Genomic DNA, 144179 nt, shown 5'->3' with positions numbered 1-144179 from the left:
AAATCCAGGGACAAGCCAGTGTTGCAGTTCAGGTCCCAGGGCTCTCTGCTAGCACAATTCCTTCTTGCTTGGGAGGGGTCTATTGTTCTTTGCAGGCCTTTGACTGATTGGATGAGGCCCACCCACATTATGGAGGGCAATCTACTTAAAGTCCACTGATTTACAAGTTCCTCTCATGCAGAAACACCCTCACAGAAATGTCTAGAATAATGGTTGGCCAAATATCTGGGGCTCTATGGTCCAGCCAATTTGACACATAAAACTTAACATCACAATACTATAAACTGAAGTTTCTACAACCCTAAGAGTCATCTCAGATCTAAAGTAGCTGTGTGCATGTCAATTGCTGGGGGAACCAACAGCATCGGGGAGAAGGAAGGAAGCCTGCCCAAGATGGAAAGGCCATCGGGTGGACAGAAGTGTTATGACTGGAAAAGATCAGAGAGAGTTTTATTTTGGAAAACATAGAGACTCACTAGCCCTGATCCTTTTCCTTCTATTCTATTTCATAGATGAAAAGAGAAAAATCCAGAAACCAAAAACCAGTCAGGGGAGACACTGCCCTACTCTTCCCTTGGACATGCTTTGTGGACCAGAGTTCCACCAACAAGTCTTTGGGGCCGAGATATTTCCCCTCCTGACTCCACCATGTGGGGAACCAAGACACTTGGCTTCATGTTCAGGTGGCTATAGGAGAAGGTCTGTCACAACTCCGACTTTTAGCGGGGCTGCAGCAGTCTTAGAGCTCTGAACACGTCCCAGAAGGGCTTTGCGCAGGCAGATTCTTGCATACATTCAACAAGTATTTTAGTGCCAGGCACTGTTCTAGATGTTGGCACTACGGCAGTGGACAAAACCCACAGAAATCCCCACTTCCTGGAGTTTACATTCTACCAGGAAGACAGACAATATAAATAAGTGAAATAAAACATATAATATGCTAATGACAAATGCTAAAGAGAAAAACAAAGCAGGGACAGGAACTAGGAAACGCCAGGGAATGCGTGTTGCCATTCCAGATACAGGGGCTAAGGAAGGCCTCACTGAGAAAGTGACATTCCAGTAATTGACCAGAAGGACCCGAGAAGGTGAGCAATGTGGACACCTGGGGAAAGAGCATTTCAGGCACAAAGAACAACTGCAAAGGCTGTGACTGTGGGGCTGAACTGCATCCCCCAAAGGTCTATTGAAGTCCTAATTCTTGGTAGCTGAGAAATTAGATCTTAATTGGAAACAGGGACATTGCAATGTAATTAAGTCAACATGAGGTACTTAGGGTGGGCTTCAATCCAGTGTGCACGACTGCTGTCCTTATAAGCGGACACAAGGACACAGATAAGTAGGGAGAATGCCCTGTGATGATAGATCGTGGGGATGCAGCTGTGAGCCAAGGCATGCCCAGGGCTGACGGGCAGCCTCGGAGGCTAGGAAGAGGCAAGGGAAGATTCTCTGTGCAGCTTCCAGGGGGAGCATGGCCCTGCTGACACCTTGGGTTTTTTTTTTACTTCCAGCCTCCAGAATCGAGACAATAAATTTCTATTGTTCTAAGCCACCCAGTTGGTGGCACTTTGTCATGGCAGCCCTAGGAGACTAATGGGTCATGAAGCAGGAATACACCTGGCACAGTGAGGGAATGCAGAGGCCAGGGTAGCAAGGCTGGGAGGAAGAGGGGCTCGTAGCAGACGCTGAGATCAGCTAGCACAGGTCAGAGACATGACACCACCTGACTCACCCTTTAGCAGGTTCTCAAATAGTTGTAACTGTGTGCTGTACTCATGAATGAATGGAATTATATCTTATTAAATAGATGAAATAAATAAAAGAAGTGGTAAGAAAGTCACCAAACTGTGTAAATACTAATACCTATAATTAAATATTTCATTTGTTCTTTGGGTCTATTTTAATGTAGAGTGTTGATGCATATTTAATTTTAAAAAGATGAAATTTCTATTGAAAAAAAACTGACCATTTAGGTAGCCAAGCATGAATTCTCTTATCTAATCTCAACTTGATCACACTAGTGGCCAACTGGGTTATTCAGATCATAACCACATGACCCAAAACCGAAGTCCCAAAATGTCAGCCTCAGTCACCCTTATTCTCTGCCACCTAGGGGTTCAGTGCCTGCTGCCAACCGATCTGATCTCTCAGGATTCCCAGGAAAGACGGTCCAACTGGGCTTCCTCTTGGGTCAGATGTCCACTCCTGAGCCCATCAACCATGGCTGAGGCCTGGGCCATTTTGAATAGAAAACTGCTGTCCTTCCAAGGCTGTGGGTGGAGTTCCTTTTCTAAGGAGAGGATATGAGAGTGAGAATGACATGCGGGGCATCACCAGCACAAAAATCCTCAGCTGTGAACTCTGCAGTCCATGATCAGTTTTAAGTTCCTATATGACCTTGAATGGAGTTAAAGTTTTGAGCCACTTTCCTCAACTGAAAAATAGAAAATACCCCTTCCTCAAAGGTTTGTGCTCATTTGTCTTTCACAACAATTTTACATTTTTTGAGATGGACATGAAGCTAGGCACCAAAAGTATAGAAATAAAAGACACAGCTCCTGCTGCAGAAATGTTTACAATCTGGTGAAGGAGGCAGATAAGAAGGCAAATAATTACAGTTCTGGGTAATAGGCAGTGAGAGAGTGAAGCATGCCTGTTTTAGGTGTTCTCCTAGCATGCCCCCAGTGAGTAGGTGAATGTGTATTTGTGCATGTGTGTGCATGGGTGGGTGGGTGGGTGGTGTGGACAGAACAGAAGAGAGGAAGGAGAGAGAATGGGGAACACTTGCCAGAGAAGGGAAACCCGGGTGGAAGCTTGATAGATGGGTAGGCATCACTAGGAGATAGATATGGGAAGGGGGAAGTAGGCCTGGCAGGGAGGGCAGCGTGTGCTGAATCACCGAGAGATGGCTCATTCAGGGGATGTGCCCCTGGGAGAGCAGGGCTCAAGTAAAGAACCGTTTCTGGCATGGAGCAAGGCAGGAAGTCTGGTGGTTTGGCTAGAGATGAAGCTGGAGAGGAAGGCGAGGCTGTGATTGAGAAGGAAGACGTGAAAGAATGTGTGGGCAGGTTCTCTGGGAGACAAGAATGCTGCCCACAGAGCCGTGGCTACCGCTTACTGAGTGTGGGCTGATTATGCACCAGAAATCAGGCTGAACTCTTTCCTGAATTTGCCCCTATGAAGCAGGTAATATTATTCTCATTTTACAAGTTATTATTTGAGTAACTTTCCCAGGGTCATATGGTATCTTAGGTTGGGGTCCCCCAGAGGCAGACCCCAAGAAAAAGAGTCAAGAATAAGTAGCTCATTTGGGAGCTGATCCCCAGAAATGCCAGTCGGTGAGTGGAGAGAAGGAGCTAGGTAGGAAGCTGTGTGCTGTCAAACAGGTTGCCACTAAGGGCAACTGGAGCTCAGTCCCACTGGAGAATTTGGGAAGCCAGTGAGGAGTACTCCTCAGAGTGAGCCCCACCGAGTGAGGAAGCTGGGGTGTTTGTCACCAAATCTCCATTATTGTTTGAGGACTGTTGCTTGGGACTTTAACTCTGGCTTTCCTAGCTTCGCCTGCACAGGGGCCACGTGCATGCTCCATGCAGTGACTCACAGGTGTTCTCAGTAAGCAGACTTCAGGGTGTAGAGGTGACGGCCAAGGGGTGGTGGACAGGACACAGACGGAGTGTGCTACACACAAGTCGACAGTGAGGGAGCCAGGGTCCCAAGCAGTTTGACTCAGGAATCAGCAACAGTATTATACTGCTTTCCAAATGTAAAGTATTATCAACATACATATTCATATTTACAGTACTTATCAGAACATAATATTGAGCCTAGCACAGAAGAAGTCCATTGTCCTAATCAATGACTGACACAAAACAGATCCTCAGTGAGTATTTGTGAATGAATTTTGTAAGATTCAACACAGGTGACTCATTCAATGTTATCTGGGTGAAAGACCCTCTGGATGAAATTCAACAAGTTTGGATTGTAGTCTGGGTTCTGCCACTAGACTGGGGACTTCAGGGAAGCCATTTAGTCTCACTGAGCTTCACTTTTCTCATCTTAAAACCTTGTTTTACTACCTATCCCACCTACCTATAGGTAGAGCTGTTGTGAGGATGAAATCTGATAATGGATGGAGAAAGCTAAAAAGCACAGCCAACTGAGAGGTAATCCTGCCTTGGGTTTGGGTTCAGGAGAAGTTCCTTCAGGGCCTTTGGCTTCCCAGAATCCAGGACCACCTACTTCGTGTCCACCAGCTCTATCGGTCAGGACTCTTGGTTGTAATTAACAAGCCAATTCTCATGATTTTGACCAGAAAAGGAGTTTTAATATGAGACATATCAAGAAGGTTACAGAACTAGCAGGAAAGCTATAGTAATCAAGCTTGGAAAATAGACATGAAACGAAGGAGATCATCACAGAAGACAAAAAGACCACATCACAGAAACATGTCAGTTAAGATATTGCTGCCAGTTCCACTAAGCGGTAGAAGTCAGTGCTCCCACTAGCACAAATTCTAAATGGTTACTGTTTCCTGGGCCATTTGCTTCAAAGTCAAGGTCTGGGGCAGGTGCATCTGCTGGGCCAAGCTTGGGTCATCCACTTTGCATTTCAGTTACCACGGATCTAGGAGCACAACTGTCTGGCCTGTTTTCTAACTTCTATAAGGGGAAGACCTCTGCGTCCCATGAGACCCGTGTTCCATGGGGTGTTAGCTCCCCCAGACATGGAAAGGGAGCTCAAATGCTGAGCAGCCAGTCAAAAAGATAACCCCTGGCAAATATCCTATACCAGATGCTCAAAAATCCCATCCAAGTCAGGATGTGGGGAAAGTGAAGGTACTGGTTTAAAACTGAAAAACTAAGACTAGGAGGTCATACCTTACTGAGTAGCAATACTGACTTGAGACTCTTTATTTACCTGGAACTGCTCAAGGTACTGAGTATACAGAGATGCCTGAGCTGCGGATGCTGGCCTCAGGGTAGCCTTCCAGGTAGGGGGGAAAGATAAATGAAACACTAAGATAGAGAATGATAAGGAAAGGTTATCAACTGAGAAACAACAAAGTAGGAAGGGAACACAGATCAAAGGATTAATGCTGGGAATCCTGTGTGTGGTCAGGAAAACTTTCACAGAGAAGGTGGTTCTAGAAGGGCGGGAGGGTAGAGGAGGAAAGGGCAGTAGAGGCAGAGCCACCCGTGGTATGGGTTAATTTTCCCCATTAGCCAGAATCTGGTCCTGGTATTTCCTGCTCAGTCCTTTCCTACCCCCATCAAGCACAGCACATGTGGTCTCATGATTAAAGGGCTAAAATCACTATTAGTGAGGTCAAAGTGTTGTTAGGGTATTATGAGATATGAGAGCAAGGTTTTTCTTCCTTTGCCCTCCCCGAAATCCCTGGTGAGAGTGCTATTGGCATAAGCTTGCTTTTGCTTCTGCTTTTTCAGCTGTTTTAGATGCAACCAACCATACACGCAGTCACACCTGATGGGGTTTAAATAAGAGCTCCGCCACTGATTGATTGTAATGCATCTTTGAGCCTCGATTTCCTCGGAGGTAAAATGGGAGTCAAAACGTACTTGCCTTCCAGGCTGTGGCAAAGATTAACTGAGATAATGTTTGCAGAGTGGAGTAGCAACATCGGCTTGCACGTCTGTATTTATCGGGAACCTTTCGAGGTCCTGGGGAGGAAGACGACTAAGACACAAGCGCTGGCTCCCAGGTGCTCTACTAGCCAGGTAAGGAGGAAGATATATACAGTGCTAAAAGGAAGTGCGATAAGGGAAGGCTGTCGCTGAGAAACAAGATATCCATGGCTCAGTCAGTGGTCAGCCGGGACTGTGACTGCTGGTTTGAGCAGTTCTCTGCATGTCTGCTGTTGCTGAGGATCCCTCTCTGCTCCTCTCCTGGACTAAAGGAGTTTCAGAGAGTAGCTGAGGAGATTGCAAGAAGGAAATGTCTCCCCGGAGAGAAGGGGCCCACAGGTTGTGCCAAAAAATATGAGAAAACAGGGGTGAAGAGGGAGCGGATATGAAATTTATCTTGAGCTCTGAGCCCCTTTCAAAGCCTGTCTCCCTGATGAGACTGAGGGCCTGGGTCCTGGCATTGAGGAATGTTTTCCAATCCCACAAGAATGATTTCAGAAGCAGCCCTCCTGGCACTTGGGGATGTCTGCCTCTGCCCATTTTGAGGAGGAAATGATCTGCCCAGATGTAAGCCTGGTCAGTCTCCCTTCTCTATCAGAATCAGGCCACAGAGCTTGGAAGGGTGGAGGGCGACATCTCCATTAACCAGCCATTTTCACACGTTGCTCCTGCACCAGCACTTGAAAACGTGTGCAATCTAACAGGTTGAATAATGCTAGTGGAGTAACACTGCCCTTGCAGAATGGTAAACATGATATTTGAGGGGAATTTGCTGTGGGCCAAAGCAGTTGAGTAAGTGGGGCAGATCCAGATGTGAAAATGCTGTGTGGTTTGGAACCAAATTGACACCAAATTATGTGCAGTATGAATTTAGATCTCCTTTCTGAAATTCCTAGTGTACATTTCATTAATCTCTTCTTTGTAATGAACTATGGTGTGCTATTCAAACCTTGGTCTTCCAGGTAAATTCTGATCAGTCATACATTATACAGCTGAGTACTTACCAGACGCCAGACATATATACAAGAGGGGTATATAGGATCTTGATTCTCATTCTGAAGAAACTGAAAATTCAGAGGGCTTCTCCCATCAAACATTACCTGTGGGTAAGTGTGAAAGTCCCCTTATTTGCATATGGAGACAATCATTTCATGTACAAGACCTTAGTTCCCGTGTTCCCTGAGCTCATCATCCCATCTGGGGGTAGGAACAGGAATGGAGGCAGAGAGCCGTGGAGCTTGTTGCTATGGTAACTTGGCATTAACACACCTTAGCTCCTTTGTGTTGCCCCCAAATTACCTTTATAAGTAGCGTACATTTTCAGAACCTGGAAAGCTTCTCTTAATTTCTGCACAGCCTGTTATAAAGACATTTTCCAAGGTACATAGGCAGAGGGAGGGTCCTTTCCTTTTGAGGCTGAGGCTGTGCCGATGCTAAGGAAGCTAAGCCACAAATATAGAATCAGGATCCAGACTATCTTCTTCTTTAATGGAAGATTTCACTTTCAAATCCCTTTCACATATGTTATCTCACTTTTTATTGCCATGTTTTTTTTAACCTCATGCTTAAGCAATCCAAAGGGCAAGAAAATGAACCCATTAAGCACTTATGCCTCAAAATAGCCATCTGAGGTAGGAACTAATATCCCCATTGTATAAATGGAAAAACCAAGACTCAGAGAGTCTCCATGTGCCCAAGAGTGTATGGTTAGAAATGGCAGAATGAGGAATCAAATGAGGCCTTTAGATTCCAAATCTGGTATCTTTCTGTTCCCAGTCTCTTTCAGTCTTTGTTATTTTACAAAAATGCAGGTGTACACAAAATTGCAATCAATTTGTGATTTGCTTTGAGAAAAACAACTTATTGAAGTATTATATATTTCATAAGTTTCATTAAACATACAGGTTAATGATTTAAAAAAATTTTTGTAATTCCTTTGTTGAGATATAATTCATATACCATATGATCTACCCACTTAAAGTGTACAATTCAGTGGTTTTTAGCATATGCACATATTTGTGCAACCATCACCACGATCAATTTGAGAACATCTTTGCTACACCAAAGAAAACCCTGTACCCTTTAGCTATCACCCCCCAATCTTCCCTGTCTCCACCCCCTATCCCTAGGCAACCACTAACCTACTTACTGCCTCCATAGATTTACATGTTCTGGAACATCTCATGTAAATGGTGTCATCTAATATGTGGTCTTTGTGACTAGCTTCTTTTCAAGATTCATCACTCTGAAGCATATGACAGTATTTCATTCCTTTTTATGGCCAATAATTCACCGTGTGGATTTACCACCTTTTGTTTATCCATTCACCAAGTCAATGGACATTTGAGTTGTTTCCAACCCAATATAATGCTGCTATGAATATTCGTGTACAAGTTTTTGTGTAGACATGTTTCTATTTCTCTAGGAGTAAAATTACTGGGTCAAAGTTTACTCCTGTCAATCTAGGAATAATTTTGCATTCCCACCACCCCTCTGTGAGGGTCCGGTTGGTTTCTCCACACCCTAGCCAACACTTAGAGTGCTTTGCTTTCTTCATTTAGTATTATTTCTTAAAGACCTTTCCATAGCCACATGGTTGTCATTTTTTTGTAGTTACACAGTGTTCCAAAGCAGTCGGTTTGACTTTGTTTCAGCGTCACTTTCACGCTGAGGGTTTGTACTGTTTCCAGGAGCAGGCTGTTTTTAAGTAGTAGGACTAGGATCTGTACCACTTTACTCCACTTACTGCTTTTTTCCTTTAGCTTACTTCCAAATTGGAACAAAGGGCACACGCAGCTCCTGTTACTTCTTTCCACTTTACTCTGCAAAAGGTTGACTGTGTCAAATGCCATCTGCAAACCTCATGCCTGCCTACTTCCCTATAGCCTCTGCCAACAACAAGGCTTTATTGCTTTATTCATGTGTACTAATAATATAGGAATACAATAAAACCTTAAGGTCACTTTGATTTGCATTTCTTCTACTGTTGATATACTTAAAAATTTTAACGGCCATCACATAATCAGTCTGAGTCATTAATAGGAAGAAGCCAGGCGGTGCAGGAGAATCGAGGGTTCAAAGCAAAAGGGAGCACATGGAGCCTAAAGGAATTCCCTGGGTTTGGAAACCTGGGTTCAGTTTTACTTAATAGGGTGGTTGTAGCCTCAGCCAGAGAGAGAATGCTGCTAAAATGCTGGATTGAATTAGATGCCTTCTTTTTCAAACCCTCCCCAGATTTGGTGCCTCTCCTGGTTCTGCTCTCCCTCTCTGGCCATTCCTTCTCAATCTCCTTTGAGAGTTTCTTTTCCTGCATCTTAAGAGATTGGTGTTCCCTGGGATTTCATTCTTGGAGTTCTTATTTTTTCACTTAACACTCTGGGCGGTCTCATCCACTCCCATGGCAGTAATGACTATATAAGTGCTGAAAACTCCCAAGTTAATCTGCAGCCTGGACTTCTCTCCTGAATTCCAAGTACATATATCTAACTTCCTACTGAACCTCTCCATCTGAATGTCCCCTAGACATCTCAAGTCTAGTATTTCACTCCAATCACTTCTTCTTATCCCATTTTTCCTGTCACTGTGATAGTAGCAATAGCCAATCGACCACGCCAATCAAAAACCTGAAAGTCACTGCAAACTCCTTCCCCACCCTCCATATTCCTCAATGTCCCTCAGGTGCATCTTCTTCTCTCCAAACCTAATACACTAATTTGATTCATGGTTTCATTATTTCTCCCAGTAAGTGTGGCATTGTTACCTGTATTGGTTAGGGTTCTGTTGATTGTAATTCTGTCACTTTAAGAAAGGAAAGAAAAAAGATTTATTGAACAGATGCATGCATGGAGTGAAAGGAGAGACTGAGCAAACCCTGTGGAAAGGCAGACTCCAGGGTGGGTACTAGGGACCTCATCAGCAAGTAGGTTGCCCATGGACCTTCTCATGAGGGTTTGCTATGAATGTGACTCAGTTCCCACAGTGCTCAGCCTCTGTATCTCTCACTTCAAAATACTAAATTTCTGGGAGACTCTGGGAACCAGCAAAGATCAAGGAGGTAGAAAGGCTGAGTCAATCACGTGGTGGAAATACAACTGCTGGAAGATGACCTTCACGTGTTGGAGGCCATTATCAGAGAAGAAAAGAGGCGGCATGAGGTGGGCAGTCTTTACAACATTTGTCTACTGCATTGCTGTGATTTCTGAACTGGTCTCCCTGCCTCTAGCCTTACCCTCCATCAACATCCATCTGCGAGAATGACCTTTCAAAATGCAAGTTCAAGAGAAAAGAGAAAGAGTGGGCCAAGTATGGAAATCCTCATTCATCTCGAAGTCTGTTACTTAGAGCAATAATAACTATCATCTATTTGAGTTCCGACTATTTGCCACCACTGTGTAGGTACTACATATTTCTTATTTCTACTCCTATGACAGCTCTGCAAGGTGAACATTGTAATTACTGTACAAAAGAGAAAAATGAGACTTAGAAGGAATTGTCCTAGGCCCTATGAATGTTAAGTAGCAGAACCTACCATCTGATATAAGGCATTTATTGCTGGGCTCTGAAGTTAATGCTTTCTGAGATTCCCAGTTTCTTTATTTGTAAAATGGGTATAACCTTTATTTTACAGGCATTATATAAGGATTAGGCAGAAATGGCTACCTAATCTGTGGGGCCAGAGCAAAATGAAAATGCAGGATAGCTCCTTGTATTAATAAATAGTAAGAGTTTCAAGAGAGTGACAGCAGAGCATTAAACGAAGTGCAGGGCCCTTCTAAGCATGGGGACTTATGTGACTGCACAGGTTGAACACCCATAAAGTTGGCCCTGGGGTAAGGGTTAATGTGTATAAAATACCTTGTACAGAATAGATGCTCATTAAATTGTAGCTTAATAATTGTATTAGCTTCCTATTGCTGCCATAACAAATTACTGCAAACTAAGTGGCCTAAAACAACACAGATTCATTGTGGAGGTCAGAAGACCAAAAGGAATCTTGTGGAGCTCACATTAAAATGTGAGCAGGGCCGCACTCCTTCTGGAGGCTCTAAGGGAAAACCCATTTCCTTACCTCTTCCAGCTTCTAGAGGCTGCCTGCGTTCTTGGCTCACGGCATCTTCCTCCATCTTCGAGGTCAGCAGTGTAATATATTCCAGTCTCTCTCTCTTTCTGACCACTGCTTCCCTTGGCACATTTCCTTCCCTGACTCTGATTTGCTTGCCTTCCTCTTAGAAGGACCCTTCAGACTGCACTGGGCCTACCCAGATACTCCAGGACATCTTACCATCTCAAGGTCTCTACTTAATCACACCTGCAAAGTCCCTTTTACCATGCAAGGTAACATATTCACAGGTTCCAGGAATTAGGCTGTAAACATCTTTGGGAAAACATTAGTCAGCCTACTAAAATAACAATACTATGTTTTTGTCACAGAAATGACATGACCTTCAGCAGTTTAACCTTCAGTGATCTCAGGATACAATTCGCTTACAGGACGTGGCCAGCCCACTGGGATCTGACCCGTGACTCTCTTTCTAACTTCCACTCCTTCTCTTCCCCCTACATGCTTCAAACACTCCAGTGACATTGAACCATTAACAAAACCAACCCTGTTATACCAGATTTCCTTTGTCTTCCTTTGCTCTAGCCACTTCCTCCTTCTTTCTGCTTCCTGCTTGTAAAAGACATCTCTTTCTGTCTCATGATCCCATCTTTTCATTATTTTTTTAATAGTGACAATCTTTTTGCTAAAATTTGCATTATTGTAAGCTTTTCAGAAAACTATGTAGTATGACTCATAGTAACTCCAACTATGAGTCCCACCCTTCTTGTACCCCTTGTTCTGCAGCCCTTTAAGTCACCAAAACATCTGGAACTTTAGCATGGAGACAGTGTGCATTCCCTGTCTCTGCAGGTTACACTCACACTAAAGCTACACAGAGAGCTGAGTGTCCATCACACACACGGGAATCAGTGTAAAGCATGATATAACTCTGGCGTTGTGCTCCTGGAGGTTTGAGGGAGGTGTGGGGCTACCTGACAGACTCATGAAATCCTTCACTTGACAGACTCCCAGAGATCTGAATCCCGTCTTTTCACTTGCAGGAGGAAAGCTGCAGTTTAGTGGAAACAGTGCTAACTTTGGAGTCAGGATTGACTTTAAGCCCAGTTCTACCACTTACCTGGCTGGCTGCTCCTTTGGCAAACCACCAATACCTGTAAGCCTATGGATCTTCAACTTTAGGGTGATGTTAGATGTATTCCCCCTACCTTATAGGTAAATGCCAATTTTTTAAAAGAATATAAAAATATTACTACTAATTGAGCATTAATTATGCACCAAGCCTTGGTAGACACATTTCCTATATTTTATTCATGAGAAAACCAAGGTTCAGGGAGGTGTCACATTGTCACTCTGCTAACACATGGAGAGCCGGGTTTCAAACCCAGGTCTTTCTGACTATGCTGTTGGGGGTGGTTTCCTTTTAGTTACATCAGGTGAAAGAGAGAAATCCAACAAAGGCAGCAGGTATTTTGAACTGTCTTCACATGCTGCCCATTTCGTGGTTGCACTAGACAATCTCAGTGACACTGTCCAGATCACGTGAGTTTCCAGATTCCTTGGGGGACACATAGAAGACCCTTTGTGACTTGACCTCAGCAATAATCTCCAACCTCATCTCTCATCAGGCCTCTCCTGCTACCACCTACGCCAAACCTCCTCTTCAGTCATAATGAAATGCTTGCAGTTCCTGGCATGTACACTTCTTGTGCCTCTGTGCCCCTGTTCCCTTTACCTGTAAGGCACTTCACCCTCTGAGTACCCAGTGAGTACCTGCTCATTTTCTAAAATTGTTTAAATGTCACTTCCTGAATGAAATCTTACCTGGCCTCCCCCCATCCTTCCCACTTTAGATAGAATTGACCATTCTCTCTTTTGGCCTCTAATATCACCCCTACATATGTTTGCACTGGAACCTATAACATTTTTCTTGCACCTATTTATGCAATAAAACTGTTTGTTTACATGTCTTTATTCAACTGTTAGCACCTTAAGTGCAAACGGACTATCTGATTTGTAACTGCATCTTTAGTCTTTAGTATGGTGAGCACTTGGGGGAGAGCCTGGTGGCCAGCCCACCCAACATCCACTCCCAACCTGCTTATCTTTTGTCTCTGTAAAGGCTGTAAAAACTAGATTCTCTTTCTCCACCCCCTTGAAGCTATTAGAGACGGTGGAAAACATTTCTGGCCAACGAGATAAAAGCAAAGGTCTTGGAGAGGAGTAAAGAGCTTCTAGGAGAGCTTTTGCATTTTTCATAAAAGGACCAGGGAAACTGGTGCCAACTATCTCCCCTTCATCCTGCTTTGAATATAGACATGATGCTGGAGCTGTAGTGGCACCATCTTGCAACCATATGGGAAAGCCCCCCCAAGGAATCAATGTGCCACTCTCCAAATGTTTAATGAGAAAAATGAACCCCCACTAATTCAATCACTGTTGTTGAGTTGTCTGTTATTTGCAGCCAAAAACATTCCTGAGTAACCAATGAATTAATAATGTTTGTTGACCCAAAGAGGTAATTCCTTATTTCAATGAGTTTTAAATACTTAGCTTAGTAGCAGAAATATCTCCTCAACAGAACTTTTATACTAAACCCAGTAATTAATATTGATCAGAGCAGACGTGCTCTGATTAAACAAGGTAGTAGACTTCTGCACGGACTCCCAGTCATTTTCTTACTCTTTCTTTTCCCCAGATGACCCTAAGACAATTATTGGGAACCCTGAAGGCTTTTCTGGACATTAATCCACTCTCTAACATAGCTGATAGAAGTGTGAATTGAAACAGCCTTTTTTGGGTAGAATTTGCCAATTTGAGGGCAATGCTATCATGCTGTTAAATTATAGAATCCTTGAGTCAGAAGCTCTAAGAATCTACCTTACAAAAATACCAGCATTTTTGTACAAAGATACATGTATATATTTGTGTGTAAGGTGGTTCGCTACAGAATTGCCTGAAGGTTTAAAAAAATATACAAACACCTTAAATGCTCATTAAGAAACTGATTAATTACTTTATACACATGCATCCTCTGTATATTTTGCAACTATTACTGATATTGAAAGACCTCCAAGACGTATTAAAGTAATACATTTTGAACATATATTAAAAGGTAACTCACAAAATACTATTAAAATAAAAACTGTGTGGTTGTGTAAAAATATACATATGTAGGCATGTAAATGCCTAGAAAACATCTTGAAGGAAGACCAAGAAAATGTTAATAGTGATTGCGTCTAGGTAATGAGATGGGGGAAAGAGAATTTTGACTTTTTACTTTGTAAACATGTGTATTGTTTGAATAATTGACATGTAGACATTTATTTATTTGTATTATGTAAAAAATAGAGGATAACACCTCACCAAAGAAGATATATAGATGGCAAGTAAACATTTGAAAAGGTGTTCAACATCATGTCATTTAGAGAACTGTAAGTTTGAAAACAAGATACCACTACCTATTAGAATTAGAATGGCAAAAACCCAAAACACTGACCCACCACATTCTGGCAAGGGTATGGAGCAACAAGAACTCTCTCCCACTCATTGCTGGTGAGAATGTAAAGTGGTTCAGCCACTTTGGGAGATAATTTGGCAGTTTCTTGCAAAATAAATGTATTCTTACCATACAATCCAGCAACTGCACTTCTTGGTATTTACCCAAATGAGTTGAAAACTCACATCTACACAAAAACTTGTACATGGATACTCATAGCAACTTTATTCATAATAGCCAAAATTTGGAAGCAGCCAAGATATCCTGTAGTAGATGAATGGATAAATAAACTATGGTACATTCAGACAATGGAACCTTATTTAGCGCTAAAAAGAAAGGAGCATCAAGCCATTAAGAGAAATGGAAGAAACTTCAATGCCTATTACCAAGTGAAAGAAGCCACTCTGGAAGGGTACATGCCATATGATTCCAACTACATAATTCTGGAAAAGACAAAACTATAGAGGCAACAAAAAGATAAATGGTTGCCAGTGGTTATGGGGAAGAGAGGGATGAATACTGGATCACAGAAGACTTTTAAGGTAGTGAAACTTTGATGGTGGATACATGTCTTTCAACATTTGTCACAAGATGTATAACACAAAGAGTGAACTCTAACATAAACTATGAACTTTGAGTGATAATAATGTATCAATGTAGGTTCATCGATTATAACAAATGTAACATTGTGGTGGGAAAGGCCACCTGTTTGTGGCCTGAGGAGTGGGGGAGCAGGGAAGGATTGTGTGGGAATCCTCTGTACTTGGCCCAACATATTGATTCAATTTTTATTATGCTCAACACAATGGTCTAATGTGTGAGGGTATGGTGATAATTAAAACACAGTTCCTGTTCTTAAGGAGCTTAAATACAACATGGTGAAGCTATAGAACTGTACCATACTATAAAGAAGAATTTTTAAAGCGCTCTGATACAGATATGAGCTTATGGGAGTTCAAAGGAATGAGTGATTAGAGGGAATCTTAGACTAAGGTGAGGGCATATGAGTTGGGTCTTGAAACATAAATAAGATTTTGTCAGTTAGATGCAGCATGGCAAGGGACTAGGAAGAGCACTCTAGGTAGAGTGAATAATGCAAGCAAGACATGGAGGCATGATAGTATTTACCGTACATGAAGATTGGTGACTGCCAGCATAGCTTCTGTGTAAGAGAAGTAAAGGGATACAGTGGGAAATACAATTGATAAGAAAGGTGGGGTCGTATGCTCCATGCTAAGCTGTTTATGTTAATAATATACAGGGAGTCAGCACAGGTTGGCAAAGTCAATCACTGTTAGACTGGGTCCATTGTCCTGTAGCCAGGATGAGGTAAAGAGACACAGGCTTCAGTCACAGGGTCTGGGCCAGTGTTCAGGAAGGAAGAGATCTAGCAAGGCAGCACTCAGGAGCCTGCATCTAAAGCTCCCAGGAGAGAAGCATGGCTGGGATTGTGCCAACACCCAACTAAGGACATCTACTGCCTTTGGGCTCAGAACAGCTCTGCCCTTCCTGCTCAGCCCCTCTCTGGCTGGCCAGAACTTCTATAATAAAAATCAGTCTGGGGGGTGAGAGGTGGGTGAACTGGGTGAAGAGAATCAAAAGCAACAAACTTCCAGTTATAAATAAGACATGGAGGCATAATATACAGCCTGGTGACCATTGTTAACACTGTATTGTATTAAGGTTCTGACCTTAAATTACTATCTTTCTTTTTCTCCAATGTTCTGTTCCAAGTTCCTGGCTGATTCCCAGTTGTTCCAAAACGTAATGGTTTAATGGCTTGGCTCTGCATTTCAATATTGCTCTGAACCTCAGCCTCAGAAACCTAAAGATAAGGGCTTGTCACCTGATATGGACTAAGCTCATTGTTCCTAAGCTGTTTATAATCTTATCAGGAATACATGATTTGTTAACATTAAACAAAATGCTAGACTGGATAGAATTAAACTCTAAAATACATTTGTTGGTTAGGAAAAAAGGGACAAAGTAGAGTTAGAAGAAAATTAAAGTCAGGACACCTGGATTCTGGTTCTAGCTATCACTGACTAGTTGTAGGTACAACTCTGAATCTCACCTATAAAATTGGAGGATTGTTCTGTATGATTTCTAAAAGAACTTAGGATTCTGTGACTAAGTGCTATGTGAATGGAGAAAGAGAAAGATCTTTCGGTGCTATTAGTTGGTCCTCTGAGGGAGAAATATGGATTTAAGATGAGTTTTAAAGATGGATGGGATTTTTGACTGGGAAGATGCAAGTGAGAACAGTGGTTGAGTTGGAGGTAAAATCATTAATCAAGTAGTGAGGTAGGAATGAGCAGGGTGGTTTATAGCACAGCAAACACACTGGCCTGAGCACAGGATCTGGGAGGCAGTGGGAGAGGGCTGGCTGGGCACATTAGGGAAAGTTTGGACATGAGACTGAGGGCTTGTAAGGGATCCTTAAAGAATGGTCGTCTGGGAACAGTGGGCAGAAGGTATTGGTGGGAGAATACATTGGAGGGGAAATGAGGTTGTGACCACGGTCCAGGCGTGAGTTAAGTAACTTTGGACTAAGGTAGTTGACGTGTGAAGTGAAGAGGAAGTGGTAAATTTGTGACACATTTTTAAGGAGAAACAGAATAAAGAGGAAAAAGAAAAGGAAGCAATCTAAGTTCACCACCAAGGGTAGAAGAGTATTTCTTTGGGGCAGAGGTGGTCTGCTGGCAAGTTTCATAGTTACATTTTTACACATGAACATGTTCAAATAGTTGTACGACGTCCTCTAAGATGAATATGAATTTGTAGGCAATTAGAAATGAGAATATGATTGTCAGGACCAGATAGATATACAGTGGCCCTTGAACAATTTGGGGGTTGGGGTTCCAAACCCTCTGTGCAGTTGAAAATCTGTATACAACTTTTGACTCCCCCAAAACTTGACTACTAATAGCCTACTTTTGTTGACTAGGCATTTTCAAATAGTCAACACACATGTTATATGTTACATGTATTATATACTATATTCTTAAAGTCAGCTAGAAATAAAGAAAAAGTTTTCTTCAAATTGTCACAGATCTCAAAACAATTTTCCAATATATTTATTGAAAAAAATCTGCATGTAAGTGGATCCATACAGTTGAAACCATGTTGTTCAAGCGTCAATCATACAGAGTTTTTAATCACTCATACCAAGGTTTTAAGGTAAAACCTTAAAATTGAATGCTTGTGTATGAAGGAGAATATTACAAAGAGAAAATGTACAGATACATTACTCAAAGAAAAAAAAATGGAATCATAAGTCTTTCATTATATTATTTTTTTCTCTTATAGTACTCCTTCGAACTGTCCCAGAAATCTCTTTTGTTTGTAAATGTTAACAATCTTTTCATTTCTGGGCAATTGTATTAGTAAAGATAGGTTAGTTTATACTTATACCCCAAATCTCAGGGATCAAAAAGTACTACTTCTCATTCATTATACATGTTTGTTATTTTCTACTCACATTTTATGGGCCAAAGAAAGCCATGTAGCCACATCAATCTTTGAAAGAGGTGGGAAGTGCAATGTTCCTGTGTGCATTAATGGGGAGTGGGGATATTTGTGAATAATTCTAACAGTAACCATAGTAACAAACATTTTCCCTTTAGACTTCCTTCTACAACCATGCTTCCTCTACCTTTTTATCTGAATCATCACTAAACTGTTCCTGGTATCAACATTTTGTAACTGTTGTAAACTTAGTGGTGCCGCGGAGTAATTCCTATGTGAACAAGTTACCTTTTCTGCTTTTCTCTTTGTTTCCTCCTTGTTTTGATGCTAAGCCTTCCTTTGGTCCCAACGTTGCCTCTCCTTCCTTTCCTAATTCTTGGAACTAAAGAGACTCAAGAAAATGCTACACCCATAATCAAAACAATCTTTACCCCTCTCTCTCCTGACTGTGGTTCCACTTCTCTTCCTTCTTTTGCAAGGATAAATGCCTTTCCTCTAGGTATTGCCACACTTCCTTCTTCTACTTTCTCACTTCCTTATCACTTAGAGTTTAAGACCATTGCAGAGCAAAAAAAACAGCTGAGAATTAATAAATAATACTCAATCTACTCTTCTGTCTGATTAGCTGGTTGCCCTTATTTTCCCAGCCTGTGTGCATCCCATAAGTTGTTGACTTGGTTATTCTGATCAGAATTAATCTCTTTTTCCATCAGAATCCCATAGAATGTAGTTTGAATCCCTGATATGATTGTCACAGTCTGCACTGTCTCAGCATATATTTTATATATGCTCCCTCACTAAATTGTGACTTTCTATAGATGAAGCTGTGACTTGGACATATTCAATAATTGTTAACCTACTGATGAATCCCCTGTTTGAATTGTTTTGGTAACATTTGGATGCATCTGGATTCAGCAATTGGTACTTATTAAACTCTTGTTCATATCTAGGAAAAAAAACACTGAGATAGAAAATTACATGACTTGCTCCAGAAACTACACAAGAAATTCAATATGACTGAAACATAATATACAAGTTAAAGGCTGGCAGGAGACAAAGCTAGAAAGATGAGCAGGTGTCAGATCTAAAAGGGGCTGGTGTGCTAAGCTAAAGAATTTAACTTCAAAGCTGCTGGAAACATCTGAACTCCTCTTCCTGGCAAGTGGGATCTAGGGCACCATTCTGGGATTGTAGTTCCAGAAGCTGGGTCTAGTTATGGGTAGGGTGAGACTGTCCCTTAAGGTGCAGAGAATGGAAGTGAGAGGATCTCAGAATAGAAGCCCAGGAACAAACCCAGGATTTATTCAAAGTTGAGAAGAAACACCAGGAATAAGTAATATGAAACATGAACTGAAGGTACGGGGACAGTGCAAAGAAGTCAAAACAGAAGGCCAGAGGCCAGCCTGGTGTGGTTTCTTAAAACCTCCTCTCCCTTTTTGTGGGTACTTCCAGCCTGGTCTCTGGGTGGGAGAGGAATATTCTGAACCAATTTGGATCAATGGCCTTCCAAGGATTTTCAGTGAAAGAGTGATAGGAACTGTCGCTCTCTCTTCTTAACTCGAGGAACACAATATCTTGCTGTGTTCTGTTAGCCCTGCCTGCCGTGCATGTATTTGGCCCAGAGTAAGTCCTCAATAAATACTTAATGAATAAATAAATAAATAAATAAGGACTTGCTGCTAATTGCTAAGCAGAAGAATGTTTTTGTTTAGTCTATTCACATGCTACGTGATTATAATGCCATGAGAAAAATGATTTCACGCAAACCCACAAGAACTCACCCTTCTCTTTTATTTACTTTAATAAATGTCAACTAAAATCATATTATTTACCAGCTGGTCAAATGTAAAACTAACCTTTTTTTTCTAAAGTGTTTCAGGCATGCAAATTTAAATCATATGTATTAAGAAATAAAACAATAGAAAGGAAACCCCCAAAAGATGAACCAACTGAAATATAAGAACAATATAACACAGGTGGTTCAGCAGTTCTGTGGTATAAGTCTCCATAACAACAGAAATCCAGAAACAGCAACTGAGAAGACTGTAAAACGTAAATTTAGACAATAAAAAGCTGCTCCAAATCTCATATGTATGCGTGAGTTGCCAACCATAACTGAAATTGGGTGGCTAAAAGGAAGGGTGGCCATAGCAAGAGCTAGGATCTCGGGGGGAAGCTTCCCTATTTGTCTGCCATTCTAAAGTTGGGGGGCAACAGGTAAGCTTTGGGCCCAGAGCATCAGGAGAGAAGGCTTTAAACAAAGAACAGTTGAATAGGGTGTGACCAGCATGTACCCACGTCACAATGGTGCCATCATGAGACAAGTCCATGTAATATAAAAAGCGAAGGAGGAAATACAAACTCGAAGTGAAGATCAAACTGGTAAGAGCAGAAGGCCTCCTGGATTACCCTTTCCCACATCACAGTCATCACATACGCCTTGGGAATGACATCTGAAAGGAAGCGCATCCTAAGATAATCAACAAACACTTAAATATGCACTATAATTTTAGATATTTATGTGGACTTTCTGTCTCAGATTTCAGGATGATTCTCTCATACCTAACATCACCAGAGAACAAAACGCAGCATTCTTTCTCTGCAAAAATATGCCTTGGGGAATAATAAAAATAAGTATTTGGTCTCCCCTCCCCCCTCCGAGTTGCCAGATACACAGCTGTTAAAACCACTGTAGTGATAAAAAGTGTCTTTTGTATGCTAATGAGGTGAGTGGTGGCTGGAGGCCTGTAACTAGCTTCCAGATGCGGGGGTGGTTGGTGGGGAGGTGGGAGGCTGCAGAAAGACCAAGCCTGGATCAGAAGCTTGGAACTTTTAGTCCCAACCCCCAACCTGGAGGCAGGGGAGAGAAGTTGCAGATTGAGTTCAGTCACTAAGGGCTAATGATTCCATCAGTCATAATTATGTCATGAAACCTACATTAAAAACATCTAAACGATGAGGTTTGGATAGCTCCCAAGTTGGGGAACACCTTGGATGTGCTTGGGAAGGTGGTACACTCTAACTCAGGATGCTTCCAGACCCCACACTGTGCACTTCATCATCATGCTGCTCATTTGCATCCTTTATAATAAACCAGGAAATATACACGAAGTGACTTCCTGAGTTCTGTAAGCTATTCTAGCAACTTACAGAACCTGCAGAGACAGTAGTGGGAATCCCTGATTTGTAGCCAGTTGGCCAGACGTGCCAGTGGCCTGAGATTTGTAATTGCCATCTCAAAATGAGAGCAGCCTTATGGTTCTGAGCCCTGAAACCTGTGGCATATAACACCAACTCCAGGTAGCTAGTGTCAGAACAGAACTGCATTCCAGGACATTCAGCTGCTATCCAGAGAATCAGAGAATTGATGGGTGTGAGAAAAATATATATATAAATATTTGGTGCCAGAAGTGTGAGTACAAACAGCTCACCCTTGGTTATATTTATCTTTCTAATCTTACCATTCTATTTGTTGAAAAATTAGTATTTAGCAAAATCTCACAGGCTTTCTGTGTGGTCACAAGTCTGATTGCATGTGCAGGTGGGCCAGTTGTGATGGGAAAGCACTCGAGAGACCGAAGGAAAGACCTGGAGACACCATATGAGACATGAGGGTTTATTGGGACTTGCCTGCAGGGGTCCAGAAGTGGCCAGCTGGATGAGGTTGCACGCTGCTGTCGTGGTGAGAGGGGATGAGGACTAATTGAACGTCAGGGGTAAGGGGGCAAAGACTACTTTTCTAGAAGGGATCATTCTTGGGTGACCACCGTCCCAAGGAAGAAAACCTTGGTCAGGGCACCTGCTTTGGAATAAGATGTTTCCATGGATAAGATCAGCCTGCATTTGGCCAGCCCAAGGCCATCAACATTCACTGTACTTAGCATACCACCCGAAAGAGGGGTCACAGTTATCCTAGGTTAGTGCTTGTCCCCACCCTCTCAGTGTGTGTTCATTCATGTGTGTTTGTGAGAAATTTGGAATAGGTATAGAGATGAATCTTGTTTTATTTTTCCTCAAACATTTCAGATCTAGAATGAATGTTGCTCTGTTCTTTCTTTTCCCTATTCCCTACATCCTTTAAGTAAACTTCAAGTTAACTCACTGCTTTTGGAAACCAGTTTCAACCCCACTCCTTCCAGTCATTCTCCCCTAGGTTTTGCAAATATTCCATTTTCTAACGCATTCTGTAAGGCAGTGGAGAACCAAGGAATTATTTCAAGTCTTGAAGACATGGTAGCATTCACCATGTGATATTAGGTAATTACTTAGGCCAGAGGCTATGTAGAAGATGCATTTGAGGACAGAGGTTAGTGGAGCGGTGCACAAAGGTACAGGTTCTGGAAGATCTTGTTCTCAACACTTACTGATAGTATAACCTTGAACAAGTTACTTATCTTCTCCAAGCCTGCATTTCTTCATCAAGGGCAATGGTAATGGTTTTCTTTAGGTCATGTTTATAAAGTGATTAATATGAAGACTGGCACATATAAGCATTCACAAATGGCAACCATTAAGTTTTATTGTCCTAATGTTCTGTGAATGTTTTTCAGGTTGGTCTTAGCTACATTTTAAAACTCTTTCTTGTCAGTATCTCTCTTATTTCCGATTAAGGGTATCTGATGCTAAATCTGTCTTCCAGTCCTGAGTAGGTTATTCAAGTGTCATCCCATTCCAACTGTGGGGGAACCTGATGCCAAAAGAATGCAGTTGGTCTTTAATGCCCACTTCTTTTAGTGCCCCTGAGACCTATTCATGCTAAGCTTCCCTTCCGGACTCAAGCTTTTCCAGCAGGAGAAGTGTATTCCAGGAAAAGAAAAAGCATTAAGCCTAAACCTAAGACCTTTGCATTTATCAGTATGAGCTTTACTAATACACTAGTGGAAGAGGTTTAGAAGACTCATTTATGAACAACTTTTGTGCATGTGAACTATAAATATCTGGGTGGAAATGCCCTTACTTTTGTCCATCAATGTCCATATTGTCATAAGCATTTTTTCTTTCATGGTTAGTTTCTTCTATAAATTACAAACTCCATCAAGAGAGGGACATAGACTTAGTCTTCTGCAACCCCACAACAGGTACACTGTAGGTTTGTGGGTAAAATTACAGGATTTCCAGCATCTCTCGCCTGGCTTTAGTGCATCTCCATATCAACAGGCGTTCCTAAGGGGTGGAGAGGCGTAGTTCGTCTCCATATCAGTGGGTAATTACCTGGGTGACCGAGGGCTAATCTGAACCTGAGAGGCTGGGGGAAGGCTTCATTTGCTTCTGCCAGAGCAGGAGAGAGATGACCCCTGGACCACTGTTTGTAAGTAATAAACGGGTTTTAAACTTTATTTCTCCCTTTGACTTATTTCAGTTTTAGAGGTACTTTGCCCTGGGGTTTCCTTTCCCCGGAGTTACAAGGTTTCTCAGTCCATGTTTGTTGAATGAATAATGATCCCTACGGAATGATATTATTAATGGGAATTTCAAGCCAAGTGGGAGAGAAGCTATTTGGGGGCAAGCTAGCCTCTCAATTCCACTTGCAAAGCATGAAAGTGATCACCAATTCTTTGTTCATGTGTTGTGGCCCTGTTTTGAAATATTCAAAACTTACCCATTTATTTGACAAGAATTTATTGAGTTTCTATTATACACCAGACTCTCCATTTATATATTTGTTTTCAAAGTGATAGGAGTTAATTTCTCGGGTTTAAAAAAAATTATTTATAAGTTAATATTAGGGAAGGGAAATGTGCACTTAATATACTTGTTATGTTGATATCTACATATTCATAGAAAATAATATATACAATGTACAATATCATGTATACATATATCTGTACATATTATGTAATTCGTAGTCCTCAGGTAAATTTTGAAAATAATCTTCCCCTCCCACCACCATTTTTACTGATAAGGAAATTGATGCTTGAAGGTGCAGCATCAAAGGTCATGCAGCTTGTGCATACAAGCACCAGAATCTAGACCTGACTTTGTCTTCCTTCAAAGTCCAGGCCCTTTTCCCCACACCATACTACCTCTTGGTTAGACCAAAGACTAGGTAGGTTGTTAATAAATACTTAATAAATCCATGCGCAGGGCCAGGTCTGAATGATTAAAACAACTTAGCCCACATGGCACACACATCAAAATGTTCACATTAAACTAGTAGATAATTCTGAAGACAACTGCAGTAACTTAATCAACCTCTCACCAGTCATTCAGTGGCCTTGGAAATATGCTTTGTGATGGGGACTATGAGCACAAAGTAAAGTAGGGGATTATTAGTTTTTATTAATGCTGATAATCAAGCTGGACAAGTCAGGTTGACATTTTTTTCTTTTTGGACTGGTTTTGCTTGCTTGATTGTATTTTAGGCCATTCCTTCAATCTGTTATTTCTAAACAGCATGACCTAGAGTATTAGCAATTATCTGGTTAATTTAGCCAGTATGAAGAGCTGGTCTGGATAAGAGTAATACCAAACTGACAACTGGAAAGTAAATCAGGGTCAAATTCAAAATTAGGTTCTGAGATCTTTAGGCCATCCAAAAACTAGGCTGAGAGTCTTGAGAAATTTATGCAGGTAGTTTCCAAATCATGGGTAGATACAGGACTGGAATGGAAAACTAATTAGTATACGCATCTCAGGAATGAAAGGCTTGTATGATACACACCCTACTGTGTTCAGGAACACAGAGCTCCTGAGAGCAGCCCCACACCACAGCCCTGGCTGGGCCCACGTCTCTAACTGGTCCGTAGGACCCAAGGGGGCAATTCACAGATTCGTAACTCTGGAGTCCCTGTGGAATGACTTCTCGGGACTCTTCCTAAGACCATGCTCCCCCACCCCTTCTCTAAGATTCATGTCCTGTCCAGAAGCATCTTGGGGATGGGTGCGGGGCTTCTAAGTGCAAGAAACCCTGACTGTCCACCTTGGGGAGTCTGTGGCAGGACATGTTAGATGCAATGGAAGGTCTGTGGCAGAGACAGTCCCTTACCCCTAGGTAATGGTCCAGATAGAAGGATTCTCCTCAAGGTAGGAAAAACATCATGTATTCTAACCCAGTCCTGGGATCATACTTGACCAGAAATTCTCTTGAGTCAGACACTGAGAAATGTGATTCAAATGTTGCTCTAACTCAGACCTGAAGGAAAGTCTGCCAAGTTCCTTGACAAAGGTCTTTAAGAAACTGAGGAAATGGGCCTGATAAAAATGTAACTGTAGGGAAGCTACAAAAGCCCAAGAGCGGGATTACCATTTCTAGAGAATAGTAGTGACAGCTCTACCTGCCCAGTACTCCCCACTGCTTCGGAGCAAGCAGCCCCAGCCAGCAGGGTAATGTGGTTGAAGAAGCAGGGTGGTCAGGGGGACCCGAACTCGGCTGGTCAATGTGAAACTGGTCAGAGCCACAGCAGCAAGAATGAGCAGAACCTGTGAGGCAGCGAAACTGAGAGATGGGCAGTGGCCGCTCACAGGCATTTCATAGAGACCTGGGAGAGGTGAGGCTCTCCTAGGACTCTGCCTGGAAGGAGGCACTTGGGGCACCAGCATTCCTGATTTTGCCTGGGTGCCATTTTGCTTCCTACAGTGACTTTGCATTGATTCGTTGTCATCCATTATATTCTTGGTGGTGTTACTATTGCTACTCTTAATCAAACTGAGTTCTGCTGGTGTGTGTGTTCTACCCACATTTACTCTTACACAGTGAGGTTAAAATACTTTAACAAGCTTTATTTGGCAGGGCAGTATAGCCAGATGGTTAAAGTTTGGGCTCTGGTGCCAGAAGGGCTCGAATCCTGACTCTACCATTTATTATCTCCATGTCCTTGAGCAAGTTCTGTAGCTTTGATTTCCCTAAGCCTTGATTTTCTCATCAGTAAAATGGAAATAATAAAACCTATGTCATAAAGTTGTTATGAGGCTTAAATGGGATGAACGTATGTAAACTACTTAGATCAGTGTCTACATATAGAAATTCTCAAGTGCTATTTATTATTATTGTTGTTTTTAGTAGTACGTTTTTAAAGCTCACAAAGCACTATCATATGTATGTGCTCATTGGAATTATTTAGTGCTCACATATAATGCAAGTACATTAACAGGGGAAGGGGGAGATTGGTAAAGGGGAGACCCTTTCCTCCTCCTTTCTCGGGCATCTGATGTTAGATGAGGCGTGTAAGTCATCCCAAAGCTCTGGGTCTTGTCTGTGCTCTTCCTCTTCCCTCCCACCAGCTCTCAGCTCCCTTCCGCTTAACTTAAGGTTGGAATGTCCCGTCATGGGGTCGGTCACAGTTCCAGCACAACCTCATCTCCACTTGACAGTCATCAAATCTTTCTGCATCTTACTCAGAAAACAGCGGAGCCCCTTTGCGGGCAGCGAGAGCACAGCCCCCGTGCTCACTGGCTAAGCAGGGCCTCTGGAGGAAAAGCCCAGTGCAGGGGCAAGTCCTGGGCAAAAGCCTCAGTGTCCCCCGCAGTGGTTCCCCTTCCCTCTTACTTGAGGCTCCTCCTGTATGTGGCTGGGGAAATCCAGCCCAGTCATTTCTGAAGACCTCTGAGCAAAGACCTTGATCTTCCACTACGGTTGCTCTTGGTGGGAAAGGTGGGTGAAGCAACTGTCCCCACCCACATCCACCACTTCACAGTCATCTGCTCAAACTCTCCAAATGCTCTGTCACTGTCAGAGGAAAATAGACCATCCCCATCAGCCCCCAAATTAGTCAGGATGACAGACTCAGCCTTCAGAAGGGTGTATGCATGGGACAGTCATGTTTGGCATACTCTTCCTGTAAAGTCCCCTCATCACCAGTCACCTATGAAAGATGATCACCCCTATTGCTTCCCTCCCTCCCACACTCCTGAGAAAAACACATGAAGAAGCAGTCAGGTCTGGCCTTATGAGGCCTCTTAAAACAAGGTTATCAAAGAGCTTAATTGGAGGATTTAATGAATAACTAACATTCCCCGTGCTGAACGCTGAAAATTCCCCGTGCCGCCAAAGTCCCATCTGTTAAATGCCCTCCACGTTGCTCACAGCTGTGGATGAGATCAGGGGTCTTTCTGCGGAGGCTTCATTCTACAGCCCCCACCAATGTCCTTTGACCCATCTGTACCTCTGGTTCTGGCCTTGCACCTCAGCGGTGGGCTCCCTTTCTATGTCTGCCATCTCAGGCACAACTTCGTCAAGCATTCAGCAACTTAGAATTTTTGAAACCCACAGCCTTCATGCAGAGCACCCAAACTCTTCACTGACAGGAAGTTTAAAATCTGTACTTCAGTTCCCTTGATGCAGTTGTCTTTTTCTTCTCCCTGATCCAGTGTACTGGCTAGCAGGTGTTCTTTTTTTTCCCAGGAAATGGAACTGACATTAGGGTTGATGCTCTTGGATAGTGTCCCCCATCCTTTCCTCCTATTGGTTCATGAACCTTCCATCCCCGCCTAATGACGGCAGCTGTAACAGGCATGGCCACCCAAAGATATCCCTGGAGCCTGCAAATGTTGCCTTAATTAGAAAAAAAGTCTTTGCAGAAGTGATTAAATTAAGGATCTTGAGATGGGGAAATTGTCCTGGATTATCTGGGTGGGTCCTTTGCAATCATAAGTGTCCTCATAAGAGAGAAGCAGGAGATTTGACACATGAGAAAGCATTGTGGAGATGGAATAGAGAGAATTGAAGACGCTAGCCTTGAAGATAACAGTGATTATGCCACAAACCCGGGAATGTGGGAAGCCATCAGAAGCTAGAAAAGGCAAGCAACAGATTCTCCTGCAGAGCCCTGTCCCACAGGGAGAGTGGTCCTGCAAACACCTTGATTTCAGGCTTGCAATTTATCCCTTCTTTATACTTTCCTATATTTAATTTTACTTATAATTTTATTTACTTAATTTTAATTATACTGTTCTGTATTTAATTTAAAAATATGTATGAATGAAAAATAAAAATTTTCTCAAAGAAACAACAAAACAATTTTCATTTATTACATGCAAAGAAAAAACACTAAAATGCTTCTGTATTATTTGAAATTTTATGGTGACAATACATTTACTTATTACTTATGGAACTTTAAAAAACAGACTGCCAAGATATATGCAGAGAAGAAGGCTATTGGTTACAAGAGCAGCCAATGAAAGAGCCCATTACTAGTGTGCATGCTGAGGGGTAAGGGGTGTGCTTTAGGCCTGGCAACCTTACGACTCCCGCTGATTTTTGCGCCATGAGTTCTATCGGCACCGGGTATGACCTGTCAGCCTCTACATTCTCTCCTGATGGAAGAGTTTTTCAAGTTGAATATGCTATGAAGGCTGTGGAAAATAGTAGTACAGCTATTGGAATCAGATGTAAAGATGGTGTTGTCTTTGGGGTAGAAAAATTAGTCCTTTCTAAGCTTTATGAAGAAGGTTCCAACAAACGACTTTTTAATGTTGATCAGCATGTTGGAATGGCAGTAGCAGGTTTGTTGGCAGATGCTCGATCTTTAGCAGACATTGCAAGAGAAGAAGCTTCCAACTTTAGATCTAACGTTGGCTATAACATTCCACTAAAACATCTTGCAGACAGAGTGGCCATGTACGTTCATGCATATACACTCTACAGTGCTGTTAGACCTTTTGGCTGCAGTTTCATGTTAGGGTCTTACAGTGTGAATGACAGTGCACAACTCTACATGATTGACCCATCAGGAGTTTCGTATGGTTATTGGGGCTGTGCCATTGGCAAAGCCAGGCAAGCTGCAAAGACAGAAATAGAAAAGCTTCAGATGAAAGAAATGACCTGCCGTGATGTTGTTAAAGAAGTTGCAAAAATAATTTACATAGTACATGATGAAGTTAAGGATAAAGCTTTTGAACTAGAGCTCAGCTGGGTTGGTGAAATAACTAAAGGAAGACATGAAATTGTTCCAAAGGATATCAGGGAAGAAGCAGAGAAATATGCCAAGGAATCCTTGAAGGAAGAAGATGAATCAGATGACGGTAACATGTAACATACACTTCAGCATTAATTTTAAATTTCTAATACAGTCCCGTGTAACTGTTTAGCTCTGTGGATTATGACATACCACTGACCAATTTTCAATAAATTTTTGTCTTGCTACAAAAAAAAAAAAAAAAAAAGATATGGACTAAATTAACCCCTGGGTGATAGGATTCTAAATGACTTATTTCCTTCTGTACAATTTTTCTCCATTTTCTAAGCTCACAACACTGCACAGATAGTATTTGTATAATAAAAAATTACATACAAAGAAAAAATTTTGATGTAAATCATTTGTTGACATTTAAAGATTGCCACAGATAGATTAGTAAAAGGAAAATAAAGCTACAAAACAGACTGTTATGGTGATTTTTGTTTTAAAGTAAGTACATATATAGAAAGAAACAATGAGAGTTCCTACATCAAGATGTTGATAATGCTTATCTTTGGTAGAATTATGGATAAATTTTGTTTTACATTGTGTTTTGTGTTTCAAATATTTTGCATTTGTCGTTTATGAATTTTGTGATGAGACCAAAATATTGTTAAATAAGAAAAGTTAGAAGTATATAAATGATAGAATAAGAGATCATTTGGGTCAGAACCCTTAGGTCTCTTCATATAGAACATCAGATGGCATGCTAGGATAATATGACTCCTGTAGCTGCAACAGAGAAAAGAGCTGAAAATTAAAAAAAAAAACAAAAACACTCTCTGAATGTATGCAGAAAAAATAAGATTAAAATTGGGACATTCTGACATTTTGTGCGGGCTGCCTGCCCTCCCAGAGACTGGAACTTAAACACCACCGTGAACTAACAAAACTAAGCATTTACAATATTGGCCTCTCTGCTCTAAGTCATTCACAGGTGTCTTTCATTCCTGTAGACTAAACACTTTTCCAGGGTCTAGATTCATGCCATGGCTGTCAGCATCTCCAGCAACTTGGTCCTAAATTCAGCGAGGGCCAGCTCTGTCCAAGAAAACAGTCTTCATTTGAGAGCAGGTACATGCCGCACAGTTGACTTTGCATTTCTTCAAATTCCAGAATTCTGCTGATGAGACTGTTCTAGTCCCAGAAGTCTGTCTGGCCAAGTCTTTGCTTCCGCCGTGAGGGATGCAGCTGCACCCATGTGCAGCTAGGTGCCTTTGTAGTCACGACTTCTCAAGGATACCTTTTCTGGTGCCAGAAATAGCTCACCATCTCTGCCCATTAGTCATCACTAGCTGAAGCTTTGAGCAAGAACCCCTCTCAGTAAGAATCCTGCCCATGAAATCCTGCCTCCTAAATCCTAGTCCCCTATGTAATCACAACAGATGCCAATCACACATAGTTAAGGAGAAACAATCTGGCTGGAATCCTGAATCATGCATGTAGCTGCATGAGCTTCTCACTGGACACGTGCACAAAGTGCACAAAGAATGCAAACGCCCATTCTTTATCGCCAGCTCATGCTGGCTCCAATTCTATCTTGTCTCTTGCTCCAGCAGCTAGGCTGGACACTGTGGACTCCCCAGGGATATTTTTGCCCTTCTGACTTATGAATGTCCCAGACACTGAATAAGGCAGAGAAGAGGTGCAAAGTTAACTGCCTTAGGAGCTAAACAAACCAAAAGTCCCCAGAGATGACTGACTGGGAAAATATTGTCTCAGTCCACTTGCATTTAAAATGAATTCGTTTCTCCAACAAGATATTCTGCAGAATCACTGTACAAAATCTCCATTTTGTTCTAGATTCACTTCAGAGGTCCCTTTTCTTTGGAAAGGACAGAAACCTTGAGCTCCCCCTGGAGGTAGGAGTGTGTTAGTAAGAGTCTCCCTGGACTGTGACTTGATTTATCCTAGCCAGTTTCATTTTAGCAGCAATCTTTGTTAACTTGGTTGCTGACTTTTGCACACTTCCAGTCCCCCTCTAGGTGATCTGCCTACAGCCTCCATGACGTCAGACTGGGGCTTCCATTCTCTTTGTATTTGAACTGCTCTAGTCTTGATAATAGGAAGGGTGGCTTGCCTGGTTGTATAAACAGTACAGCCTCTTTCCCAGTCTTATCTTGCCTGCATTTTCTCCTCTACTACACTTTTAAGTCATATGATCTTACTTGGAGATCTTTTCAACATGTTCCCTTCCTCAGTATCCTTACTATTGCTCTTCACATTACCTAACATTCTTCTCCTACCTTCAGTCCTTATCTCCTTATTAAAATCTTTTCCATTCCTTAAAAGCCCAACTCCCAGGACAGCTTCCCCACACCCACCCACCTCAGAAATCCTATGGAACTGGTTTACAAAGCACTTCTGTATGCAGCTTCATGTTTTAGTTATCTCTGTGTAGCTTATCTTACTGTGTTCAACCCAATACCCAGCAAATCTTCAAGGTCTAGTGTGCAGTAGATAATCATGAGAGAAATGTCAAAGTAAGTTGTTGAAGAATGATTTCTAACAACCCATTTTCGAAGAACAGAGATAACTTCACTCTTAAAGAAAGCAGGGAGGAGAGAGAAAGAAAAGAGACTAAAAAATAAATGTCATAAAAATCTCAGTTCTGTTGTAGACAGAGCACTGGACTAAGGATCAGGAAACTGGGCTGTTTCTTGGCTGCTAATAAATGAAATGGATGCTAACCTACTCTCTAAAAAACCATGGCAGGGGGTTATAGAAACTCTCAAGTTTATTGCCATGCTGATATTGTATAGCCATCTTCCCATTTAGTGACACTGCTAGCTGACCATACAAGATAGCCTTCAGATCCGTTGCATCTGCCACTAGCATAGTATATGTGCTAATAAATATTAGTTCCTCTTTTCTTCACCCATAATGGAAACATTCTGCAACATTCTCAGTTTCAAGAAAAGGAAAAGTTTGCTTTGAGAGTGGACGCATGTAGGAATATTGGCTGATAATATGGTAATACATAACTGTATAACCTGCTTGATCAAAAATATTGCAGAAGCATTTTTGTACTTTATGGAAGACCTTTTTGGTGGTTGGGTCTCTCAATAGGCCGAAAACGTTTCCTTACCATTTTTCCCTCTGGCTCCTGCCATTTGCCATTTCAGGTAGAAGCTTCCATTCCAGCAACTAAAGGAAAACTGAAAAGGAACTATGCCAAAATAAATTCTTAGTCAGGCACATCACAGTCTGGGAAGATGTGTAAATCATTTGGCAAAAATTTTCTACATGGTAAGCAAGGAAGGAGACGGTAACACTTGGAAGCCAATAAAAAATGGGAAAGAGTTTAAATAAGGTATGCCAAGAAAATAAACAGATGCCAGCAAATTGCACTAAAGTTTCTGGAATCTAGGACAGCTGCAGATGTTCAGATTAATACATGGAGTAACAACTCATTTCTCAAGGATGTTACTGAAATGAGGAGTTCTGTTGATGGGACTTTTAGAGTTCACCAAAATTTAGTTCTCTGTATTTCTAAGAAGCTGACTTAAATTTCCCCATTTCATCATGCTGTTTTCCTGACTGGTTTAAGAAAATTAACTATCCATGTCCCTGCAAATATGTGCTGTTCTTCCATTCCTCTGTGCCTTTGCAGGTGCTGTTCCCTCCTCCCCCATCCTTCAAAACCTGTTTTAAATCCCTGCGAAGACATGTCTGACTCCAGTCAGCAAAGAGAGTTGCTCCCACTGCCATCCAGCCACCTTGGCTCCTAGCCCTGTTACTTTCATAATCACTGAGGCCCTAGCTGGGTGAATGTGGGGTGCACCCCTTTGGGGATCAGTGTGGAAAGTCAGGAGGAAACTAATTAGGATGGCTGTCCTCAGTTCTGAAAAGTCAGTGGCCTCTCTTTAGTGAACATCAAGTCCTATTATCTGTAAACACACATGCACACACCAAAACAAACCTTATGAAATGTTTTCTTGTGATACCATGCTGAGTATATTCTGAGAGGCTCTTAATAGAAGCCAGAATATGAGAGGAAACTCTAGATGTGAAGAGTGCTGAAATAGGAGAGTGATAATAAAGAATCCTTAGTCTCAGAAGACTTTGCAAGGAGCATGGTCTAAGTTTACCCCCTCCCACATCTTCGCTCAGTTACCCTCCTACAGTAAGGACCATTTCAGCTTCCTTAGGGAAGTGTGTCATGCTCTTGCTGATGAGAACAATCATAGCATCTTCTACCTCTCAGTTGCAGCATTTACCATAGTTGTAAATCTGTCTATATATCTGATTCTTTGTTGGATATCTGTTTCCACCCCTAGACTCTTTAAAGTAGGGGCTTATATCTGGTTTTGCTCACCACTATACCCTAGCTCTTAGCTTACATCCTGGCAGATAATGGGATTTCAATATTTGTAGAGCAGATGAATACTGTTGCATGAAAGACAATAGTCAAAGGGAATTGAAACATAGATTTAAAGGGACTGCTTAAGGTAACTTAGCAGTATTGCTAATGATCAATATAATGGAATCAATGTAATGATTCAAGGGTATGAGAGTTTTTTTCCTCCTCACCCCATATATGTGATGTCTTTTCCACCATCATTTCCCTATTCTCTGACACCAATTTAGTGCCCCAAAATTCAATTCAATTCTGACACCATCTACCTGGTGTTAGCATTAGATCCTACAAATTAAAGGGCTCACCCCTCCCCCCCAGACTGCCTCCACTTTCCAAGGTCATTTGCAAGTCCCAGGCCACCTGTGCTTCTGACCTACTGAATTTAAATCAAGGTTCCCACAAGCCCCTCCTCAGGTTTGATAGTTTGCTAGAATGATTCACATAACTTAAAAAAGCATTTTTACTTACATTTCCTCATTTATTATAAGGATACATGTGAACAGCCAGATGAAGAGGTATATAGTGTAAGGTCCAGAAGGGTCCCCAGTGCAGGAGCTTCTGTCCCCAAGAAGTTGGGATGTGACATTCTCCCAGCACCTTGCTGTGCTCACCATCTTGGGAGCTCTCTGGACCCCATCATTTAGGGGTTTTTATGAAGGTTTCCTTACATAGACATGGTGATTAAATCATTGGCCTTTGGTTATTAGACATAATCTCCAGCCTCTTCCCCTTCAGGAGGTGGGGCTGAAAAAGTTCCAAGCTTCCAATCAAGGCTTGGTCTTTCCAGCCACCGGCCCCATCCTAAAGCTATCTAGAGGTTCATCAAGAATAGCCTCATTAAGACACCCCTATTCTTATGACTCAGGACATCCCAAGGGTTTTAGGAGCTCTGTGCCAGGCACCACGGACAAAAACAAGTGTTTTTTTTTTTTTTAAACAAGTGTTTTTATGATGCCACAGGGTGGGAATTAATTTAAGGGTATATACAGTTAATAAGCAGTTCGCAGTGATGATGCCAACAGTGTTGTTAACCAAGGTTTCAAAGGTAATCGTAAATCATTATGTTACACTTGGATTTCATCACAATTTATTTCCCACTAACTTCTTAAATAAGCAAATTAATGACATCAGCATGTCTTCACTCAGTAATTACAACTCTCCCCTCCCCACTTTGTCTAGCCCCAAAACCATCTTGCTCCAAGTCACTTATTTGATAATTAGATGTTACAGACACTCGTAAGAATGTGTAGCTGAATTAAAATTCTGGTTCTTTAATAGCTTTTCTAGAAAGAGAGATGGATGCCTTTTAACAACCTTAGGCTCCATGAGTTTAGATCTGAATTCTCTTTGCTTCTCCTCTTCTTCCAAATTCAACATATCAAAGATTACTTTCTAGTAAAAACTATAAATAAGTTGAGAACTTAAGGTAGTAAATCAGACCTTGGCAATCTATACACTGCTGCTCAAAGTTATTGCTGACAGGACAGAAGAAAGCAAATTATATACCATCTATTGCTGAGAACTTCAGTCATTCATTCCCCCAAGTGGTTGCTGAAAGCCTTCTATATCCCTGACATTGAGCACGCAGGAGACCTCTCTGATAAAGTGAAAATAGGTGGCCCGTAGTATATGAAATGAACGGAACATACAACCTGCCTTTGAGAAGCTCCTAATCTTGTTAGAACAAAGGATGAAGGCACAAATTATAGGAAAAAAAATCCATAATTAAATGCTAAGATAAAAATAAGTAGTCTACAGAAGTATGGGGAAAAAAGCAAGCAACTCAGATAGATTGGGGGATTAGGAAAGATTTCCTGTCAAGCTAAGTTTTTTTTTTCCTTCAAGCTAAGCTTTCAAAGAGCTAAATGAAAAGGGTGAGGTAGGAAGAAGTTTCATATATACATATGAAAGAGCTCATAATTTAATCAGTAAACTATGTTAAGTAATCACTACAGGCCTTTACTTAAACACTTCCAATCTATGAACATTCATAAATACGAAACTCTGCTCCTAAGCAAAACCGCACTAATTCTTTCAGACATGCCAAGAGTTAGTGGCCAGGTGAAGCCGTGTTAGTCCTAGGCATGTGACCACTAGGTTGTTCTTCGATCTATTTAATTAATTCCTTAATTTGTAGTGTGGCAAATCCTGCCATAAGTTAGGCTGGCAGCCCAGAGACTGAGGTGAACTGGAGTGTGAGGTGTGAGGTGAGCTCTGCTTCCATCTACATGGGCGAGTGGCCCAAGGCACCAGCTGCTTTCACCTTGCCGGAACGTATCCTCGGTGCTGCCCTGCTTCTTCCCTCTCCAGGCAAGCCAGAGACCTCCTCCCATTCTGAAATGTTGAAACAAATTCAAAATTTTACAATTTTATGCATGGTCAACAAAAAAAAACATATATGCAGGGTTGAATTCAGTCTGCAGACCACCACTCTGTGACCTATGATCTTCGTATATTTGATGTTTGCTTTCATTTTCCAATGTTTCACAAAAATTACAAATGCCATGCACCCTTCACGTTCAATAGGAGCAAATGCAGGTGGAGTAGGAACAGAGTTAGCAAGAAGAAACATACAACTAGTAAAGAAATGAAAATAGATGTAGCAAACAACCAAAAATGATAAATGTATGTCCTTTGGGAATAAATTGTTCAGTAATAATGACAATTCTGAAAAACCAAGAGCCAGTCATTCAGTCATACGTACACCCGTGTCATTGTGAAAATGATGAGCAAGAATGAGAAGTGATTGTCAGAATGAAAGACTTTAAGAAGGTGCAACTAGAGGAAGGAGATCAATGTCAGATGCCTAAAAAAAGTGAATTGTATACAAAGACAGGCATTTGTTTAGGAACTTGAGGTTAGACATGGTTAAAAATGCTGGTACTGAAACCTTTAACACCACCACAGTTAAGTTCCATAGTTTCAGAACATTATAGCTGCCAAGGAGTCTTCTATACATGCAGCTGTCGCCAAAGAGGGGACCTGTCTACCTCAACATATGTCAAGGTTGTAGAAACTGATCTATGGAAAAGACAGCTGATAGACTGCACAGACAGTAGGAGAAAAGAGCATGTCTGGGTTGTGGTTTTAAAGACAAGCTTATTGTTATTTTTTTAAAGCAATAATTGTAAATGTCCTCCTTAGACCCCCAGTCTCCTGCCTAAAGGTCACCACTGTCAAGACTTTCTTATATTTCCTTTCACACAAATAAGTATATACTATAAACTTACTGCACTTATTATATTGTACACTTATTTCTGCAACTCTTTTCCCATTTAATGTATTCTGGAGATTGTTCTGAATTAATTCATGCGGATACACCTTATTCATTTTGAAAGCTACATCTAAACATATGCCACAACTTATATAATCAATACTTCATTGATGGATTTATATTGTAGTCTTTTGCTATTATAAACAGTAAGTGTCTAGTTTGAAATCTTCAAGGATTCTATCTGGTGGAATTGCGTCCTCGACCTGCAAGCTTAAACATCTTTTAGTCCTTTTGGTCTTGGGAACAAATGAACCTGAGAACAGCCACTTGTTCATAAGCAGAGAAGAATCTGGATCTGGAAAAAGGTAAATGTAGAGGAATGACCAATGATGAAACTAAATCCAAAATTAGTGAGATCATAAAAGGCCTTATATGATCATCTAAGGAATTTGACCTTCTCCTGAGAGATATGCAGAGCCACTGACTGGTTTTAAAGCAGAATGATAATAAGGTCATTATATTTATGTTTGAGAAACAGGAGAATTGAGGGAAACCAGAAGGGGGACTACTCAAATAATCCAGGAAATAATTTATGGGGATTTTAAATGAGTGGTGGAAGTGGGACTGAGAAGAAGGGGATATGATAGTAGAGAACTATTAAAGGAATAAATATAGCATATAGTACTTTGGATGAATTGGATAGAGGTGTGATTGAGTGGGAAGAATGTAAGGTTTTTAGGTTCTAGATTAGCCCACTCAGTACATGGTGGTGGTATTAGTCACTAAGATAGGAAGGAGCAGTATAGGGCAAAGATGATTAGCTAAGTTTTGAACATTTGACCTTAACCTCTGGGGCGTGCAGGTGGAATATATAAGTCTGAAGCTCAGTACTTAAGAACACTATACCCCAATAGCAGACATCAACATATATTAAATAGTTGAAGATATGAGAATTGAATAGGTCACCTGAGGGTGACATATTCACTGATGGAACAAAAGAAGAGATGGCAGTATCCTAAGAAGGCATAGGTGATAGGTGAAGGACAAGGAACTCAGGAAAGAAGTAAAGAAAAGACCTTAAATGACTGTTCAAAAATTAAAACTGGCATAACAAAGGATTCAAATATTGGCATAATAAAGGTAAAAATTTTATCTTATTTGAAACTCACAACAACCCAAAGGTATTTAAAGCAGATATTATGAGCAGAGTCCCATTTCATAGGCAATGTAAACTCATTTAGATGACTAGCCAGGATTTCAGTTTTAAATAGCAGAACTGGGACTGTATCCCAAGTCTTCCCCAAATTCCACATATATTCATTGTACCTTGCTGACTCCAAATTTCTTATGATTCATAGATATACAGACTAGCAAAACTAGGAAAGCAGAAGGAGGAAAGAGATGATACTAATACAGTATCAACCTCCCTCCACATGCCCTCTCCCCATGCTTTTTACACAGTAGGAAACTAAAACTCAGAAGTTTAAAAAAAACACCTTACCTTAAAACTTCAGTTGTTACCAAAACTTACCTAAAACTCCAATCCCCTCCTCCTTAAACATTTGTGGGCAAAGAAGCATTAATCCTTTATCTGCATAAGGATACATGTGCTCGAGACTTTCATAATAAAGGCATGAGAAACTTAGCTCTTTACTATAATTGTTGTAATCATTTCTATATTATAATCATAACAGAGGAAAATGTAAGACTTCTTAAAGCTTTGCTCTACCCCACACAATGTTCTTTATTTTATGCAAGTGTACTGGCTGTGGAAGATATTCTACATAGTGTTCACTAGTATGACAGGAATGAGTGTTAAAGACAAGTAGACCATCTCCTAATAAATAAACTAGCAAAACACTATTATTATGGGCCTATAAAAGCTTAGAAATATTTTCATTATAATCTATTTTGTGATAGTGAAAATGGTCTTAACTACAATTTAACCTGAAGGAATAGAACTTGGTCATAAATTTTAACACAGATTTTATTGAAAATGTACATGTCTCCTGCTGATATGAAAAAGGTTTGTTTTTAAAAGTTGATATGTATACTATAAAACCAAGTTATACAAGTGTGTAGCAATTGGATAGATTCTAAATGCAGGTTAGAACACGATTTTTCAAGGTCTTTTCACTTCTATGGATTAGTGATCCTGTGAAAAAGATCTCTGCTCAGAAGCTCCAACCTGTAAAGTGGCTTCAGTTGGATAGGTAAAATCTTTCAGCCCATGTGGTAATAACTCCAGGAGCTTGCCTCCTTTAAATCCTCAAAACAGGTCAATATAAATTAAGATAATAAACAGAGATAATATTGATTTCATTCATCCAGAAAACATTTATTGAGTGTGAAACCACTGTGGATATGAAGATGAATGAGAAATGGATTCTTCCCACAAATAATTTAGCCTAAGGTTGGGGTGTGGCACAGCTAATTAACTGGGTTAAGACTGACATCTCTGTTGAGAACTTGAAGTACAGGTATTTTGTATTGCTGACCCATGGACTTTGGGATATGGACCGATAAACAGGTGACATGAGGCCAAGTGGGCATTCTGGTATGAAAGCTGAAAAGCTTGGTTGGTGTTTTCTCATTAGTGCTTGGCGTCATTGCTCTTCCTGCTCCCAGAGGAGGGATCTTTCCCTGCAATTCTGTCCATCCTTTCAGCTTGTAGCCCCTAAGAGGTTTCCAACGTTTTAGTCATCAGATGGTAACTCCAGGGAATGTTAACTGATATAACTTTACCAGAATGAAATGTAACATTGAAAGAGTGATTTAACTTTCCTCCTCCAAGGAAACAATCAGAGATGGATATAAACATGTATGCTCATATATATGAAAAGATCAGAAACAATTTAAATGCCAAATAATTGGGGTGTGGTTAAATAACTTCTAGATATCCTTATAATGCAATACTTTGTAGCCATTAAAATTATGTTTTAGGAAAATATTTGCCCAAATGCTCTTGTAAAAATTGCTTGCAGAAAACTGAACAGCTACATGTAAGAGAACGAAACTGGATTACTGTCTAACCCTATACACAAAAGTAAACTCAAAATGGATCAAAGACCTGAATGTAAGTCATGAAACCATAAAACTCTTAGAAAAAAATATAGGCAAAAATCTCTTGGACATAAACATGAGCAACTTCTTTATGAACATATCTCCCTGGGCAAGGGAAACAAAAGCAAAAATGAACAAGTGGGACTATATCAAACTAAAAAGCTTCTGTACCATCAGTAGAACAAAAAGACATTCTACAGTATGGAAGAATATATTCATAAATGACATATCTGATAAGGGGTTGACATCCAAATTATATAAAGAGCTCACACACCTCAACAAACAAAAAGCAAATAAGCCAATTAAAAAATAGGTGAGGAGCTGAACAGACACTTATCCAAAGAAGAAATTCAAATGGCCAACAGGCACATGAAAATATGCTCCACATTGTTAATCATCAGAGAAATGCAAATTAAAACCACAATGAGCTATCACCTCACACCAGTTAGGATGGCCAACATCCAAAAGACAAACAACAAGTGTTGGTGAGAATGTGGAGAAAGGGGAACCTTCCTACACTGCTGGTGGGAATGTAAACTAGTTCAACCATTGTGGAAAGCAGTATGGAGGTTCCTCAAAAAACTCAAAATAGAAATATAATTTGACCCAGGAATTCCACTCCTAGGAATTTACCCTAAGAATGCAGCAGCCCAGTTTGAAAAAGACATATGCACTCCTATGTTTATTGCAGCACTATTTACAATAGCCAAGAAATGGAAGCAACCTAAGTGTCCATCAATAGATAAATGGATAAAGAAGATGTGGTACATATACACAATGGAATATTATTCAGCCATAAGAAGAAAACAAATCCTACCATTTGCAAAAACATGGATAGAACTAGAGGGTATTATGCTCAGTGAAATAAGCCAGGCAGAGAAAGACTAGCATCAAATGATTTCACTTATCTGTGGAGTATAAGAACAAAGCTAAAACTGAAGGAACAAAACAACAGCAGACTCACAGAACCCAAGAATGGACTAACAGTTACCAAGGGGAAAGGGACTGGGGAGAGTGGGTGGGAAGGGAAGGATAAGGGGGAAAAGGGACATTACAATTAGCACCCATAATGTGGGGGGGCACAAGGGAAAGGCAGTATATACAGAGAAGACAAGTAATGATTCTAGAGCATCTTCCTATGCTGATGGACAGTGACTGTAATGGGGTATGTGGGAGGGACTTGATAATGGGGGGAGTCTAGTAACCATAATGTTGGTCAAGTAATTGTGCATTAATGATATCAAAATTAAAAAATTTTTTTAAATTGCTTGCAGAACTACAACATGCTACAAATTATATTTTCCAAATATGTGTATATTCATGTTTGTGTGTGCACAGAAAAAGGCTAAAAGGACAGAAGACTCAAATATTAATAGTAGTTCATTCTGGGTGGTAGAATAAGAGCGTTCTCTTCTTTGTAGTTTTCTTGTATTTTCCAAATTATCCTAAATGTACATGTGTTAGTTTCATTATTCAAAAAAAATTATATTTTTAAGAAGAAGGACCAAAAAGTGGTCTAGCTCTTCCCATTTTTGTAGTTCCTTTTGATGAAGAAGTTTCAGCAAATTCTCCAAGGACTGGAGCAGTAGGCAATTTTAGTAATGTCAACTGTGCCAGCTCAGTACATTACTCACACAACATGTATCTAGAGGCTAAGAAAAGAGGCTCTTTCCATCCTGTCTGGGGTACATTTACCAGGAGCTGCAGGCCGTCTTCTTACATCCTGTTTTTGTGCAAGGGTTTTTAATTATGGTATCCCTGGGGCCTCACAAACAGTGCCAAAGTCTTTGCCATCTCTTCCAGTATACTAGTGGCCATGTGCAAATAAGATTACTGATGGCCTTCAGTAGTATCCCAGAGTTTCAGAGAGAAGCTAGCAAAATGGGCCCTGCTTGGAGACAGAATAGCCTATCAGTTAGGAGCATAGACCCTGTAGTCCAGCAGACCTTAATTGGAACCCTAATACTAGAATTTACTAATTGTGTGATCTTTCGTACATTACTTGACCTCTTTGTGTCTGTTTCCTCATCTGTCAATTAGATCATAGTGTTTCTATGGTAACTGAAAATGATAATATGTGTTAAGTACTTAGCATAATTTCTGGCAATAGTAATTAATAAATGCAAGCAATTACATTATTATGATAAATATAATACAGAGATAAAAATAAGAGTTAGGGGAGATTTGAAAAGGCACAGTTTCTCCTGGTTGAGAAGATTACAAAAGATTTTGTAGAAGGAGAAAACCTAGATATTCTAAGATGAGAGGTAAAGGCATTTCAGGTGATGACATCTGAGCATAGAGCTGAGGAAGCTGTAGAACATAGGTGTTGAACAATATTGCTGAACCATTGCATATATGAAGAAGTCTGTAGAAGATGAGAATGCCAGGTAAAGAAGTTTAGATTTAGCTTACGGATAGCAAAGACATGTTTCATCCATTTGTCATAATTTTCATCCATCCCCAAATAATTTTTAGACTATCACACAGGGATCTCTTTTTGCAACTGACCTGAGCATGTGTAGAAGAATCCCACCTGCCCATCTCATGACCCTCCACATGATCTACTTCAAACCAAGTTTTAGCCATTCGTAAGTTAAAGAATCTCCTGGCCAAAGCATAAAATGGTCTCCTGGGCAGGGGAGAAAATAGAAATAACAGAGTGAGAAACGCAATATCCTTTCTTTTTATAGCTATATAGACACTTTAAGGCTAATTAGGGGCTATGAAAGGAATTATGCTTGGTCCTGATGAATAGGATCATCTTTGGGACAAACATTTAAATGACATAAAAATATATGCAGAAAAGAACAAAAGTTCAGGAAGGGTGATACCTGATTTCAAGGTTTAACTATAAAGCTACAGTGATCAACACAATGCTGTATTAGTGAAAGGATAAACATACAGATCAGTGAAGTAAAACAGAAGGTCCAGAAGTAGAACCACGTATATGTGAGCAGTTGGTTTTTGACAAAGGTACCAAGGCATTCAATGGGGAAAGAAAAGTGTCTCCAAGAAACAGTGAACAGAGAAGACAAGTAGTGACTCTATAACATCTTACTACGCTGATGGACAGTGACTGTAATGGGGTATGTGGGCGGGACTTGATAATGGGGGGAGTCTAGTAACCATAATGTTGCTCATGTAATTGTACATTAATGATACCAAAAAAAAAAAAGAAATAGTGTTGAAACCACTGGTTATACATAAGTAAAAAAATTAAATTTTAATCTTTATTTCATGTCGTACATAAAGATTAACTCAAAATGTCATGTAGATCTAAATGTAAAAGTTAAAACTATAAAACTCTTAAAAGAAAACATTGAAGAAAAACCTTTGTGACTTTGGGGGGATTTCTCAGAACAGAAAAAAAGAAATAATTTGAAAATTGACCATTTGAACTTCATCAAAATTCAAAACTTTTATTATTTGAGACATCATTTAAAAAGTGAAAAGACAGTCACAGACTGGAGAAAATATTATATATCTCAACCAAAGGACTTCTATCCAGAACATATAAACATATAAAGAACTCTTACAACTCAATCAAAGAAAACAATAAAAAAAAAGATTGAAAACTTGAATAGGCACTTCACCAAAGAAGATATATAAATATATGGATAATCAGCTCAACATCATTAGTCATCAGGGAAATGAATATTAAAATCAGGATAAGGTACTATTATATACCCACAAAAATGGCTAAATTTGAAGAAACTGACAATACCAAGTGCTAAGAAGGGTGCAGAACAAATGGAACTCTTAACACATTGCTGGTGGTAATGAAAATATGGTACATCCATTCTGAAAGTGGCTTGACAGCTTCTTACAAAGTAAAACATAATACTTGCCTTATAATTGAGAATTTCACTCCTAGGCATTTATCCAAGAAAAATTTTTTAATGTCCATACTTGTCCTTGAATGTTCATAGCAGCTTTATTCATTATAGCATCAAACTGTAAACAAACCAATTGCCTGTCAACAGGTAAATGAGTAAACAAATTATTATATATCCATATAAGGAAATACTTGGCAATAAAAAAGAGCAGACTACCTATGCATGCAATGACACAGATTAATACCAAAAGGAGATATGTACAAAAGAGTACATACTGTGTGATTCCATTTATATGAAATTCTAGAAAATAAGAATTAATCTACAGTGACAGGAAGCAAATTTGTGGTTGCCTGGGATGGAGGCTGGGAAGATGACTGCAAAGGGGCACTAGGGAGTTCTTGGGATGATGAAAATGTTCTGTATCCTGGTGGCAGGAGTTACACTGGTGTCAGAATTTATTGAACTGTGTGCTTAAAACGAATGCTGTACACTGTACATAAATTATACCTCAATAAAATATGAGAGATACTATACCTGCCAGGTACAACGCTGAGGGCTTGTGGATTACACAGATGATAAAATATTAACTGTTCCCTAGGCTTCAACACAGAAAAATGATATGTGCATGATTTTCAATAAAGATAGAAGTTTTCTTTATGCTGCCCCCTCCCAGTTCACCAATCTAACACATATTTATTGAAATCCTACTATGTGCCAGGAATTTGGCTTAATGTTAGGAGTACAAAGGCAGGCAAATAACCTTTGCAAGGTCCCTCATCTCACAGAGCCTACAGCTTAGTGGAGGAGATAAGAATGCCAACTATAACCAACAGTGATGAATCCTGTGAAGGGGAAAATATAGGATGTCAGTAAAGTGTATTTGTGTGGTTGGTTACAGCTTCCTGGAACAAGTAACATCTAAGTTCATATCTAAAGAGTAACTGTTAGTTAAACAAAACAAAGCTAATTGTTAACCCAGAGATGCTCTCTTTTGGTATGGACAGTGACATCCAATATGTTCATGTGTATTGTTCTGGAGCAATACTTCTTCAACTAATCAAATTTTCAAAAGTTTTTTTAAATGGGTAATATATCCATGCTTTTAGTTGAATACCAAAAATGCATATGTGTGTTAACAAAAATCCTGGTAGTTTTATGACTGAAATCTTTACCCAACTTCATATGTTATAGCTTTTTAAACTGTTCAGAGTTTATATTTTAAACCTTATTTTAAGTATTCTAGATTCACATATTATTTACTGCAAAATAATCTGATACAATTAATCACACTGTCAAATCAGAAAGAAAAAGAAAATATTAGTCTCTGTATAAGATATGATAAGAGGTAACTACTGAATCTTTTTGCTCCTCTAAAATAGAGCAGGGGGTAGTTCTTAATGAAAAGTGTTGCCCCCATGCTAGGATTTTTGGAAAGCTGTGGGATGGTCTTGTGGTTGTCACAGGTTTGGGAGAACTGTTTGCATTCAGGGGTTAGGGCAGGATGCTCAACGCTCTGCGATGCTCAGGATAATCCCCACATATAAAAATTACTCTGCCACCCATGGTGATAACATCACCCTTGAGAAATACCATTAGAACGGCTTCAGTGGCCTTTCCAGCTCTAAAACTTTGTTAGTGAATTTTCCTCTTTCCTTTGAACTGGCACTGCTTTTGTGTTCTAATTGTCACATTTAACAAGCAGGCACTATCAGCCAGCTAGGTGTCTGTGATGATCGATTTCATTTGTTAGCTTGGCTGGGCCACAGTACTCAGTATGGTCAGACAATTACTCTGGATGTTTGTGTGCGGGTGTTTGGGATGAGATTAACATTTAAATCAGCTGACTTCGAGAAAAGCATATTGTACTCCAAATATATGGGTGAACCTCATTCAATCAGCTGAACGCCTGAGTAGAACAAAACATTTACTGCCACTGAGTAAGAGGGAGTTGTGCCAGCAGACAGCCTTTTAACTTAAATGGCAGACTTGGAACTTTCCAGTCTCCATAATTGAGTGAACCAGTTCCTTAAAATATATCCCTCTTTCTCTGTATGTATGTATATGTATACACATCCTATTAGTCCTGTTTCTCTGGAGAACCCTGACTAATACAGCATCCTTATTCTTGGGCATAAGGTGTAGGAAATGTGGAGTGGAGAAATAAAGTTAATGCAAACCATCACATTTCCTTTGGATATGGATAGCTGTGGTCTCATTAAATGCACACCTCAAATCTTAAACACTTCAAGTATGTGAGTTTTAGAATGCTCCTGAGCATTTTACTGAGCATGTTTTCCTCTGTACTTTTAAACTCATGTGTCCTTTAAAGAGTGTAATCCATATGTTTCTGATTCATTTACACTTAACTCATCAAAACCTCTTTTCACAGTTGTCACCCTGAGGCTTTTGAATGCTTGAAGTAACTCTACCGAGTGTATGTTCTAACAGCCAGAAGTCACCCTTTGCCGTCTTAAAGAAATGAAATAAGGAACTGAAACTGGAATAAATCCAAAATGTATAATTTCTGATTTTGTTCCCTACTTCTTTTTTTAAAGCACATTTATTTTTATTTATCACATCTTCATGTATAAAAGTCTGCATTGTACCATAAACCTAGTCAAAGTTCTTTCCTAGGCATATTTTAAAAATATATACATACTCTTCAAACCAAAAGCAGCAAGTATTTTGTATAAAGTGTATTCTGCAGTAAAGCATGTTTCTTTTCTTGCCTTGGCTGTATGTACCAATGGTGGATTAGTGTCAAGTTCAGTGAATCCAAGTGTAACTGGTTTCAGAGGATGTTTTTTGTTTCCCTTCAAGTCCCTCATGTTGTTTTGCAAAGTCCCTGTAATTTAATCTGTATAATTACCTTTTCAACACAAAAACTTCCCTGATGTTGCCTTCTTCCAATAAAAACAGCCCATCCATCTAAGAGACTAATACTCCTGAGACCTCACACACTGACAAACCCATAAGAACACAGCAGAAAGGAAACCAAATATTGACAAAGAAATGAGGACTCAGTTCTGCACTTCTAAGGGGCTAATCTCACATTTCTAAGTTTAAACATCAGATCTCAGGACGGTTTGGGTATTGACTTTAACTGACAGGTCATAGGGAGTTTTTTAAGTTTGACTGACAGTATTTCAGACAGTTTAAAGATTATCATTTTTTAAAAATCCTCCTGTTTCTTTGGCTTTAAATGCTAAAGTTTTATTTCAGAATTGTTCACTTATCTACAATATTTCAGACTCTAAGATAACGACAGTTAATTAACCTGACAATAATTATAGTCTCTTTTTCCAAGAATGAAGCATACAATACAAACCATACAACAGATAAATCTTGGCCTTCAAAAAGCAATGTACTTAATACTTAAAATTAAAATTAGATACAGAAGTTGTTCTTCTTAGGGAATGAATGAGAATTGGGTTATTTAAAATAAATTCATTTATCAGATCGCTTTTTAAATTACAATAACCTTTTTTCTAAACCCTAAAGTAATACATGCTTATTACCAAAAATGCAGAAAAGCAGAAAGAAAGAAAGGATATACTTGGGTCCACCCACCCAGACATGCTGACAATTCAGTGGGAAACCAAATGGTGCAGGGATGAACTCAGTTCTCAGAGGTAAGCTGTGTGCTTCAAAGTCAGCTCCACCACTTACCACCTTTGCGACTTTGCCCTAGTATTTTAATTTCTCTCATTTACCTTGTCTATAAAATACAAATGCGAGGAAATTTTGAACACTAAATTATATCAATCATGGAATGTGCCTTCAATAGCAAGCCTTTAGTGAACATTCACTCTTAGTTTAACTTTCTGCATTCTTTTTGTCTTACTGTTTTCAAATAGGGGTATTACTGGTTTTGATTTACCTTTGAAAAGAGCACTGAACGTCTCGGAAGTGACACAGTCGAAATATATTTTCTCCACATTTGTTTTCATTGTATAAGGAGAAAATCATAGATAAAATCTCATTATTCCTAAAATCAAGGCTGACGATTTTAAAGCAAGAGCCATCTTTTATTTAAAAATGAAAATTTATCATTCAAAAATGTGTCCGTTTTCATGCAATAATAAATGTTTCAAGCTCCTGCACACATACTGTCTCATTTAATGCTCACGCAAAACTCTTTAGAAAGAACAAGACATTAGAATTATCTTCACTTTTTGAACTCACTCTTCCCTTAGATTAATGGTGGATCATTAATTTGCTCTGAAAGACTATGTTTAGATTTGGGAAGAAGTAAATTGCATGTCTATCTGCTCAACACTAAAAGTGAAAAATTCCACCGGCTTTTCCTCCTATTTTCTCCCTTAAAAACACCACAGCCCAGAAACTCTGCCGGACTATTCACCTGGACCATCCTATGCCCCTCTCTCTTCACCCCTCACATTCCATGAATTACTGAGCCCTGTTAGTTTTATTTCTTAAGTGTCTCTGGAAACAAGCCCTTACTCTCCGTCTTCCCTGGCGCTGCCGGAGTTCAAGTCTGCAGTGTTGCACGTAGCCTTGGAACTCATCTCCTGCCTCCCGTCTGACCCCTCACATCTGCCAAAGGGAAAACTCTACTTTGACCCCCACTACTCACAGACCAATGAGCACAAGGCTTTTCATGATCCAGCCCTTTTCAGACTTACAACACACCTATTTACAAATCATATGCCCAAGCAAAAAGGTTGTGCTGTAGAATATACATCTCTAATGACTAAAATATACATGTCCGCTCTTTAGGGCACCCCCTTCCTTCTATCAGGAGAACAGGAAGGTTGAACTAGCAAACGTTAAGGTAATACTTGGTAAGTAAAAAACACTGCGTAATCGCCAGGGGAATTTCCTTCCAGCTATTTAACCGATCCTGATAAACTTCTTTAATTCTCAATGGGTGGGATTTGCATCCCCTGGATTGTCTCCGCCTCTCACTCTATTAGGGAAACAGACAAAAATTTATTTTCCAAGCTAATTACCACCTCTTTTCTTATTTCCACCCAGTTAAAATTATTTACTCCCCTACCCATCCTATCATCATTCCTTCTGTGTTGAGTATTTCTATATTCAACTCATTAGCATTTTTAGCACAAAAATTATTTTTTTCCTTATATTTGACTTTCTTTCCTTATTTTTTTATTTTTACTTAAGTATCATTGATATGCAATCTTATGTTGGCTTCAAATATACAACACAGTGGTTCAACAGTTACCCATATCACCAAATCCTCACCCCCTCTAGTGCTATTACTATCTATCAGCGTAGTAAGGTGTTACAGAATCATTGACTATAGTCTCCATGCTGTACTATTGTCCCCATAGCCAAAAATGATTTATGAAGATTGCTTTCTTCTAGAAAGCTGCAAGTGTTAGTAATTAAAAGGACCAGTGCTTGGGTCACCCAGATCTGGGTTTGAATTCTGATTATCCCACTTACTTATTGAGAGACTTCTGTCTAGTTTCTTCACCTCTCTGAGCTACAGTCCCCTCATCCACAAAATGCAAATAATATGGTACTAGCTTCATAGAGTTATTGAGAGGATTAAATGACAAGCTGCATGGTAAGCACTTGGTACAGTACTGGATACATGGAAAAGGCTCAATAAAGTAGGTCTGACCCATCATCTTTGCATGCAGTGTGGCAGTGAGGAACCCTGTTTCTAGGATGGAATCCATTATATAGCCTTGCTTTTATTCTTTGTGGTTTATCTATTTTGGAAAGCACTTTCTCTTTTAAAATATTTGCCAATTATTAGTGAACAGACTTTCTAATATAGTTAGAAATGCTCATTTGGTTTACCTCTGTTTTCCCTTAATAGACTGTAAGTCACTAGAGGACAGGCATGACATGTTAGTTATTTTTGAATCCCTGGCACTTAGAAAATGCCTGGCACATAGCAAGTACTTTAAAAAAAGGTTTATTGAGAGAATAGATAAATTTATAGGAACTGTTTATAAGATCTTTCTGATTTTATCATCTAGACCAGTGGTTCTCAAAGTGTGGTCCTTTGACAGCAGCATGGACATCATCTTGATTTTATTAGAAATGCTCATGGAGAGGGTCCCACCCCCAACTTAGTGTATCAGAGTCTAGGGATATGCTTTAATAAGCTATTCAGATGAATCTTACACCTGTTACAGTTTGAGAACCACTGATCTAGACAGTATTTTTCTTTAAAAGTTAGCACTGTTTTATAAATCTCAGAAAACTTTATGCTGAGCAAAAGAAACCAGGAACAGAAGAGCACATCTGAATTATGCCATTGATATGAAGTTGTAGAACAGGCAAAACTAATATAAGGTACAAGAAACATGGATAGTGGTTGCCTTGGGTGGGGAGTGGGGGGTTGAATGGAAAGAGGCATTAATGAACTTCCTGAAGTGTTGGAAAGTTCTATTTTCATCTTGATAGGCTGGGGATGACATGGTGTATTGCCTATGTCAAGACTCACTAAACTGTGTACTTAAGATCTGTGCATTTTGCTATATATAAATGAAATACCAACAAAAGATTAAAATAAAGTAACGCCATTCTAATTCCTCCTGTACAAATCTTATCAGCAAAGGATATATTTTTACATAGTAATCTTAAACTGGTTTACAATATCCTGCATGATCTGACACCCCCCCCACCTACTTTTCTAGGTTTGTCTGTGACCACTGTTCCTGTCACTTTTTCAGTCCTTCACCAGAATGGACCATGCAGTTTCCCAGTGGCACATTTTCCTATCCGGCCCAGGGCCTTTGCACAGGCTATTAACACTCCTTAGAATGTTTCTCTTTATTCTTTTTCACAGCTTTAATTCCCATTCGTCTCTCAGTTCTCATTCTTCTGTTTGTTCCTTAGGGAAACCCTCCCAAATCCCACTTTATTGAATGTGTCCCTGGAGCCTATGGCAGGGCTGCTACGTCCCCTTGCGCGGGTTGTTCATCTCAACAAGATGAGATGATAGTGGCTGAAATCCAGTTTGTGCTCCACTCACAAAGCCTTGTGCATAGAGCAGGGCTGTGCCAGTCTGGAAAAGGGGCTGCCTTCTTCTAATTCATCAAAGGCATGGTCTGTTTGCCAACACTACCCTTGGTTGTTTCTGCCTATGGGGGCACCTTTGAAAAAAATGGCACAATGGAACTATATAGGCTAGGTGCAGCCCTTCAGAGTACTCCCCACAGTTGTGATTTTGCATCTATTTTTGTGATTGTTTGGTTAATGCTTGTTTCCTCCAGATAGAGAGTAAGTTCTATGACAGGAAGAAATAGTCTGATTTTGACAATTATAAAGTATTTTCCCAGCACCTAGAGCAACACCTGGCACATAATGGGTACTCAGTAAGTATTTATTAAATGCATGAGACATTGGGAGGGGGTAGCTTTAGGTAATGTTTATTTTTCATTTTCCATTATATACTTATTTAAATTACAAAGTAATACAGGCTTATTATAAGAAATTCAAACAACGGACAAGAGTATAAAGTAAAACATCAGAAACTCTCTTTTCTCATCAGTCCCATTTCTCAGATATATCCACTGTTATTGTTGGGCAGGCATTCTTCAAGATTGTCTTCTAAGCATATATATATATAACCAAATATATACTTTTATATAATCAAATTAATACTTTTCTATTATTTTGTAAAGGAAAAATACAACCCCACTCCCTTTGTTTTGTGACTTGCTTTTTTCACATTTTCAACATTGTTTGGACTTTTTCTTACATCATTTTTTTGTGACTGGAAAGGCAATAAAGCTATTTTGGGGGGGGGGCAATAAAGTACATCAGCCAAGAAAATAAGACATTTGTGATCTGAGTAGCCCAGTGAAGAAAGGCACAGGACAAAGGCTTCCTGTGTTCAGGTCAGCATACCTGTCAGTATGGGTGGGGACCCAGACATGCCCAGTCAGCCAAGGAAGGTGGGCAGTGTCCTGTTTACCCTAAATCTTCAAATCCCAAGAGGGACTGCTTCAGCTAGGCCCGGGGTTCCAGAGGGCGCAGGCCTGGGGTTGCAGAAGGCCTGGACATGGGGCCAATCCCCTGGCCCCTGAGTCCTAGAAAGAAACGGAACAAGACGCCTGTCACCATGTCTGCCCTGCAAAGCAGGGAGACAGGCCTGGCTGTGGAGAACTATTGCCGGGGAGCCAGAGTGGGGCTGTGTCTGGCTTAGGGGGGCCTTTATTTCCCACTGAGAGAGCTATGAAGAAACTGTGCAAGAAAGCAGGACCCCTCATGTGGGCAGATCCCTGCACTGATTTCATAGCTGCTCCAGTAACTGCACCAAAGAATGCATCTGAGGGGATGGCCTGTCCTGTCGTATGGGTGGGGCTCACAGTCCCATCCTGTGGTAAGTTCTTTGAAAAATTCAGTCATGGTTATCCTTTTGGTTGTTCTTTTCTGATAACTAAACCCATGCTCTGTGCAGAAATTTCTAAAATGACAGAAAGGCACCAAAAGGAAAATGTCAATGACTTATAACCCCATCACCCTAAAATGAGTTGTGTATGTATCTCCTCCAAGGGTCTACGTGGACATGAACATATGGTTAGCTGGACTAGGACCCACCTCTATCCAACATTGTAATGTGCTGCTTTTTTTTTTCCTTTTAAGCCTGTTGCCCTTTTTTCCACAGTATGCTTCTTTAATAATATTAATTGCTTCCCTGTACTTTGCCAGGTACTGTTCTAAGGGCATTAAATTTATTACAAAGTAGATACTATTGTTACACATTTCATAGTCTTGCAAATGTTGTTCTGACCCCAGGTCCCACAGGCCCCATGTGGCCTAAGGGGCAGCCTGCCTCTTGGGCTCCTGTCCTCTGTTCTCCAGCCCTCTTCGCTGAGCATTCTCTCATAAGCCATTTCAGGTCCCCAAAGGGTAACCTGCAGAGGTGCTGGGTCTACATCTAACGCTCCAGACGCAGGACTCTACTTGCCAGGGGCCTTCACTGCCCCCTGCAGGAAGCATCCCTGAAATGCAGGTGCTAGAGACAAAGGAGACACGTTCTGCTGAAGAACCAACCAATGAAGACTCCACTGCAAAGAGAACTAGTCTGAGGGTGAATTAACCTGGCTTACTGCCTGTATCAAATAGCGCCTTTCTACCAAGAAGCTCAAAGCATTTCATGCTGCTTTCCAAGTGATACAGACCCACGGAATTTGCAGGAATTCTCCTCAAATCAGTAGCAGCTCAGCAAGAGATGTGTTCACCCCCCACCCCAGCAAACCTCTAGGTGTTCTAGTCCCCTCTCCTGGGCCCAGGCCCAGGGCCCAGCTAAGGCAATCCAGTTCACAGGGCCTCTGGATCTGTCACAGAGATTTAAAGGCGGCCTCCTCTCCCCTTGGGAAGTTATTCATAAATTGGAAACACTTTCTAAGTAAGAAATTGGCAGACTCTTTCAGCAAAAGGCCAGATACCAAACATTTTAGGCTTTGAGGGCCATGTAGTCTTTGTCATAACCACTCAACTTTGTTGTAGCAAAAAAGAAGCTGCAGATAATACATAATGGGCGTGGTTGTGTTCCAACAAAATTTTATTTACAAAAACAGGTGGCCATCAGAATTTGGCTTGCAGGCTGTACTTTGCCAACATTTGTTGTTAGGGTTTAAGTCTTCCCCTAAAACCTAGATTTAGATATTGGACAGGTTATAATTAACATACAAACTACTTAGATTTTAGGGCATAAGCTCATTTCTGAGGGGTTGACCTGTTTTTCTTCAGTGGAGTAGGAACACAATTTTTCAACTTAATAGTCGAAAGCCTTGGGCAAGTGCAGAGAGATCAGGGATTGTTTTTGCCTTACAGTTGGTCAGTATTACTAACAGACGAAATGAAAAATATTTTAACCATAGCAACAAGAAAAGAGGATAAATCATGATGAGGGGAAGAAAACGTCAGGAAAATCAAGAAGAATGTGAGGAAGAAAAATGATATTAATATAACCAGGCAGCTCCATTTGGCTTCAGTTAGCTGACTGGGGCACTGGGCAGTTTATCCAAACCAGCAAATGAGAGAACTCTTGACAGCTCTCATAGGTAATGATGGAGCATCTCCTTTCAGAAAACTTTACTTGAGGCAAAGATACTAAGATCATATACACTTGAGACATCTAGAGAGAAGAAAGCCAGGTACACTGTTGAGAGAAGCTGAACTGCAGCCTAGCAATATCTCACACCTGGGGACATCCTCTCCGCTCATATTCCTGAGGACATCCTCACTAGTCCTGACTCCCTTCACTCACCTGCAGAGCAGGGATGGAAGCAAAGCTCAGTCTACCTCCCGGATCTGGAAAGAAAGCCTACGGTGTGCTGTTGGGCATCTGTAAGCAAAGGCTGCTAATACCCCCAAAAGGAAAGAGGAGTCCCCTCCCTCTGCTGAAGAGCCTTAGAAGAGGCAGGCTGGGGGCAGGATTATATTGAGACAAAATCCCCAGGCTGAGAAGCATCCATGGCTACACCACTTGTGCTCCAGCATCAGCATCTTCCTGAGAAGAATCACTTTCGAAATGCAGGCAGAAAGCCCACAGGAGACATTTTTTAATGCTGGAGGAATATTAAGGTTTTTGAAGGTAGGGATTGTGTCTTTATTTTCCCTTTTTTAATGCCCCCCCTACCCCTCACAATTACCATTCTGCTTTGCACAGAAATAGCATTCAGTAAATTCCTCCTGACTGAATTTAAAATGTTCAAAGAAGCCATATGATGTTCTCTTCATAGAAAACTGGATCTGCAAGCATATGATTACACTGCATGAGTGATGATGAACAGCTGCTATTTATGAAGCAGAAGAGACAAAAAAAAATGTTGAATGAATAAGAAATAGACTTCAGTTGAAATGGGAAGGATTTAATTTAGCTTTTGAGACTCATTTCCTGATATGAAGCTTAGTTCATATGAAGCTACTAGAAGACAATACCAAGGGAGGCTGTGAATTTTCTTTTCTTTTATAAATAGTCTTTGAAAGTTTTCCAAAATAGATCAATCACAGATTTGAAGACTTAGGGGTATTTCTGACTAGAGTTCTCAACAGTCTAACATGAGATAGATTTTTTTTAAAGAAGGATTTTTTAGAGGGATAATTTTACAGAGAAGTCGCAAAGGTAATATGGAGATTCCTGTATACCCTTCACCCATTTTCCCTCATTGTTAACATCATAAATTGCCATAGTACATTTGTCAAAATTAATAAACTGAAATATGTACATAACCAGTCATTAAACTCCAGATCTCATTTAGAGTTCTCAAATTTCTCCAGTTATATCCTCTTTCTATCCCAAGTGAGATTGCTTTTTGATGTTCTTGGATAATGTATAAAATATCATGTGGTTTCAGAGGAAGCTCTGGGAGTAGAATTTCATAAATCTACAGCTGCCAGGGCCTTCACCTGGAGACAAAAGTGCTTTGCCTTTCCAATCAATCTGACTTGAATATGATCCCTCACTTTGTCTGTCACTTTGAAGAGCTGTGTGTCTTTGAGCAAATCATTTAAATACACTAAGCCATAGTTTCCACATTTTCAAGATGCATCTCTTCAACTGTGATGGGTTCCTGAAATCCTTCATAATAGGAGAACTCCATCCTGAAAACCTTATGATTTTTAATAGGTGATTTCTTTTGTACGTATTAAATTAACACCATAAAAACAGGCCCTAAATAGAATACCTGTTTTACATGAGTTAAATTAGTGACAAATACTCTTGCCTTGATCAAATTTTAGTCAGGTTCCTCTGAGCCCTCTTCTCAGTGAGGCTTTGTCCTTAGGTCCTGTCTTTAGCTGAGCTAGTCCGGTTGCAGCAAGAATCCTAAATCACTTTAGAGAGACTCCCCAATTCTTGACATCAGATCAAATTCCTCATTAACCACTCTGGATATCTGATCACTCTAGCAAGTTGGTCTAGGATGAATCCCTGTTCTGTATCTTTGCTGTTTCTTCTTAGTAAGTTTCTGCTCACCAACCCCTTTATAAGAAAGACATTCCCTCTACTCTCCTAGGTGTGCTAACTGGGTCTATGAAACAATCTGACATCAGGCAGCTCAACAGGACAGAAGAGATATAAATTTATTTTTAGTACTACATGCACAGGGACATCACAGGGAAAAAAAGTGGATACCCAAAATGTTATGAGATTTGAGAGCTTATACTATCTCAGGGGAAGAGGGGTGGATTATGTCATTTAGGAGAGAGTAAATGATTTTTTGGAAAGATGAATGGGCCCTTAGAATAGAAGGGAGATATGACAGTTGGTGACAGTTTGTGGCACAAGCTTCTAGTCTCCTCTCCTGTAATAAGAATCAATCTTCCCTGGTTGATGAAACTCCTGGGGAGAGGATCTATGACAGTTGAGTTATTTTTGAAAGATCTGTCTTTAGGCAGATAAGGAGAATTCAGAGAAAACCTGTTTTTCAAGTGCCTTTAGCTCAAAATAATCATACTAAAGCGGCATATCGTGGGTGGCATGTCCTGAATTCTTCACCCTTAACTCTGTTCCTTGATTATACATTCCACTTTCCCTTGCTATATTTAAGAGTTGAGCCCTCCCTCTCTCTCCTATTGCAATAGCTTTGGCACCCATTACAATAGCCCTGAATAAAGTTCCTTACTGGTTTAACAAGGGTCAGAATAATTTTTTAAGATTAGCAATAACGATTAGTAGCTGATTTCTATTTATCATCCCTGATTCAGAAAAAAATTGTACAATTATCCCTCCAGTTTTAATAAAACTCTATAAAAATATTTCTGCTTTGTTACAGATAACATGCATGTTGAGAGGTATTTTCCTTGCATATGTTTTCTTATCCAAATGTTCAGCACCTTTCTAATTTCTTAAGTAGAAGCTGACTCCCACTTCCCAGATACCAGTGATCCCAGAAACACAGAATGACTTGGATTGGAAATGGTTTAGTTGATTATCCTTTATTTGCAAAACTGTATTTCATAAACATCCTTCTCAACAGACAAGAGAAGTATGCTTCTGCCCATGAAAATGTCATACCAAAGCATAACTTATTTTCTCAGTGGCTGACTCTATACAAATCTCATCTCTCTCTCACCAACTGAGAAGTGCAGTGCCTGGCACGTTAGAAGAGCTCAACAAAAAACTGCAACTATTATTAAGAATAGAACTTTTTTTTTCAGCTTTCTTATTTTTCCTTAGTCTTCATTGCAAAAACCTCTTATTCTACCCTGCCTTTGTTTTACTTTTATTTTCAACTTTCCCTCATTTCTAAAGGAAGAGTGACTTGCATTCTGAAGATAATGAAACATATTCTCTCTCTTAAGGCATCGTGCATAAGTAATTCAAGTACACTAGAATTTTATGGATGGGACGCTGTATACTGGTCATCCTTGGATGATGTCATGAGGTTTTAAAGAGAAAATATACATAATATCAAGTAGATGCTCAAGAAATGTTAGGTCCCTTCCTATCTTCTCATTTTTGCAGATGAGGACACATCAGAAAGGTAAGTATTCACAACTAAATACTAAAAATATATACATTTTTTAATGGAGAGTGCTACTGGCTTTTATTTCTTGTCATAGTTCTCTTTTCCTGCTGCGTATTCGGGATCGTGGCTTAATGAGCCACCTAACATATCCACAAGGCTCACCAGTGTATTTGGCACTTGTCAAACGGCCAGATATGGTTAACACTTAGGGATAAGCGTTTTGGGGAAGTATAAGTTTTGTTGCTTTTCCTTAAAATTTTATTGTTATCTGGTGTGCCAAAAAACATTATCCACCGTTTAAGTATCATACTCTCATACACAGTTGGAAATAACCGTTGGTTTTTAGGCCCTGGCATTGTTTAGTCTTGATAATCCTTTAACAGTTAAAAGGAGTACTTTGGGCTGTTAACTCATTGAAGTCTAGAATCGTATAATAATTTCAGGATATTCCTACGTAGACCTTACCCAATATTGGCACCAATTGGGTGAGGATAATCATTCATCGCAAGAAATATTCATCAGATAAATTTTCATCAAGAATTTAGGACGCGTCCAGAGACTGATAGGAAAGCGCTTGGAAATCCACAACAGGCTAATGAGACCCGAGGAATGACGACCTTGTGCAGCAAACAAGATTTCCGAGAGGCGGGGCTTGGAGGAGGAGGGTCTGGGCAACCCCGCGCGAGAATACGCCCCGCGCACGCGCACCTCGTAGCGGGTAACTTCCATTTGCGAGATAGGAGAGGCAAATGAGAGGCATTCTACGAATTCTGAATTTCTGTCCTTAACGAAAAACTGGATTGTGAACAGTTCTGTGAATAACATGGGAGTGTTTTTATCCGAGTTCAACATTAAGGACATTTGGCACAAACTGCTAAAGCAAGAGGTTACTTGTCGTATCTTTCCCCCGTCCCCTGGAACATTGATGGTCTAGTCCTTGCCACAGACTTTCGAGTCCTTGCAGCGGGTCGGGGGATCGAAGGATTGGGCCAATTGCGGCTGAAACGTCTTTGGAAGGAGGAAGGGGGTGAGGGGGCATCCCTTTTGAGTTCCGCCTTTCCTTTTTCGAGGTGGTAGTGGGGAAGGGGGACGTGCGAAATACTGCCCTTGACGGCCAACGGATCATTGCTCTCCGTTCAAACTGCCGGGAGGGCGGCGGGAAAAGGGCAAGACGGGAGTAGGGAAAGGGAAAGAGCCAAGAAGCCGCGCGGGAGGGCGCGCACGCGCGCCCCTTTTTCAGCAGTGTGGCGGGGTCGCACGCACGCCCGCCTCGGCGGCTGGGCGCGGTTTGCGACAGTGGGGGGAGCGGCGGAGGTGGCGGCAGCAGTGGCAACTTTGCGGCAAGCTCCGGCCGGGCTTGCTTGACGGCGGTGTGGCGGAGGCCCCGCCCAAGGCGGCAGGAACCTGGAGGGAGGCGGAGGAATATGTCCGAGAGGGAAGTGTCGACAGCGCCGGCGGGAACAGACATGCCTGCGGCCAAGAAGCAGAAGCTGAGCAGCGACGAGAACAGCAACCCGGACCTCTCTGGAGACGAGAATGTGAGTGAGGCCCAGCGCGCTCTGGACGGTACTCCGGAGTGAAAGTTTTAAATTCTTTTTAAACTGTAGGTGTGGGGGCGGGCCGGCAGCTGTGGGGGGAGGGAGAGGTGTCATCCTGTACTCAGGAAAACGCGGGCGTGGGGTAGAAAATCGAACTTGTCTCTGTGGGGATTTTGAGCTGCGGCCGGGTGCACGCAGAAACTTGGCGAAGGAGAGCTGTTTCAGAGACGGCGTGGTGGGTGAGGGTCCCAGGGGTCCGCTCTCTGATTCTGGGTCGTGGATGGGAGTGTTTGGGCCTCTGGGAGATGGGGGTAGAGTGCGGGTCTGAGATTCCAGTAGTTTAAAAGGCCAGTTAGAGGTTTTTCTGTGAAAGTCGCAAGGAGGGGTAAGAGTGTGTTAGGAACTCTTTATTTTAAAGTAATTGAGGGACTGTAATTAGACCCTTATAGACAGCCCAAAACGGGAAGAGTGGATCTTCAATTTAAGGGATTTGGGTGATTCTTTTAAAGGGAATTTTGTGTCTACTTCTGTCCTTTCCGCGGAGATGGGGGTGCCTGACAGCCAGCTTTTCTTTAGGAGGAACAGAATTGAGAGGGTCGTCTCCTGTCTTACAGGGGGAACCCCCCCAGAGGAAGGAATGAGAGGGACTGTTACTATTTTGGAAGTTTTTGCTAAGATAGAGGTAACAATCTGGAAGATTTTACGGAGCGGTGATAAAGGCAGAGGTGTTATGTGTGGGCTCGTTTTTTCGCAAGTGTAAGGTGTTTTGGAATCTTTTTTTTTTTTTTTAAGAGCTCTGAAGTAGTTCTCGGTAATCACCTAGTCCAGGCAGTTTACCCGTAAACTGTTATCTATGTGAGTCGCCAGTAGTAACTGAATTGACATTAATTTTCAGTTTCATGCTTCAAGTTTATACCCAATAAACTGTCTTGACAATTCATATATATATGGCATGGTGTCATGACCAAAATTTTCACTGAAGAGATGGGAAATAATTCTTTTTGAAGATGGAAGAAAGAGTTTGGTGAATGTCAGTTTGTGAGATCTGGACTTTGAAGTTTCTGGAAGTTTAGGTGTTCAGTGTTACTTTAAATCTTTTTTTTTTCTTTTCCTGTTGGTGCTTCCCAATTTATTATATATTGGGGTCCAAAATTTTGACCCTCTTCATTCCAGTCCTTGGAGCCGATTTTATATTGCCCTTTTTAAAAGTCTTAAGGCAGATTAGGTTAGTAATTAGGAGCCTAGACTGGAACCAAGTATTAGTTTAAAATCCCCACTCTAATACTAGTTGTTGAGCGTTCGTGAGCAAAATATCAGATCTCATTGCCTCAGATCCTTATCTTAAAGATGGGGATAATAATACTGTTAATCTCATGACTGTTAATCTCATGGGGTATTTGTGAGGATCAAGTGAGATAATATAGGTAAAGTGCTTGAAAGAGTGCCTGCCCCCTAAATAATATTGCATAAGAGTTGTTTGATTGCTATTATTTATTTTGTGATTACATACTACAGACTTAATTTCTGGCCCCTCCACATACTGGCTTATCAGTCAGAAATGTAATGAAAATGTCAATAAACTATTTAGATAGAGGAAAATTTCAGGGAACCAAATAAATTGAAAGTTTGTTTTCTTTTTTTTTCTTCTTAGAGATATTGGTCTGTGATTTTCTTTTTTTGTGGTTCTTTGCCTGGTTTTGGTATTAGAGTGATGCTGGCCTTGTAGAATGAGTTTGGAAGTATTCCCTCTTCTACTTTTTGGAAAACTTTAAGGAGGATGGGTATTAGGTCTTCACTAAATGTTTGATAAAATTCAGTGGTGAAGCCATTTAGTCCAGGGATTTTGTTCTTAGGTAGTTTTTTGATTACCAGTTCAATTTTGTTGCTGGTAATTGGTCTGTTCAGATTTTCTGTTTCTTCCTTGGTCAGCCTTGGAAGGTTGTATTTTTCTAGAAAATTCTCCATTTCTTCTAGATTATCCAGTTTGTTAGCATGTATTTCTCATAGTATTCTCTAATAATTCTTTGTATTTCTTTGGTGTCCGTAGTGATCTTTACTTTCTCATTTCTGATTCTGTTTATGTGTGTAGACTTTTTTTTTCCCTTGATAAGTCTGGCTAGGAGGATTATCCAGTTTGTTAGCATATATTTCTCATAGTATTCTCTAATAATTCTTTGTATTTCTTTGGTGTCCGTAGTGATCTTTACTTTCTCATTTCTGATTCTGTTTATGTGTGTAAACTTTTTTTTTTCCCTTGATAAGTCTGGCTAGGAGGTTATCTATTTTATTTATTTTCTTGAAGAACCAGCTCTTGCTTTCATTGATTCTTTCTATTGTTTTATTCTCGATTTTATTTATTTCTGCTCTAATCTTTATTATGTCCCTTCTACTGACTTTGGGCCTCATTTGTTCTTCTTTTTCTAGTTTCAGTAATTGTGAGTTTAGACTGCTCATACGGGATTGTTCTTCTTTCCTGAGGTATGCCTGTATTGCAATATACTTTCCTCTTAGCACAGCCTTCGCTGCATCCCACAGATTTTTGCAGTGTTGAGTCATTTTTGTCATTTGCCTCCATATCTTGATCTTTGTTTTTGTTTGGTCATTGATCCATTGGTTATTTAGGAGCATGTTGTGAAGCCTCTATGTGTTTGTGGGATTTTTCATTTTCTTTGCATAGTTTATTTCTAGTTTCATATCTTTGTGGTGTGAGAAACTGATTGGTACAATTTCAATCTTTTTTAATTTACCAAGGCTCTTTTTGTTGCCTAGTATATGATCTTTTCTTGAAAATGTTCCATGTGCACTTGAGAAGAATGTGTATTCTGCTGCTTTTGGGTGTAGAGTTCTGTAGATGTCTGTTAGGTCCATCTGTTCTAATGTGTTGTTCAGTGCCTCTGTCTCCTTATCTTCTGTCTGGCTGATCTGTCCTTTGGAGTGAGTGGAGTGTTGAAGTCACCTAGAATGAATGCATTGCATTCTATTTCCCCTTTTAATTCTGTTAGTATTTGTTTCACATATGTAGGTGCACCCGTATTGGGTGTATAGGTATTTATAATGGTTATATCTATCTTCCTGTTGGATTGACCCCTTTATCATTATATAATATCCTTCTTTGTCTCTTGTGACTTTCTTTGTTTTGAAGCCTATTTTGCCTGATACAAGTACTGAAACTCCTGCTTTTTTCTCCCTATTAGTTGCATGAAGTATCTTTTTCCATCCCTTCACTTTTAGTCTGTGTATGTCTTTGGGTTTAAAGTGAGTCTCTTGTAGGCAGCATATAGATGGGTCTTGTTTTTTTATTCTTTCAGTGACTCTATGTCTTTTGATTGGCGCCTTCAGACCATTTACATTTAGGGTGATTATGGTAGGTATGTACTTATTGCCATTGCAGGCTTTAGATTTGTGGTTGCCAAAGGTTCAAGGGTAACTTCCTTACTATCTCACAGTCTAACTTAACTCACATTGCAAACACAATCTAAAGGTTCTTTTTTCTCCTTTTTCTTCCTCCTCCATTCTTTATATATTAGGTATCATATTCTGTACTCTTTGTCTATCCCTTGATTGACTATGGGGGTAATTGATTTAATTATTTGCTTAGTAATTAACTGTTCTACTTTCTTTACTGTGGTTTTATTACCTCTGGTGACCGATATTAAACTTTAGGAACACTTCCATCTATAGCAGTCCCTCCAAAATGCACTGTAGAGATGGTTTGTGGGAGGTAAATCCTCTAAGCTTTTACTTATCTGGAAATTGTTTAATCCCTCCTTCAAATTTAAATGATAATCTTGCTGGGTAAATTATTCTTGGCTTGAGGCCCTTCTGCTTCATTGCATTAAATATATCATGCCACTCCCTTCTGGCCTGTAAGGTTTCTCCTGAAAAGTCTAGTGGACTTCCCTTTGTATGTGATCTTACTTCTCTCTCTGGCTGCTTTTAATACTCTGTCTTTATCCTTGATCTTTGTCATTTTAATTATATGTCTTGGTGTTGTCTTCCTTGGGTCCCTTGTGTTGGGTGATCTGTGCACCTCCATGGCCTGAGAGACTATGTCCTTCCCCAGATTGGGGAAGTTTTCAGCAATTATCTCCTCAAAGATACTTTCAATCCCTTTTTCTCTCTCTTCTTCTTCTGGTACCCCTGTAATATGAATATTGTTCCATTTGGATTGGTCACACAGTTCTCTCAATATTCTTTCATTCTTAGAGATCCTTTCTTCTCTCTGTACCTCAGCTTCTTTATATTCCTCTTCTCTAATTTCTTTTCATTTATCGTCTCCTCCACCATATTTAATGTGCTTTTAAAACCTTCCATTGTATGTTTCATTTCTGATACTGTGTTCCATAATGATTGGGTCTCTGACCGGAATTCATTCCCGAGTTCTTGAATATTTTTCTGTACCTCCATGAGCATGTTTGTGACTTTATTTTGAAATCTCTTTCAGGAAGATTCATGAGGTCGATTTCATTTGACTCTTTCTCCAGTGTATTTGTAATTTTGCTTTGAACCAGGTTCCTTTGACGTTTCATATTAGTATGTGGCGCCTTCTAGTGCCCAGAAGCTCTACTCTCTGGAGCTGCTCAGCCCCTGGAGCAATGTCGGGGGTCACAGGGGAACGGTGTTGGTGCCTGGGGGGAGGAAAGAGCTGTTTCCTTCTTTCTGGCTGCTTTGCCTGTCTCCACTTGAAAGCTTGTTTTCTTTTCTGCAGATTCTTAAGGGGAATATATTCTTTGGTGCTTTCTAATGTATTAAGAACCCAATGATTGGATTAATTTTGTTTGGGTTCCTTCATTTGGATAGGGATTTCTAACATGTTTGTGCTTTGGGTGCCTTCATGAATCCTGTGTAGCATTCTGAGAGTAATGTTAAGGGTATAAAATACAGTATATAAGGTTACAAACAAAATAATGACAGAAAATGATAAAGTGCGTTATAAAAATATTTTCAAAACAAAAGAGATTTGTTTTAATAAAGTGGCTTTAATATCTTCATATTAAAGTGCTTCTTTATTAGCACATTAAATAATTAGGTCTAGTAGGTGCCTGATAGTAATGATGGGCATAGACAGTTTTTCCAGATGTGCAACAACTATGTGATACAAAAAATACCTGATTTCCATTGGGGAGAAATTCATAGCTACAATAATATTAGTGTGCATGTTACCTGCATTATAATAGAAGGAACTGCTAAATTTCAGTTACAGATGGTGAAAGTTAAGTTGCAGGTTTTTGGTTTGGCCATTTAAGTTCACAGGCCCTCTGAATTCTGTTCAGGGACCCTAGATCTAGGATGTAGGTGAAGGGAAGCAGTAAGGGAAAGGAGTGGAGAACTCTGTATAAAAACGAGCTCAGAAAAAGTTTAAAAAGGCAGTGGTTTTTCCTCTAGAGGAAGCTGAATAATGACAAGCAGGCCAAAGTCAAGTGGGGAAAGAATGTGGTATTTTTGAGTTGGGAGTTAAGGTAACCTGAGCAATTACTACTGTTAAAGTGAATCAAAGATGAAAGGACATTTTGTTAAAACAATTTTACGATCATGAAGTAGCTGTCTTCTGGAAGATTACTAACATTAGGTTTCCTGGTTGTTAGATCAGAGGGCTGAATCTGGATACTTGTCTTTTGCTTAAGTAACCCATGGTAAGCTTAAGGGACAAATTACTGTCAAGTAGAAATCAGCCTGTATACACATTAGACACTCAGGAAAGGTTTGCTTTTAATTTAGAGATAAAATGAAAGCATCGTGACTGTATTTCATTTCCATTTGATTTCAACTTGATTTGCCTTTGGAGGAGATGGGTAAATTAAGTGGTCAAAAGAATATATATGTATATTCTTGTGTATATACACACACACACATACACACATATACAGAGCAGAAGGGAAGACATTCTGAACCTCTATCTTTGGACACAGAATTTGTGTGATAATCAGTTATCTACAATTTAAAATTGTTAAAGTTGTTCAAAGTCTAATGAAGAGAGCTAAAATCTGATCACATGGGAGGGTGTGCTACAGCTAATATATAGTTTTCCATTAAAGCACAAAATTATTTTCTACACTAGATTTTAACTGTAAATACAACTGGAGGTTGGGGAGAAATAAGAGATTTAAACAGTGATTTCAATGTAGGACCTGAACTTCCAAATTTTATAATTTTTATCTCTAAAGGCTGATTATATTTACATTAAATTACAATTTAAATATTTATTGAGCACCTACTGTGTGCCATCTATCTACTTTATTCCTTTTTTCCACCCTTCAGCATATTGCAGAATAATTGGTGTATTTTTTTAAAAGGCATTTTATTTGGGGAGGAATCATTTGAAGTTTTGCAACTTGCCCCCAAGAACAACTGTATAAAACCATATTGTTGCACACACCTGATCATCTACATTTGCTCTCTTACAACACTAAACTATGTTTTCTACCTTTATGTTGTATCTACCTACCACTTCAGCATCTTATTAAAAATAATAATAATAAAGAGAGAAATGTGGTATCCACATATAAATCAAGTATAAAAATCAAATGTGTATTCATATTTGAACTGACTGTTTATAGTTCATAATGCATGAGCAAAACCAAAAGTTTCTGTGATGACTGCCCTTGTACTGTTCACCATGTAACTTATTCACTATGTAAGAATTTGTTCTCCATGTAAGAACTTGTTCGTTATGCTTCAGAAGATTGGAGACTGACGAAAATTAGGCTTGGGGTGGATTAATGATTGTGCATTGAGCATTGACTCCCCTATACAGAATTTTATTGTTGTTAACAACCATTTGATCAATAAAAATGAGAGATGCCCTAACAACAACAACCAAGAAAAAGTACACACTTCCAATTGTAAAATAAATAAGCAACCGGGATGTAATGTATAGCATAAGGAATATAGTCAAAATATTGTAACAACTTGGTATGGTGATAGCTGGTACTTAGAATTATCATGTATATAAATGTTGAATCACTGTGTTGTACACCTGAAACTAATGTAATGTAATACTGTGTGTCAACTACCCTTCAATAAAAAATAATTATCTTAAAAAAAAAAAAAAAAAGTTCTAACCACACATAAAAAAAGTGTAACTATACGAGGTGGAAAAAAAAACAAAAACAAAACAAAAAAAAAACCATATTGTTTTTAACTGGATTAATATGTGTTTTTATATACTTTTTGACACGTTAGTTTTTAACCTTCTGTAATGTAATAAAACCAGCTTTGGAAACATTAATTTAGAAATAACCCCTAAGGCAGTGGTTTCTAGACTGTTCTAACAGATGTTAGGCATACTGTGAAAAAAGGCTTCCTCCGGAACAAATTTAAGAAATATTGCCCGAAGGTGATAAGTTTAAATAAATTTCTTTATTCCAAATATGTAACCAAAGGAGGTAGTGATATCCTCTTCTGAGATTAGAGGACCATTAATATATTTTGTGGACTGGAGATAGGGTAAAATTTAAATGGATTTTCAAGGTTTCCTGAAGTTATTTCTACATTTGGAAAGATTTTACTGTTAACTATAGAGAGTTGCTGGAGTTCTGTGTATCATAATTACTTTAAAGCTATGAGGCAAATTTCACTTGTAAATAGCACAGAATATGTAGGAGTTCTAAAACATTTTAAGTGGTTTGGGTAATAAATTAGCAGAGTTTGAATGATAACAGGATTTTCAGAAACTACATCATAAGTAAGAAGCACTCATACTCCAGCCTCAAAGGGCCACCCACCCACATGCTCCAAACTGAGCAGCATTCAAATAGATAATGAAGACATGTAGTTCAGTCAGATTTAGGAGTCATGGCTTTGAGTTTGAATCCCAACAACTTCAACCAGCAAGGGACCACTTAGGCTCTCTAAAAAACTCTTCCTTATCTAACAGGACCTCCTATGAAGAGCTGTGAGCCAGTGTACTAGTGTTAAAGCAGCGGCTGAGTCTTTGTTATTTATAGGCACTGTTATTCTTAACCATCATCATCATTCTGATTAGCTTTTTGTTTATATTTCTGCTGAAATATCAAATATCTGTAAGTCCTGATGTGTAGCTGCTTTGCTTTTTAATCCTTACTTGGAGATAGGAATAAAAATTTTCCATTTCTTGCAGAATTTATTAATTGCTTCTTGTAAGTTAGCAGCTAAAAGTACAAAGCCATTTGCCATCAAGTATTGTTCTTTCATGTATCTTTTCCTAATTTACTGCTTACAGGATGATGCCGTCAGTATAGAAAGTGGTACAAACACTGAACGTCCTGATACACCTACAAATACACCAAATGCACCTGGAAGGAAGAGTTGGGGGAAGGGAAAATGGAAGTCAAAGAAATGCAAATATTCTTTCAAATGTGTAAATAGTCTCAAGGTATGTGCAGAAAGACAGATCTTGTGGGCTGAATGCTAGGCTTCAGAGTTTTTTCTCAGTGGCAAACATTTATGCCCAAGATACTCTGTCAGGTTTAAAATATTTTAAAATTACAGTACTTTGAAGGTTTTTTTGGTTTTTTTTTTGGTAGTGCAGACTACTATATAGTTGTAATCCATTCCACATTTGCTTAGCTTTTTTTTTATTCTGTTGTTTTAATTTAAATTGGTAATACCTGTACTATAATACCTGTACTATAGGCTAGTTCTTTGTTTATATCAAAATAAAAGATTTGGGGAAATGTTACTCTTTATTTTGGTAAAACTTAAAAACATAAGCTATTTCATGGTACCTGTTACTAAACAGAACTGAATATGACCCATTGACTTTGAGTCAACATAAATTGAAACAGATGTCTTAGTGCAGTTTTAAAAAATGTAACTCTTACCTTTGTTTTATTTGTAATTGTCTTTAAAGGAGGTGTTAATTAAAAATATAATTAAATATTAAGTATTTTCGGAATACAGGGAATTATAGTTATTTAAATGATTGCTTGCTCAATAGTATTTTTATTTATAAAAAGAATTACAGATGTTTATTTTAAAGTTTTTATCTTTACATATATTCATTTTCTGTTTTAAGTTTGGGGACATTTTTCCTATACTGAGCAAAAGTATTAATTACACTATCTTATACATATGTAAATTACAATCTTTTCTAAATACCTAAATATACTTTCAGGTAAAGTTTACAGAAAGAAGCTGTGGCTATATGGAAATTATGTTTTTGTCTGTACAGTAAAACTCATTTGCTCAGTGTGCCAAATACTCTAAAAAGAAGGGAAATTAATCTCTCTTTTTTAAAAAAAGATTGTTTATTATAATTTCACATTAGTGATTATATTAACCTATTTTTAGGTAGTAAATCTGAAAGTTGGCTTTAACTGCTGTTTAAATATTCAGTAAATATTTCAAAAGCCTAAAGCTGTGGCTTTTCAAAGTATAAGAAATGAAAGTTGTTATACTTTAAAAGTGAAAACAGTGCCTTAAAGTGAATGTGAAAGTTACTGTTGAATGCCAGTAGATAAAATCCTAAGTACTTTGTGAACAAAGTGAATATTTGTTTTTTTATGCACCTCCTTGTAGCCTCATGGTGACTGTGAGGTTAGTCAATTGCCTCCCTGGACCCCACTCTTGAAGTATTCTTCATTATAAAATTTATTTGGATGTTTTTCTATTAGATCCCAAATTCAGTGTTATTTAAAATTATTTATATGGAACTAATAGAAAACAGTGACCTGAGTACATTCTGATAGGTTTCACTTTATATGGGAAAAATTAATGAAGTTTTAGTGAGTGCCACAGAAGCTGTATTAATTCTTAGGTCATTTGTTAGATTCCTGTTTTAGAAAAATAAATTTTGTCTTTATGTCCTGTAAATATTCAGGTTGATTCAGAAGAGTACGGTTGGATTAAAAAAAAATAGAAGGCAAATATCAAAGTATTTTCATTGATAAATAAGTGCTTATTACCTAACCTCTTGATTTTAATCTTTAATTTTTATAAAACTATCATACACCAATATTTTAAAATATGAAAACTGACTAATATCTTTTTAGTATCAAAAGTCTGTTTATGTATGATATACGAAATAGTGGTTTATGTTTTGGAAAGATAAGGGGATGGCCAGTTTACTACCATTTCTTGGTTTCTGAATTACATTAATTTTTATTTCATGGTTGTTTTATAGGAAGATCATAATCAGCCATTGTTTGGAGTACAATTTAACTGGCACAGTAAAGAAGGAGATCCATTAGTGTTTGCAACTGTAGGAAGCAACAGAGTGAGTGTGAAGGGGTCTGTTTGGCATTTGGCTTGATTATCTGACTGTGGTGTTAATGTAAAAGTAATGGTTTTGAAGTAAATTTGCTATAGCTGATTTCACTATTATTCCTTTATGTAAAAGTAAAAGTGAAGCATTCTAGAAACTGTCAAATTAAAACTAGTGTTTAGGACTGCAAATACATCTTTATTTCATATACTGCCGCCAATTGTTCATGAAATAGATTTCTATTTATGTATTGTCTTCATAAATACTTTGTTTTGAGGGTTGAAAGAATTGACTTTGCTTTTTTTTAGAGTTGATTTTAGTAATAGTTATCCAAATTAGGGTAAGTCCATGATTTCCTAAAAATAATAAACATAATTCATGGCTTTGTAAATACAAAGCATAAGTACAGTGGATTGATGTAATACTTGTTGAAAGTACTTTAATTATTTGCAATAAGCATTTGTTTGATTTGCTTTTATTTAAGGAAGCCAGAAGTATCTTGAACTAAGAGAAGTGAATGGAAAAGTGTGTGCTGAGCACGTTTTTGTTATGGGGGTGGGGTGGGGTGGTGGCCACATTTAGTGTAAACCATTGTTTAACTTGTTTAGTTAAACCAGGGGCTGAACAGGTGAATAACAAAGACTTCCTATTCATTCCATTCACTTATAAATAAATGGAGAACAGGAAGATCCCTAGTGCTTTCCAGGGAGTCTCAGGAGTGTTTTATTACACTGAAATCACCTAGGGACAAATTGCCCTCTGAAGTCTTTATTAGCTACCATTCTGGCTTTCCATTAATACTGTACTAAGAGTTATGAGGAATAACAGAAATAGATTGTTGTATTTGGAAAAAGAAAGCTAGAGGAAAGACTAACTGGCTATAGTTTGATAACAGCTCAAAGTCACTTCCTCTGCCCTCAGCCCGAGAGAGGAAGAAGGGTGAACCTGAAGAGATGTTACAAATGTTATTTTAGTTGAGTGAAATAAAATTTTATGCTTCTTTGATGATTGTGCCAAGCTTCTCAGAGTAGTAAATAACATCATTTTTAAGACTCACTGTTTCCTATATTTTCTGTTTCTTGATGTTGGTATTCTGTACTCAGTTAAATTAACTGATAACAAGGGACCTGTCAGCTCAGTGTTTTTCAAATGTCAGCTTATTTCTAAGCTTTTTTTTTTCTTTTTTCTTCTAAATTCTGAAATTTAAGAATCATACAAGCACACATGTGTGTCCTGTGGGCTAGATCCTTCCTATTCCTGTTTTCTAAAAAGTAAAATTTGGCTTGAGGTAATTTCCCGTTTAAGGCTCCGGTGCTTTTTATTAGGCTGTTGACATTGTGAAAATTTGAAACTTGCCTACTGAGGTTGATAACAGCTTTTTTTGGTGTTTAGCCAAATGTAGGTTGTGATATGTAGCCTGCTTAAAGTTGTTCAGTTTCTAAATTATTCAGAAACAATGATTCAGAGGGAAATTGATGTAGTTCCAAGAAAAAAATTAAGGTTGTTTTTTCCTAGTTGGGAACAAAGTCCATAAATTACTTGGAATCCGCTTTTAAGACATCACTGTAAATATAAGATTATTCTTAAGTAACTTGGCCATGATGTTACCACCAGAATCAGTATAGTTTGTCAGTATGCTTATTACAACACTTGAGTTTTTAACAAAAAGAATCCCTATTCTCATTTAAAATGATACTGGCTGGTGTTACATAGTTTATTGAATTATAAAAAGTTCTGTTGTGTGGACTTTTCCTTTTCTTTAAAGTAAAATAAATATATCTCCTACGACATAACCTACTTAGCCATTTAAAGAATTTTTTTAGAATTTTAATGTAGAGGAGATTATTTTATTAATTAAATAGGCAGTGGTAGATGATTTATGGGATCTTTATAGAGTTCTTTTATACTCATTAGAGTTAATAACAGGTTATTTCCAACATGATTGTAAGATAAAAGAAAAATGGAAAGAAATTTATGAAAATTTAGAACAGGGGACAAATGAAAATGGCATACATATATCACCATACATCAAAAAGCTAATATTTGATGAGTTATGTCCATGAGAAAATCATTATTAGGCAAATTACAGATTTTCTTATGTCTGACTATTATGTAAATGCTCTAAAACTACCCAAAGACTTTATTTAAGAATGTAATTAAACGATTATAAATAACTTAAGAAAGTAGTTATACTTTGAGGTACTCAACTTACTCACTTTGAAGAGTTGGTGCAATTATACAGATAAGATGTAAGTGTAAATTATTGGAAATAGAAACCATTATTATAATAGTTATATTCTGGAAATTATGTAATATCTTACACTTTATAATGGCTTCCTTGAGTTTAAAGGAGCTATTTTAAAGCAGTAGTTTTGGTAGTATCTGAGATATATTTGTGACTAAAATATGTTTAAAAGCTGAAGAGAATGTATATATTTAGTATGAAAATTACTGTATTTTTTTTATTAGGTTACCTTATATGAATGTCATTCACAAGGAGAAATACGGTTGTTGCAATCTTATGTGGATGCTGATGTATCCTTTCCTGGATTTTATTATCTTTGGCTAAAGAAATTGACTTAATAAGTACACCGAAACTTTTCTAAATTAATTAGTTCCCTAAAGTTATATTATCTTTTCTTAACTTTAACCAATATTATTTATTAGTTTATTTCTTCCATTGTCACCCAAGAGATTCTTGGTATTTAGTTAATATAGTTTTCCTTATTCTTAGAAATCCATTGGAGGATGGATATGAGGGAGGGAGGGGGCAGATGGTTGGAGATGAGTCTTGGAAATCCAGCAGTAGAAAATGATAGCAGAGAGTACCTCCTGTTTCTTTGACCTTGATCAGAATTTTATCATTTCAGGGTAGTTATATTAATAAACTTGGGTAGATGAGAATTTGTGACTGGCAATCATTGCCAAATATTTGATCAACAAAACCTACAGGGAAAAAATAAACATGCAGTTTGTTTAGGAAATAAAATATTGCAAAGCATGAGTACACAGAAATATTTTAAAAGCCAAAGTGTTAGCTAGACAGCAGTAAAAGCTAAAGATGTTTCTTACAGATCCATTTGAAAAGCCTAGCACACAAGAAAAAGAAAGGTCTGTTCTGGATGATATGGGAAAGTGACCTGTAGCCATTTTGGGAAGGTCTCACACGAGAAAAGAGGGAAAACTGAGTAGATACTCTTCTTTATCTAGAGGTCTGTAGTCAGAAATATTGGGTTAGAAAGGGGGTCAGCAAATAACAGCCAGTGGGTCAGGCCACCACCTATTTTTGTCTTACTAGGACAGAACCATGCCCATTCTTTTACATGTTGTCTGTGGCTGATGTCAAAGGACAGAATTGAGTAGTTATACAAATAGTAATCAAGTGGAATTGGGTGGAAGGACTGGTTTGATCATTTGGTGTAGATTTGGGACCTAAAATACCCTGTAAGTCTGACAGTATAAAGTAAAATGAGAACTATGTCAAAAACTTGAGCAGTTCTTTGGAAGTTTCAGTGTATTGTAATCTTTGATGCTTTTACTTTTCAAAAACAAATTATGTTTCTTAACTAAGGTATTTCTCAGGCTGATGAAAACTTTTACACTTGTGCATGGACTTATGATAGCAATACAAGCCATCCTCTGCTGGCTGTGGCAGGATCTAGAGGCATAATTAGGATAATTAATCCCATAACAATGCAGTGCATAAAGGTGGGTTTTCTGGTTAAATTGTACATCTGCTTTTTTTTAAATGCTACCTGTAAAAATTTGTCATGTTGACTTAACTAATGGAACCAATGTTTGTACAATTTATAATTTGACTTGTATTTTGCATATTGCTTCCTTTAGACAAATTTTCTGAGATCTTTGGCATGTTTGGGTAATACTAATTAAGGAATAAATGGGCAATTTTATTATTTACAATATTTTCTTGTTAGATCATTTCCCTCTGCCTTGCCAAATTCTGATAGGCTCTTAACAATAACAGAAGAGTGAGTCCGTTTTCCAAGACACCCTAACTAGGGATATAGAGTCAAGGGCACCTTGTAAAGCACTGAAAGGTTAAGCCTGGGAAGTTTAAATCAGATGTTTTTAATCCTGGGTGCATATTACAACCACCAGAGGATCTTTTAAATCCTTGGCTATGCCTCAGGTAATCCAGTCAAATCAGAGTATCTGCAGATGGGACAGAGCATCTTTTTTTTCCTTCAAGTTTGTTGGGTGATTTTAATAGCAGCCAAGGTTGAGAACCACTCCTTTAAATGAAACTGTTCCCTTATCTTAAGATTAATGCAAAAGAATTTATTGATTTCTTTTATATGAGAGTTGAAATGTTTTAAATTTATTGTAGCACTATGTTGGCCATGGAAATGCTATCAATGAGCTGAAATTCCACCCAAGAGATCCAAACCTTCTCCTGTCAGTAAGTAAAGGTAAGAGAAACAAATGTTTCCTTAGTTCTTTTTATTTGGTAATAATTTACTTTTAAGGAACAAACTCTTCTAAGGTAAAAAGGCCAAATTAAAAAAAAATTCATAATAGCAAGTTTTTAATAGAAAAATCTCAGTCTATATTAGCATATCCCGACCAAGATTGGGGAAAGAGACTGTGAAATAACACTATTAATGTCTGACATAAAATTAATTGATACTGAGGATTGGGTATGTGTTTCCTTATTTAACATAACGCATTGTGATAGTTTTAGAACTTTATCATCAGTCAAATTATTATATTAACTTCATTAATTTTAAGCACCAGATCACCAAAATTTTTCCCATACTTTTAAAGAGGAAGTTTTGCTTTGCTCTGTATGCCCATAATGGCATTATAAGTTTATTTTGGGTTCAGACAGGCCTCTTAATCATTTCTGAGCTCTCTGAAGTGAGTTGGGTTGTTCTGTATTCTGTTCTTGATTGCCTTTTCTCTTCATTTCTATATTACTATTCTTGTCAAGTTTATTATTTTCTTAAAGGCTTGTCAAACCTATATCCCCCCGACCAATCTGCTCATATTAAAAGATGTCCTCAAATTCAAACTTTCATGAAAATGCTTCAGTGTGATTCTTTTTAAGTACCAGAACTTAATTTTGGAAATCAATACCTAAGTATAGCTGATAACTTTTTCTCTTCTTTTGATAATTGTAACTGGGCCCAGATATTCCTTTACAAATGACATAAGTCACAATGTCTCATTTGTTACAATGTCACAACTTTTAACTCTGGTCTTCCCTCATTGTCAGTAACAGCTTTTTTTAAAAAAAAAACAGTTTTTGAAAATGAATAGGAATTTTTCTGTAAACAATACCATTAAGAAAGTGAAATGACAACCTAAAGAACTGGAGAAAATATTTGCAAGTCATATATCTAATAAGGGGCTTGTATCAAGAGCTCTCACAGTCCAACAATAAAAAGACAACACAATTAAAAAATGGGCAAAGGTTTTGAATAGACATCTTTCTAAAGAACATACACAGATGTCCAGTGAGCATGAAAAGATACTCGGTATCATTTGGAAAATACGTATATAAAAAATACAGTGAGATACCACTTCACACCTACTAGGATGGCTGTAATCAAAAAGACAGTAACATAGGTTGACTAGGATGTGGAGAAATTGGAACGTCTCATACATTGCTGGTGGGAATGTAAAATGTAGCCACATTGAGGAACAGTCTGGCAGTTCCTCAGAAAGTTAACATAAAATTACTTCTTAATTAAACATGATTACCAGAGAATTACCACAGTACATATATATGTTTTCAAGAGAAATGAAGACAAATGTCCACATGAAAGCTGGTACGTAATTGAAATAAAAAAATAATTTTTATAGCAATATTAATTTCTAATACAATGTGTTACTGCCTGTTAGTGTTACCTGTGTGATATGTTAATATTCAAGTACAGTATGAACATTGTATTTCAAGCTCTATATGGCATTTCTTTTATTTATTAATATTGCTCTACATTGTATTGCTAATGTTTAATGGAAAATGAGATCATGCAAATTACAGTTAGGATTTCTAAAACATCTGTAATACTATATATGTCATGATGTATGTAGTTCTCAATCCTGTTTGGGGTTTACTGTAGAAATCTTATAAATTTACTCAGTCCTTTTCAATTTGTAAATATGGATATCGTGGAGAGAAAAGCTAGCTTCTTGTTCTACAGCATAACATAAAACTTAATTTATGTCAAATCCCTAGTCTCAAAAGCAAGTATCCACAAATTAGGATATTTAAAAGAAATTATTTGAGGGAAACACATAAAAATATTTTTAAGACCATATAAATCTTCTGATCTTGAAAATTTGAGCTAATGCCTAGTTAAATCTACATGTAAAGTAAATATTTTATGTTGCTCTATAATAGAGATTTCATTCATCTTTCACTGTGAATAACTGTAGTGCAAACTTGGGTAGTTTTCATTCTTGAAAGAGGTTTTGAAAGTCCACAGTAGATGAATGATGAAAGTTCATCTTAATTTTTTTATATCTATACTAGATCATGCTTTACGATTATGGAATATCCAAACGGACACTCTGGTGGCAATATTTGGAGGCGTAGAAGGGCACAGAGATGAAGTTCTAAGTGCTGTAAGTTGAAAGCTGCAGGGCAGTGACCTTCCGGTGTACATAGCTCTGAACAATCCCCATTGAACTCTTACCTTACAAGAAAGCGTTATCATTTGTTTCATATAGCCTTCCAGGCAGTGTTTTCATTTATCTGTAACATACAAGGTTTTTATCTTACAGGTGAAGGAATAAAGCAAGTAGGGGGTCTTTGTTTTATCTGTACTCTTGTACTTAATTTATACTAGTGTGTGGAATCTCATGAAAGAATGCTGTGATCTTATTCTTTTCCTGTATTAACCTAAAATCACCAAGTTAACTTTTGTTTTGCTGTTTCTCAGTTTTTAAAGGAAAAGTTTAAGCTAGTTAGCAGTTAAACTTTTTCATCCTTTATTTGAAGTTGAAATATAAGTTACTCATTTTTAGGAAGTGTTTTATTGTGCTCACATTGAGTTTCAGATAACTTCGTTTTGATGGCATGGTGGTGCTATTTTTATGTATTATAATCTGTTGATTATTTTAGTGACAGGATAGTGTTTTTAGTTAGAGTTCACATTTTTACATTATTTTAGCTTATGTCCCATTTATAGTTTACTTATTTAGTAGTTTTATAGCTTTGTTAATAGAAACCATATATTGATGCAGGTAACATTTTAATTGGAGGTACTAAATAGTCCAAAATTGCTTTTGCGAGAATCATACCTTGCTTAAGATACCCTATCAACTTGGATTTTCTGTAAGCTGCCTCAGCATTCCATCATGTGGCTTTAAGTGTGTAAGAGCTAAATCTGCCATTCTTTGGTAAGAGCTCTAAATTAGAGCTATTGGCTCCAAGGGTGCCTTGTTGGTGTTGACAATGAGGTCACTAGAAGTAGCAGCCAGGACTTCTGAATACACACCAAATCTAAGGCTCTTAAGGTCTTGTAAAACAGGATTTACAATTAATTCAGAGGTTAGATTTACACAGAATATCTAGGTTACTAAGGAAATCATCTTCCTTAAAGAGAACTCTCTAGTGCTATTTCTTAAAATGAGAGCAGGACACATTTTCTTTGTAATACAGGAGTTCACTTCTAGAAAAATTGATTTGTAAGGTTTTCATTAATGCATGTGCCATGTGCTATATTAAATAGCATCTCTGTCTCAGGCCTTATCTGTGAATTAAGGTAGAATAAGGTTGTAACATGATCTGTTAGGTACCTATTAAAAGTTAGTAAACAGCAAATGAAAAAGTCAAAATGTTATTTCATTTTTTTAAGACATTTTTCATTTCATTTAAAAGCTAACTCTAAAGCCAAAGTGTTTTGCCTTAGACATACAGATAAAGTAAAGTTTAGATTTCTGAAGGACTCATTGTAGTTTTCCCTGCAGATGTCAAATTTCATTGTTTTTGATCAGGGTTGGACTAAGAAAATAATACAACTATTCAGGTCTCTGTGTCACAGAATAATTGTTTTTTTCAGCATTTGATTTACCTTCAAAATCAAGCAAAGGAAATAATTATTTGTATATTCCATATGTATATAATAAAATATTACTCAGCCATGAAAAAAAGAATAAAATATTGCCATTCCTACCAACATGGGTGAACCTAAAGGGTATTTTGCTAAGTGAATTAAGTCAGACAAAGACAAATACCATATGATTTCACTTATATGTAGAACCAAAAAAAAAGAAACAAAGCAGCAAATAAAACAAATAGACAAATGCAGAGAACAAACTTGGTTGCCATGGGATGGGTAGAATATGTGAATGGGATAAAGAGGTACAAACTTCCAATTATGAAATAAATAAGTCATGGAGTTGAAAAGTACAGCATAGGGAATATAGTCAAGAATATTGCAATAATTTTGTATGGCAACAGATGGTAACTATATTTACTGTGGTAAGCATATTATAATGTATATAATTATTGAAACAATATATTGTATGTCAACTATACTTCAATAAAAAATAAAACAAAAAGCAAAAAAAACCCAGTGAACTTAAAATACAAATTACAAGCTTGCTAATGAAAAAGTGTCATCCTGTTACAGATAATAGGAAAATTATTTTATTAGCATGCCAATTGAAATAGCTGTTTTTTTAATGCAGTGGAAGTGGTTTATTTACTTAAATTCCATTTTAAAAACCACTTTCTTAATATGAGGAGGTCCTATTTGCCAGCTTAAAGGCAGGTATATTTCTATACCCAAATGTGTGTGCATACAAAGTGCACAGTATTAAGATAAACTGGAAAGAAAACCCAAGTTAATAAAGTCTCATTGTAGTTTAAGAAAAAGTAGTTGCATAGATAAAACTAAATTCACACAATTTCCTTTTTTGCCTTCCATATTGCATAAGCTCATATACTGTGATGGTGATAAATCAGTTAAAACTAAATACTGAAAGCAGTAAAAATTAATGTGTAGACTATATAGATGAAATCCAAAATGTTAGTATTGTGGTTTGAACTACAATTTCACTCTACTATATATTTGGTGAAAATTGGGTAGTATATCTTGGGAAATTTTAATTATTTAATGTAAGCTTTTCTGTTTTAAATACAGGATTATGATCTTTTGGGTGAAAAAATAATGTCCTGTGGTATGGATCACTCTCTTAAACTTTGGAGGATCAACTCAAAGAGAATGATGAATGCCATTAAGGAATCTTATGATTATAACCCAAATAAAACTAACAGGTAACAGTTGTGATATTTAAAACAACTTGCTATCTTATGCTATTGAATAGATGCATCTTACTTTTTCCAGAATTTTTACATAAGCTCTCAACATTGAGTTTAGAAGCCCCTCTTTTAATAACTTAAGGGTACAATTTACATACCATAAAATACACCAATTTTAAATAGAAGCATTTTATTTTTAATCTTAATGTATTTGTGGCTCATTTTTCAAAATCCCCTTTAAATTTTGTTTACATCTGAATTTAGTAGCACATTTATTTAGGTGTGCATATGGTTGGTCTTTTATGTTAAAATTTTAAGCACCTTAAATTTACTGTGGATTAGATTAAAGAACCTCTCAGAATAATGTTAGCATTATTTGTCAACACTAAAGTCTAATTCAAGACAATAAATTGTAGTTTTTAATATGGGTTTCTTTGCTTAATTCATGTTGATATAATGCTTATGTTTAAGTGATGCTCACTTCATTAAATGGAGAAAATTCAAAGTCAGGAATAGTGTTCTAAGAGATTATGGGTGGGAATTTTTCAGTTTCCTTAATGTAGTTTTTAAATGCCTCAGTTCTTAATTCAGTAACTGTCTTTTCAGAATCTTATCAGGATATTATTAACACTTTCACCATAGCTATCATATTTCTGTGTATATTAATGTTATGCCTTTTTTTTTTTTTAGCAAAGAGCTAGAGTTTATTTTCTGGTTATCAAGCCAGATTATTAATAGATTGTCAGTTAAATTTGTAACTGTCAGTACATATTTCAATGTACTAACATTCATCAGACCTCAGTGGCTTCTAAGAATTAGTACAACTTTAAATTTCTATTTTCAAACACTGGGGAAAGAGAACACATGTGAGTTGCTCATGACTAATATGGTATATCATATTTATAAAGTTACTTCAATATAAAACAATCATTTGCTGGGTTAGAAATGTTAGGTATACTTCTAATTAACTATAGAATTGGTAGAAGCTTCTGGTTTATGGTCTTCTTACAAATATCTTTAAGGAAAAAATGACTCTACATTTTGCTTTCCTAAATACAGGAAAAGTCCTAACTAATGAATGTCTAATTCCCATCAGATACCATTTTCAGAAATTGCTCAAGGCAGTACTCTCATACAACCTTAGTTTTAGCAGCCTTTGGAATGGTCTGTCATTATTCCTAGGATGATGACTATCTTTTGAAGTAATCTAGATATGTTGACTTTCATAGATCATTAATGCTTAATTTTAAAGGACTGAGTAGGTAGCATAGTTTTTCTATGAGAAACTTTTGAGTGCTATAATCAGATGTCTTTGCTTACCATCTGCTGTGTTAGCCAGAATTGAAGTGATTAATTTTGGCTTATATGTAGTAAGACAGGAAGCTACACTTTTTATAAATGAAATTTCATAGTATAAAAATAAACTTGAACTAAGCTGATAATGGAATAAAATAAAGGAACAAAAATGGAACAAGACTTTAGCTTTCAATAAACAGTTATTTAGTTTTATAGGAACACAGAATTAATAGGCATATATTTTATTTTTCAACGATTTTACAAATCTATAGACAAAAATTAGTGTGATGTTACTATTTTTTTTTCTCTTTAACTTTTGACATTTCCATTTCAGGCCATTTATTTCTCAGAAAATTCACTTTCCTGACTTTTCTACCAGAGACATACATAGGAATTATGTCGATTGTGTGCGATGGTTAGGTGATTTGATACTTTCCAAGGTATGGAATCTGCTGCTAAGCTGAACTTCCATTGTTTGTGTTTGTGTGAGTTGGAACGTGCAGGGAGCCCTGTATTATAGTTAGGTAAACTGGATGGCAGATGGGAAATTACTTTCTTCTTTTTTTTTCTAAGTCTTAAGGTATTTTGATAGATTTGGAAACTTGTTTTAGCCATCAAACATCCCATGAGTTATTATAAGTTTCTGCTTCAATAAGCTGAAAAGTGTTAACTTATAAAACGATACTGTTTTCTGACACCCAGTGTTATAGAATAATCAATATTTAAAGCTAGTAGTGGGTTTTTTTGGATGTTTGTGTCCGTTTCAGTAAACTTGTATTTACAAAAACAGACAGCTGGAGTTGGCTCATGAGCTATAGTTTGCCAGTCCCTGCTGTAGTGTGTTGATGTGTATATATATTTACATATATTTTGCTGATAATTTAGAGAAGTTGTTGGTGATGTCATTCTGAACATTTAGGATGATCAAATTTGGAGAAATTGCTATCCAGTTTCTTTTCTTGATACGGATTTCAGGGCATTTCACCTTTGCTGGGCAGAGCCTGATTTATTTTTTTATTGGCCTCACAGGTATAGTTTTACTTTTTTTTTTTTAGCTTTTGATGTTGAATTAATTAGACTCACAGGAAGTTTCAAAGAAAGTTAAGAGAGGTCCCGTATTGCCCTTCACCCAATTTTTCCCAATGATTACATCTTACATAACTATAATATAATATCAAGACTAGGAAATTGGCATTGTACAATGTGTGTGTATAGCTCTATGTTGTCATTTTATCATCTGAATTTTGTCATTTTACAAATGTTACAGTATGGGATTTTAAGATTGGCTTTTTTCACTTGGTATAATGCCATCCAACTTGTGTGTATCAATACTTCTCCCTTTTTATTGCTGAGTAGTATTCCATGGTATGGGATGTATCACAATTTAACTATTCATCTATTGTAGGACATTTTGGTCCTTTCTAGTTTGGGGCTGTTACAAATAAAGCTGCTAATGAATCGTGTACAGGTTTTTGTGTGGACTTAAGTTTTCATTTCTCTGGGATAAATGCCTAGAAGGGCAATTGCTGGGTCATGGTTAAGTTTGTTTAGTTTTTTAAGAAACTGCCAAACTATTTTCCAGAGTGGCCGTGCCATTTTACATTCCCACCAGCAATGTATGAAAGATCCAGTGTCTCCGAATCTTCGCCGGCATTTGGTATTGTCACTATTTTTTATTTTAGCTGTTCTGATAGGTGTGTAGTGATATCTCATCGTGGTCTTAATTTGCATTTCCCTGATGGCTAGTGATGTTGAACATCTTTTTCATGTGCTTATTTACCATCCATATATCCTTTTTGATGATGTCTCTTCATATCTTTTGCTCATTTTCTAATTGGATTGGTTTTGTTTCTCTGTTTTTTTTTTTTGTTTTTTTTTTTGTTTTTTTTGAGTTTTGAGAGTTCTTAATACATTCTAAATATGAATCCTGTGTCAGATATGTAGTTTGCAAATATTTTCTTCCAGTCTGTAGCTTGTCTCTTCATCCTCTTGAAAGGATCTTTTGCAGGCAAATGTTTTCAGTTTGGTGAATTTAAATTTAATTGATTTTCTAAAAAATTATGTTTTATGGATCAGGCTTTTGATGTTATGTTTAAAAGCTCTTCAGCAAACTCTAGATCCTAAAGATTTTCTCCTGTGTTCTTTTCTAATTTTATAGTGTTATGCTTTATATTAAATGTGATTCATTTTGAGTTAATTTTTATATGAGGTTTAGGTAGTAGTTCATTTTTTGCCTGTGGATATCCAGTCGTTCCAGCACCATTTGTTGAAAGACTATCCTTTCTCCTTTGAATTACTTTTCACCTTTGTCAAAAATCGGCCAAACTTGTGTGAGGCTGTTTCTTCTGGCTTTTCTGTTTGGTTCCCTCCATCAGTGCTATATATACAGTCTTAATTACTGTAGCTCTCTAAGTTGTAAAATCAGTTGAATTTCTCCCACTTTTTCAAAATTGTTTTAGCAATTCTAGTTTGTTTGCCTTGCCATATAAATTTTAGAATAATCTTGTCTACATTTACAGAAAATCTTGCTGAGATTTTTGGTGGGGAGGGAGGCTGTTGATTGGCATTATATTAAACCTGTATATCAGTTTGGTGGGGAATTAATATCTTTGCTCTGCCTAGTCCTCCAATCTATGAACATGGTATGTGTCTACATTTATTTAGATCTTCTTTGATTTTTATTAGCATTTTGTAGTTATTAGTATACAGATCCTGTACATGCTTTGTTAGATGTATGCTTAAGTATTCCTCTCTTTTTGAGTGATAATATATAGTATTTCTAACTTCCATTTCTGTGCATTCTTTGCTAGTATAAAATATCAATTTTTACATATTGATCTTGAATCCTGTGACTAGCTGAACTGCTTATTCTTATGGTAAATGATTTGGGATTGTCTATGTAGATCATCATGTCATCTGCAAATAGGGAAAGTTTTATATCTTCCTTTCTGATTTAGGTGCTTTTTATTTCCATTTCTTGCTTTACTGCACTGGCAAACTTCCAGTCCTGTGTTAAATAGCACTGTTAGGAGCAGACATTCTTGACTTTTCTAATGTTAAGGGGTAAAGAATTCAGTCTTTTATAATTATGTATATTAGATGTATGTTTTTTGTAGATGTTGTCTATCAAGTTGAGAACTGCCCTCTCTTCTAGTTTTTTGAAAGTTTTATTATGAATGGGTGTTGAATTTTGTCATTTTTTTTTTGCATCAGTTGATATGATGTTTTTCTTTAGTCTGTTTGCAGTGGACTGCATCGATCTGTTCTTTTAATATTGATTCAGCCTTATATCCCTGGAATATGTTTACCTGGTCATACTGTATGATTCTTCATATACGTTGCTGTTTGCTAATATTTTGTTAAATTCTGTTTGCTAATATTTTGTTAAAGATTTTTGTGTTTCTATTTCATTAGGTGTGATACTGATATCAGTAATAATGGCTTCATAAAATAAATTAACCAGTCTTCCCTCCTATTTTCTGGAAGAGATTATATAGAATTGGTGTTAATTCTTCTTTAAATGATTGGTAGAATTCTCTAGTTAAATTATTTGGGCCCAGAAGTTTTTGAGGGAGAGGTTTTAAATTACAAATTCAATTTCCTTAATATCAAAGGGCTATTTAAATAATTTCATTGGTTGAGTCGTGGTGATTTGTGCTGTTTAAAGAATCTGTCCATTGCATCTAAAGTAAAAATATATGTACATAGAGTTTGCGGAATTCCCTTACTATCTTTTTGATGACTATGAGGTCTCTAGTGATAGTCCCTGTTTCATTCTTGAAATTGGTAATTAATGTTTTTTCTTTACTTGTCAGTCTTGCTAGGGGTTCGCCGATTTTTTTAATCTCCTCTTTTTGTTTGCCATGGCTGTATTTTGCTCTTCTTTCTTACTAGTTTCTTAATGTGTGAGCTTATATTAGTGAGCTGAGACTTTTCTAATATAAGCACTTGGAGCTATATAGATTTCCATGTCAGCACTGCTTTAGGGCATCTCACTTATTTTGATATGAGGTGTGTTTAGTTTCTAGATGTTGGAAGATTTTCTTATCTTTCTCTCATGATTAGTAGTTTGATTCCATTGTGGTCAGAACATACTAATTATAATTTCGGTTCTTTTCAATTGTTTTGAGATTTGTCTTATGACCCTATTTTGGGTATGTACCATTGGGAGCTTGAAAAAAATGTGTATTCTGCTGTTGTGTGGAGTGTTCTGTAAATGTCAGTTGGTAGATGGTGTGGTTAAATTCTTCTATATCTTTATTTTCTTGTTTTAGCAGTTGAGAAACAGGTGTTGAAGTCTCTCACTGTAATTATAGATTTTTCCCTTTCTCCTTTCAGTTCCATGATGTTTTGCAGCTCTTTGGTTACTTGATATTGCTGTTTCTTGGTGACTTGACCCTTTTATCATTATGTAATGTCCATCTCTATCTGTAATTTTCTTTGCTTTGAAGTCTTGTTTATCCGATACTAATAAAGCCATTCCTCCTTTCTTTTAAGTTTGCATGGTATATATTTTGACAACCTTTTACTTTAATCTACTATATCTTGTAGTAAATCTGAAGTGACTTTCTTGTAGATGACTGTATATATAGTTGGGGCATCTTTTTTTAAATCTTCTCTACCAAACTGTTCTTTAGTTGGTGTACTGGGGCCAGTTATAGTCAAGCCTTAACATACCAATTATTACATTGTCTACTGTTTAATTTTTTTTTATTTCTCTAGGTTTTTTTCTCCTAACCTCCTGTAAATCATATGAGCATTTTTTATAATTCAATTTTGACATATCTATAGTATTTTTGAGTACTATTTTTGGTTTAACCATCAAACTTAATTGAAAAACTCAAGAGGAAAAGAATATTGTATCTATTTATTTTGCTTTTTCTGTTCTTTCTTCCTTCCTAACGTTCCAAGATACCATCTTAGATCATTTCTTTTTGTAAAAGTTTCTGTACCCATTCTTTTGAGGTAGGTCTGCTGGTGATAAATTCTTAGTTTTTCTTCATCTGAGAATGTCTTCATTTCTCCTTCATTCCTAAAAGGTATAAATCCACTCAATGTAGGATGTTGTGTTGCCAGTGCTTTCTTTTAAACATTGAAAAATGTTATGCCCTCTCTTTGCTGTTTCTGTTGTTTTGATGATAAATCTGCCATCATTACAATTGTTTTTTCCCCTGTACATAAGGTGGTCTGTCTTAACTGCTTTCAGGATTTTTTTTCTTTGTCTTTTTAGTTTTCAGAAGTTTAACTAGGATGTATCTTGATGTGGATTTCCTTGAGTTTATCTTTTGGGCGTTCATTCACCTTCTTGAATCTGTAGACTTATGTCTTTAGGGGAGACTTAATTTGACCCAAATTTGGGAACTTTTTAGCCATTATTCAGAAGTCTGTTTTCTCTTGTTCAGATTGGGTAATTTCTATTGTTCTGATTTTGAATTTACTGAATCTTTCATCTCCCTTCCTGTTGAACCTTTCAGTTGAGGTTTTCATTTTGTTTATAGTTTCTTTCAGTTCTAAAATTTCCATCTGAGTCTTCATATCTTTTATTTCTTTGCCAAGACTTATATTGTTTTAATGTGCTTATAATTGCTCATTGAATCATTTTTATAATGGCTGTTTTAAAGTCCTGTCAGGTAGTTTCTGACATCTAAAATTGTTGGCATTTATTATCTTTTCTCATGAAAGTTGAGATTTTTTCCCATTCTTGGTATGACAAATGGTTTTCTATTGAAATTTTGATATTTTGGGTGTTATAAGACTCTGGATGGCTTATTTAGCTCTTCTCCCACAGGCTTCCTCTGATGAGTTTTTCATCTGGGGAAGGTGAGCATTGTCTCAGGATTTGCAGGTGGTGGGGGAAGTCAAGGTGAGGGTGTCTAATTCCCAGGTGGTCTCCACTGACCCTGCAGGTGGTAGGTAATGATGAACATCCTCTCTCTAGGCCTCCTCTGATACCATCCCAGACAGAGAGGAGTTGGAGAGAGTCACCTCATTTGGTGAAGGAAGAGTCGGGTATCCACTTGAGGTGCTTAGTTGCCACCTGAGAAAATGTACCCCACTGGACTTTGCTGGTTCGTGCATGGTTGGGTCCACAGTTTTTTCTGTGGCGTTTAACTAGAGTAGAATGTTTTCTGAAAATTTTCTCTCTTGCGAGGTTGCCACTTTCCTGGTCCTTTGGCTAGAGAGAGAGGACTTTTGTTAAGGCTTTTTTTTTGCCTTCACCCATTATCATTGCTGAGTTGATAATGCCTTCTCTAGCATCCAGTTTGGGATACATAAATGAGGCAAAGGAAAACCAGAGAACTCAACACCCTTCATTTCCCAAGGTTCCTAACCAGTCTGCCTTCTTTCTACCTATAAGAACCTTATGTTTGCTTTATAGCTGATATTCAGACTTTTAACTTGTACTTATTGGGACAAATAGGGAGAAAGTACATCCACTTCATATTTTTTGAGGAAGTAATAAGCAACTAGCTCTAAAATATCTGCTCTTAGAATTTAATCAGATGAAAGGAAAGGATTTCTGCATTTTAGATTGGGAGCTCACCTGAATGAACTATATTGGTGGTCTCAAATCTTGCTCTGCATCAGAATCACTAGGAGAACATCATAAAAATAGATTTCTAGGTCTCACCCCCAGAGAGTCTAACTCTGGCACAAGGACCTTAGAATTTGCAATTTTAAAAAGCTCTCTAAATGATTTTCAAGTGCAGCACCCATTAGTGCAGGCAAGTTCCTTTTACCTCCCTATGCTTTAGTTTTCCATGAAGGGACTCTACTAATTAAAGATTCTTTGCCAGTGAACTCAGTAAGAAGCCCTTAAAGAGCTTCCTCACAGTTCTTCTGCTTTGGCTCCCCTTAGAGAGATTGATTCAGTAGGGTTGGGGCTGAGATGAGTCTTTTGGATAGGCTGTTGATCCAATTGTGCACTTAGTTAAGAGTCATCAGAATAGGTGATCTCTGGGATACTTTAAATAACTTGTTTATTAGATACATAGCCCTGCAATTTTATATAAGCTAAAAGGCAAGGAGGAAAAGAAAGTATGTTTTCCCTTTCCTAATCTTCCTGTGACCCTGCTGTTAAGCTGTTTAGAGGCCCATGAACTCCACAAGTCTGCCACATGGGATTCTGCGGCTGTGTCCTGTAAAATTCCAGGAGGCACTTTCACCTACACAGGAGTTTCTCAGTCCTGGCCTTATTGACGTGGGGCTAGATAGATAGTTTGTGAGAGAGTCTGTACTTGTGCATCATAAGATGTTCAGCAGCATTTCTGCCGTGCGCCCACTAGAGGACAGAGTCATTGCCAAATGTCCCTTAATGGCAAACCATTGGCCTACACAGTGATAGGAATAGTGCCCACTGCTTTGCAGTTTTTTCTTCCATTGTTTTCTTTACCACTTGCTATTTAAGTAGAACGTAGGCAAAGATTTAATGTTACAGGATAGGGAAGGTGTAACTCTATTTCAATCCCACCCCCATATCAACAGCTTGATGTTAAACCACTGTCTTACTGGGTTCTATATAATCTGATCTTTAAGGCCCTTTCTATGAATTCATTAGTTTTCCTACAATATCTGTTGAGCACCTACCATACAGCACAGACCCTGGGGATAGAGGATTAATAGTTACGCAGGTAAAGGGAACCATGTGCACTTAGAAGTAGAGTGGGCAATTGGATGGACAAAGATGAAACTAGTGAAGTAAGCAGGGGCCATAATTCTAATACAATGTTTGTAATTTCACCTTTGCTCTAAAACAGTTGAAGTCTGGATACCGAAGTATCTAGAGCTGAATTGGTTTGGTTTGGTTTGGAAGAGATTTTGTGACTTCCATAAAGTAGATTCCAGATAATGTAATGCTTTTGTATTGTTAAATTCTGTTGATAATCAGACTTCTTGTCCTCAAGTGTGGACATTGACTCTTTAAATATAAACAAGTATACATCACTATATTTAGTGATGGATAACCAGGTTTTAAGAATGTCAATTCTAAAATGATAATAGAACAGGTTTTGTTTTTAATATTTAAAATTCAGTTCTACAAGTAACGTTTCTTTTTTTCTTGTTTCTCTCTTTTTTAAAGTCTTGTGAAAACGCCATTGTGTGCTGGAAACCTGGCAAAATGGAAGATGATATAGATAAAATTAAACCCAGTGAGTCTAATGTGACTATTCTTGGGCGATTCGATTACAGCCAATGTGACATTTGGTACATGAGGTTTTCTATGGATTTCTGGCAAAAGGTAGCAATATATTTTACATTTTGAAATTATTTGACTTAAAACCATTGCAATTTCAGTTTTCTATTGTGCGTGTCTGTTCTGTTCCTCTTAAGAGTCTACCTCTATGTTTTGTATGGATTGCTTTGGCCTTTGGTGTTACTTATTGTACCTTTGTGGTTCTTCACACCATCTGCAAGGCTTATTATAAATTGATGGGTGTCAATGGTGGCAGTTAGGTATTTACTTCCCAAGACATCTGTTACTTAGATTTATTATTATGGTGATTAAAGTGTTAATCTTGTAGTGTTAAGCCAAAAAGAGAAAAATCAACATGGAAGATAGAGACAAAATACTAATTACCTAGAATTTCAAAGAAAGTATTGGTGTTAGGATTTTGTGGTAACAAATTACGTGGGTATTTATTTCCATAAGAAAGCTTTGGAAGCACTTTCTGTGGCTTTTGCTACAGTTCTTTAGGAAGAAATTAGAGTATATGCTAGCATTGTAAATTGTAAAACCCTTCATAAATTTGCTAAATGCCTTCTTACTGTGTTCAGTACATGTTTGTGAAGTATTACTTTTTTTCTCTTCTCTTCATTTACAAATTAGAAACATAAGATGCAAAAAAAATAAATAAATAAGAGCATAGCCAGAGGCTAGAGCTGAGGTTTTTCTGAAATAAGAAAGATGTCAGGATTGCTTGAATGTTCTATAACCTAGAGAAAATATTTTTAGTAACTATGTTTTTAAAAATATATTTATACAGATGCTTGCATTGGGCAATCAGGTTGGCAAACTATATGTTTGGGATTTAGAAGTAGAAGATCCTCATAAAGCCAAGTAAGTATTTAGGAATTCCTATTGATTATTTCTGCCTTTTTCTCCAAAAGGTTATGCCATTGTAGGAGAAGTAATTGAAACTTGCAATGCCATCTTTAAGTCATTTTTATCATTTACATGTCTGAGTTACTTATTTTTTAAAAGTAACTAGTGACATTATTAAATAGAGGGAAAATTTATGTAGAGTGAAATGGAAATCTAAGTATATAATTTGTTGAGTTTGGACTAATGTAGAGACTTATATAATCAACCTCCCAATCAAGTTATAGAATATACCCATCACTCCCAAAAGTTCCTGTGTATTCCCTTCCAGGCAGTTCCTACTCAGAGTCTCAGAGTTATTTTAAAGTATTTTTATTCTAATAATGATTTTTTTATGAAACCTTAGTGACAAATTTTTCTTTTTATATAAATTATACAGTGCCTCTTGAATTTAAAATATACGAGAAGTTTTTGAAATTTGAAATTGACCTCCTAGTGAAGTATATTCTGGTTTTAAATGTTTTACATGTTTTGGAACATCTATTCATTTTCTAATTCACGATTTTAAGTTAGATGCAGCATTATATATGTGTATGGGTATTTGACCTGTTGTTTTGTTTTGTTTTCTCCCTAGATGTACAACACTGACTCATCATAAATGTGGTGCTGCTATTCGACAGACCAGTTTTAGCAGGGATAGCAGCATTCTAATAGCTGTTTGTGATGATGCTAGTATTTGGCGTTGGGACCGACTTCGATAAAATACTCTTTTCTAATCAAAATTAGAGTGTGTTTCTGTGTACAATAGAATTAATGTATCTTGCTAGTAAGGGCACATAGAGCATTTAGAGTTGTCTTTCAGCATTCAATCAGGCTGAGCTGAATGTAGTGATGTTTACATTGTTTACACTCTTTGTACTGTCTCCTGCTCAGACTCTACTGCTTTTAATAAAAATTTATTTTTGTAAAGCTCTCTTACCTTAATTTATTTTCATTGTGATGAAATGTTGAAAGTAATAAAATTATGCCTTAACATTTTGTAACAATCGTTATTTGTAGTTTTCTAAACTTGAGAAAGCTATCCAATGTAGTGACTAAATGTAAGCTCTAGAACTAAACTGAATTTAAATCTTGGCGCTGCCACTAACTTTGTGACCTTGGTTTAGTAACTTGACATCTCTGGGCCTCCGTTTCCTCTTGTGTGAAACAGGGATAATAACTACTTCATAGGGTTATTATAAGTATCAAATGACTTAATACATGTAAAGCAATTGGAATAGTACTTGATATACACTAAATCTTAAGTTGTTTATTGGAAACTATTTCCCATGGTTTCATATTAATGATTTTTTTCTGTTCAATTTTATAAGTAATTACATTTATAATTCTGTAGGGTTGGAACATAAAATAATGTTTTAATAACTTGTTTTTATAGTTTGAAAAATACTGCTATTCAGTTTTCAACTAGGCCATTAATAATCTCAGTGGAAATATTAAAGCAAGAAAAGAGAGAACATAGAAGCCTAAATGCAGTGTGGTAAAAAATGGTAGAAATGGGGAATATGTCCTTTTCTTGAAGGGTGTTAGTTAAGAAAAGTAAGTAGATGGAGGGTGTCTTAGGGTTGAAAGTAGTTGGTTGATTTATCCTGAAAATAGGGTGTTTTGTGCATATTTATGAACAAGAAACAGTAGCAAGAATGAAATTGAGATACAAACGACCAAAAAAATCCCAAAAGAAGATGATGACAACATGTGGAGAGGTTAACCTGAAGCAGAGGGAATGAAGAAAACCTGAGTGATCATAAAGATAAGGTAGGGAGTGAAATGAGGGGAGCCAGGATAAAATACAAAAGACGGAGTTTTGTCAGACTTTTAGATTCATGAACCTTTTTATAAGTCTTCCCATTTCCATGAATATTTAACACCTTTTTGGGTATGTTAATTGCTCCCACTTTTTTGCTATTGTAATATTTTATAAACAGCCCAATACACAAGACTTTGTGTACCTTTCTGGCTATTTCCTTAGGCTCATTTGTTAGAACAGTTAATGAAATGGTATTATTTCTGTACCAAATTCACATGCTCCCACAGTATATGTTAGTGCCCATTTTGACTTTTGTTATTAGATCCTGTGTGTATTTGTAGATCAGAGGTCAGCAAACTTTTTCTGTAAATAGCTAGATAGTAAAAATTTTAGGCTTTATGGGCCATGCCGTCTCTCTTACATGCACTCAACACTGCAGCTGTAGTGTGAAAGCAATCATAGAGAATATGTAAACAAATGGGCCTGGCTGTTTTCCAATAAAACTTCCATTAAAGTAGGCAGTGGGCCATATTCAGCCCACAAGCTACAATTTGCTTATCCTTGGTGTGAATACTATTGAAAGAAAATAACCCTGAAATTGTTGAAAATTTAGGCCAACCAAATAACTCTCAAAGATCACTAGATAATGAAACAAGTGCTGTGACTGACAATTGAGACAATTCGTAATATACTTGAGCCACCAAAGACTCCAGACACCAAAATTACCAGAAAATATTCAAGAGCCACATTTAACACTGCAAGTCTCCATCCCTGTATACTACCCTTTCCTTGCTTTCAGTCTCCATTTCAGTAATTGAATGCATAATGACTCAGTTGGTTGTGTTTCTCACTGGAATGTAGGTTTTGTGAGAGTGGGTTGTTCTGTTTTGTGTTCTACTTCACTGATGTACCCCAGCACCTACAACAGTGCCTTGCACATCGTAGGTGGTCAATTGTTGAATGAAACACATGATGCAATCACAAAAATGAGCAATCCCTGAGAGACTACCAAAGCTGACCAGGAGAATTTGAGAACTAGAACTTTCAGAAATGAAAAATGTTGAAATTAACTCAGTAGATATAAGATACAACTGAAGAGAGATTAGTGAACTGGAAGAAATGCTAAGAAATTAGACTGTGGCATAGAGGAAAAAGTGGAGAATCTGAGGTGTTAACTGTAAAGGATAAAATGAAGAGGTCTAATGATACATTTAATTGGGTATCTAGGAAAAAAAAGGAATGGAAGGATATTTGAAGAAACACTTGCTATCATATCTACCTGCCCTGTGGACAAGGAGAGGGATGGTGGTTCTGGCATTTTACCAGCGTGGCTCTCCCCACTTCAATTTCAGTCACAGCCACTACTGTGCCAGTCGGCTTTGGTGACTACCAAGCCCAAACCTTCACCCCAATCTGTATCATGTCCTGAGAAAAAGCCTCCACGGTTTATGTCAGGCTGGGCGAAGGACCAGCTGATGGCATATTCTTATAATAGCCTATATCGAGTGAGGCAAGGTGTACAGGACAGCAGTTTTGTTCAAAGGCCACCTGCACCACAACCTGAAGGATAATACGATGTGGAATTCCTTGGGTGGTTTTGTTTCTTGAACAATGGGGACTAAGGATTGACATCTCTACACTGGGTTTATCCAGGGTGGATGCTTGATTTAAACTCCCTTTTCCAGTCACTCACCACCAGTATTCCAGTCCTGAGATGAGCCACAAATTCTCCATTTCATTCCACACCATGGAACCCGTTTTCTTCCTGGATTATGTTTCTTCCAGGTCACTCATCTCTCTTCACCTTCTCCCCTTCTCCCTACACTTGCCCCTGCCACCCACAAAAATAATTGAGAGTCTCAGCATAGGAGATAGGGAAGAAACTGGTAACCATGTTGTGCTCTGGGTAGAGGACCCGAGTCTGGAGAAATCTACAAGGTAGAGAAGATGATTGCTGTTGCAGAGGTAGTAAGTATGATGAAGTATTGGGGCATTTAGAATGGGAAAATAATGGGCTAAGAGGACTGATGGGACTAGGTGTATCTGACTATAGAATATTGGAGAAGGGCTGAATATAGAAATTGAGTGATTTTAAAGTTTTGTTTTTTTTAAAGCAAGTGCCACAGAAGGGCAGAGGTCTAAAGAAATGATGGTCAGTTTGTCCAGGAGTGCTTAAAGAACTAAAATGCTCATTTGAGGCAGAGGGGATAGTCATTCTGCTTAACTGCATCTTAGGCCTGGATGAGATGGCATCTAGGACAGTCCTTTTTACACTTAAAAACTGTACCCCACAGTAAGAAAGAGACTTTAAAATATACCTATCACACACACATATACAATTGAAGCAAAAAATTCCATGAAACAATACTTATGTATGATGTATTCTGAAATATCCTATTTCATATTTTTGAAACTTGGTTGTGACTCACCAAAGCAATTTCACAACCCAATAATCATCTCAACCTATAATTTGAAACACACTGATCTAGGGAAAATGAGACTAGATGACTTTTAGTATGGGGGTTAGGGTTAGGACCCACATTGTCCAAAATAAAAGCACAAGTAAAAAATACTACATGGTCTCTAACCAATAGAACATAGCTCTCTCAAGTTGGTAACTTCCCCTACTTTATCACCTATGAGTTTCCCTTGTGTGATTTGTTGTAGAAAATGACTATCATTTTGGATTGAGCTGGTGGATTTCTAAAAATATTCTTGGTATTTTGTGGTTATGTTCTGATGCAGAACAAGAATTAAGATGACTGAGACTCGTTTCACATTCCGTGCTTCAGTTATCCCAGGCTGATGTGAAATTTTAAAAGTTGGGTTATTTTCAGTTACATTTTGTGCAGTGAGTGAGGGAATGTGTATTTGTGTTTAATTCTAAAATCATTAAATTGTTGGTTGTCATAAAATCATTGTGAGAAACATGTAGTATTGGCCATTATTTGATTTTTTATTTTGATGCAAAATCGTTTTTTTTTTCCAGTATCTGGTTTCCTAGTGTCTGGGGCCTTGCTGATTCAATTTTTCCAGAGACTTCATGACAGTGGATGAGGTATGGATGAGGGACAGATGTAAAACCTTACATTCATTTTTAAGCAACCTACCTGTTTCCAATCTACTGACTTACCCCGGCCTTCTGTGGCTCCTGGTATCTTCTGTTCCTGAGTTTCTCTGGAATTATCCTTCCTTATAGGTACCCGAGTTTGACCTTCTTTTTCTGCTAAGTCCTTTGTCTTTTTTCTAACCACTTAAAATTGATATTTTTATGACTTGGAATTACAGATAATGCCTAGTTCAAAGAAGATGGAGTTTGTACTCGTATTTCTTGTGCTCCTTGTTTTGGAAAGGAAAATTTCCTTACAAAAAAAAATATTTTTGATCTCTTGAAATCAGAATTCAGTGCTCTCATTCTAGAAGTGTGGAAACCAAATGCCTAAAAGGGTGAAATAAATTAACTCATCCCTAGGCTAGTTAATGGAAGAGCTAAACCCAGAATTCAGAATTTCTGATTCCATGGCCAAAACTGAAGTATGGTTTGTTCTTTCTCCATAGAAGCATAAGGTTGAGAGCTGGTAGGTACCTTTTAGTTTCTAGGCCAGTCTCCCCAAATGTTCCATGAATTTCCTTAAAGATGTAAGTGGGGGGGTGGAGCCAACATGGTGGCGTGAGTAGGACAGTGGGAATCTCCTCCCAAAAAACATATATATTTTTGAAAATACAACAAATACAACTAATCCTAAAAGAGAGACCAGAAGACACAGGACAACAGCCAGACTACATCCACACGTGTGAGAGCCCAGCGCCTGATGAAAGGGGTAAGATACAACCCCTGGCCCAGTGGGACCCGAGCACGCTTCCCTCCAGCTCCCAGCGGGAGGGAGAGGGAGCCCAAGACTGCTAAACACCCAGCCCCAACCACCCGCACCAGAGCGCAGACACAGTGCATGCGTGAAGGGCTGGAAACTAGGGAAACGGCAGCAAGACCTCTGAGCGGGTTCCAAAGATGATGCCCCTATGACAAAGAAAAGCGAGTGCTTTTTGAAAGTCTTAAAGGCACAGAGACGCAACAGCCAGACGGAAACAACACAGGTCACAGCCCAGTGGCTGGAAATTACAGGGAAAACTGGGCACACTAACCCCCTGGGCAACAGCTCTGAGACCCCTCATGGAGGTAAACCGCCAAACAGCTCCCCCCATCCATTACCCCTCTGGGCGCTGCGAAAGCAGAGAAGCAGCCTAAGGCAGACCACGCCCACAGAAAGGGAAATTCCTCCATTCCCGGCCGGGCAAGACACAAAGACCCAGTCTACATGCAATTACCCAACACAAGCCACTAGGGGTCGCAGTTGTCCCAGTAAAGAAAGGCCAGTAGCAAGTGAAAAGTTTGGCCCTCCCAGCTGACATTCAATAGAACCTGTCAACATGAAAAGGCAAAAAAATATGATCTAGACAAGACTAACCCAGACAGCTTCGGCATCTGCTACATCTTCCCCTGAGAAGGAACCTGGGGAGATAGATTTAACCAGTCTTCCTGAAAAAGAATTCAAAACAAAAGTCATAACCATGCTGATGGACTTGCAGAGAAATATGCAAGAACTAAGGAAGGAGAATACAGAAATAAAACAAGCTCTGGAAGGACTTCAAAACAGAATGGACGAGATGCAAGAGACCATTAATGGACTAGAAAACAGAACAGGAACGCAGAGAAGCTGATGCAGAGAGAGATAAAAGGATCTCCAGGAATGAAAGAATTCTCACAGAGCTGAGTGACCGACGAAATGGAACAATATCCGCATTATAGGGGTACCAGAAGAAGAAGAAAGAGAAAAAGGGATAGAAAGTGTCTGAAGAAATAATTGCCAAAAACTTCCCCAAACTAGGGGAAGAAATGGCCTCTCAGACCACAGAGGTACAGAGAACTGCCATGACAAGGGATCCAAGGAGGGCAACACCAAGACACATAATAATTAAAATGGCAAAGATCAAAGACAAGGACAAAGTATTAAAGGCAGCCAGAGAGAGAAAAAAAAGGTTACCTACAAAGGAAAACCCATCAGGCTATCATCAGACTTCTCAACTGAAACCCTACAGGCCAGAAGAGAATGGCATGATATACTTAATGCAATGAAACAGAAGGGCCTCGAACCAAGACTACTATATCCAGCACGAATATCATTTAAATATGAAGGAGGGATGAAACAATTCCCAGACAAGCAAAAGTTGAGGGAATTTGCCACCCACAAACCACCTCTACAGGTCATCCTACAGGGACTGCTCTAGATGGGAGCACTCCTAAAAAGAGCACAGAACAAAACACCCAACATATGAAGAAGGGAGGAGGAGGAATAAGAAGGGAGAGAAATAAAGAATCATCAGACCGTGTTTATAATAGCTCAAGAAGCGAGTTAAGTTACAGAGTAAGATAGTAAAGAAGCTAACCCTGAACCTTTGGTAACCACAAACTTAAAGCCTGCAATGGCAATAAGTACATACCTTTCAATAATCACCCTAAATGTAAATGGCCTGAATGCACCAATCAAAAGACACAGAGTAATAGAATGGATAAAAAAGCAAGATCCATCCATATGCTGCTTACAAGAAACTCACCTCAAACCCAAAGACATGCACAGACTTAAAGTCAAGGGATGGAAAAGAGTTATTTCATGCAAACAACAGAGAGAAGAAAGCAGGTGTTGCAATTCTGGTATCAGACAAAACAGACTTCAAAATAAAGTAACAAAAGACAAAGAAGGACATTACATAATGATAATGGGCTCAGTCCAACAGAGGATATAACCATTATAAATATATATGCACCCAATACAGGAGCACCAACATACTTGAAATAAATACTAACAGAACTAAAGGAGGAAATAGAATGCAATGCATTCATTCTAGGAGACTTCAACACACCACTCACTCCAAAGGACAGATCCACCAGACATAAAATAAGTAAGGACACAGAGGCACTGAACAACACACTAGAACAGATGGACGTAATAGATATCTACAGAAATCTACATTCAAAAGCAACAGGATACACATTCTTCTCAAGTGCACATGGAACATTCTCCAGAATAGACCACATACTAGGCCACAAAAAGAGCCTCAGTAAATTCCAAAAGATTGAAATCCTACCAACCAACTTTTCAGACCACAAAGGCATAAAACTAGAAATAAACTGTACAAAGAAAGCAAAAAGGCTCACAAACACATGGCGGCTTAACAACACGCTCCTAAATAATCAATGGATCAATGACCAAATATAAATGGAGATCCAGCAATATATGGAAACAAACGATGACAACAACACAAAGCCCCAACTACTGTGGGACACAGCAAAAGCTATCTTAAGAGGAAAGTATATAGCAATCCAGGCATATTTAAAAAAGGAAGAACAATCCCAAATGAATGGTCTAATGTCACAATTACGGAAATTGGAAAAAGAAGAACAAATGAGGCCTAAGGTCAGCAGAAGGAGGGACATAATAAAGATCAGAGAAGAAATAAATAAAATTGAGAAGAATAAAACAATAGCAAAAATCAATGAAACCAAGAGCTGGTTCTTCGAGAAAATAAACAAAATAGATAAGCCTCTAGCCAGACTTATTAAGAGGAAAAGAGAGTCAACACAAATCAACAGTATCAGAAACGAGAAAGGAAAAATCACGACGGACCCCACAGAAATACAAAGAATTATTAGAGACTACTATGAAAACCTATATGCTAACAAGCTGGGAAACCTAGGAGAAATGGACAACTTCCTAGAAAAATACAACCTTCCAAGACTGACCCAGAAAGAAACAGAAAATCTAAACAGACCAATTACCAGCAACGAAATTGAAGCGGTAATCAAAAAACTACCAAAGAACAAAACCCCCGGGCCAGATGGATTTACCTCGGAATTTTATCAGACATACAGGGAAGACATAATACCCATTCTCCTTAAAGTTTTCCAAAAAATAGAGGAGGAGGGGATACTCCCAAACTCATTCTATGAAGCCAACATCACCCTAATACCAAAACCAGGCAAAGACCCCACCAAAAAAGAAAACTACAGACCAATATCCCTGATGAATGTAGATGCAAAAATACTCAACAAAATATTAGCAAACCGAATTCAAAAATACATCAAAAGGATCGTACACCATGACCAAGTGGGATTCATCCCAAGGATGCAAGGATGGTACAACATTCAAAAGTCCATCAACATCATCCACCACATCAACAAAAAGAAAGACAAAAACCACATGATCATCTCCATAGATGCTGAAAAAGCATTTGACAAAGTTCAACATCCATTCATGATAAAAACTCTCAGCAAAATGGGAATAGAGGGCAAGTACCTCAACATAATAAAGGCCATCTATGAAAAACCCACAGCCAACACTATATTGAACAGCGAGAAGCTGAAAGCATTTCTTCTGAGATCAGGAACTAGACAGGGATGCCCACTCTCTCCACTGTTATTTAACACAGTACTGGAGGTCCTAGCCACGGCAATCAGACAAAACAAAGAAATATAAGGAATCCAGATTGGTAAAGAAGAAGTTAAACTGTCACTATTTGCAGATGACATGATACTGTACATAATAAACCCTAAAGACTCCACCCCAAAACTACTAGAACTGATATCGGAATACAGCAAAGTTGCAGGATACAAAATCAACACACAGAAATCTGTGGCTTTCCTATACACTAACAATGAACCAATAGAAAGAGAAATCAGGAAAACAACTCCATTCACAATTGCATCAAAAAAAAATAAAATAGGAATAAACCTAACCAAAGAAGTGAAAGACTTATACTCTGAAAACTACAAGTCACTCTTAAGAGAAATTAAAGGGAACACTAACAGATGGAAATGCATCCCATGCTCGTGGCTAGGAAGAATTAATATCGTCAAAATGGCCATCCTGCCCAAAGCAATATACAGATTTGATGCAATCCCTATGAAACTACCAGCAACATTCTTCAATGAATTGGAACAAATAATTAAAAAATTCATATGGAACCACCAAAGACCCCGAATAGCCAAAGCAATCCTGAGAAAGAAGAATAAAGTAGGGGGGATCTCATTCCCCAACTTCAAGCTCTACTATAAAGCCATAGTAATCAAGACAATTTGGTACTGGCACAAGAGCAGAGCGACAGAACAATGGAACAGACTAGAGAATCCAGACATTAACCCAGACATATGTGGTCAATTAATGTTTGATAAAGGAGCCATGGACATACAATGGCGAAATGACAGTCTCTTCAACAGATGGTGCTGGCAAAACTGGACAGCTACATGTAGGAAAATGAAACTGGACCATTGTCTAACCCCATATACAAAAGTAAACTCCAAATGGATCAAAGACCTGAATGTAAGTCATGAAACCATTAAACTCTTGGAAGAAAACATAGGCAAAAACCTCTTAGACATAAACATGAGTGACCTCTTCTTGAACATATCTCCCCGGGCAAGGAAAACAACAGCAAAAATGAACAAGTGGGACTATATTAAGCTGAAAAGCTTCTGTACAGCAAAAGACACCATCAATAGAACAAAAAGGAACCCTACAGTATGGGAGAATATATTTGAAAATGACAGATCCGATAAAGGCTTGACGTCCAGAATATATAAAGAGCTCACACGCCTCAACAAACAAAAAACAAATAACCCAATTAAAAAATGGGCAGAGGAACTGAACAGACAGTTCTCCAAAACAGAAATACAGATGGCCAACAGACACATGTAAAGATGCTCTACATCGCTAATTATCAGAGAAATGCAAATTAAAACTACAATGAGGTATCACCTCACACCAGTAAGGATGGCTGCCATCCAAAAGACAAACAACAACAAATGTTGGCGAGGCTGTGGAGAAAGGGGAACCCTCCTACACTGCTGGTGGGAATGTAAGTTAGTTCAACCATTGTGGAAAGCAGTATGGAGGTGCATCAAAATGCTCAAAACAGACTTACCATTTGACCCAGGAATTCCACTCCTAGGAATTTACCCTAAGAATGCAACAATCAAGTTTGAGAAAGACAGATGCACCCCTATGTTTATCGCAGCACTATTTACAATAGCCAAGAATTGGAAGCAACCTAAATGTCCCTCGATAGATGAATGGATAAAGAAGATGTGGTACATAAACAAAATGGAATACTACTCAGCCATAAGAAAAGGGCAAATCCTACCATTTGCAGCAACATGGATGGAGCTGGAGGGTATTATGCTCAGTGAAATAAGCCAAGTGGAGAAAGAGGAATACCAAATGATTTCACTCATCTGTGGAGTATAAGAACAAAGGAAAAACTGAAGGAACAAAACAGCAGCAGAATCACAGAACTCAAGAATGGACTAACAGGTACCAAAGGGAAAGGGACAGGGGAGGATGGGTGGGTAGGGAGGGATAAGGGGGGGGAGAAGTAGGTGGGTATTAAGATTAGCATGCATGGGGGGGGTAGGAGAAAAGGGAGGGCTGTACAACACAGAGAAGGCAAGTAGTGATTCTACAACATTTGCAATGCTGATGGACAGTGACTGTAAAGGGGTTTATAGGGGGGACCTGGTATAGGGGAGAGCCTAGTAAACATAATAGTAGTCATGTAAGTGTAGATTAATGATAACAAAAAAAAAAGAAAGAAAGAAAAGGGGGATTACTCCCTGATAGGATAAAACTAACTGTAAATCAACGATTAATGCATGCTTTAAATATCCTTAATTTTGATCACTTAAAGGGTGTCAGATGATCGGCTATGGAGGTATATTTTTCTGATAATATTCCTTTCTCTTAAAAAAAAAAAAGTTCCTGTTTGGTGACCTCCAATGAGTTCTACACAAGGGTATAAAGGGCATATCAAAGTGTGGGCAAAGGGTCTGTTTGTGTTTATACAGAGGATTAAAGCCTAATTTGGCTACCCCGAAAATGAACTAAGATACGATATGAAAAAGAATTTCCAACATCAGCGCTCTCTGGAAGACTTATACCAGAAGATGATCATCAAAAAACCTCAACAAAATCCAGGCACTGCTACAGCTGTAGCTTCATTCATCCCACCAGTTCCTGGACTTGCCATGGGAATGAAGAAGGAGATATCTAAGCTGGCCTGTGCATACAGTAAAACAACAAATTTGACTGTATCTATACTGTTGGAACTCAACCAAGAATTAGGAGAAGTGCAAATTGTAGCGCTCCAAAATCTTACAACTACAGACTATCGACTGTTAAAAGAACATATGGGATGTGAACAGTCCCCAGGAATGGGTTGTTTTAATTTGTCTGATTTCTCTCAGACTGTTCAAGTTCAGTTGGACAATACCCACCATATCATAAATAAGTTTTCACAAATGCCTAAGGTGCCTAACTGGTTTTCTTGGTTTCACTGGAGATGGCTGGTAATTATAGGTCTGCTTTGGTTATGTAACTGTACTCCTATTATGTTAATGTGTGTGCGCAATTTAAGTAGTAGTTTAAAACCTCTACATGCTGAAGTTACTCTACAAGAAGATATGTCAAAGAAATAATCAATCTTCCCAGGTTTTCTTCCGCCTGCTACTTCTATAGCTTTTCTTCTTCCTTCCTAATTACAACCCTTAAACAGAATTCGTGCCTCATATCGATTTTACCAAGTATCATAATTCTTCCAAGTGGTAAAGATACCTCAAGACAAATGCTGGGCATAGAAGCCACAGGGCATAAATATGCAAAGAAGTAAAAAGCTAACCTTTTCAAACAATAAGGCTTCTCTCTCACTTACCAACTTTACATTTCCCTGTATGGCCCCGGAAGATGACTGGTTAGCCAGAGACGGGTAAGATTCCTCAAGGGAGGAACAACCTAAGACAGGCACAGTCGCAGGGGGGCCATCAGGTGAGAAATTGGGGATCAACAGAGGGTGGCTTAGAACCTCACCCCCCCTGTTCTGAGAGAAATCTTCTGCATTGTGGATGTTTTATTGCCCTTGTCTAGCTTGGATTAACACATAGTCTACAGGCACACACCTGATCATCTACATTTGCTCTCTTACAACACTAAACTATGTTTTCTACCTTTATCTTGTATCTACCTACCACTTCAGCATTTTATTAAAAATAATAATAATAAAGAGAGAAATGTGGTATCCACATATAAATCAAGTATAAAAATCAAACGAATATTCATATTTGAACTGATTGTTTATAGTTCATAATGCATGAGCAAAACCGAAAGTTTCTGTGATAACTGCCCTTGTACTGTTCACCATGTAACTTATTCACTATGTAAGAATTTGTTCTCCATGTAAGAACTTGTTCGTTATGCTTCAGAAGATGGGAGACTGGCAAAAATTAGGCTTGGGGTGGATTAATGATTGTGCATTGAGCATTGACTCCCTTATATAGAATTTTATTGTTAACAACCATTTGATCAATAAATATGAGAGATGCCCTCTCAAAAAAACAAGCAAACAAAAGAAAAGTACACACTTCCAATTGTAAAATAAATAACTGGGATGTAATGTATAGCATAAGGAATATAGTTAAAATATTGTAACAACTTTCTATGGTGATAGCTGGTAGCTCGAATTATCATGTATATAAATGTTGAATCACTGTGTTGTACACCTGAAACTAATGTAATACTGTGTGTCAACTACCCTTCAATAAAAAATAATTATCTACAAAAAAAATGATGTAAGTGGATTTCAGCATTGTTTAAAATAGCAGTATTTTAATGGGAGAATTCACTGTCCCATATCTATTCTTATTTCAGAGAGTTCTGATTATTTGACAGATTTTTTTTCCTTTGAATCTTTCCCCCATTTTTACCTCAAGCCTTTCTTACTTCCTTACATTGTATCTAGTTCTGCCTTCATCAGTTACAAAGAACTGTTGTATGTAGACATATAGTTTGGTGAATAGAAGTTTATCTTTCGTAGTCTGAATAAAGGATACTAAACTTACTGTTTCTAATTCTTTGTCCAACCTAGAAGTAGAGTTTCTCAGAAAAATGGAGAAAAACCTCAAGTCCCACATAACAAAGATTGGGACAATTAATGGACAGCAATGTGGTTTATTCTTAAAATGTTTAGAAGCTAGCCAGCTCTCAATCCACTAAGAGTGCTGTTTAAGAGAGGAATGACTATCAGGTAGGTCATGGAAAGATTCCTGAAGAAAATATTAGAGCCAATTGGATGTGTAAGAAATTACCAGGTGAGTATTACAGGCACATAGAACAAGTTGCATATGCACAGAAAGGTTCCAACATATGGGTTGCTTAGAGAGGCCAATGTATGGTTAGGGTATATAATTCTAGGAAGAAACCTGGTCTTCATCCCATATTTTTACTTTACTGTTACACTACTACCACATTCATAAGACTTCTGACATGAGATATATGGGTTTTTTCCCCACACCAATCAATTCTGTGACACCAGCTGGGCGTCCTAACAATTTATCTCAATCCTGAAACAACCTAGAGATAGCATCAGATCCCACAGGTTAAGGTTTCAGTCTCCCAAGACTGCCTCCCACTTCAGATGCCCATTGCAAGTAGTAGGTTCTCAGGTTACCCAAAACTTCTGATTTAGCTACAAATTGGAGGTTCCCATGACCCTTTTTGCCTTGGATTCAATTATTTGCTAGAACAGCTCTTAGAACTCAGGGTAATGCTCATGTTTACCAGTTTATTAAAGGATGTAGACAGACAGCTAGATGAAGAGATGCAGAGGGTGAAGCCTGGCCCAAGCATGGAGTTTCTGCTCTCATGCAGTTGAGGTGCATCACACTCCACACTGTTGGGCTTTAACGAAGGCTTTCCATTTCCAGCCCCTGTGTGTGTGTCCTCTCTGGACAATGTGATAGAGGTTTGGCACGGGGAGGGGCTGGTGCTGAAAATTCTAAGCTTCTAATCATGGCTTAGTTTTTCTGATGACCAGCACCCATCCAGGAGCCCTCCCAGAGTCACCTCATTAGAACAAAAGATGCTCCTATCACTTAGGAATTTACAAAGATTTCAGGAGCCCTGTGTCAGTCACTGGGGTCAAAGGCAAGCCAATATAAGTCTTGTTATTTCACAGGGTAAAAAGACAGAAAATTAGTCATTGAATAAAGGTAATCTAACCGCTAACATTTTATTAAACTACATTCTGGTTACTATTTAGTACTTTACATGTAAGAACCTTCATAATAACCTTATGCTGTAGATCCTATTATTAGCCCATTTTACAGATGGGGAAAAGGACACATGGGAGTGTTAGGTTAACTAGCCTAAGATTATATAGCTAATAAATGACAGAGATGGGCTCTGAACCCAGACAATTCATAAAGTGGTCTCATCATGAATGGTCTTTTAATTCTGAAGGCCCTAGGACTTCTTAGGTAGAAAGGAGACATTGGTACAAAGATCCTTCTCTGTTTCATCTTGGCTCATCTGTGGCTTGGCTATGTGTGTGGTAAGTAGGTGCTCTGAGTTTATGGAGCTAGAGTGGAGGCCAGCGGATTCCTCCAAAGATTTCCATACATGAATTGGGGTTGGAAGGACAAACCTGCTGATGGCTGCTAGACTAAGCTCAGGTATTTCAAGTTGGGCAGAGACCCTAGGGGAGGAGATATCCTACCTAAGAGGAAGGGAATTGAAGTTGTGAAGGGGAGAATGAATATTGGTGGTAATTAGTACGGATGCCAGTTCTTTTGGCCATTGTTTTTTATTTCCTATATATCTTTTCTTCAAATGCATATAGAAAGAAAAACATTTTACAATAATGCCCCCATTAAGCACTGCTAGGCTGTAAATGTTTTCTTATGTTAATTCACTTAACCATCTCAGCACCATAGGAATAGGCACGATTATTATTTTACAAATAGGGACATTAAAGCACAAAGATAACTTGCTTATAGTTTCACAGCAAATGAAGCTAAGTGAAACTGTTAAGGACTACAGTCAAGTTGTCAATAATAAGTACAAAACAGTAGTTTAAAATGAGTACTTCTAGTTCCTGTGTGGTGGTCTCCAATAGGTTCTTCACAATGGTATAAAGGTCATATCAAAGTGTGGGCAAAGGGTTTATTTATGTTTATACAGAGGATCAAAGCCTAATTTGGCCACCCAGAAAACGAATTAAGATACGATATGAAGAAGAACTTCCAACATGAACATCCTCTGGAAGAGTCATTCCAGAAGATGATCATCAAAAAACTTCAACAAAGATTCTGGCACTGTTGCAGTTGTAGCTGCATTCATCCCACCAGTTCCTGGACTTGCCATGGGAATGAAGAAGGAGATATCTAAGCTGGCCTGTGCATACAGTAAAACAACAAATTTGACTGGATCTATATTGTCGGAACTCAACCAAGAATTAGGAGAAGTGCAAGTTGCAGTGCTCCAAAATCGTGCCACTATAGACTATCTACTGTTAAAAGAACATATGGGATGTGAACAGTTCCCAGGAATATGTTGTTTTAATTTGTCTGATTTTTCTAAAACTATTCAAATTCAGTTAGACAATATCCATCATATTATTGATAAGTTTTCACAAATGCCTAGGGTACCTAACTGGTTTTCTTGGCTTCACTGGATATGGCTAGTAATTGTAGGTCTGCTTTTGTTATGTATCTGTATTCCTATTCTGTTAATGTGTGTACACAATTTAATTAGTAGTTTGTTAAAACCTATACATGCTTATGTTACTCTACAAGAAGTTATGTCAAAGAAATAATCAATCTTCCCATGTTTTCTTCCATCTGCTACTTCTATAGCTTTTCTTCTTCCTTCCTAATTACAACCCTTTAGTAGAATTCGTGCCTCATATAAAAAATTACCGAGTATCATAATTCTTCCAAGTGGTAAAGATACCTCAAGACAAATGCTGGGCATAGAAGCCACAGGGCATAAATCTGCAAAGAAGTAAAAAGCTAACCTTTTCAAAGAATATTGCTTCTCTCTCACTTACCAACTTTACATTTCCCTGTATGGCCCCGGAAGATGGCTGGTTAGCCAGAGATGGGTAAGATTCCTCAAAGGAGGAACAACCTAAGACAGGCACAGTCGCAGGGGGGCCATCAGGTGAGAAGTGGGGGATCAACAGAGGTGAGGCTTAGAACTTCATCCCCCCTGTTTTGAGAGAAATCTTCTGCATCCGTGGTTGTTTTGTTGCCCTTGTCTAGCTTGGATCAATACTTAGTCTATAGGCACAGACCTGATCATCTACATTTGCCCTCTTACAGCACTAAATTATGTTTTCTACCTTTATCTTGCATCTACCTACCACTTCAGCATTTTATTAAAAAAAATAAGGGAGAAATGTGGGATTCACATATAAATCAAGTATAAAAATCAAATGAATAATCATATCTGATTGTTTATAGTTCATGATGCGTGATCAAAACCGAAAGTTTCTGTGATATGACTGCCCTTGCACTGTTCACCATGTAAGAACTTATTCACTATGTAAGAATTTGTTCTTTATGCTTCAGAAGATTGGAGACTGTTGAGAATTAGGCTTGGGGTTAATTAATGATTGTGCATTGAGTCCCCTATACAGAATTTTATTGTTGTTAACAACCATTTGATCAATAAATATGAGAGATGCCCTCCCAAAAAAAAAAAAAAATGAGTACTTCCGAGCCAGAGTGTAGCAGAAAGAACCCCTGATCTGGATCAGGTTTTGGGATTCGGCCTCCTACACTTGGTGCAGTGTAAAGATTTGGGGCTGGTCGCTCTGGGCAATTTCTTCTCCTACAAGATGGAGATACTAATATTTACCTCATTAGGGATTTTGTAAGGATGTAGTGAAGTGATCACTGTAAAAGCGCACTGCAATCTCTAAAACGCTACACAAACGAGATTGACATCTGTCCCCGGGCAGGATTCAAAGTCTAGGATGCATACTCTGACTCCCGATAGGCCGGTCCCCTGGCTTGCTTCCTGGAAACCAGCGCAGGGCCTTCTGGGACTTGTAGTCCGGCCCTGCCTCTTGCCCGGCTTTCTCAGGGCGACGTTTGGGAAATGCCTGTGATTGCGTCGGCCCCGGAAGTACTTGTCCTTCAGAAACGGGCTAGTTAGGAAGGGGGGTCAGAGGTCACGGGGTTAGAAGGCGTTCCTGCCGCTGGGCAAGTTGCTTTGTAGTGGAGGGGCAGGCTCTCTCCTGCATGTTCTGGAAGGTTCTTGGGCTCGGCTAAGGCAGTAGTCCCAGGATTTCTAGTTGCCGGCTGCGAGTTCCTGCCGGCTGAGCGGAGCCGCCGCCGCCATGTTTGGCTGCCTGGTGGCGGGGAGGCTGGTGAGGACGGGACAGGGTGGTACCAGGAAGGGGGCAGGACACCCAGGGCGAAGCCCTGGCAAGGGGAGGGCGCACCTTGCCGGGGATGCGGGGAAACCCCTTAGGTCTACTCTCTGGCAGAGAGTGTGAGGATGGAGAGTGGGACGCCGGCGTGTTCCTTCTCCTTTGCCCCCAGCTCTGCTCAGAATCATTTGACTAGTAGTCACGACTTTAACTGCCATTTATCCAGTGGGCTTTGTATACCAGGCAGTGCACGGTTTTTCTCCATATCTCATCCTTTCAGCTTTCTGTGTAGCGCTTATTTGACAGCTTTAGCCTCCTGACTCGTGAGATGGTCATTATTCCTATTTTGCAGTTGAGTTTAGGTTCAATCTGCAGTATAAATACTCACCTAAACTCATTGAGTGAGAGGCAACCAGGCGTTTGAATTTAGTCTGTAACACCGTTTCTTAAAGATTAAGGTGGGTGATGTCTATCTACTGGGTCCTTTTGGAAAGGACCCTATTGAAAACGTACTTACCGTAATTGGAAGTTGGTTGATAGAAGAAACGACTGAAATTTAAATGACCCATAGTTTAGATGACTCTAGAAGGATGTGAGTAGCGAAAATCCTTGTTGGTCGAAAGAGATGACCTACTTTGCTAGATTATTAGAATTAAATGAGATCAGCACCTGAAATTATTACGGAATAATCTGGAGGGCGAAGCTTGGTTGCCCCTTTAGAAACCACCCAGAAATCCGTTTCAGACCTGACTCCTTTCACCTAGTTCTTTTTCTTTTATTCTCCCTGCTTTGTTAAATGTTGCAACCCCTTCGCTGAAGCGTTTTTAAGTTTTTCATTAACTTTTGATAATGTGTACTGTACACAGTTATAAGGAACCACAAAGATAAATTAGAGACGACTAGCTTCAGAAAGTTTATTGTCTGTGTCTTGAATGATTGGGAGGCTCCTTTTGGTGACGTTGGTAATTGATAATACTGGTGGGGTAATTTTGGATTGACCTTACTTTTGATAGGAAAGATGAAAGGACCATCTTGGGATGAGTGTGGAACTCCAATGAGTTGAGTGTCATTAATGACTGACATTTAAAATGTGTGTGTCACTATTGAATGATATTTAAAATGTGTGTGTGTGTATTAAAGAATAAAAAGGCCATATGGAATCCAAGTATCTCTCGTGTTGTCAACTAATTTGGAAGGAAATATGGTTAGAGCGATACCTGTGTCTGTTTAACAGCCACTGTATATACAGTAGAGGTTCCTTCAAGGCAAGATTTTTTTGGGGGTGTTAGACTTTTTGAATTAGGACTTGTTAATCAAAATGAAGGGCAAATAGACCTAGTGACATCTCAAAACTAAATTATTCTTTTACTAGAAAAATCTACTTATCTGAAGTTATGAACTCAGTTTTCATTCCTTGAAAAACATTTTTTTAATTAAAATGGTACCATTTTTCCTAAGGTCAAGTCTAATGCCTGGCACAGAGTTGGCGTTTAAAAAAGTATTTATTTTACCTGGTGGCTATTTCAAGACTTGCAAATTCCATAATGTTATATGCCTCTTAAGATTATGTGCATGCCCAAAACTGGTGAAATTAAATGTAATAGAGACAGTTTGGTTTATATTTATGTTCTTTCTTTGTTTTATCCTCTGTTTTTAAACAGGAGGGTTTTTAATTGGGTCTGAAAACTTCAGAAGAGGGGATCAGAACTTAACTTTAAGAACACTCATCCTTAGTCTCGTGGGAATATTACTTTATCAGTAATACACAGATATAGTTACATAGCCATATAAATTTTTTAAATTACCTTGTAGTGGTAGATAAGATAAAGGAGAAAAATAAGCATTTTAGTAATTATTAGCAAATATTAGGAAAAGAAAAGAGTTGTGTTCTAGGTAGTAAGAATTAACCAATTAGAGTCTTCAAAAATACTGGCTGTAATTGAGATCTGATGTTATGGTGAATACAGTGGCAATAGCAGTTAAAAATAAAACCAGAAAACTTAAACTATGGACCTAAGTGCTCTCAGAATTAATACTTCTTTTTACTAATGGATGTGATATACCAATATCAGTTTTATAAAAATGTGAAAGGGAATTTTCTCTGTGAAAGTAGATTTCCCAAACTTCAAAATATGATCTCATCCTATAAACCGATGTTCAATTCTAGAACAGATAGATTATGATATGAGTTAAGAGGAAATTTACAATTTCCTACTTAGCACATTCAAGGTAGAATTTTTTCATATTATATACAGTCATTTCTTACTATTTGCAGTAGTTATATTCTCTAAAGTCAGTATGAACACTACTTGGTAAATACTGAATCATTGCTCATAGGGGAAATACAGGGTTAGATTCCTGAAAGTCTCTGATCACATTTTTTATTACCCTATCATTAGGTAACCTTGTATGTTTGTTTCTGTTTAAATACGTCTTATTTCATATATATTGTTAATTTGTTAACTCAGAGCTAATAGCACTATAATTAATTTATGAATGAAACTTATATACCATGTTTTCTTAGTAAGGCTCATAACAGTTTCTAGTGGGCTTAGAACACTAGCCAGCATTCCAACTTGGTGATTTTAAACAGCAAAATCATGAACAAAAACAAAATGCAGACAAATGTAGCACTAAAGAGAGTGAAAACTACATTTATTTACAGTATGAGAGCTGAAACAAGAAAGCACACCATAGCTGGGAATGTATGCTTCAGGCAACTCAAAATTTGTGCTGCTTTGCACACGAACATGTTTATGAATTACATGAAAGTAATTTTAATTGGGTCTGAAAACTTCAGAAGAGGGAAAGTAAATAAATTTTAGTGAGGAGGCAGATTAGCAAATATGAAATCTGCAGATAATGAAGACTGACTAATTCCTTCTGGATTGATTACTCATTTTAATTACCTGAGATTCTTTATCTTCACTCTAGAGGATAAGGCTTCTTGGTGTTTTGAACAACCTTTCATTTTTACAGCATTTTGAAGCTGTGGTGATCTATTTATGTAAGTAAAATCCTTTCAGGGCATTTCTGAAATAATTTAGTTATATTTTTAAAAGGTTACATTCGTTAAATGATTCTTTTAAAGCTAAATATATATTTTTGGATTCTCTTTAAAATTAACACTGGTTTGTTTGGAAATTCCATAGAGTATCAGATTAACCAAATGTTATACTTGGTGTAATGACTATAAGTAACTATACTTGAATAGAGTTTACAGCAGTACTATAAAGGTTATAGAAACTCATCAAACTATTGAACTAAGACGAGTTTCTTATTTTCTAGGTGCAAACAGCTGCACAGCAAGTGGCAGAGGATAAATTTGTTTTTGACTTACCTGATTACGAAAATATCAATCATGTTGTGGTTTTTATGCTGGGAACAATCCCATTTCCTGAGGGAATGGGAGGGTCTGTCTACTTTTCCTATCCTGATTCAAATGGAATTCCTGTATGGCAACTCCTAGGATTTGTCACGAATGGAAAACCGAGTGCCATCTTCAAAATTTCAGGTCTTAAATCTGGTAAGAATCATACATTAAAAATTCTTTCATAATCAAACTTCCCTTAAATAGCATAATACAGAATATGGCTTTTTAAAACTTTTCATTTTGTTTTCTGGTTGCTAGATTATAATATATATTTTTTAATCGGCTGATACCTGAATGTTAGAAAAATAGTAAGTGAAAGACCTCCTTGGCTGTTCACACTCCCACCCTTTGCAGCTAGAGAGAAGCACTCAATGTGTTCTCTTCGTATATACCTTAGTAAAGGGATTTTTCTTAATTATTGGGTGTTTTAATAAATAATGACAAGGAATCTTTGAATAATTTGTAATGTGAATATCTATATTTTAAATAAAGATAAACCAAGTAGACTTCCATAGAAATAAAATAAAAGTCCTTTTTTTTTTAATGAGGATTTTTGAACTCTTAGATTTGACTACCCCCCAGTGTTTTTCTATTGGTTGTATTGACATTACAGATGTTAGACCTTACAGGGTCTTGCTTTGATGCTAGGGATATTTTCTGAAGAATGTGAGAATAATACTTAGGTACCATTTACTACAATTGAATCTCAGGTTCCCTTGAAAATCTAGATGAACACAGACATGAAAATTCTTAGTGTATAAATATACATTCTCCTAGAAATTGTCTATGGAGTCCAAAGAAAAATTGTATTTAGGCAACATGTTTATTTAACAAACATTTGGGTATCTACTTGGGGGATTTAAAGATAATGATTAAGTTCTTGCCTGAGATAACTCATTCTTATGAAGGAAGATAGTTCTGTAGACCAGTAATTAGAAGGGTGAAATGTAATACTGGATTATTTGTACAAAATGCTGAGGGAGAATAGAAAAGGGAGGGATTAACTCCTAAATGGCTCTGAGAAGGTTTCCTGGAGGTGGCGACGTTGGTTCTCTTGGGAAGATTAAGTAGCAGTTTGTCAGGCCTATGAGAGGTCTGTTGGGCGTTCTTTTTTAGGTGGAGGTAATATGTATATAATGACTAAAGTTTGAAAGCATGGTGTGTTCAGGATGACACAAGGCAGGGTGTATCCCAGTAGGATAGGCAGGGGAGGATCATGAAAAGCTTTGTGTATTAATTACCCTGACTCATTTGAATTTAGTAAGTCAGCAATTTTTTTACCATTTTTTTTTAATTAAGGTATCATTAATATACACTCGTTTGAAGGTTTCACATGAAAAATATTGTGGTTACTACATTCACCCATATTATTAAGTCCCCCCACACCTCATTGAACTCACTGTTGAAGCTTTCACATGAAAAACATTGTGGTTACTACATTCACCCATATTATTAAGTCCCCCCACATCCCATTGAATTCACTGTTCATTAGTGTGGTAAGATAGGTCCGCAATTTTTAACATGCTTAGATCACATACTACTTGGTAATATTACAAAAAGTATGTATAACATAATGTAAATGCTAAAAAATTTGCATTTATTCTGAAGCGCATCCTTGTATCCCGTAGAAGATTGTTCCTATAGGTATAGAGGAGCATGTGAACAGTTTTGGGTAGGGCCGTAATGGGATCAAATTTTGTTGCCTGAGGGTTGCGGGAAGAATGAAGCAGAGCAGTTCTGGCCAGATGATATACTGTGAAGGGCTATTATCTTATGTAGTTGGAATTCTATGAGAACAAGTGAGAGAGAACAATATTTAAAGATAGCCATTGTTCAGAATTGATGATAAATGAAGTTGACCCTTGAATAATGTGAGGGTTGGGGTGCCAACCCTTGCACATTTGAAAATCGGTGTGTAACTTTTGACTCTCCAGAAGTTTAATAGCCTGCTGTTGACTGGAACCCGTACTAATGATATACACAGTAATCAAAACATATTTTATATGTTATATGTATTAGATACTGTATTCTTTTAATGAAGTACGTACCCTAGAGAAAAGAAAATGTTTTTTCAAATTGTTGCATATCTCAAAAAAACTTAACAGAAAAAAGTTTTTTATTTACTGAAGAAAATCTGCATATTGAACTTGTGCAGTTAAAATCCAAGTTGTTCACGGGTCCCTTGCACTAATTCTAGATTTAAGAACTAGGAAAAATCTCTAGAGTACTTCTCATTATGGTTCCATGAGATAATTATCCCTAATCCCTAAGACAGTGGCCCTTAAAGCGTGATTCCCTGGACCCAGCAGCAGCATCACCATTGCCTGAGAGCTAAAGTGTATAGTTAGAAATGCAGATTCATGGTAGGGACTCAGACCTGCTGAGTCAGAGACTGAGAGGAGTCCAGGTCTGTAGGTATTCATGTTGCACGCTGAAGTTTGAGAACAACTGCCCTCAAGCATCCACTGTGTTTAATGAATTAATGTCTCTCATAGCATGGAATTAGTTCTGAACAGTCTTTGGGAGCATTAAGAAAATAGTCATTTTCAAATCACTTTTTTTGTGGCTGTGTCTAAAAATAAATAGTGTATAAGTAGAACAAATATAAGTAGATAATCCAGTATATTCCAGTGCAATTCTTGGGCAGTAAATATGAAATAATAAAGGAACCAGAGAGAGAAGACTAGTTATTTATAACTGAACAGCAATTAGTTTAGCAGATTTATCATGACCATGAGTAGAGGCCAAAACCAACAGATTAATATATTCAAAGTGCCAAGGAAAAATAAAACTATCAAAACTGTCATTCTAAAGTAAAGGAGAAATAAATATACTTTCAGATGGACATGGAGAGTTTCCTACCCATAGACCAGTACTGAAAGAACTACTAAAGGTAGTTGTACTTTATAGTAGGAAGTTGAACCCAGAATGCAGAAGAGGAAGCAAGCCACAAAGTTAACAATTGGTAAGCATATAGACAAATCTGGTCAACCTGATTCTGTAAAATAACACAATAAGTAACTTAAATGCATAAGAATTAAATACTGTACTAGAAAACAATGCATAAGACAGAAGTAGTAGTGATCTGAGTTAAAGCTTTCTGAGGTCCTATTGTTTAGAAAGAGTTGATTCTACTTTCAAGTAATTGTGTTAAAAATATAAGGAAAATAAAAAAAAAGAAGGGGTAAGTCAAAGAAAAAGCATAGTATATTAAAAATAAACAAAGATGGTGGAAATGATTTAATCTATATTGGTTACCAAAATAAATGTAAACAAATTAAATTTACCAGAGGAAAAAAAAACATGCAGACTCTAGGATGGGATTTCTTTTTAAAGGCAAATAAATAATTATATTGCTGCTTTATGAATAATGGGTCTAAAGCATTGTAACGCAAGAAACAAACAAAAAAAGCTGTCATATGTACATTTAAGAAAAATTAGACTAAAGCAAACATTGTTAAGAACTACGAGATTCATTCACTAGGAATGAAATTAGGAAGACAAATATTTCTAGGAAAAGGTAAATGTCATGAATTTGTGTGGATATAAAACAACCTCAAAAAATGCAAAGAAAAAATACGTTAGAATGATAAATGGACAACCTTACAATTAATGTTTTAATACACCACTTGATAATTAATATATCAAGTAAATTATTAGTAAAGATGGAAGATTTGAATAAGAGTTAATAAGCTTGAGCTTATGGATACTTACAGAATCCTGCAGTTAATAATCAGAGCTTACACATTTTTTAAACACACAGAACATCTATGAAATTTGACCACGTACCAAATCACAAAGCAAGTCGCAGCAAATGGCAGATAATCAGTATACAACCTACAGTGCAGTATAATTACAAATTCATAAGGTAAAACACTGTCATGTTTAGAAATTCTCCCTTCCACATGTAACTATCAGGCCAGGTGATTTATAAAGTTCAACTAAGCCTTTGCGAAACAAATTGTTTGTATCTTACATAAACGGGAGAGAATAGGAAACGAGGCAAAGTTAACCAGTTTGTGTTTTTTTGAAGCTTATATAACCTCTATACCAAAAAGGACAAGGACAATATGAGAGAGGAAATTTGGCCTATGTCAAGTTTGTTTATTTAGGATTTTAATATCTGCATAAAAAAAAATAGTTACAAAGTGAATTCAACGTATGTTGAATTTTTAAAAGTTTTAAAACTTTTGTTATGGAAAACCAAAGCAGATGCAAAATCAGATTAAACAGAATATTGAACCCCTCTCTGCTCACACACCCCACTTAAAAATGACCAACTCATGGATAGTGTTATTTCTTTTAGATTCCCATTCATTCTCCCTTCTCATATTATTTGGAAGTATATTCCAGAATCACAACATGTAAGGTATAAATATATTAGTATGTGACTGTAAAAGACAAGGCATTTCTCTTTTTTAAAAAAATACAACTGTAGTGCTGTTATTACACCAAAAAACTGTAATTCCTTAATATGGGATTGAGTATCTAATCAATGTTCAGATTTCCAATGGTCTCAGAATTTTTCTGTTTATATATTTAAAAATTTTAAATACTTACTTTGCAATAGTTGATCTCTCAAGTATCTTTTATAAAAATAAAAAGGTTTAATGTTTTATCTGCCCTCTATTTCTAGTAAGTTAGTTGGATTTAGAGGTTTGATTAGACTTCAAGTTTATTTTTTAAAAATTTTGGCAGATTATAGGATAGTGTTCTTTAATCAGGAAGCACATATATGTTCTCTTTTTGTGAAATTATCAGCCGTTTATATGCAGTGCCTACATTTTTTAATTCAATAGGGATTCAAAATGATGATATTCTAATTCTGTTATTTAATTTATCAGTTGTAAAGACATTTGCCTATGTGCTATTTGGTTACCTAGGAGTAGAGTCATTATAGGAAAGGCACCATAAATGCTTGATTCTCTTAATTACCAGTGTTCAAAAAATGGGTTGATTAATGTCCTCCAAAAGTAATCAATAATTTTTTAAAAAGAATTATGAAATGATGGAGATATATTTGTATGGGTGTGTATGTGTATATATTTATATTTGGTGTGTTCTGACCATTGGTACACCCTTCAGATCCTTTGGACCTAACTTTAACTTTTCAGGTTTTTTTAGGCAGATACTGGTATTTCACAGCTTTTATCCTTTCTTAAGAAATCTTCCAAAGAACAGAAAATTAATTTTTTTGTAAAGTTTTAAGAAAGGTATAATTGACATACTTAAAGTGTACAGTTGATAAATTTGATATCTATCTGTGCATACACACATACCAGTGAAACCATCATCACAATCAAAATAGTGAACGTATCTATCACCCCTAAAAGTTTTCTAGTGTTCATTTGTAATCCTATCTGTCTTCTCCCTTACCCTAGGCAATTTACTGCTCTACTTTCAGTCACTGTAAAATAGTTTGCATTTTCTAGAGTTTTACATAAATGAAACTAAGCAGTGTGTATTCTTTTTTGGCTGGCTTCCTTCACTCAGCCTAATTGTTTTTAGAGTCATCCATGTTTTAGCATGTACTTCATTCCTTTTAATTTCTGGGTAGTATTTCATTGTATCACAATTTGTTTATCCATACACCTGTTGATGGATATTTGGTTTGTTTTCAGTTTTTGGCTCAAAAATAAAGCTGCTGTATACATTTATGTACAAATCTTTGTATGCACATATGCCTTTCTTTCCCTTAGGTAATGTCTAGGAATGGAAAGCCTGGATTATACAGTTCTCATTTTTAACATTTTGAGAAACTGTCAAGCCATTTTCCAACATGGTTGTTCCATTTGACATTTCAACCAGCAATGTATGAACGTTCAGTTCCTCCACGTCCTTGCCAATGCTTGGTATGATCATTTTTAGGCATTTTAACAGGTGTGCAGTGGTATCCATTGTGTTTTTAATTTGCATTTTCCTAATGACTAATGGTGTTGAGCATTTTTTCAGTGTGCTTATTTGCTATGTATATATATTCCTTGTGAAATAATTGTTCTGATCTTTTGCCTGTTTTTCAATTGGGAGGTTTTCTTATTACTGAGCTTTGAGAGTTCCATATATATTTATTTTTTTCCATATATATTCTTGATACAAATCATTTATAAGATATGTGATTTGAAATATTTTTCTCCAGTCTTTGGCTTGTCTTTTCTCTTAATGTGTCTTGCAGAGCAGAAGTTTTTAATTTTGATGAACTCTACTTTTACAATTTGTTCTCTGGATTGTGTTTGTAGTGTTGAGTCTAAGAAGTCTTTGCTAACCCAAGATCATAAAGGTTTTCCTCTAAAAGTTACTACATTTAGATTTTACATTTATACCTGGGATCCAGTTTGAATTAATTTTGTCTTTAGTCCAAGGTATGGACTGAAGTTCAGTTTTTTTCTTTCTGCAAATGGATATCCAACTATTGTAGCACTGTTTGTTGAAAGGCAAAGTAATGGCACATTGTTCTGGATCCGTCCTCAAGCGTGTTCACTTTGATACTCACTTGCAAGTTCTCAAGTTGAGGAATGGAGAGTCCTCAAGCTGCTCCATTTTCAACTAAAATATAGTAAACATAAATGAGTATTTCTGTATTGAATTAAAAAGAAGAGAAGTAGAAATAGTTACTATTAGAGTTTTTTTAAACAATAAATCACTAATTAGAAAATATGCTGTAAGAGTAGATGGATACTGGAAAATATAGTAATAAGTAATAAAGGAAGAGAAGCAATTAATTTGGGGGGAAAATGAGGTGTTTTTCATTTGGGTTTGAGGAGCCTGTGGCACATGATAGCAGTGCCTTAAATACAAAATGGTGGTTTTTGCTGGTATAGCTGGTAGTTTTTGATGGTTAGGCTAGTAGCCAGCTAATGGTTAGTTAACCTTTTGAATAGTTGGAAAGTGCAGGCTTATTTTGTACCCAGACTCATATGCATTGATTAAGGTGAATATTGGCCATTAGCCAGTAGACCAGGACCTATTGGTTATTTTTGGAGACATACCAATTAAATTGTCAATTGGATACCCACCTTTCCCTCTCTTCTCTTTGCCCCATCTTTGCCAAATTTTTGAGTTGGGTAGGAGTCCAACATTTCTTTTTCATCTTTGATCATCACTGTAATACCACAGGAGATGCTCTGGGAGTAGTGAAAAATGCTTTCTCCTGTCCCTTTTTCATTGCCCTACGTTATTTTTTCCTTGCTCTCTTTTTATACCCAAGGGTTGGAGGGTGGCGATGAGGGTTGCATTTTGTGATCATAAGAACCTAGACATTCCCTTCTTATGCTTTCTCATCCAATCTGGAGAAAATTGAGCAATCAGAAATGAGTTAATCCAGTTGCTATAACCAGATTTTAACAGTAATAATGAACTGAGATGTGTTTTCTGTTGTGGAGTTAGATAAAACAGTCTAAAATACAACCCCATAGTAACAACCTCATTCAGTACAAGAAAGTGATTTATTTCCATTGTGATATATGACTAGTTCTTTTATTCTCCTTCCTTTCAAAAATAAATAGTTGTTCATCATTTCCATTTTAACATGGCAGCTGGTAGTTTTATCCATGAAAACAAGTTTTCAAGGCACTATTTGTGATGGGTAAAGCACAGTGTTTTATTAAAGACAAAGCAGCTTAAAGTATTGAGAGACTTAGTGCACATAACCACGAAGTGGATGGTAAAATGCTTTTAAATATTTTGGATGATTCTTTACTAGTAAGTTATTCAGAAAAGCACTTTTGGATTTTAAAGTATTAGAATTATTAATTTATATGTAAAAGACAAGACTTGTTCATATTAGGGAATGGTATATTAATAGAATATAAAAACAGGTAGACTTGTAATGGGTTTCTATTTTTGAATCTTTGAGATGCCACTTCAAGTGTAGAGGTATGTTTTATTATATTGGGCAAACTTAACTAGCACATCAGGATGGGATGGAAGGGAAACTTTTAACTCCAGGCAGTTGTGATCGAACTGAGAATTTATTAAGCAGAATAATATGGGAGCAGGGAGGGTAGAAAGTTAGTGAAGCAAATTTCATGTTAAACTTTGGCAGTGCTTGTGGTTATCTGCTGAATCGTCAAAGATTTCTTAACTGCCCAGAACAGTTTTGGTTGGGGAAGGTCAACAGAGCTCTGTTAGGAAAATTGCTGTTGGTAGGGGGTCCTGAAACCAGTTGCTGAGTTTTGTTTTGATTGAGAGATTCTTTGTGACTCTTGGGTTCAGAAAAGTAGTTATGAATACATTTTTAGGTTTATGCTGGAACAATCTGGGAGTGATTGTTAGAACTAAGGACTAAACTTGAAAAATATAAAATGAAGAGTTGAATATTAAAAAAATAAGAAGAAACTTCTTTTCTTCCTCATTTCCTCCCTTCCTACCTACCTACCTACTGACATGAAATGTAGAAATCCTAAAAACAAACAAAAACCCCACAAGCTTAGGAGGTAAAATGTGGTTGGAGAATTTGGAAGTTTACACGAATCACTTTCAATATTGTATTTAGATGTTGTCTTTGGTTTTCATAATGTAGAAGAGAAATTTAACCAAAAACTTAGTATAAATTATGAAATACTGGGAGTTCTATAAAGAGATTTTTTGCTTTATAGGATGTGTATGCCAACTCAGGTTAGCACATATAAGGGAGTAGTAACAAAATTTAAATTTGTTTTTATGCAACTTAATATATTAGAAAGTGAGTAGTTATAGACACTATAGGTCTTTTGCTGTATGAAGCTTTGAGAGGCCCTTTCAAGCCTATGGGTTTTAAGTTTTATTATATTGGGCAAACCTTGCCCAGGTTTTTTTAAGTTGCCTATTACATTATGAGAGCTTGGAAAAATACTATGAATTATCTTATATATTTCCATTAAATAAGAATAAAAAATACTGCTTATGGCTAAGACTTTGTTGTATTATCTCATTCCTCAAATAATTATTGAACTTGGATCTGTTTCATTCTTAGTGCCTATGTTTCAAATTGATTGACTGCTCTTAGGATCTGTATGTGTGTGTGAATATTAAAATAACTCCAAGACACTGTTCAAAGGATATAGATTAGTGATCTGAGATAATTGAGAATGGATCTATGGAAGCTTAGACTGCAGTATGCACTTGAAATAAGAATAGGTTTGGATGGGGTGGAAGTGAGAGGATGGGAATTACATTTGGAGATGATCAAAGTTACACCATCAGGTGACAGTGAGGAGCAGACTTAGTGGGTGGTACATTAGGCTCCTGTTTGGGAGCCATGTTATGGGGGCAAGGTTTAAAGGCAAAATGGCACTGTTGTGTGATGGTTATGTGAAGTGGGTTTTACATTTTTTTTAGTAGGCAAGTATTCTAGCAAGAGAATGATACTACTACTAAAAACGATGTTTTAGGTAAATCATTGTCTGGGATGGCTTGGAGAATGTTGTTGAGAGAGAGCCAAATAAACCAGTTAGGAATATTGTATAATGATTGAAAGATAGAAGGAAAGGGTAACATTGAATATCTGCTTATGCAATGCACTGTGCTAGGCTTTCACAAGTATCATCTATTTATCCTTTAATAACAACTTTTAGAAGTGGGTATTACTGGCCCCTAGTTTTCAAGAGTCTGTATTTCAGAGAAGTTATTTTGCTCAGAAAAGAGTCTGATGACTTATAGGTAGTATTTATAGATCTACCTCTTTCAAACAACAGTTGTATGGCAATACCGTAATTGATTTAATCCCTATTGGTGGAAATTTGGGTTATTTCCCTTTTTTTATTGTTTATTAGCAGTGCCACAATAAATATTCTTACATGTATCTTTGTACATATTTTCTAGCACTGTATTTCTGTAGAAGAAACTCCAGAAGTGGAGCTGAATTCCTGGATTAAAATGGCCTTTAAAACAAGTGGTATAGGAGGACTGGAAAAAGGGTACTGACTGGATAATGATGGATCATGATTTTCATGGCAGTGTTTAGAGAGTCGTAATAAAGGTACAGTGTACTTGGTACTACATAAAAACTAATACAGCATATCATTGCCAAGTATAATAACAGAGTAAGCCATGGGATATTAGAATGGAGGGCCCTAAAAATAACTTAATCTCTAATTTTACTGTTGGGACTCTTGAGATCTGAAAAGTTTCAGAGTGTTCCTACAGTACAGCATGGATTAGGACCTAGATACTCAGATTTTTATTTCACTATTCTAAGTGTAGTAGGTCTTCTGTTTTCTCAAAGTAAATATAAAGAGAAAACTACATTCACATTCTTTTCCATTGTTTTATAGGTCTATATAGTTGATGTGTTTGTAGATGCTATTTTCTACCATTTTTGCTTCATATCATTTCATAATGAGTTATTAAATTTTGGTGTGTTCAAAAAGTATTAAATGTTTAGTTTTCCTTCATTCCCTTTCTATTACAAGTAAAATGAGAAACACACATTCTTATCTTCAGATGTGCTGGGGTGGAAATAGAAGATGAGATTTTTATACTTACTTAAAAAGAAAAAGTAACGTGAATTAAAAGGCTTTCAGAAACACAGGAATATAAGATATGGTCCTTTTTCTGCCTGTTTTAAGTGGTAGCATAGTATTTCATTTCATTGGTAAGTTAGGGTTTGATTATATATTCCTTGTTGGACATTTTGGCTTTCTTCCCCCAAATCTCTGTACATTTCTTTATATTTCCAGTTGTCTTTTCCTAGTACATAGAAGTATAGTTGATTTTTTTTAAGACTTTATATTTTAAGAGCAGTTCTAGGTTGCTAGTAAAATTGAGAGGAAGGTACATAGATTGCCCATATCCCTCTCCCCTACACATGTGTAGCCTCCTCCAATATCATTCACGAGAATAGTACATTCTTTTATCAAGGATGAACCTACATTCACACATCATAATCACCCAAAGTCCATAGTTTACCTTCAGATTCATTCTTGGTGTTGTACATTCTTTTGGTTTGGACAAATATGTAATGACATATATCCATAATTATAATATACAGCATATTTTCACTGCCCTAAAAATTCTCTGTGCTTTGCCTGTCCAGCTCCCCCACCTAATACACTCCCACTCCCACCCCAGGCAATTACTGATTTAGTTCTACAAGTTTACTAGCTATTAGTTCTAGTTGCTTCCTTGGCTTTTCTATATAGATGAATCACAATGTCATTGAAAAAGACTTTTTCTTTCCTTCCATTATTATGCTTTTTATTTCTTATTGTTACCTTATTGCATTGCCCAGGCCTTCCAGCACCATGTTGAATAGATAGGTGTATAAGAGTGCAGTGAGGCAAGAAAAAGCAATAAAAGGCATGACAATTGTTATTTCTCTCTTCTTCTATTTTATGAATGTGTAAGATTGATGAATTGGTCTTTTCATCAATACAAAATGCCCTTTGTCTCTGCTAATGTTCCTGTCTTGAAGTCTACTGTGTGTAAAATTTATATAGCTTCTCTAACTTTCTTATGATTAGTGTTCACATGCTATATTTTTCCTTTATTTTTACCTTTGACATAAATCTCTGTGTCTCTTGTAAACAGTGTATAGTTAGGTGCTGCCTTTTTTTAATCCTCTTCTTACAATCTCTGCCTTTTAAAAAGTGAGTTTAGTCCATTAATATTTAATATTAGTTTAAAATTTTTATCTTGCTTTTGCCTTTTTTTTTCCCTTGGCTTTCTTTTGCATTGGGTAATTTTAGTGGTTCCTCAAGGGATTATGATACATATTGTTAACTTTTTCCAGTGAACCATGCATTAATATTAAAATAAACATCTATATTCGACAACAGTGAAACTGGATTTGGTCATTTTTATAGGCCCTCATCTCCAGTTTTCCTTGCTGTGTCAGTCTACTTAGTGACATTAGTCATTAGATGACATTAGTCATCAAAGCCCTAAGGCAAATTGCATTTAGGTGATTTATTTTTAATTAAAGATTTCTATATCTGTTCTCATCTTGAGACTGAAGTTCAACATTGCAACTCTTAATAGCATGTGAGAGAGTCAGGTACAAATAATAGGAAGCCTAAAGGTCTATTATAAATACTCTGCATATTTTCCCAAAGTTCAGAATTTTCACATCCTTCAGAGTTGAATAGAAGAGATAGAAAGGATTATTTACTCACCTTTGATTTGACTTAATCTGTTCCAGAGAAGCATTTCATGATCAGGTCCAGGTTGTACTGGAAATTTTCTCACTGGATTACATCTTTAATTTTCTCAGTGAATTCTTTCACTGAGGAGATAGGCTTCTTTTTTTTTTGGTGTACAAAAGGTATCTGTAATATGAATTAGAAATTCATTTTCCATACATACTTAAGTATTTATTTCTAGTTCTGTAATATCAGTATTATCAGATTTCATAGTTTTTGAATATTTTCCACAGTGCTTTTTTGAAATTTTTTCTTAAAATGTCTTATCTGAGTTATGAAAGTGATATTCAGCCTTAGTAGTATCTTTAAACTGTAAGATGCATAAGAAAACTCAGCATTCATATAGTAGGTCAACTAAATGCTGGTGTCTACTTATAATAATTTAAACATCTGTTAAAACCTATAACAACTATGAATAATGAGATGTCATGTAATGGTAACTTTAAGAAGTTTTGGTTCATGATAAATAAGGAACATGAGTACAGTATCTTTTAGATTAAGGTTTAAAATTTTGATACTGAATTTGGAAGGTGGAAGCAGTGTCTTTTACCAGAAATACAGTACTGAATGAATTTGTATTATGCATGTTTATATGCATATGTCTTAAGGTATATTTTGGAGTTCATATACTATTTGAAGAGTTTATTTATATAAGCCACATCCACATACTCTTTCATACACACAAAGTTCAACCTAAAACCTTCCTTTTCTCTGTAGGTAAACTATTTGTAAAGTGTTTCAAGAGACAATGAGGAAATGGCTCAATTCCTCAGTCAGGGTGAGGAAGCCCAGTGACATCTGCAGTGGAGAATTATGTGGAGAATGGGAAGCAGAAGAGGCCAAGATTGGAAGACAGGTGGGGGAGTAGGATATTAGGTCAGAAATATTTTTTATTGTGTCTATAGCACTTTAATATATGATTATACCTAATAGAAGAATAAGAAATGATTACTTGAATTACCTGTGGTATAAAGAAGGAGGTTGTATATTTATGTAAATAAAATAGGGTAACGAATATGGTAGAGCTTTGTAGAATACCCTTGTTATGAGAAAAGGTTAATATTTTATGTTTCAAGTCTTCAGAGTAAACTAGGCATCGTATATTGGGGTTTTACCTTATTTTCTTTTTTTGCCCAGGACTTAACTACGAGGTATTGTTAGTTTGGAATGGAATTCTTAAATCATCAGTCTGATACTTTAAAATTCTTTTTTACATTAGTGATTTAAAACAACTTTATATTGAAATCATTTTAAAATTAGGAAAATTACAAGAATAGTATAAAGAATTTGTTACATTCTCCCACATTCATCAGTTTTGCTGCATTTTATTTATTTTAAGTTTACATATGTATGTATGCACATATATATTTTTTTCCCCTGAAACTTCTGAGAATAAGTTGTAGACATCATGCCCCTTTACTGCTAAATACATCAGCATATATTTCCTAGAAGAAGGGTATTCTCTTATAAAATCAGTATAATTATCAAATTCAGCAAATTCAACATTAATACAATACTCTTGTCTAATACACAGTCTGCATTAAAGTTTTGCCAAGTCTCCCAATAATGCTTTATAACAGTTTCCCCCTCCCTCCATTTATGATCCCCTTAGGATCTTGCATTGCATTTAATTGTCATACTTCTTTAGTCTTTAATCTTGCACAGTTGTTCAGCTTTTCTTTGTTTGTCAAGACAGTGACATTAAAAATACCCATGAAAAAAGACTTAGCACCAAAGAGGAATTTTCAAGGGGTGTTAAAATTAGAGTTTGGTATAAATTATCATTTTAATTGCTTCTTTATAATTCTGCTCTGTGCTTTTTGGGCTTGCTGCCATATTTTAATGTCATTGCTTTGGCTTTCTCAACACACGGTTTATGTGGTCTCCTCTACTTTAATCTAGCTCAGTTGCCAGGAAAAAAACTTTAAACTTATTCTAGTTCATCTTAAAATTGGGTTGAGCTTGTCAAGGGAATTAAAAAGGACAAAGCTCAAGATGCTACTATTAGTCTGTTCACATGAAGTGGTGCTAGTGAGGCAGAATAGGAACCTTTTACTTTCGACATTTCTTGACTTGCTTTCTCATGTGCCTTATTGTGAAGTAAGTAATGAATAAAAATCAGTTAGGAGTTCATACCACAGAATTTGGTATAAATAGGATAATGAACTGGAGTGAGCATCAGTTTTGGAGCTTGGTAGACTCATTTTGAATCCTAGTGATACTTGTTGCAAGCTGTATAGCCTTGACCAAGCTGTTTAACCTTAGAGGAGAGTCCAAGTAAAATGGAGGTAATACCTACAGTGCAAGTGCTTTTGCAAGCATTAGAGGTAATGAATGCAAAATGCATAATAGTGTCTGGTACATAGTGGGTACTCAAGAAATGGTTATTACAATTTTATAAAATCATAAAAAGATAGCTCCCAGAGGGATTTTAAAAATCACCCAGAAAATTAAACCTATTCAGAAAGGTTAAGTGACTGTTGGTTCCCATTAGAGTATTAGCTCCTTAAGAGTAGAGACTGTATCTTTTGCTTTATTCTTTTAGAGTGTACAAAGCACAGTAATGGACTTTAGGTACTGGGTAAATATTTCTTGTTTAAATACATTTCAGACATCCAAACTCTAGACATATTACAATGTCTGATTTGTCATCATTTTTATTTGTTTTTAAATACTTCTGATAAACCTTTGAAAGTCATGTTGCTCTTGAACTATGCATGAGTGAAAAATATAATTTCAGGGTTGTCAGGCTGTCAATAGAAATGAAGCAAAGAGATTTTAGAAATACATATTTGAGTTTTAAATATTTATATTCAATACCAAGAAGGCTTTTAAGCAGGCATAATTAAGCTATTTTATGTAGCTTTTTAGCATATATCATATTCAAATTCCACTTCTTAGTGAATTACTTATTTTTGGCACAATTGGTTTCTTTAGTCCTTATCTTTGCTGCCATGCACACCTACAACATTTTAACCAATGGACTCACGTTTAGTTAAATTTTAGTTTCTTTTTTTGGGCATTTATAACTCTTAGAAAGATTGATACTTCTTGAGTTTTATTTTGTAGAAGTCTTCCACAGAACAGAGAGAACATTTGTTTACATATTTTTAAAACTCATTCTATCTTGAATTACCATATGACTTCACTGGACTGTTTTATAAATCTTATATGCATTTTGGGTTATTAGTGACTGACTTTTCCTATATCTTGAAACATTTTGCTATGTCATCCAAGGAATTATGTTGTTATTACACATCAGTTTTTCTCAACTATTACAAAAAAGCTGAAATAACAAAGCAGAAGAATGATGGAGTTACTTTTGAGTTTGGGAAACATTTTCATAAAGGGTAATAAGATGGTAAATGTTTTAGGCTTTGTGGGCCATATGTGGTCTCTGTGGTGTATTCTTCTTTAAATAGCCCTTTACAGATGTAAACCACTCTTACCTTGCAGGTCATACAAAAATAGGTTGTAGACTACATTTGGTCTGTGCACATTAGTTTGCCATTGAATTATCCTACTGTTTTCATACTGCATTGTCCAAAGGATTATGTAATCTTTTAAGAGACTGGAGACACCATCTTTATGATCTGCTTTTCGTTTTTATTGAACAGATGGGGAACTAAAATTTTTTCACATTTTGTTCGTAATGGCAAAGAAGAAAATTGATAGAAACCAGTTTCACAATTATTGCATGAATCAAATAATACAAAGAGGCAGATAGCAGCATTCTGGATACTAATTATGGGGAAGTTGATCATAAAGCAAAATAATCAGACTGTGACTCTTCAGATAATGTTCTTTTAGGTGAATTTTCTTAAAATAAAAACCCGATGATTGAACAGTGTAATTCTGAGGACCAAAAGAAAATACGGTATCCTTCCCATTTAGTCATTCAACAAGGAGGAATTAATGCACAGCATTTTGTGACAAAATTTTGGACATGTGGTAAAAGGATGTGCACTGGTATTCTTTCATACCTTATGTTTGTGTTCCAAAATGGAATGGATACAGTTTGTAAGTGGACAGTGTTGAAAGTAGGTGTGTGTACAGAGGTGATTGGAAGGCAATAGATGTAGAAATGTAAAAAGAAAATTGGATTGATTATTCTGAATAATCTTTATAAATTTAAAAATTAAAATATTTTGCAAATTATGGTCCAAAGAAGATGACCATCCTTTCTTCAATTAATTATGAGCCTTCAAAGTTTCAAAATTTCAAAGTTTCAGTTATTGCATTTTGACAGTGCAATAAAACTAGAAGATAACTTTTGTAATCTTTTGTAAGATAAGCTCCAACCTGTTAGAGATATGTTTAAAAATCAGGCGTCACATTTATAAGATGGATATGTTCCATATTTAACTATGACAGTTGATAAACACTTATATTCACAGAACGTGGCCCATTTTGGAAAATGCGGGAAATGTGGAATGAGTATATGGGTTTGCTGTACTTCATTCCTTACTAAAAATTCTAATGAAGTCATTTTTCACTATCTTTATTCTGAATATTTTGGTCAAATGATTTAAAATGTATATATATATATATATATATATATATATATATATATATATATATGTATATGTGTGTGTGTGTGTGTAAATTTTTTTTCTTTTTTTAAAGTCCATTAGACCCAGATGGTAAATGATAACTTATTTAGTCATTATTTGGCAAATAAGTCATTATCACTTATTTGCCAAGAGCATGTGTATGATAAAAGATGGTGATTAGAGATGACAAGGCTTTCTGCTTGGGCAGATCACTCCCTGGGTGGTGGTTATAACTAAGGCATTAGAAGGTTGTATTAAACATTTTTCCTTTATTGAGATTATTGCAGCCTGTTACGCAGATAAATAGACCCAGATGGTAAATGATAACTGCTTTTTCTTATATTCTGATAGTATAGGACTAGTTTCTATAGGATTTCTTCCTTTGAATTAGTTGTGCCTTGTGTTAGGCTCTTGACTTACATCAAGGAGAGGGTCACTTTGAGAAACAGCCTTAAAAATTTGCAACTGATTTTACTACTGGAATATTATTGAGGAATTTATCATGTATTCTTTTTAAGACCAGGTCGAATGCTTTGCTTTCTCTGCTGTTTTTGTTTCTTAGTTTTTGAAGATAGGACTCATTGTAACTGATTGTTTTTCTTTTGCTCTCATGAATTAAGATCCCAAATTAAACAATAACTGTAATTTTGTATATTATGTTCCAGTGTTTCTTCTCAGTATTTTATTTTATTGTTTACAAACAAAAAACTTTGTACTTGGAGGTATCAACTGCCATGTCAAGGCCATTTTGAGAATAAGAGTGACTAAAGAAATGATTTAATTGCATGATGGATCTCTTTGAATATATAAAGATTGCCGAAGAATTTTGAGTCTTTTTCCCCTCTCTTAAGTTGTCTTAATTCTAGAGAACTTTAAAATGAAGAAGTTGAAATAGTTCCTTTGTGCCATCTCTTACAGTGAGTCTTAGCCAGTTTCACTTAGGGGTATCACTTATTTGCCAAGAGCATGTGTATGATAAAAGATGGTGATTAGAGATGACAAGGCTTTCTGCTTGGGCAGATCACTCCCTGGGTGGTGGTTATAACTAAGGCATTAGAAGGTTGTATTAAACATTTTTCCTTTATTGAGATTATTGCAGCCTGTTACGCAGATAAATAGCATTGTGTTTTCTGGACTTAGTTGTACATTTCAAACAATTAAAATGATGGAGTAAGGAGCTTTAAAGTCAATTCCTCCACAAAAGCAACAACAAAACTGACAAAAACTGAATCAGCTTTTTCAGGACTGTAAACTAACCAAAAGCTTGTAGCAACCAAGGGAACATTTAATCAGGAAAAAACACTGAATCTCAGTAAGAACAGTGAGGCTTGTGGCATTTTAACTTACCCTGGTCAGTGGTAGCCTGAGAATAACGGCCCATGCTCTTGGCACGGGTAACAGAGGGAGCAGAATGGACCTCATTCACAACAAACTGTAATGACCTTGTTTTCACATGTCTGGTGGCTCTCTGGAAGACTTGATTGAAAAGATTTGCCTTTATCTCACCTGCCTTGGAACTTTTCCAGTGCTAAAGTGATGAACCTGGGACTGTTGGTCAAAAATGTGGGTAGATGTATTTGTCACTGCTGCCTGAGGTGATACTTTGAGGAATAAGGGTTTTGAATTCTCTAACCTAGGAATTCCTGAGAATCTAAAAGAGCACACGTGTCCAGGGCTGTACACATGCTCAGGAAAGACCCAGGAAGTTTCTAAGCTCTCACCTCTGGCTGACTTTGAGGCTCTGCATAAGCAGGAAGTAAAGGCTAAGGCAGTGTTGTAAACTGCCTGGCTGTGTATGGAAGGCATGTCCCCACACGCAACACACATGCAAAGACTGGGAAAAATTTTTTGGTTCTAGGCTTTTAAGTAAATCTCTTTTCAATCACTGGCTGACCAGTAAGCTAATAGAATGGAGACTTCAGTAGTCATACATGACAGAAAAAGTCAGACTTCACAATATTCAGAAAAAGTCATTAAACAAGGAAACAAAAGTAACAGTAAACCTCGAGGAGGGGAAAACATTGTTAGATTTTCTATATTGTAATATTCAATGTCCAGTTTTCAACAAAAATTATGAAGCATGCAAAGAAACAAGAATAAGGCCCTTTCACAGAAGAAATGAAGAAAAACTCCCCAGGAAGCATAGACTTTGGACTTAATTGTCAAAGACAAAGTAAACTGTCTCAGATATGCTTAAAGAAGTAAGGGAAATCAAGAGAATGATGGATCATCAAATAGAGAATATCAATAGAAAAATTATAAAAAGGAACTGAACATATGAGACTGAGCTAAAAAAATATATACAGTAACTGAAATGAAAAGTTGATTAGAGGGTTTCAATAGCACATTTAAGTAGGCAGAAAAAGAATCAGCAAACTTGAAGATAGGCAATTGACATATCTAATTTGTGGAGCTGAAAGAATGCAGAAGAATGAACAGAGCCTTAGAGACCTAGGAGACACCGTCAAGTGTACCAACATATGCATAATAGGAATGGAAAGAATACTTGAAGAAATAATGCTCCAAAACTTTCTAAATTTGATGAAAAACATTAATATACACACTTAAGCTCAGCAAACTCCAAGTAGGATAAATTCCACGTCAAGACAAATTGTCAAAGACAGGGAATCTTGAAAGTGGCAAGAGGAGGATCTCATCACATACAAGAATCCTTAACAAAACATCTGATTTCTCATCAGAAACAATGGGGGCTAGAAAGTAGTAGGATGGCATAAAGTACTGAAAGAAAAAAGGAACCAATCAAGAACTCTCCATCAAAACTACCAAAAAAGAAGACATTCCTAGATAATCAAAAACAGAGTCATTGCTAGAAGGCTTACTCTACAAGAAATGCTAAAGGCAGCCCTTCAGGCTGAAATAGAGGGCATGAGACAGTAATAAGAATAGACATGAAGAAAAAAAGAACACAGGTAAAGGCATTGGTAATTGTAATATTACATAGGTAATTATAAAAGTCAGTGTTTGTAACGCTTTTTATCCTGTCTGATATAAAAGACAACTGCATAAAACAAAAACCATAGTGATTTATGAACATACTATGTATGCAGATGTAATTTGTAGTAATAACAATATAAGGGAGAGAATTTATGCTGGAGCAAGGCTTTTGTATACTACCGAAATAGGTATTAATTCAAACTAGGTTGTTACAAATAAGATGTTAATTGTAATCCCCAGTACAACCACTAATAACAAAATATTTATAGTAAAAGAATTGATGAGAATTAAAATATACATTAGCAAGCATCTATTTAACACAAAATTAAACTCTCCAATTAAAAGGCAGAGATTTGTCGAATGGATACAAATGCATGATCCAACTATTTATTTAAAGTTACAAGTTGGTTGAAAGTAAAGGATAAAAAAAGATAAATGCAAATGGTAACCAAAAGAGAACTGGAATGGCTAATAAAATAAGACTAAATAGACTTTAGACAACAATTATTATGAGAGAGGAAGGACATTATAAGATAAAAGGGTCAATCCATCAAAAAGATATAACAATTTCAAACTTATGTGTGCCTAACAGCAGAGCCTCAAAATAAACGAAGCAAAAATGGAGAGAACTGGAGGGAGAAACAATTCAGTAATGATAGTGAGAAACTATAATACCCTATTTTCAGTAATGAGCAGATCATCAAGGAAATAGAAGACCTGAACACTATAAACCAAGTAGACCTAACAGACTTACATTGAACATTCTACCCAACAACAAAATAATACATTCTTCCCTGGTCCATATGGGACATTTCCTTGGGTAGATCTTATATTTGGCAACAAAATACGTCTCAGGATATTTTAAAAGACTGAAATATAACATGTTTTCTGACCATATTGATAGAAAATAGAAATAGTGGAGATAAATTTGGAAAATTCACAAATACGCAGAAATTAAAACAATTAAAAAATACTGAAATTATCTGAAACTAATCATACTTAGTGATGCATGTATGTGTGTTGTTAAAGTATAGAAAAATTCATTTGTAAGTTTTTATAAATGTGCTTGAAAATAAAAAAGTTTGGACACTTGCAATGAATATTCTAGTTATTAGGAATGTATATTTTCCTATATTTTTATTTATCAGTATTTGATTAAACATTTTATAGTCTTACATAGGAACAGTTAATCCAAAAATCTACTCACTGTATGAATTTTTTTTTCCTTCATCAGATTGACTTCAGATTGTTTTACATAGATTAATAAAATTGACCTATATTTTCCACATGTAAGTTAGCTGGCACTTACAGTTTCAGATATGTATGTGATGATTTTTTTTTAATGAATGGGGAAAGTTATTAAATATATTCTGTGAATAAGCTGCAAATTTCTTTATTGCCTATTTGATAACAGAGTATCAAGTGTCAAGTAGGGTGATTCATGACATTTAATAAAATATGGCATGCTTTTTACCAGAAATAATGGCAATTTTAAAATCTTTCTTTAGCAGAATTATCAGAAAATGTTAAAACTAATTCTAAAAATGTTAAAAATTTTAACTTTAAAAATCCTTCCCTCAGAGTTAGCATTGAGAATCTTTTATCTAATTAATTCTCGTTCATTTATTTTTCTCTCAATCTGCTGATTTCCACTTCCGGGTATTAGTAATTTTTTTTTTTTTTTTATTGAAGGGTAGTTGACAACAGTATTGCATTACATTAGTTTCAGGTGTACAACACAGTGGTTCAACATTTATATACATGATAATTCTAGGTACCAGGTATCACCATACCAGGTTGTTACAATATTTTGACTATATTCCTTATGCTATACATTACATCCCGGTTATTATTTATTTTACAATTGGAAGTGTGTTTATATATATATATATATGTATATATATATTTTGTGAGGGCATCTCTCATATTTATTGATCAAATAGTTGTTAACCACAATAAATTTCTGTATAGGGGGGTCAATACTCAATGCACAATCATTAATCCACCCCAAGCCTAATTTTCGTCAGTCTCCAATCTTCTGATGCATAACGAACAAATTCTTACATGGAGCACAAATTCTTACATAGTGAATAAGTTACATGTTGAACAGTGCAAGGGCAGTCATCACAGAAGCTTTCGGTTTTGCTCATGCATTATGAACTATAAACAGTCAGTTCAAATATGAATATTCATTTGATTTTTAAACTTGATTTATATGTGGATAGCACATTTCTCTATTATTATTATTTTTAATAAAATGCTGAAGTAGGTAGATACGAGATAAAGGTAGAAAACAGAGTTTAGTGTTGTAAGAGAGCAAATGTAGATGATCAGGTGTGTGCCTGTAGACTATGTGTTAATCCGAGCTAGACGAGGGCAATAAACATCCATGTATGCAGACGATTTCTCTCAGAACATGAGGGGGGAGGTTCTAAGCCTCACCTCTGCTGCTCCCCATTTTCTCACCACATGGCCCCCTGCGACTGTGCCTGTCTTAGGTTGTTCCTCCCTTGAGGAATCTTACCCGTCTCTGGCTAACCAGTCATCTTCCGGGGCCATACAGGGAAATGTTAAGTTGGTAAATGAGAGAGAAGCCTTATTGTTTGAAAAGGTTAGCTTTTTACTTCTTTGCATATTTATGCCCTGTGGCTTCTATGCCCAGCATTTATCTTGAGGTGTCTTTGCCACTTGGAAGAATTATGATACTCGGTAAATTCGATATGAGGCACGAATTCTATTTAAAGGTTGTGATTAGGTAGGAAGAAGAAAAGCTATAGAAGTAGCAGGCAGAAGAAAACCTGGGAAGATTGATTATTTCTTTGACATATCTTCTTGTAGAGTAACTTCAGCATGGATAGGTTTTAAACTACTAATTAAATTGTGCACACACATTAACATAATAGGAATATAGTTACCTAACCAAAGCATACCTGTAATTACCAGCCATCTCCAGTGAAACCAAGAAAACCAGTTAGGCACCTTAGGCATTTGTGAAAACTTATCTATGATATGGTGGATATTGTCCGACTGAACTTAAACAGTCTGAGAGAATTCAGATAAACTAGAACAACCCATTCCTGGGGACTGTTCATATCCCATATGTTCTTTTAACGATAAATAGTCTGTGGTTGTAAGGTTTTGGAGTGCTACAATTTGCACTTCTCCTAATTCTTGGTTGAGTTCCAACAGTATAGATCCAGTCCAATTTTTGTTTTACTGTATGCACAGGCCAGCTTAGATATCTCCTTCATCATTCCCATGGCAAGTCCAGGAACTGGTGGGATGAGTGCATCTACACCTGTGACAGTGCGTGGATCTTTGTTGGAGTTTTTTTTTTTTTTTTTGCTGATCATCTTCTGTCATGAGTCTTCCCGAGAGTCGGGTATTAGTAATTTTAATAAGCTTAGAGAAGTAACAGCTATTTTCTGGTGGGGAAAGTTTTAGTTTTCTTATTATTTGTTAATATGGTAAAAGCTTAGTAGCCTTTTACAGCTATCTGAAAAGAGACAAACTTTCATGTACCAGAACATTTTAGTGCATATAAATCAGAGGTTTTCATGTATTTACAAAAGAATTTATATGGATACAAGTTAAACTTGAAATTCACATGGCACCTGTTAATTTCTTTCAGGAGAAGGAAGCCAGCACCCTTTTGGAGCCATGAATATTGTCCGAACTCCATCTGTTGCTCAGATTGGAATTTCAGTGGAATTATTGGACAGTCTGGCTCAGCAAACCCCTGTAGGTAATGCTGCTGTGTCCTCAGTTGACTCATTCACTCAGGTAATGCAATGAAAAACATCTCATTATTTTCTAAAAAATTGAAAAATCATATTCTATTCCTTCAAAATCAGCTTGATGGTAGAGAACATGTAAAAATGATGGTAAACATACATGACATAAGTTGATAACTAGTTATTCCATGGATATTTTATGTTTGCTTTCTTTTGCAGTTATTTTTAAATTTATAAATGCTTTGGTAAGAATTGTTTGTATAGTGATAAAATACTCAAAGTGTTTTTTAAAAATGGTTTTAAGTATCAATGTTTCCTCTTTCCCTCCCCCAGTTAGTGTGCTAGGCTATGTGTATAGAGTTGTGAACTTGATAATCAAGATCCTTGTCTTCACAGTGCTTAAAGTGACATAATTCTATAAGGGTTGACTTTTAACCTCTGTTATGGCAGAGGCCTGAAGGGGAGAATGATTTAGATAGAGGCACAGCTGGTGCAAAGGCCCTAAGGTAGACATCTGTTATGTTTGAAGAATAACATGAAGGCCTTTGCCTGGAGTAGAATGAACAGGGGTGAGAATTGGAAGATGAGGTTACAGATTATGGGGGAGGTGGCTGCATGATAAAATCATATGGGACTGCACTGGCTTTTAGAAGGACTTTGGCTTATATTCTGCTTAGAAGAGAAAACAGAGTTTTGAGCAGAAGAGTAAGATTATCTAACATTTTAAAAGGATCTGTTTTGCATCTTGGGAGAGGAACTAGTGGGGCAAAGATGGAAGGAGGAAGATCAGGAGGCTCTTGTGAAAATCCAGATGAGGGACAATAATGACTTGAATGAGGGAAGTATGGAGAGGTAGAAGTGGAAAGTGATGAAAGGTAGTTGATTTCTGGAGGTAATTTGAAGATGGAGACAGTATGGATCACATGTAAGATCTGAGACAAGAGAGACATTGACTCTGGCCCCAAGGATGTGGCTTGAGGAACTGGAATATTGTGGAACACAGGAATATTGTGAAAAGAACAAGTACAGGCTGGGAGTGGAATCAGGAGTTGAATTCTGGTCATGCTATGGGATGCCTACTGGACAGCCAACTGGAGATGACAAATCTAGAAGAGAGGTCTGGGATAGAGAGAAAAATTTGGGAGTCATCAGTGTACAGATAGTATTTAAAGTTTTAGAGGGGTTGTGATCACTGGAGAAGTAACTATAAATAGAAAATTTGGCCAGTGACTGAGCTCAGGGCCATTTCAAAGTTGAGAAGCTTAAGAGATGAGGAGAAATTAAAGGAAAGGAGGAGCCTGAGGTAGGAGGAGACCCAAGAGGTGGTGGCTCTGAAACCAAGCAAAGACTAGTTATTAAGAAGGAAGACATTACCAATAGTATCACACTGCTGATGGTTCAAGTTAGATGAGGACTGAGAACTAACCACTGGATTCAGCAAGGTAGACATCATTAAAACTGTCAAGAGATCAGAGGGGTAGAAGCGGAGTTTGAGTTTAAGTAATTGCAAAGGAGGAAATGGAAACAGTGAATATAGATGACTCTCAGTGAGTGTTGTTTTAAAGGACAGCAATAAATGGTTTGGTTCCTGAGGGGGCTGTGGGGACAACGAATTTTATTTTTCTGTTTTTAATGAGACATATATCATGTTTGACTGACAGGAATGAAGCATTAGAGAGAAAATTAATGATGCAGGAGAGCAGGGAGCATTGCTGAAGTGGTGTCCTTGACTAGGGAATGGGAAGCATATTGGAATAATGGGTAGTATTGATAGTAGTGACTATATGGGTACAGAACATGTGCCAGTTCTCTCTTGCTTCCTTCTCTTTGCTCAGTGAAATAGGGAGCCAGGTCATCAGCTCAGATTGAGGGGAAAGGAAGTATTGGAAATTTAAATACAAAGGATTATTAAATAAGTCCTCTGGGAGAGGAAGAGGGTGAATGGACTAGGAAAACCTTATGGGTTTGCTGGGCAGCACTTATAGTAAAGACGGTATTAGAAAAATGCCTGGGAAATTCATACTAAAGTTATCCTTGGAGGGGATCAAGAATTTACTCTCTACAAATTATTTGGGCTTTTTTATAGAGCATGTCTATTTTTTTATTAAACATATTATTAAAAATTTTTAACATACAGAAAAGTACATTCCACAAATATTGTATACCTACTGGTGGCATTTTCTAAGCACATAGATAAAAATAGGTTGACAAAATAAAATAATACTGTCCTTATAGAGCTTTGTAGTGGTATATACAAAGACTTCCATGAGTCTTCCACCTAGATTTAACTTATATTTTGCCGTATTTGTTAGCAATAAAAAGTAAATAAAGTATTACAGGTATAGCCCACTGATGTGGCTTTTCTTCTTTCCTTTCCTCTCCATGTAGCTACTCTTCTAACTTTATATATCTTTCCTATCCACATTTTAGCACTTTAAGAAAGACATATATGCCCACAAAATATGTACAGTGCTATTTGTGTGTTTAAACATGTTTCAGATTTCTACTCTTAGTTATTCTTATTTAGATTTTATCAGTAGGACATGTACGTGGCTTAAAAAGTCAAAGTTTTACATGCAAAACAGCTATCCTATACCTCTTTATTCTGTTCTAACTTTACTCCTCAGAAGCAATCACTTTCAACCTCTTCTCATCTTTTTAAACCTATTTCTTCCTTCATTTACTGCCGTGTGTCAGAAAAAACTTGTTTAGTATGATTGTTCTTTATCTGTTGTAGGTATTTTCCATTGACTTACCGATACATAACATGACTGACCTCTCTTACTTTCCCTGCTCCCCAGTGTACAGAGAGGTCTTTTCTTCCCACCTTCCAGCACAGATTTTTGTTAAATTAATACTCAAAGTTATTACTATTATGACCAGGTAAATATTTTTCAGAACTGAGCCCTGTGTAGTACTATGATTACATTCCTTTTCTTGTATAACTTTTCATTTTTCCTGGTTAATAAATGCTTCATTTTTTCCTTTGTATGGATTTCTGTTTCCATTTCAAATTTATGCCCAAATTCTGCCAAGTATAAATTCCCATCAATATATTTAAATATAACAATTTTAAATTTTTCTTGGAAACTTGGAAATCTTTTGTTTTACTGTGGACTGATTATTCTCTGAGTGTGTTGCATAGCTATAGTCAAGGTATTATTTTCTTTTACCATTACTGTAGAATTCCTTTTATTTCTCTTCTGTTTTGAATTCCTTGTTTCCTGGTTCCTGTTTTTCCTTCTTGACTTATTCTTTTGTATGTTTTAAAAATAGATATAAATGGTATCATACTATATAAAATTCTACAACATGCTATTCACTCAAAAAAATTTTAGAGATTTATCTGTGTTGATACATGGAATAGATATAGTTTATTTTAATTGTTGTATGCCATTGTATGAATGAGCCTCAGTTTTGGTTTTTTTTTTCATTTCTATATTGATAGATGTTCATACATTCTCACTAGTATTTGTCAAACCTTAAATTTTTGCCAAACTGATGGGTGGAATAGAATATCACTATTGTTTTTCTTTGTGTTTTTTGATTGCTAGTGAAGTTGAGCACTTTTCAAATTTTGGCCTTGTATTTGTATTTTCTTTTACAGGAATTGACTGTTTATATATTTTGTCCAATTTTTTTTTACTGTTTTCTGGTCAATGAACCTTTGTTATATGTATGTTGCAAATTTCTTTTCCTAGCATGTTGTTTGTCTTTTAATATTGTTTATAGTGCCTTTTTTTTGCATAAAGACATACTGTATTTTTACGTTGACAGGTTTATCAGTTCTTTCCTTTCTGATTTGTGGGTTTTTGTATTTGAGAAATCCTTCCCTACTCTGACATGTAAAGATGTTACATTCTTGTATAGTTCTTAAAACTTTAATGTCTTGATTTTTCAATTTTATTTATGTGTGATATGGGAAAGGAATTAAATTGATTTTCCCCTATGGAAAACTAATTGTTTTAGCCCCATTGGTTGAATAACTGGCCCATGTTTTTTTTTTGTTTTTTTTCACTCTGAGTAACAGCATCTTTGTTGTATGTCATGTTGTCACATGTGCTTCGGGTTGTTTCTGGGTGCTCTCTTCTGTTCCAAGTAGTTTATTTGCCTGTCCCTTTGCCAGTAGAAGTCTTAATACTTAATAGGCCAGGTCCCTCTTCCCAGCCATCAAAATAGGCTTAGGTATTCTTCATCATAATTTTAGCATCAGCTTGTTGAGTTCCATGAAAAACCTCGTTGGAAATTAGTTGGAAATGACATTGGATTTATAAGTTTAATTTGGGGAGAATTGTTGCCATTACCACATTAAGCCTTACCCCTCTGCCCCACCCATGAACACATTGTATCTTTCCACTGAACATGGTATATAGGTCCGTTCATTTGTTGTCTGCCCTCTCTCTCCACAGTCTTAAAATATTTTCTACAAAAAGTTGTTATCAGCTAACCTCAGCATTTTTCCTAAGTATCTTACAGAATTTGTTTCTGTTCTGAATTTGATCTTTTTAAAGTTATGTTTGAAAATTTTTGTTGCTAGTGTGAGGTGTTACTGTTGATTCTGTTTCTCCCTGAAATTGATCTTTTAGTGATCTTACTAAACTCTGATATTAGTTCAAGTACCTAATGATAAATAGTCTCTTGTCTTAAATTACCTTGATATTTTTTTTCAATTTTTTATTAAGGTATTATTGATATACACTCTTATGAAGGTTTCACATGAAAAAACAAAACAATGTGGTTACTACATTTACCCATATTATCAAGTCCCCACCCATACCCCAATGTAGTCACTGTCCATCACTGTAGTAAGATGCCACAGATCCACTTTGTGCCTTCTCTGTGCTATACTGTTCTCCCCGTGATCCCCCACACCATGTGTACTAAACATAATACCCCTCAATCCCCTTCTCCCTCCCTCCCTCCCCACCCACCCTTCCCCACTCCTCCCCTTTGGTAACCACTAATCCCTTCTTGGAGTCTCTGAGTCTACTGCTATTTTGTTCCTTCAATTTTGCTTTGTTGTTATACTCCACAAATGAGGGTGGCATTTGTCTTTCTCTGCCTGGCTTATTTCATTGAGCATCATGTCCTCCAGCTCCATCTATGTTGTTGCAAATGATTACCTTGATGTTATTAAACAAATAAAAACTCTAGGACATTTCCTCTTGTAGAAAGGAGACAGTGAGGAGCCTTTGAGGCTAGTTTTGTGTTTCTGAGAAGGTGATACTGGGAAGATGAGAGCAAATAGAAGGTAGTATTTAATAGTTTGTCTGCTTTTGGGCTTAGTGCTTAAGCCCATTTGGTTCTCTAGAAGCATGAATCAGTTTACTTCAAGCTTACAAGGAGGAGACTGGGAGGATGTTAGTGGATAGTGGATTTGCCCCTTTGTGGGTCAATGAGAAGAAACAGGCCAGGAAACAGAGGAAATGGAATAGTGCCGCCTTTCTCTTCTTTACCGTGGATGCTCCTTTATTATAGTTGAACTTTTATTTTTCTGGAATAAAATAAAAGTTGTGTGAGAAAATAGGTTGATTTGAGGAGGGTGGTACTTGAGGAGGCATAATGGATGCAGAGATGGAGATAAAGAAGATATTTTAAAGGAAAAATGTTTGTCCTTTTTTTCCCCAAAATTAATATGTTAGGAAATTAAAATATTTAATAGTTACAGATATTCTTTGAGATATAAAGAAAGTACTAAAGGCAGGTTGTTACAGTTTTGTGCCACGATGTCATTTTATCACTTCTCTTAAGTTTCAGCATTAGACTGTCTTGAACTCACAGTCCTTAAAACCTAGTTAATCTGGCATCATTTCTAGTTAAAAATGCAAGGTCTAGATGGGGAATTTATTATCCATTAATCTATTCATTATTAATTTTTCAGTTCACACAAAAGATGCTGGACAACTTCTACAATTTTGCTTCATCATTTGCTGTTTCTCAGGCCCAGATGACACCAAGTCCATCTGAAATGTTCATTCCAGCAAATGTGGTTTTGAAATGGTACGGGAAATTTTGTATCTCTAATAGTAAGGCTTTTTTAGTAACTAAATATAATTTTTGCCTGTGAATGTAATTCTTCTTTTACATATAAATGTACTCACTTATTGTGGGCATCAGCACTTATTAATATTTGCATGTCATTAAAAAGTATTATTTGGTGTTAGATCAGGAATGGTTCTCACCTAAAATACTTCTGTTATATTGTGGCCATTTTTTGAATTTATAAAGACAGGAAAATACAGTTGCCTTTGTTTTAGGGACCACAATTTAGGATTGTAAAATTTTAAATATTCATAAGTACTATATAGGAGGCTTGAAATATCAAGCAAAAAATTTTTTTGTAAGTTTAGAAAGTCTTTATCTAAAGTTAAACATGTTTAAGACATCAGGGTAGTTTATATTGCACCCTGTACATGAATGATTAATAAATCTATTTCCGCAGCTTTCTCATGTTTCTGTTTTTAGGTATTTCTTCTCACTTGAATACCCCAGCGGTTGGGGGATACACAGGGAGAGTTTGTTGAGAAATAGTAGCATGGTGTAGCCTGGATAGCACTGATATATAGTAGGTTTGAGCTTTGTTTGATGTAGCTATGTGACCTTGAGCAAATTATTCTCATCTACTCATCTGTGAAATGAGGGACAAGTTAGATTTGATTTTTCCTTGTGGATATGAGCATACATTAACATTTGATGCCATTAAAAAGTATTACCAGTATAGTTCTCTTTTAGCTCTCAGACTTGCAGAAGATAAACAATTAATAAAATTTATTATGATTTGTATTCTGATATAAGCCAGTCATACTTAAATCATCATGCTATCTTTTTATAAGAATAAACTTCCAGATTAACTTTTTAGCTTTTTAGGTCTTTTTATCTTAGCTTTTGAGAAATGACATGTGAAGTTGTCTGCTTTCTGGTAAGTCACTTAGCATATTATGAAAGATCCTATTTCAATTTTCTTGTAAATATGTTTTTCTTTTGTAGGTATGAAAACTTTCAAAGACGACTAGCACAGAACCCTCTCTTTTGGAAAACATAATTTGAATAAAATAATTTTTAATGGATTCTGAAATTTGTCATGTTTTGAAGAGAAATGACTCCATTTAAAAGCATGATGTCAAAAGGATGAAACTTAAGTTTAGAAGCTGCTTATTGACTGTGAAGCTTAATTGAAATCTTTACAAAAAATTAAAAAAACACTGAAAAATGCAAATATGTTCCTTATTAATGACTTTTTCTTCCTTAAGCTTAAAATATTCAAAGGGCAAAACATTTTGTTTTGGCTATAATTCCTTTTTTTACTTAAAGTGTATTCACAACAACAATGTGCCAAATGCCGTTGGATTTATAATCTTTTGTTTATTTTTATGGTGGTTTCCTAGAGTAGTTAACTTAAAATCAACTATATCAAAAATGTGGTGAACTTTTTGAAAAACATATCAAATATACATTTTTACATATGGAGAAATAATTTGCAGTTAGTATTTCTTAAGATAACAAGTTTTTCAATTAACAGATTGGCTGTCAGCTTTATATCTTCAAATTCATACATTTTTATTTGTTTAATAAAATTGCCATGACTGATAGGTTTTATTTAATATTCTGTTATGCATTTGTGTATGGAATATAGGCTTCATGACCTTTGTGTATGAAAACAAAGCTATTATGTATATCTAGCTTGCTGCACTAAGGGAGTATATACAGTAGGAGCTGTGGGTATCTCCAAAGAAAGGGTATATAAAGGAGTTTGGGGCCTGGAGTTAATTTTGGGTTGTTTTGGCAGGGATTGGTGAAAACTTGGAAACTAGAGAGTTGTGGGTACAGCCACCAGTGTCTTTATGACATATGAACCTATGCAGAATTAGCATTAGATCAGTCTGTGATCTGAAACATGCATCTAATTGACCTAGCATTGAGTTTGAGCTTAGATAATTTCTTGTGTTATCAAAGTTTGGTAGACTTAATGTCAGTTTTTGCAAATTGTAGTTTCTCTTTTCCATTCTCAGTTCTGATCTTTCTTCAGCCTTCTTCCTAATAGACTGGTCTGCCTGTCTAGGAATCTTTATAGAGATACAATGTTAACTAAATACAAATTGCCCTTGGCTTGCCAAGAGAAAATAAAAGACTGTGTCATTTTGCCTTGGGCAGAAGTTGTCCACTTTCTGTTGTCATCTGCCTGAATTGAGGGTCTTGATTAATAGTCTTCCTCCAAAAATGGCTTCTGGAGGATCCATGAGAATCATGGTTTAAATTAATCTCCTGATGGAGTGGTTATCCAGCTGTCTGGAGAAGATATTTGCTGTTGGGAAACATGATCATGAATCATTCTTGGAGCTTTACTGCCATGTACAGTATCTGACAAAATAATTTGTCATTGAGGGCAAATTTTTTTCTGATGTCTCTTCCAGAAGACTAAATTTGCTGAAGATTGAGGCGGTTACAATGTTTTTGTAGAATGGAAAGAGTCAAATCCACTACTGAAGGGTTTATACCACAATAGGACAATTCATTTATAAGATTATTATGTACTATTATGAGACTACAAACTTATGGACAGTGACAATGCTCTAAGCCTGTAATTTATCCTGTAAAGTATATCTTTTTATAGACAATTATTGTATCGACCTTGAACATGAGTAAGTTTTTTTGTACCTGAAACCTAATAGTCATTTGCTATGGTCTGAATGTGTATGTCCCCACAAAATTCCTATGCTGAAATCCTAATGCCCAATGTGATGGTACTAGGAGGTGGGGCCTTTGGGAGGTGATTAGGTCAGGAGGGCAGAGCTTTTGTGAATGAGATTAATGCCCATGCATAAGTCTTACCTGGAAGATGGCTCTTACCTAACCATGTTGGGACCCTGATCTTGGACTTCTGGCCTCCAGGACTGTGAGAAACAAATTTCTGTTGATTACAAACTACCCAGTCTGGTATTTTGTTAGAGCAGCTTGAATGGACCAGGAATCATTGAAATACTTATTAACAAATTTTATTTAGTATAATTTAACCTAGGAAGTATGAATTCTTGATTTATAAGTTTTTTTAAGTTTGAATTTTTAAAAAGACCTCCAAAAATGGTTCTAAATTAAATAAAATTTGGACACTGTCAAGCAAGCTTAATTTTAACCTATCATAATTTCTTCCATAAGATGAAGGAAAACTAAAGAATTCAGGTGTAAAAGATGTTAATCGTTTTATTATGCCTGGATTTGGGAAAGACAAATCATGAAAAGCCAGAGGAGTCAAGCTATGAACATAAGCCAAAAATATCCAAAGGCGAGGAACAGTTTCAGCCAGTGTCTATATTCAATATATAGGAAAAATAGTAACACCATTTACGATCTGTCCACAATGAATCCATTTTTTTGAAAAATGCTTCTAAGTCACTTTTTGAAGAATTTACTGAATAAAAAGAAAAGGATAGCAAGTAACTTTATTAGAATTTTAAATGAGAAAATATTTATTTCATATTTTCATAGTATTGATGTGTACCAGACAAGGCATGTCTTCTGAATTTAACAAACTATACATTAGTTGTCATGTATGAATCTGGAACATTGATCTTGTAAATGCTGATTTTAGATTTCAAATATATCTCTAGTAGGATCTGCCTTACTAGTTTCTGGTTCTTGTATTGGCATCATCAAAATGCAATACTTGAATTAATTGAAAACTGACAGCAAATACTTTTCATTGGGACGATGGCTGTCTCAGCTACATAGTTGTAAGGCATTTTCATTTTTCTATTTATAATTAACAATTAGAATAAAATAACTTCATTTCTGCATCTTCTTTTCCTTCCATGATTGTCTGTATATACCTGTTTTCAGCATTTGCCTTATGAAAAGCTTTTTGAGATAATTCACATACCATTAGATTCAAAGTGTGCAATTCAGTGTTTTTTAGTACATTCACAAATTTGTACAATCATCATCATCTAATTTTAGAACATTTTCAGCCCCCTAAAAGAAGCTCCCTGCCCATCACTAGTTAATTCCAGTCGCCAGACTCCCCACCAGCCATAAGCAACTACTAATGTTTCTGTCTCCATGGACTCACCTTTTCTGGGTATTTTATGTAAATAGAATCATATGGTATGTGGTCTTTAATGACTGGCTTCCTTCACTTAGCATGTTTTCAAGATTCAGCAACGTTATAGCATATATTTGTATTTCATTACTGATAATATTCCAATGTATGAATATGCATGTTTTATTTGTATGTCAGTTGCTGGACATTTGGGTTATTTCTGCTTTTTGGCTGTTATGAATAACTGCTATGAACATTCATGTACAAATATTATGTGGGTATATGGTTTCCTTTCTTTTGGGTATACACCTAAGAGTGAAATTCTGTTTTAACGTTTTTTTTCCTCTATTTTTAAAATTCATTTTGTTATCATTAATCTACAATTACATGAAGAACATTATGTTTACTAGACTCTCCCCTTCAGCAAGTCCCCCCCACAAACCCCATTACAGTCATTGTCCATCAGCATAGTAAGATGCTGTAGAATCACTACTTGTCTTCTCTGTGTTGCACATCCCTCCCTATGCCCACCCCCACATCATACATGCTAATCGTAAGGCCCCCTTTCTTTTTCCCCACCCTTATCCCTTCCTTCCCACCCATCCTCCACAGTCCCTTTCCGTTTGTTAACTGTTAGTACATTCTTGTGTTCTGTGATTCTGCTGCTGTTTTGTTCCTTCAGTTCTTATACTCCACATATGAGTGTAATCATTTGGTACTTGTCTTTCTTCACCTGGCTTATTTCACTGAGCATAATACTCTCTAGCTCCGTCCATGTTGTTGCAAATGATAGGATTTGTTTTCTTATGGCTGAATAATATTCCATTGTGTATATGTACCACATCTTCTTTATCCATTCATCTACTGATTGACACTTAGGTTGCTTCCATTTCTTGGCTATTGTAAATAGTGCTGTGGTAAACATAGGGGTGCATCTGTCTTTTTCAAATTGGGCTGCTGCATTCTTAGGGTAGATTCCTAGAAGTGGGATTCCTGGGTCAAATGGTATTTCTATTTTGAGCTTGTTGAGGAAACTCCATACTGCTTTCCACAATGGTTGAACTAATTTACATTCCCACCAGCAGGGTAGGAGGGTTCTCCTTTCTCCACAACCTCGCCAACATTTGTTGTTTGTCTTTTGGATGGTGGTGATCCTTACTGGTGTGAGGTGATAACTCATTGTGGTTTTAATTTGCATTTCTCTGATGACTAGCGATGTGGAGCATCTTTTCATATGTCTGTTGGCCATCTGAATTTCTTCTTTGGAGAAGTGTCTTGTTTCGCTCCTCTGCCCATTTGTTAATTGGATTATTTGCTTTTTGTTTGTTGAGGTGTGTGAGCTCTTTATATATTTTGGATATCAACCCTTTATTGGATCTGTCATTTATGAATATATTCTCCCATACTGTAGGGTACCTTTCAGTTCTATTGATGGTGTCCTTTGCTGTACAGAAGCTTTTCAGCATGATGTAGTCCTACTTGTTCATTTTCGCTTTTGTTTCCCTTGCCCGGGGAGATATGTTCATGAAGAAGTCACTCGTGTTTATGTCCAAGAGATTTTTGCCTGTGTTTTTTTCTAAGAGTTTTATGGTTTCATGA

At 37.2% G+C, this 144179-nt stretch overlaps 3 protein-coding genes across 4 annotated transcripts; all 3 read left to right on the top strand.

The window, feature by feature from the left end:
- The first annotated feature begins 27774 nt into the window (after positions 1-27774).
- Positions 27775-28768, top strand: LOC118923329 (proteasome subunit alpha type-3-like). Its single transcript, XM_036906987.2, has one exon. The coding sequence runs from the start codon at positions 27871-27873 to the stop codon at positions 28636-28638; it is 768 nt and encodes a 255-aa protein (XP_036762882.2). The 5' UTR covers positions 27775-27870; the 3' UTR covers positions 28639-28768.
- A 28647-nt stretch (positions 28769-57415) lies between these two features.
- EED (embryonic ectoderm development) lies at positions 57416-88793 on the top strand. Of its 2 annotated transcripts, XM_036906985.2 has the most exons (13): positions 57416-58001; positions 66202-66354; positions 68104-68196; positions 70654-70719; positions 71767-71892; positions 72533-72614; positions 74684-74775; positions 77301-77434; positions 79050-79155; positions 80298-80372; positions 86796-86954; positions 87700-87773; positions 88390-88793. In XM_036906985.2, exons 1-13 carry the CDS (start codon positions 57888-57890, stop codon positions 88514-88516), a joined length of 1401 nt encoding a protein of 466 aa, XP_036762880.1. In that variant the 5' UTR covers positions 57416-57887; the 3' UTR covers positions 88517-88793. The 2 variants fall into 2 exon arrangements, with proteins under 2 accessions (XP_036762880.1, XP_036762881.1); XM_036906986.2 differs by lacking the exon at positions 80298-80372 and having other exon boundaries at positions 57419-58001.
- A 16829-nt stretch (positions 88794-105622) lies between these two features.
- On the top strand, positions 105623-139857 carry HIKESHI (heat shock protein nuclear import factor hikeshi). The gene is made up of 5 exons (XM_036906983.2): positions 105623-105813; positions 109105-109342; positions 132445-132596; positions 138429-138547; positions 139535-139857. The coding sequence occupies exons 1-5, from the start codon at positions 105784-105786 to the stop codon at positions 139587-139589; spliced, it is 594 nt and encodes a 197-aa protein (XP_036762878.1). The 5' UTR covers positions 105623-105783; the 3' UTR covers positions 139590-139857.
- Positions 139858-144179: the final 4322 nt, after the last annotated feature.

The sequence above is a fragment of the Manis pentadactyla genome, chromosome 9 (genome assembly GCF_030020395.1).
Source record: "Manis pentadactyla isolate mManPen7 chromosome 9, mManPen7.hap1, whole genome shotgun sequence".
Taxonomy (NCBI): Eukaryota; Metazoa; Chordata; class Mammalia; order Pholidota; family Manidae; genus Manis; species Manis pentadactyla.
Note: the sequence above shows the minus strand (reverse complement) of the source record. Positions and strands in the feature narration are given on the sequence as shown.

What these genes read in the sequence shown, in the direction of transcription:
- EED (XM_036906985.2), top strand. Translation starts at nt 57,888, where the DNA reads ATGTCCGAGAGGGAAGTGTCGACAGCGCCGGCGGGAACAGACATGCCT. An exon ending in GTGATTTGATACTTTCCAAG is followed by an intron (nt 79,156 to 80,297) that starts GTATGGAATCTG and finishes ACTATTTTCCAG; the next exon opens with AGTGGCCGTGCCATTTTACA. An exon ending in CGAATCTTCGCCGGCATTTG is followed by an intron (nt 80,373 to 86,795) that starts GTATTGTCACTA and finishes TCTTTTTTAAAG; the next exon opens with TCTTGTGAAAACGCCATTGT.
- HIKESHI (XM_036906983.2), top strand. Translation starts at nt 105,784, where the DNA reads ATGTTTGGCTGCCTGGTGGCGGGGAGGCTG. An exon ending in GCCTGGTGGCGGGGAGGCTG is followed by an intron (nt 105,814 to 109,104) that starts GTGAGGACGGGA and finishes CTTATTTTCTAG; the next exon opens with GTGCAAACAGCTGCACAGCA. An exon ending in GCAAATGTGGTTTTGAAATG is followed by an intron (nt 138,548 to 139,534) that starts GTACGGGAAATT and finishes TTTCTTTTGTAG; the next exon opens with GTATGAAAACTTTCAAAGAC.
- LOC118923329 (XM_036906987.2), top strand. Translation starts at nt 27,871, where the DNA reads ATGAGTTCTATCGGCACCGGGTATGACCTGTCAGCCTCTACATTCTCT.